Raw genomic sequence first — 140,861 nt, forward strand, 5'->3', positions numbered from 1 at the left:
CCCCCCCCCCCCCCCCAGCTCCAGACACAGACAGACCAAGGCTGGGCTCAAAGCCTTGCCTGCAGGCGTTCCAGGGGACAACGCCTACCGCAAAAGCTTGGCCATAACCAGCTCTCTCTCTGGTCCAGGCATGGGCCGCCTGTTGCCAGCAGGGCTCCTTCCTTCTGGATTGTTCTTGGGAATGTAACCCACTTTTTTAACCCCAGTCATTGGAACAGTGGTGAACAGAGCCCATGCTCCGCCAAGGACGGCAGGTGAGAGGGTGGGGAGCAGACAGACTGAACACACATGGTGCCCCATCCCACAGGATCCAAGTTTTCAGGAGGTGTCAGTTCTGTTCATTTTTGTCGTCTTCCTCCCAGCAGAGAAATGACACAGGGATGGTGCCTAAGCAAACATCTGAGAGAGGACATGGGATCTGCTGCTGCCACTCTGAAGCTTTGAACTGTCAGCACTCACTCTGAGAGGTGTCAGCACGCTTAGGAGTGTGGCGACCCCACCACAGAGGAGCTCTGGGCCTCACCGGGTGTGGGCGCTGCTCTGCAGCAGTATTCTAATCTCTCGGTAATCCAGGTGGGTGGCCAGGAAGGTGAAGCCTCCAAAAAAGGGTGGGAGTGGTTGTAGCTACCAGGGACTCTCTACAGCTACATGCACACGCGCGTGCGCGCACACACACACACACACACACACACACACACACACAGAGAGAGAGAGAGAGAGAGAGAGAGAGAGAGAGAGAGAGAGAGGGAGACAGACAGACACACACACGTGCACGCGCGCACACACATACGATATGGGCTGGGGTCTGAGGGAGCATCTGTCGTAGGAGTTTGCTCTTTTCCTCTCTGGAGGGTGGTCAGAAGTCTGATGGGGCACAACCGGCTCAAGAAATGAGACAAAATCCCTGTTCTATGTGATCACGGTTCTCTCAGTATGAACGGCTTCATAAAGTGACTTTTGCTCATTTCTTCTATCAAGAGCAACAGCCCCCAGGTGTTGATGGCTGGTCAGAACACCATGACACAGAATGCTGGGTCTTCCCTCTGGTTCCACTCCACTCCCTTCCATTCAGGATCAGAGCCTGGATTAGCATCCTTCCTCAGTCCCATGGCTACGGCGGTCAGGTAAAGGCCCTGCCGAAGCCACAGGGATGTGGATCGGTCACCTCAAATCACATCTCATGGGTGGCAACAACCTCAGGAAATCACAGTGAACTTCATGATGTGGGGTGGGGTGCGCGATTCTCTGGCAGAGATTAAGGGGGAGTGGCAGGACACTCTCTCCCTGATATAAAAAAGTACTGTGTCCCTGTAGCTGTCTGTCTGTCCACTGACCTAATCCACAAACAGTGCTCCAAGTTTGCGCTTGTCTGATTTTTCTTGCCTCAATCTGAGTAACTTTAAAAATAGCCATTAACAAGTCTGTGACTTCTTATCATAAAAGCATTTAAAATTAATGGATGTTCTGCCTCCAAGTTGTTTGGAAACAGGGGAGGGGGAGAATAAGACTCAAAATCTCAGCTTTTATGTGTTATTATCTGATCTTAGGTAAATTCATCCACCCATGACTTGCTAATCAAGCAACAAATCCACATGTTGTTTCTGCCCTGTGGTAAGTAATGGGTGTCCAGCAAGGAAGGGCAGGAGTCCATGCCCATGGCACTTTCCATCAGAAGGTCAGATGAGGACTCAAGCCTGATTCCCCTCTTCCGTGGTCTCTAACACCGAGCCTGTGTCTATGATACCTGATACCCTTCCCCCGTGGTCTCTAACACCGAGCCCCCATCTCTGAGCTCACACAAGGTAAATCCTTCAGGCTGCAGGTGTTCAAGGCTGTACTGAGTTCCCGTACTGCCTACAGTGTGGGCAGGGAAGAGGCTGTGAGCCAGCTCAGGTTCTTATTAAATTCTCTGTCACAAGAGTTTCTAAAGACTAGAAGCAGGGAAGTCCCCTGATGGCCCAGATTGTCACCAGCACCATGGAAGGACACTGCATTCTTTCGAAGTGGGTAGAGCTTGCACAGCCCCCTCCTCACTGTCCATGGCCCAGCATCTGACTGCAGCCCTTTGTAGAATGTCTTTGTTCAGAATCCACCCTCTGTTCTCTGATGGAACCCTCTCCAGCGTGTGGACTTGCTGTCACCTCCCTGGTACACTGCCGTGCTCACCTGAACACCTCCAGCCCCGTGGCTGCATCCTCCTTCCACTCTGCCGGGCGTGAGTGCTGTCCTCCCTGACTGTGAGCTACTCCTCTCCTTTGGTTCCACTCAGACTAATATCCGGCCTAGCTATCCATTGGGAATCCATCTTTCCTGTCCTTGTTGCTGACCCATGGCTATTTCTCTTTGAGGTTACTCACTTCCATTCCTACATCTGAGGATTCTGCTGTCCCAAACCTGTACCTGGGTTCAGCAGCAAGAACACTGCCAACACCGTCCCTGCATATTCAAACAAGAGCCTGGAGGAGGCTACCCAAGCCTCGCTGTTGGCTATGAAGTTCCCTGAGAAAGCCTAGGATCAATCCTGCAGACTGATTCACTGATTAGAACATCCCAGTTATGGGAAGATGGAGGATTACGGTCAAGATTAGTTCCCTTCTTAGCCACCTAGGCATGTTTTACCTTGGCAGATCACGCCCTTCCACCAACTCAAATAAGAATGAACATCACAAGATAACATCTGAATTGCATGGGTGAAATGTCCTGAGATTGCTGCAGTCTGCAGTCTTGAATGTGCTAATTACGGTTTTCTCTTGTTCTATGATGACAGACGTTCACGTAAACTCTCCCATGAAAGGACATGCCATTCAGAGCAACCAGAAGCCACCTTCCTAGGCTGGGGTTTTTCATGTTTGACCCAGAACAGCCTCCTTTGGAGCAGGAGCTGTGTTCTGTGTCACCTGAATGAATGAACTACCATCTGAGATCTCCCCTACCTGGCTCATAAGCTCCAGACCACCTTGTTAGAGCCATCAGATGCTCATGACTGGTCCACCATGCAGGCTATGAATGCCCCTTCACCTCTGTCTTTGCCCTCCTCAGTACAACCCAAGCCTTCTGGACCCAGGTCCATCTGCAAAACCTTCATAAGGAGCTCCCGGTCACACACCCCTAAAGCAATGGAGACAGAGATCTGTGGTCACCATGACAGCGACTAACAGATACGAAAATGGGAGCTAGAACTCTAGTTGCTGCCTTAATTAGCTTATTCTTTTATTGCCTAAAACAAATGGCTAAATGATACATGAGATATTTAACATCTCATTTTCTTCCTGAGTATCTCACATGCACTACCAGGCTTTGTCACAGCAATTGCCTCTGGGGTCTGACCCCTTCCTCAGCCCACCTCTGCGGCCTGCACTCAATTGACCCGTGTTCCTGGGATTTGGATTTGCCCACCTGCTTCTCTATGTCTTTGTCATTCATGTGGAGACAGGAGGAGTCCTCCACCCACCCCCGGACTGTAACCCGCCTTCCAAGGAGCTGTCCCACAGAGGAAAGTTCCCTAGCAGTGATTAGGTTCTAGGAGAAAGCCGTAAAGCAGAGCAAGAAGCAACATTCATTTAAAGAGACGGAAACTGCGGGACCAGAAAACACTCCAAAGCCTTAGCTATTGAATGCATACCCACTGGAGGCAATGCTGGCAGACCCTGAGACAATCCACCATGAGATGGAGGCCAGCCCAGAAGAGGAGCGAGCATTTGCACACATCTGAAATGCCGATCAGTAGGCAGAAACCGTTTGCTTACAAAGAAACCAAATCTGTGTGTTTCAAAAGATGTGTTTCGTTTATGTTGTTTCCCGCTCCATCTGCAAAACCATTTAAAAGTCTCTTACTTCTTTCACAGTGGGCCGTGGGCATTGCAACGACGACACCTTTGTGATTGGCTGTTCCTAACATCAAGTTAGAGAGTAACTTTGTCTGAGTTGTTTTTCTTCTTTTTGTCTCCATAGAAGCTATTTCTTTTCAGGAAATGCTCTTAGCATATTTCCGAGCTGCAGGCCCTGGCGCATGCCTTCCAGCAGGCACAGGCTGTGGCAGAGAACAGAGAGCCACCCTGGCCCGCCTGCCCTAATTTCTAAAGCGGAGCTTGTGAGTCTGGAGAGCCGGAGCAATGCATGCACAAATGTGACAAGCTAGCAGCTAATGAAGGCGTGATGAGTGACAGTCTAAACAATGAAGGGCACATCCCGGGTGGCTCCCAGATTATCTCAGAAGAGAGAGAAAGCCCGTTCCGAAAGTATAGGCTCTACCAAGCCCCCAGAGGACTCAGCAGGCTGCCCTGGAGAAGGGCTTCCAGAGTGCGAGATTTGAAAATAACTTCACGTGAGTGTTGCCCACTGGTTAAGATTTTTACAAGCCACAAAGGATTAAATTTGAGTTGCAACGGCTTAGGAGTTAAACTCTTCTGATGTCTAAAATCCAGCATAATTCCTTGGGAGAAAAAGGAAACATATGATCAACTTGAGCCTATTTCTGGGGGAAAATAATCTTTTAACTTTCTATGGTCATCTTTTGTTTAATGGTTTTGCTTAGCTTTGCTAGAGAATTTGGGTCGGAAACATAAAGGTTTCATGGATTACGGTTGTCAAATCAGATGCTAGGAAAGACACATGCTCCAAAGGAAAGTTTGGTCTGTTGGTGAGGTCTGCGTCAGTATGACTAGGCTTCCTGAGTGACTTGTATATTCAGAAGTCAAGTCAAGAGGAAGCTTTTTGAGGAAAGAAATGGGAATTCTACAAGACACAGTCCTTCTCAATTGCAGGGATCAGTCACAAAGGCAGTACAGCTCCAAGGAGGAGCAGCCAGTTTGTGGGTGGACATCTGCCCAGAAGTGTTTTCTGGGTAAGGCGCAGGGTGTCTGCAAGGCTCTGCTTGTGTCTGAGTGGTGGGAGTGTCAGTCACCCAAGAGAGCCGGTCTCTCACTAGTGTGCAGCTGTGCAGTTTGTTTTCTGTGCGGATCGACACAGTAACACTAAGTAACACTCCAGCTTGGTGATTGTTTCGGAAACTGACAAGCTGCTTCTAAAATGTACGTGGAAATGCAGAAATGCCAGCCTGATGAAGAGAACCTTAGGCGATGAAAACAAAATCCGGAAGCTTCGATCTCTTACATCGTTAGCCTCCTAGCATCAGCTTTCGGGGTTATTTACCTTGTAGGTGGCAGGCGTGGCTTTGTGCACCACGGGGGTCACACCTCTTAAAACCCCACTTGATACAGTGATGCTTACTTAAATTTTGCTCCTTGAATTTTCCTCTGTTCTTTCCTCTTCCTCCATCATTTCTCTTCTTGCTGGCACAGTAAAAACATCTTATATCCTCTGTCCTTTGGAAGTTAGTGACTTGGATTTTGATTCTAGAAATGATTGTAGTGGTATATTAATTGATTAATAATTAGCTTATTTGTGGTTATGAATACTGCATGCAGTACCTGATGAGACCAGAAGAGGGCAGAAGATCCTTTGTGGTGGGTGCTGGGAATGGAAATCCAGTCCTCTGGAAGACCAAGATGCACTCTTAACCCATGACCATCTCTTCAGTCACTATATTGATATTTTGTTACAAGTTTAGGAGCTTGACTTGTCAAGGTTGTTGGCTTCTTTTGGTATCACCAATGGCCCATCTCACCCAGCCTTGGCAATGATATGTACCCACTGATTTGAATCAATCCCCTCTCTCTCTGCTCATGTCTCCGTGTTTCTGGTTCACATGGCATCTCAGACTTTCCAACTTAAGTTTACCGGGTCTTAATCACAGAGCTGAGGATCGGTAGTTTTTGTAAGTTACATATCTTTTCGAGAATAAATCAATCCTTTGTGTTTTGTGAGCATGTGCCTCTGTGGTTTGTGTATAAATGTGGGCGTGGGTGCGAAAGGGTTCTCAGAGAGGCCACTGGTGTTTTTCTCCATCACTCCACGCCTTATTCTGTACCAACCAACTCCCAAGTCACGACACAGAGACTTGTGCGTTTGGAATGGTCGGCCTTAGCTTGGGTCTTTTCTAGCTAGCTATTTTAACTTAATTAACCTGTTTCTCTGTATCTACCTCTTGCCTTGGGGCTTTATCACCTGTCTTACCCCTGTGTATCTTACTTTCACTGCTCCTCTGTATCTATCTGGCTGGCGTCCTTGCTTCCTGCCCTAGGTGTGCCCCTCATTTTTGCCTTCTCTAAAGCCTATATTTCACCTCCTATTTATTCTCAATGCCTGGGAGCCCTGCCTATCCTGTCTCCTGCCTAACCACTGGCTGTGTAGCTCTTTATTAGGCCAGACCAGTCAGGTGCCTTAGGTAGGCAAGGCGAAACAGATGCAACACATCTTTACATAGTTAAACACACACCCTTACAAACATAAGCAAATGTAACATGCCTTTACAAGGTTGAAGTCATATTCTGCAGCATAAACAGATGTAACACATCTTAAAATCACATTCCGCAACATCATTCCTTTAAGACAAAGTCTCTCGCTGAAGCGGGAAATAGGCTGGCGGCCACTCCTGTCTGTGTTCCCATGGTGCTGGGATCACAAACATGCATAGCCGTGGCTGGCTTTTTACAGGGGTGCTGGGGATTTGAACTCTGGTCCTCAGGCTTGCTCGGGAAGTTATTTCCCCACCCCTATCCTTGGGGTTTCAATGCTCTTCTGCCCACTACTCTTGTTTATGACTTTAGCATTCACGTGCAACAGCTCTTGATTTCTGTCGGTGCTGTCCAGAGCCCATCTCTACCCCATTCCTGCTAGTGTTTAAATTTAAAAACCCTGAGTATTTACTACACATGGACAGAGTGGGTGATGACCAGTCTGGCCACTTTGGTGGGCTGAAGGTTAAATAACGTAATGGAACAAACGTGTAATGACAGAGCAAATAGTAAACCAAGCGAAATAGAAAGTGCTATGGAACCTTTTGGAATAAAACCACGTATATGTTGAATCAAAAGGATAAGAATCATGACCTTTCTCAGCAAGGAAATGACACAGGACAAAGCTCCCTGTGTTTGTAATCACAGGGAAGGGCTCACCCGTACTGGAATGAGAGTGGGTGGTAGCTGCCAGTCTTCAGTCCACCCTGCAGAAACTGCACACTGCTGATGTCACAGAGGGATGGCGTCCCTTCCGCTAGTGAAAGGCCCCATCACTGGTTGCAGCTCCGTCAGCAGTTGAGAGCTGCCAGGAGTGATGGGTCTTTGGGGCTATGGCCCCTGCTAGGCTACCCAGGACCCGAGGATGACCCCACACCCATTTACATGCAGGCAGCACCAATTCAACTCAGTGGGTTATTAAAACTAATTAAAGAGACTATGGAGCTGGGAGGGGAAACTTAAGAGGACTTGGGGTGCATTCTAATGGGGAGCAAAAGGTGGATATTATCAAAATATATTGTACACATGTATGAAATTTTCCAAGAATAAATGAAAATATTTTTAAGTGTTGCTATGCTAGGGATTGATTCTAACAATTTCCAAACAGCACAAAACCACCAACTCTTCATGATTCCATTTGGCCAAAAAAAAAAAAAAAAAAAAAAAACCACACACAGGCATGTACATCTGCTGTAAGACAATGGTCATTTTGATTTACTGTGGCAGCCACAAGAAGCTGCCATGAATTTAGTAATTTGAAATCTTGTGAATTTGACAGTTCTGGAGGACAGAAGTTCAAAATCGCTTTCATTGGCTCATGTATAGAGGTCTGTGGGGGATCTGGAGAGAAACCCATTCCTTGTTCCTCAGCTTCTAGTGGGTGACCATCCCAAGCAAGTGTTCTTGGCTCATGCCTGCTTCTCTTCAGGGCATCCCTCCATCATCTGCTGCCTCATGTCAGCATCTCAGATGCTGGCCCCACTGCCCCTACTTTGAAAAGGTCTCTGCGATGTCATTGAGTCACCTAAATGCATCAGGATAATAGGCCTTGCTATGATCCTTGCTCATGTGTGCTGAGTCCCTTTTGCCATGTAAGGAATTCATATGATTTCCAGGTCTTAGGACAAGGACATTATTCACTTGAGCACAGTTGGGAAAACACAGTGTTGTGGCTGCAGGCACAAAGCTGTCCCCTGGGCTCTCCCAGCATCAACACAGACAGTTCTCATTGGCTTCTCAAAAGCAGGAGAATGAAGATGAGGAATTGAATTCACTGAGTCCATGGTGTGCGTGAGTGAATGCTTGTGCAGCTCTGTGTGTGTGTGTACCTGTGGGAAGCAGTGTGCAGACATGGGGAATGCTTGAATATGAGTATATGACCTTGGAAGCACAGGTATGTGTTTGCACGTGTGTTGGACATTGGAGTCAGAAACAGCCGAGGTTTTGAAAATATAAACAGGAAGTGATGATGGAAACATTCTTGGACAGGTAGTCTTAACATAACCAGTGTTCTGCTGAGACCCCCCCCCCTTCCAGTTCATGTCCCTCATCCTTGACTCTGGACAGAAGCACCCCATTCACAGGTACCCAGAGTGAGGACCAGGGCTTGAGGACTCTCCCCATGACAGTCCGCAAAGCCAGTCTCTTGCCCCTTGGCAGCCCTGGCTCTGTGCTGGTTGTCTGCCGTTTCTCAGCTCTGGGTCCAGCCTTGCCCCTGCTACAAAAGCCATCCCCAGGGTTGGCTATGCAGCTGGATAGTGTTCAGATGCATTTCCCTCTAAGGTGATGGCCATTTAAATTTTAACAGAAACGTGCTTAGCCCATCTCTGATTTCAGGCATTAGGTTTTACAATCTACTTTAACACAAACTCACACCCAGTATCAATTCTCTTGAACTGAATTCACTGAGTCCGTGGTATGTATGAGTAACAGGCTTACTAATATTCTTGGTGGAATTGGGAGCGCTGTTGTATTGTTCTTTTAAACTTTCTATTTTTGAGATTACAATATAGTTACAACATTTCTCGCTTCCCTCGCCTCACTCCGAACTGTCCCATATACCCCTCCTGCTCGCCTTCAAATTCATGGCCTTTTTTACACACTAATTGTTATATTGCATGTATATTTGTATACACACACATTCCTAAATATAGCCATTCCAGTTCCTATAATATTACTTACTCATTTGTATGTTTTCGGGGCCACTTTGCTCAGCTGCCTACAGCTCTTGGCATTTGTCCTTTGACCCAGCTCTGTCAAAGGTCTGGTGCTGTCCAAGGTGTTGAAACCCTTCTCACAGACTGGAGAAAGCCCTACTTTTCTGAATGACTCTGGGCAACAAACTGCATGGGATAATTTATAGCTTTTAATATGGATTCTTAAAAAGGAAGAGGAGGAGGAGGAGGAGGGGAAGAGGAGAAGGAGAGGGAGGAGAAATGGGAGAGGGTCGGCAGCTACTGTTTTAGAAGGAATATGAATCCCTGTTAGTACAAGGGCTTTGGCTGATCTTAACTCATGGTTTTAGGTGCCCGAGAGCCTGACCAGGGCTGTCAGGACTGGGACATCCTGGGAAGGCTGGGTATTCCTGGCTCTATACAGAAAGGTTTTAGTGCCTACACAGGGCAGTTTGGATGCTTTTTTTCAAGTTGTCATCACTATCTTCTTTCACATTCAAACTGAGGCTGCCCTGTTGCTTTGCATACTGAAATGTAAAACTCAGCGTCTGCTCTATACTCTATGGTATGCAAGCTGGGAACTAGGCTGGAGACTTAAAAACATACACACATACACACAGAGACAGAGACACATGGACACGGGTCATCCTTGATACAAGAATGCCAACTTTATTGTGTTCAGGTGCAGCTTATAGAGGGCTCTGGCCACGCCCCAGCTTTCAGGATCTTTCAGCTGCAGACCCTTCAGAACCCACTCCCCTGCCATCAGGGTCTCGTGCTCAGAGCAGCTGCAAACACAGGAAAACGAGTTGTTTTGCTCAGAGCAGTTGCAAGCATAACAAGTCATTTACAAGAAATTCAGGGTCTCGGGGTCCACATCCCCTATACTAAAGCACTTAACTGTCTTTAAAATAACCCTAAATTGCAATCCCAGGAAAGGGAAGAACGGTGGACAACTGGGTTTGCAGCTTGGTGATCTTCCTGGGTTCTCCCTGCTTGTTCTTAATGCAGCAGACCGTCGAGCAGGCTCCTCTGTGTCAGGAGCCATCTACAGAGCAGGCATGGGGCAGCTCTTCCCTGGGGGCTAGGGAGACAAATCCTCACAGAGAAAAACAGATCCACACAGTACTGGTCATGCACTTCTGCGGCTCACTCGTGTGCAGCACCCTCCTGGTACTTAAATGCAATGGAGTGGGCAGCACCAGGTCCACCAACAGAAGTTTGGGGGTGCACAGGACCCTAAATAGCACACTCAGATGTCAAGTGTCACCTCTAAGTCCTGAGCACCCCTGATGGAGAGCATCATCCCAGTTGTAAATGTAATGGCACTCAGTAGCATTTCCATTCCCTAGGAAACATCACATCCCAGTGTACTTCAGACTTAGTACCCAAGACCTTATTCAGAGGGTGAGCCTGTTAGAGTTCCTGGCATGCCTATACCCTGCATCTGCCATGAACTTGAGACGCCTGTTGTGGATGAAATCGTGGTCCCCTCCAGTGCACAAGTGAAAGCCTTAATGCTCAATGGGTCTTTGATTAGAGTTGGGCCTTCTAGGGGTAGTTAGGTTAAGTGAGGCCACAGTGTTGCTTGAGAGCTCACAGGACAAGGCCAGGTTTGCCTTGTAACCAGAGGAACCCCAGAGGTCCGTCTGTGGGCACAGAGAGACTGTGTAATTGCACAGTGAGAAGAAACCTTTTTGTAAGGCAGACAGAGCAGCCTGAGCTGCTCTTCCAAAATCCAGCCCTTCTGGTGCCTAATCAGAAGCTTCTAGAACTGTGAGCAAATAAGCCACCATTGTTTAAACCACCTGGGGTGTGGTACTTCATAACAGCAACTGAGCAATCTGGCACCAAAGATTCAGATTACTTCCTGATCACCAAATCCAACCTGCATGGTTCTGGCAATGAGAGCGATCAGTGTGGTGTTTCACAGGATACCAAAACAGTTAGGTTCTCATAGTTCTTATAGAGAGATTAGGGCAGAGAGAAGGAAAGAGCATAACTCTGAGGCAAGACAGCACAGGGGCACTGTTGGTCCTGAGTGATAAGAAGAAACCCAAGTTCTCACAGAGAGATTAGGGCAGAGAGAAGGAAAGTGAGCATAACCCTGAGGCAAGACTGCACAGGGGCATTGTTGGGCCTGAGCGGTAAGAAGAAACCTCTGGTGTTTGCATATCAGAAGAGAAAATTAACGCACTTGTTGGAGAGCTTGCTGCACAGAAACCACCAGGAGCTTGGCTGATGCCGTGTGGGCAGGATGACAAGCAAGGTGAATAGCTACTTCTGGACACACAATCTGAGTTTATGAAAATCCATAAATACCCAGATAACGTCTGAGAAGACCTCCGGGTAGTTCAGCATGAATGTAAGCCTTGTTCAGATTACAGAAAGAGAACAAGCCAGTTAAAGTGACTAGAAACGCCGCCAGGGTCACCACCCCTACGTCAGAGTCTCTGAAGACCTCGTGAATCACCGCAGACCACCCGGCGCTGCATTACCGGTTTTGTTTTCTCAACTCAGATGGAAATAAACACTCAAAGATACCCACTCGTCCCTTTCTGTTGTACCAGCACATGCACCAGCACCCAGAGCGATACGCGCTGTCTTCCAGTTGCTGGCTGTGTGTATTCCAATTACTGTTGTGAGGCACTGGGCAAGAACACTGACCAGAGTGGCAAGGCCAACGGGATCCATGGTGGGATGTAGGCCAATCCCCATTTTCCATTTCCACAACACAAGCCTCTCTCTGACCAGTCAGACAGTAGCAGTATTATTTCCAGAGATTTGCGTCACTTCAAAGCCGTTGTCTAGTTCTCAGAAGCCTGAACATTGTCCCTGCTCTCTGCACATCTGTCCTGCTAACCACACACTGGCCCTGTGGGAGAAAGTCTCGTGAGTTGTATGGATGGCCACTTCGCAGGATCCGTATCTGTGTAAACTATTCAACGGCAACGTCCTGTCTAGGACTCTGCATGCACAGGGCATGCCTGCCCAGCTCATTCTCACACTCTCAGATCCTAGCCAGATTCCTGGCACAGAGGGGCACATGAGGACTTTCTGAATGAACAAACTAGGGTAGGCGGAAGGAAAGAAATCCATTCAGCACGAAGCCTATTTCTATTTGAAAACAGTTTTGCTTTCTTTCTTGGGCTCCCCAGGGGCTGACATCGTGTGACATTGTGATAGGACCAACTGCCAGGTCTTCGGAGCTGTGTCCTGGCCATCTCACAGTCTTTGTTGCCAACTTTATCTTTCTTTCCTTCCTTGCTAATCTTTGCTTTTAAGCTAAACTGTATCTCAGCTCCAATGATGAGCTGGGTCCAGCAGTCATAGGCTTTCAGAGCATCAGTGTGATACCGAGGGCCAGTGCACTTGACACGCCCTGAGTACAAAGCGGCAAGTGGATCTCTGTGAGTTCGAGGCCAGCCTTGTCTACCTAGAGAGTTCCAGTCTAGTCGAGAGCTACACAGTGAGACACTGCCTCAAAATAAAAGTTAAATTTAAAAAGCGTTTTTCTGGGCTCAGAGGGTAAAGCACGTGCCATGCACACCTGAAATGACAGCTCAACCCTCAGGTCCATGATGGAAGGAGAGAAAGTTCTCCAGCAGTCGCCATCTGACTTTGACACGGATATTCTGTGGCGCACACACACACACGTATATAATTCATTCAAAGTGCTTTCCTTAGCTGAGCATCGTGGCATGTGCTTATTATCCTCACTGCTTTGGGGACTGAAGTAGGAAACTGTACATTCCAGACCTGTCTGGACTATATAGCAAGACCCAAGACCCAGGCTTGAAAGACACACAAAAACAAAGCTTTCTGTTAGTCTCCTGTATTCTCTCTCTCTCTCTCTCTCTCCCCTCCCCCCCCTTTACTGCACTCACTTATTTGTTGTGTTTGGGTGAGGGTAAGGGTGTGAACTCACTTGCCACTTCATACCCGGGGAAGTCAGAGGAAAACTTGTAGGAACTGGTTTCCTCCTTCTGCCAGGAGGGTCCGGGGGCTGGAACTCAGGTTGTCAGGCATGACGGCATGCACCGTCACCTGCTGAGCCGTCTCACTGGCCCTGTGACTGATTCTGAGTAAAGTTACTCTAGAGTCTAGATACTTAAGTACTGGTTTACCTGTGCTTTTGAGTTCTGAAGTCCTGTGGGTAAGTAGAAGCTTGTCTGAATTAAGTTTATGTTTTTTAATATTCACTTTGTGTGCATATGGTGTTTACCCTGCATGTGTCTATGAACTGTATGCATGCAGTGCCCGAGGAGGCCAGAAGAGGGCATCAGACCCCCAGGACCTGGCTTTCTGGATGGTTGTGAGTCAGCTCGTGAATGCTGGGAGTCGACCCTCTGGGGCCTCTGCTAGAGCAGCAGGTGTTCTTAACCCTTTCTCCAGCTCCTTAGTGAAGCATTGATCTATGTTGAGTTCCTTTGGAAATTGTCAGGTTGTCTTTCAAAGCCTTCACACCTTTTGACATCCTGGGACATTCTTTCAGGCCTGTGTTCTAACCGTGTTTGGTTTGTTAGCGTCATGGAGTTGGGCCATTCAAATAGATGTGTCATGCTATCCTGATGTTCTGGTTTGCAGTTCCCCGATGGGGTAGCATGTAGAGCTTTTCATATGCGTGGTCCTCGATTTTTTTTATTTCTCCCATGGGCCTTATGGAGATATTTCTGATCCAAAACAGAAAAACATCACTTACAGGAGAAATATGTTTCTGGACTGTTTGGGCCAGACATTCCTCTAACTCATCTTTCAAAGCTGATAGGGAGAGAAACTCATGCCAAATATTTTCTTTTTAGATGCTTTCAAATCTGGCAGTAGAGCTGGTAATAAGACTGATATGGAGTGACTGTGCTCTTCCAGAGTCGTGAGTGGGGAAGCATCACCCAGTCATGGGGAGCCACTGAGAACAGAGTGTGGATTTTTTTTCAGCCCTTCCTCCCCTGTGTATATTTTAGGCTGGATTGCCTAGATTTTAAGAAAAGAAATAAAGCATATGTCACTAGTTGGTTTTTCATTCTATCAACCCTAAGTATAGAAACACTGTATTTACTAAGATGGAAGGATTCATATACATCTTAAGGTCCACACCTTCTGTAAGAGTTGAAAGGAGCAAAGCTCAGAACCAACCTCCGGGAAGGCAAGTCTCCATGGCAAGGCAACCTTGAAATAAGCACTATAGCAGGGATGGCCACAGATGCCAACAGCATGCAGTAGCCAAGAGCTGCGGTGCCCAGACTGACCATGGTGTGAGCTGTCCCAGTCCCTAGATGGACGCGGGTGATTGACATTGTCTGCCTGAAGGAGAAGGAAGCAATCCTAGAAAGCCGTGTGAGCACAGTGTGTGGTGGGTGGGGCTAGAGCACGTTCCTGATGAGGGGCCTGCAATTGCTCACCCCAGCTATGGGCTCTGCTTCTCTTTGTGCTCGTCTGGCCAAGCTGTAAGAAATGACACGGAAAGCCAGGCAGTAGTGGTTCATGCCTTTAATCCCAGCACTGGGGAGGCAGAAGCAGGTAAATCTTCGAGTTCAAGGCCAGCCTGGTCTACAGAGTGAGTTTCAGGACAGCCAGGGTTACATGGAGAAACCCTGCTTAGAAGAATGAATGAAATAAAGAAATAAAGAAAGAAAGAAAGGAAGGAAGGAAGGAAGAAATAAAGAAAGAAAGAGTAACACAATGTTTGCTCTACATGTTACATGCTACAGTTCAGTTCATGAGTTGGACAAGGGGCTGGAGATTGAAACACACAGAGACACGGTCATTCTTGAAACAAGAATGACTACTTTATTGTCTTCCAGGCAGCTTATATAGGGTCTCCTTGACTAATGACCACACCTTAACTTTCAGCCACAAGCCCACCAGAAAACACTTCCCTGCCCTCAGGGATTCCTGAGGGTCTCATGCTCAGAGTAGCTGCAAAACAAGTGTTTACATGAAATTCAGGGTCTGGAGGTCCACAGCCCCCACAAGAAAGAAAAAAAGAAAGAAAGGAAGGAAGGAGGGAAGGAAGGAAGGAAGGAAGGAAGGAAGGAAGACAGGCAGAGGGACATGGAAGTGAGATGTCTTATCACTTCTGGGCTTGTCTTGCCCAAAGACCTTTGACCTTCCCTTGCAACTTTGCCTTCATCCCGACATTACTGACCTCTTCCCTCCAAGTCAAATGTAACAGTCTCTACCACTTTCTCAAGGAGTATTTGTAGATACTGAAGACTCTATTTCTCCCCAAAAATTTATAAAGTAATATTGTTTCCACCATCTATGGAGAAGGAACAGAGAGGAGCATGCTGAGAAAGGGCACCTATGGGCAGGTTGCTTCTCTCACGTGAGCTGCATTGACCCGGCCTCCAAGAGACAGAACACGAGCCCAGCACCTGAAGGATGTAGAATATATCCCCCACCTCTGCTCCGATTTCTATTTGGAGCAGCAGCAATGCCTTCCAAAGGGCCAAGCTGCATGAAAGAGTGAAATCCCAGGTCCTCATTTCTCTGTCCACTGCCTCCTCCTGCTCCCCTGTCAGCCCATCTAGATTAGACTGTGGAAGCTCCTCCCAGAATTCAGGACAGTGGGTTCCTGGAAGTGTGGTTCCTGTGTTCAAGTTGTGAACAAAAATTCCTGGAAAGAAGCCACGCCTGGAAACACTGACTGACTGAGTACAGCTACAGAGCTGTGGAGAGGGCGGGGTGTTGTAGGTGCACAGGCTAATGACCTCATGTCGGGCTGGTCTAACCCCCAGTATAGCCATTCTTTGGCCGCCTCTGTGTGAGAACTAACATCCTGTGACCAATGGATAGAACCCTTTGGAAATCTATCAACTTAGCAAACCACTAGCCTCCACCAACTCAAAAAGTAAGACTATCCTCAGCATCTTGGGCCTGCAACAAAGCTTCCCCCTTCTTGCTGGAACCACCTCTCTGAAGTGTTTTAAATTTTAAACCAACTTAAAACCAAAACGTTTTAAACTTGCCTTGATTTATGACGTTCTTTGTTCTGCAAAGCTATAAACCTTCACGAAACTGTTTCTACATTAAAGCATGGAATTTGGGGTCATTTGATAGATACCTTTTCGGTCTGCCTCCAAAGTATTTGGTTTAAAGTATCTAGTCTGTCAGGAAAGCATTTCCGTCTAGATGTTCTGTTTTGCTTGCTCACCTGCTTTGAGAGCTCTAAAGGCATTCTGGATTCTGCTTGCTCTCAGAACTCTGAAGGCACTTTGGTTTCTGTTTTGTTTGTCTTTGAAATGCTTTGATTTGCTAGCATCTGACTTTTGTATCCTGGCCCTCCTCCACGAATTCATAACCCTGTATTTCTCCACTGCTTCTTCTCCTGTGACCCTGCTGAAATCAGAACTTCTACCAACACCTGGTGATAAAGGTCGAAGACAAGATACAGCTGTTTTCACCCACCCAAAGGTGGAACACCCTGCAAAGTAGAGTGGCCTTGTAGGGAAACCCAATAAATAGATCCTGTTCCTAGGTCAGAAGGAACTGCACTGGCTCACCTGGGAAGACACATATGAGGGCTTGGCCACTCTGTCTCATGAGTCCCCTCAAGCTTGCATAAATATGCAGACTAACCCAGGGGAGAAGATGGTCTCGGCAGAAGCTGAGAAAATCGAACTAAAGCGAGAGGTCATGCAAGAGAGGTCATGTCTTTCTTATGGGGATCAAAAGGAAACACAGACTCACAGAATACCGAACAAGGTGGAAGTCACTGTGTCCCGCTGCTCTGCCCTGGGGAGAGGTTGAACAGCTGCACAAGCTTGCTTCTGCTCCTACCTCCCAAGAGAGCGAGCGAGCTCCTTCCTCTCCCTTATAAGAGATCACACCTGCACACAGAAGCCACTCCCTAAGGCTGGTACCCCAAAAAGCTATGGCGGAAAGGAGTTCCCACAACGTCGACCCCTAAGGCAGCACAGAAAACTGACCTGACACACATCCCCTAGCTAGACAGGCAAATATTCAGAAACAGAAAGCAGGGTAGGTGTGGGCGACAAGGTTTCCGAAAAGGAGAAAGTGCTTGGAGATAAACGGCCATCTGGTACACCAGCTGGCTTTATGTGTTGAAAAGGACTTTTAAGTATGGTAATTAAAATTCTAAATTAGTTACAGAGTCTTCACAACGGACAGAGAAAACCAGATGATTTCTTCAACTAAAAGAAAGGAAAGACATCATATCAAAGACTCCATTCTGATGAAAAGATTAGGTGTATATCGAGGTACTTGTAACTCACGCCTAGACGAGGAAGCTCAAATTACCTGAGAGTCTGTTCATGGGGACTTCAAACATGCTGGATGATACCTCCAGATATCATCAGATGATGCCACTGATGGTAGAGGACACTGAGTAGTTAAGAATTTCTCTCACTTTTTTTTCACTCTTTTTGTTCGCTTGTTTGATTTTGAGACAGGGTTTCTCTACATTGCCCTGGCTGTCCTGAAACTAGCTCTGTAGGCTGGGTGGTGTCAGATTCAGAGATCTGCCTACTTCTGCATCCTAAGTGCTGGGATTCAGGGCATGTGCCACAATGCCAGATGCTTTTATGTTTCTTTCTTTTATGATTAGATTTATCAAAATTGTTTATGATATTTAATATTCTACCCAGTATATTTCTAAGTGATGAAATAATACTAATCTTTGTTCTAATGAACTTATAATTGAAAATATTGTCCTTTCTTTTTATTCTTATTTTTATTACCATTTGCATACCCCAACATCCACACTATTTAAAGCTAATTTTCATGTTAAAGGATTCAAGTGTTTTTACTGTCTCTCTCTCTATGTATAGACTATGTATATAACAATATATTATATAATTTCTCATTACTCAGCATAATTTGGATAAAACAAAAAAGTCTTTAAATTACATTTAAACTTCATTTACTCTAGTTAGTTATAATCAAATATTAGAGTTAACTCGTATCCAAATTGTGCAAAAACTTTAACCTCTAATAACAACATTTATATTTTATATCTTAAGTACTAATGTTTCTTCATTAAATTAGTGTCTATGATGTTCTATAATGCTTTCAGATAGGATTAAAACAATTAAAACAAGATAGGATTTAAACAATATTCATGTTTTTCTAATAAAGAAGGATAAAACCATGGTGACTTCTTCCAGAGTTCTATATTTAACACTTAGATATCATGGCGCAATGCTATCATGGGTATAGAGATATCATGGATTACATGCTATTATGAATATATAGTTCGTGGAGTACATGCTCTTGTGGGTATAGAGATTGAGTACATGCTATCATGGATATATAGTTCATGAGGTACATGCTATCATGGGTATAGAGGTAGTTCATGTAGTACATGCTATCGTGGGTATAGAGATAGCTCATGAAGTACATGCTTTCATGGATATATAATTCATGAGGTACTCTGATAGAGATAGTTCATGGAGTACATGCTATCATGGGTATGGAGATAGTTCATGGAGTACATGCTATTGTGAATATAGAGATAGTTCATGGAGTACATGCTATCATGGGTATGGAGATAGTTCATGGAGTACATGTAGTTCATGGAGTACATGCTATCATGGGTATGGCGATAGTTCATGGACTACATGCTATCATGGATATATAGTTCATGGAGTACACATGGCTGTAAATATAGGGAGAGTATACCTAGAGTCAATCTAAGTTTTAAAATGTAAAATCGGTTATTTAAAATACATATTTCCTTCATCTGTTACCTTCATTCCAATAGGCTAAACTGTGTTCTTGATTACTTAATTTTAGGTCTAATAGTTCTATTGTCTGTTACATGTAAATCTTATTTCTGTCAGACACAGAGAATAAAATAAAAAAAAGTCAAATACCAGTCATGATGGCTAATAGCTTTAATATGATTCATTTTTTTTCCTTTCCTTCCTCCCTCCCTCCCTCCATCCTTCCCAGCCTCCCTTCCTTTCTTTCGTTTTTCTTTTTGAGAGACGGCTCTCTCAATGTAGCCCTAGTTAGCTGTACTGTACTGCTGTAGGACAATGGTCTTTTATCCTGTCACTTGTATTATTTTTAATAAAATGCTGATTGGCCAGTAGTCAGGCAGGAAGTATAGGCAGGGCAACCAGGCAGGAAGTAGATGTGGGGAGACGAGAACGGGAGAATTTAGGGAAAGGAAAGATGCTGTCTGCAGTCATCACCCAGACACAGAGGAAGCAAGATGAGAATGCCTTGCTGCTGAAAGATACCAAGCCACATGGCTAACACACACAAGAGTTATGGGCTAATATAAGATTAATGTAGACCTCTGTTTTTCTTTGGGACTGAATGACTGTGGGTCCAGGTGGGATAGAAACCTCAGCCAACACTGATGCCCTCTATGTAGACCAGGTTGGCCTCAAACTCAGAGATCCAGCTGTCTCTACCTCCCAAGTTTCTTTCTTAATGGCCCTTGCCAGCTATTCCTCTCTCCTGAAGACTGCTGTTTTGTCAACCAGTCAACCTAATCTATACTAGATCTTAACAATGAACTTCCTGGATATGAAGGACCTTACAATATTTAATTAATATCACATGGCCTTTGTATGCTGATTGGCCAACAACAGGGGGACCATGTTGTGAATGAGAGGTCCTAGAAATAGGCTGGATTTGCTTATTGAGACTGATGGACTGATTAGAACCACAACAGTGTGGAAAGGTTCGAATATTGCAGGTAAAAATGCTAATTATGTAATTTCCAGGTTGCCTTAGCCTCCTGAACAACCAGTTCTTGCCCACCTCTAACATCAGGACTAACATCTCATGAAGACAGATAAATCCCTTTTGAAATCTATTAACTAAGCAGATGACTAGCTGCCACCAACTCAGAAGCTTGACAATGTCATCGGATAACATCTTAGGCCTGCAGCAAGGCTTCCGCCATCTTGCGGTACCCACCTCTCTGATAGACCCACCCATGTGTTTTGAACTTGTCTTCTTATGACTCTCTTTGTTCTACAAAACTATGAACCTTCAGGAAGCTGCTTCCACAGGGAGACGTGGAATTTGGGGTAACCTAAATCTATGTAGCTGGACCACAACCACTGAAAATGGTTCCAGAACAAACTATGTCTTATTCCCTTTAGGAAAACAGCTGTTTGCTGTGTGGACAGAACAAGAGGTCTGTGCTGTCTGTGAAGTGCAGGAACCAGTCAACGAGGGCCTGAGCTGGGCACAGCAGCCGAAGCTTTGTTACATGGCATCTCAGGCTGGTGCCACAGGAAACACCTGAACTCTTCGGAACAGTCCCAAGCATCTTCAGCAGCCCAGCAAATGTGAGTTTATTTTAGGAGCTCACCTTCTACTGCATTAGCATCTTATCTGATGCCAGCCCTTCCCTGGCCATTTCATATCATACCGAAACCTCTGCTGAGGATGATGCTGGTTTAAAATTTTGCTATGTAGCACAGGATGTCTTGGAGCTCCATGGGTAGCCCAGGCTAGCTTGAACTCATAGAGTCTTAAAATTGAGCTCATAGAGACTGGCACTGTTGGGAACTGTGGCTTTGTTAAAGTAGGTGTAGCCTTGTTGGAGGAAGTGTGTCACTATGGGGGTGGGCTTTGAGGTCTCTTTTGCTCAGATTCCCTCATTGTTGACTTTCAGACCATTTCCTGTTGCCTCCAAGATGCAGGGCTCTCAGCTACCTCTCCAGCACCATGTCGGTCTGCATGCTGCCATGTCCACCATGATGATAATGGACTGAACCTCTGAAGTGTAAGTGAGCCACCCCAATGAAATGTCTTTCCTTTATAAGACTTGCCATGGTCATGGTGTCTCCTCGCAGCAATAGAAACCCTAATGAAGACAGAAGTTGGTACCCGGACTCGGGTATTGCTGGGATGGGCTGCACCATGTTTTTATTTGGAGTACTATGGACTTGGGAGTGGGTTAGGAAAGCAGTGGGGAAAGCTTTAAGCACGGCCATACTGGCAGGCATACGGAAGAGAGTGGTGCTGAGTTATTTGAACTGTGCGGGGCTCTCAAGAGGTTTCAGAGGAGCAGAATTTTATTATGTTGCCTAGAGATCATTGTTGTGATATTTTGGTGAAGAAAATAGCTGCCTTTGCCCTTGCCCAAACAGTCTGCCTGAGGCTAAAACAAAGAAATTGGATTAATTCTGTTGGCAGAGGAAATCTCAAAACAGCCTAGTAGAGACTCTGTCAAGTTGTTATTTGTGGTGACTCTAATGAAGATTTGTAATGAAAACGAACAAATTAATCAGGGTAAGTCACAAATGTGATGCTGAGAAGTGGGCACCAGGACGCAGAATGGAATTAACGCTTGGTCAGTGTTTAAGGAGATAAATGGATTAAGAAATGGAATAAAGGGAGTGGTGACCTCTGGATAAGATCCCCCCCCCCCCAGCTAAGTGTCCAGTTTGTGAAAAGGAATTTAGTGCCCAGTGTGGTGGCACACACCTTTAATCCCAGCATTGGGGAGACAGAGGTTGGTGGATCTCTGAGTCTGAAGCCAGCCTGGTCTACAGAGTGAGTCTTAGGGCATCCACGCTCAGGCAGTGAGGGAGGAAAATAGAAAGCTGGTGAAGATGTAATTGAACAAGAGGGCTGTGTTCCAGCCCCAGCAAGCAGAACTTGGCAGCTTCAGCCACATGGTTCTGGCTTTAGAGTCAAGGATAGAAGAAAGCGGTTATGGAATTTGCCTCTGTGCCTAAGGACAGATGCTGAGGCCAGGCATGTGTCAGACATGTCCCTAAAGAGACCATTTCATGAAGCTGTGAACAAGCCTGGATTGCCTTGGAGACCCCAAGATGCTAGAGCTGGCAGAGTTGAGGGATATCCACTGAGGAGAGCTGCTAGCGGAGTGGAGGCAGCCAAGAGGAAGAGTGTGTGCGGTCAACAAAGCTGAATGGAGTTGGAGAGCTGAAGAGTGCTTTGACATCAGACATGGAGATGCAGAGTTTGAAGTTTGCCTTGGTCCAGTATTTCCTCACTGTGTGTCCTTCCCTGTATTTTGGAATGGTAATGTATACCCTGCACCACTGTATGTTCAAAGTATGTGATCTGCTTTCTGATTTTAAGTTTACAGGGCATTACAATAAAGACATTGCATAAATCTCAGAAAACAATTTGGACTTTTAAACATTGTTGAGAGTGTGATAGACTATGGGAACTTTTGAAGTTGGACTGAATGTATTTTGCATTGACTGATACTGTTATACACTTTTGGGGCCAAGGAGAGGAAGGTGGTAGTTTGAATGTGACTGACTCCCATAAGATCATAGGAAGTGGCACTATTAGGAGGTGTGGCTTTATTGGAATGGGTGTGGCCTTGTTAGAAGAAGTATGTCACTCTAGTGCATGGGTTTTGAGGTTTCCTATGCTTAGGATACCATCCAGCATCCCAATTGACTTGATGTTGCCTACATGTCTGCAAGACAGAAGACTCTCAGCTACTTCTCCAGTGCCATGTCTGTCTGCATGCTGTCATGCTGCCTGCCCTGATGATGACGAATTTAGTGTCTGAATTTGTTGAAATGAAACAGCCATGCCCTGACGTTTTCTGTGTCAACTCCAGACATTCTGCACACCAGACCCACAGAGATTGGTTTGTGTGTAAGAGGAAGCCCTGCTAGGAAGGCCACAGGGCAGGCAGGTAGGTGGACACCCGGAGGTGGACCCGAGGAAGGCAGGTGGTGGGGGCAGGGAAAGTAGGTGCTGCACACAGGAAAGGTGGGTGGGGGCTCTGTGCACACCATCAGGTCGCTGGGAGGTCCCAATGCAGCATGTTCTGTGGGTCAGAGGGCACACTGTCCCATCGCTTCCCCTGATGACGACGGGCAGCAGGGAGTGCAGTGCCCCAGGGGAATGGTCTGTTTAAAGGGGATGGCTCTTCACCTGTGGCTCATAGACTGCAAAGAGCCACTGTGGAGTTAGGGTCCCGGCTAGGGACCACTCTCCCAAGCTCGTATTTGGGTAGACGGTGTCTTTTATTACCTGCAGCTACTTCCTTGGAGGGGTAGTCAATTGGTGTCGGTATTGGCAATTATTTATTTATTTTTCAGGCGCGCATCCCGAGTGCTGGCATTTCTGGCATGGGCCATGATTGGTCTTTGGGCGCATTCAAAATAAGGAATTCTGTTTTGAGGTTTTGTTTTATAATAATAAAGATATTGTTTTAAGTGCCTTAAAGACTTCTAGTTCCGCCTAGACCAAAGGAAGACCCAAGCAGGGCTAGTGAGTGAGTGGTGATACTATAGCATGTTTATAGGAGCATGTCACTGGGAGAGCTGAGTGAAAGAGGCCTTTCCCTAGTCTCGGGGTCTAGTGGAGCAGCTGCAGTGAAGGCCAGCCAGTGGACTGGGATCTCTCCCTGGCCGCAACTACTCCCGCAGCCCCAGGCCTCTCCGGCCTGGACTGAACAGGCAGAACACACATCCATGGAGTCAGGAGACTCCTGCTGTCCTGTGTGCATTCCTTGCAGGGTTGGTTGGTTGTAAGAGGTGGTGGAATCAGTGGTTTCTTCTTCCACTTCTGCCGCACAGAACCCAGAGGCACTGCCAGGTTTGGTGGCAATGGGGTGGCGGAGGCGAATGCCTTTACGCGAGAGGCTTCTCATCACTCTGTGAGTGTAGGGACAGCCTGGTCTACACAGTGAGACTTGGCCTCAAAAATGCACAAATAATGGGTGGTGGGGGCGCACATCTTTAATCCCAGCACTCAGGAGGCAGGGGCAGGCGGATCTCTGTGAGTTGGAGGCCAGCCTGGTCTACAGAGTGAGTTCCAGGACAGTCAGGGTTACACAGTGAAATCCTGTCTTGAAAAAAAACAAAAAACCTAAAGCAAAACAAACAAACAAAAATCTAGATATAAACAAAGAAACAAAACCAAAACGGCAAAGAGGCACATTTGAAGGCACAGACAGCTGCAATGGCCCAGTGCTCCCCAATCCTGGTCTGGCAGGCAGCACCGTCCCTAACAGCACACAGTAGGATTACTCTATGATTGGCTTACTCCTTTACCAGGGGATGAGAACCCCCATAGCCCTTCCTGAAAACAGTGGAGCTGCAGAATTAAGGAAAACAGTTCATTGATAATTGCCCAGAGAGACGTCGCCGCCAGGAAGGAGCTCTTCAAGGACGATGTCGCTCACATCACATTAATACACAAATGGAATTAGAATTTTTCTCGATTTGGGGTAATCTTCAAACTTCTCATGGTACCACCTAAAATGAGAGAAAAAAGCGTTTAGAAAACCAATTCATATTGTCATTTAAGCATTTTCAAAGATGGTAATGAAAGTGATTATGCAACAAATACCTAGGTGTTTTTTTACATTTTAAAAGTTTGTGTCTGTTATGTATACACACAGTGGTCAGAAGACAACTTTCTGAGTTATCAGTTCTGTCTTTCTATCACATAGGTGCCAGGGATTGAACTCATATTCTCAGGGTTGATGGCAAACACCTTAGCCTACCAGGGGCCATCTTGTCAGCCCTGAGTTGTTGTTTTCTGTTTTTGCTTTTTTTTTTTTTTTAAGCAATAAGGACTTGCCATTTATCCACACCGTGAATAATTTTAAGTGTCAAATGTGTCTCAGAAGTGTTCTGCGTAATTCACCTTTCTGGGAAGGGACGCTGACGTGAACTAAACGTACAATGGGTGATGTCGGCCATTCGGCTCTTCACTTGAAGCAAGTATTTTCAGTGCACGAGTACAGGCAGCCAGCTGGGGAGGCCGACGACGAAACAGGCAGAATCAGAACGGACACGAAGGCGCCTAGCTATGCCACATGCCTACAGTGGCAGCGCCTTGAGAGACTGGGCTGGAGGGTGGCCTGGGCATCAGCACATGAGACCTCATCTCCAGAAAGTCTTTTTATTTTCTTTACAGGATTTAGGAATAGTCAGTAAAAAGAAGCTTCCCTAGGCACGGATGATGTTAAGGGAAGCAATCATTTACTCGTGCGGCAGAAATACACTGAGCAGAAGGGGAGGCCGTGAAGGGCGCTGTCTGTGTGCATCTAACTGCAGTCCAGAGCTACAGAAATGACAACCCGTGGGGCCGACTGCCAGTCACTGTCATCTGCTGTGCACGCAATAGCAATGAGGACGAGAAGCTTGCCGGGGCCTCTGCATCCTGTCACCTCTCTGCATGGGACCCTGTGACAGGAGTCTTTCCCAGAATTTGTCAATAGTCACCAGTGCAGAAAAGGTACCCACTCAGCACAGCTCCTTCTTAAGACGCCCTGGGGATACCTGTACAGGATGCCCCACGTTGATAGAGGCTGATTCTTCTGCCTACCGAAGATGACAGTGGTCTCAGGAGGGCAAGGGCAGAGCAGCCATGAAAGCACAAGTCAGTGAAGATGAGCGTATACACTGGTTATATGATTCGGGACACTGCTGGAGGACACTGTGTAACTTTGGCCACTCTTACATATATACATAATACATATATTAAGTCCTCTTACGTATATGCATATATACATATATTAAGCTAGCCCTATGACAACATGCCTATACTCTTGGCTACGTGAGAGGCTGAGGCAATAGGATTTTTAATTTCAAACCAGCCAAGGTAACATGACAAGATTGTGCAAAGGGATAATTATTTTGTCCTCAGCTTTTAAGGCCAACAAATATATGAACATACTGTCACAAAACTGAGTTACTCCTTAGGACTCAAAATCACCCCACACTGACATCAATTTCAACAAAAGCATCTTCAGCTCAGAAGTCATATAGCACGGGAGGAGACAGAGGCTTGGGACTCCGTCTGTGGTCGCCCAGCCTTGGCAGAGTAAGACTTCTCTAGCAGCTGGCTGTTTTGCTTTTCTGATCCTCAGTTTGAGCCCCATATTTGTCTCTGGGTTTTTATTATTCGTGCTACACTCCACAAATGATGAGGACCTGGATAGGAACTGGCTAAGCAGTTTAGGGGTGGGGACTGCAAAGGCCCTTCTTCAAGGTCAGAAGCAAGAAATGGCTTCAGTTCTCTGGGCAACAGGGGGCGCTCTGGTTTCTTCGCTCCTCCTAGATGAGCACCCTGCCTGGAGTCTGTGAGGCAGGACAGAAACTCTAGCTCAGATGCTAACCCGTTCATGGTGGGCGTGGTTATATGCATCCCCCGCCCCCAACGCTGGCCCATTTTCTAAGTGATTTTAAGCTCCTTATTCCTAAGGGGGAAAATGTTACAGAAGCTCTGGAGGCCCCTGAGGTTATCGGGGCTCTGCTGAGAGGGCCTTTGAGAAAGTGACTGCTAGTCAAGGGATCGGAATCTGCGGCTGGCCTTGGGTGGGGCCTTACATTCTGATCTACTCCACTGCGTGGAACAGTTCATACTATTGACGCAGTTCATCCAGTCAGGCCTGTGAGTCACCTGGCCAACGACCCTCAGGAAGTCACATTTGCCTAAAGCCATGTTAAAGGGACAGGAGAAATGATTAACCCTTCCTGAGACAATATACTCTCCGCTCCGAGAAGCCAGCCCTCAGTGCGGTTGATCATGCCACCAGCACACGGTTTTGCCAAGTGTGCCAGCTTCCAGAGCTTAAAAGGGTAACTCTCTTTCTCTTCCTTTTCTTCCTTTTTGATGCTGGTCAAAGCCTACGCCTGTGTTCTCGGGCACCCTGTGCTTTCCATGTAAGCTGCTCACCGCCTCCCATTGCATCCTGGTCTCTCTTCCTCTCCTCTGTGACCTCCTCACCCCCCAGTTGGCTGCCACGATGCACAGTTTGCCTGCCCTAATAAAACTGTCTTCCAGCCTCCTCCCAATGCCACTTGACAATTTTTATTGATGAGATTGAGAAGGGACCCTGATGTCCCTGGCAACATAAAGAATTCCTTGAAAACACTAGTAAGGCTTTCATTTGGAAATCTGAATTATTTATTTCCCATTTCTGTGTATTTCATATTCAAATGTCGGGAGGGACTTTCTTGGTCCCTGTTTTGTTCGAGAAAAGTGCTGGCACAGAATCCAAGTGTCATGGTCCATCACCTGTGAGTGCATCAGCACACAGAGACTGTGGTCCCAAGGAGGTCAAAGCTGAAAGTCACGCTGGTAGCCCCACACTGGTCATGTGCAGGGTCTCCCACATGGTCCTGCTGTGGTGGCAGAAAGCTGCAGAAAGCTGCAGAAAGCTGCAGAAAGCATCAGGACTGTGGATGGCCACCAGGACAGCAGCAGCTGTGTTAGCAAAGTTGGCCGGAGTCAACGAGAAGAGCCGTGTGTGCTGTGCAGGGCAGAGTTGGGCTGTATTAGCAAAGCTGTGTGCACCCTTTAGAGCCCAGGAGACTCCGAGTGAATCCCAGTTATCGGGTAATGAGCTATTTATACTAGTGGACATTTTGTTTGGCTGTGATTGGTTTTAACTGCGCCCTGGTTCTTCCCTCTTAGAATCAGAATGACGAGAAATGTTTCTGAGTTGGCAGGTGGATGGTTACAGGTTTGGTCCTAAACACCCAGCAGGAAGGAACAGCTTGGGGTGACTGTGACTGGCATGTATTCCTTGAGGTTTTAGGGAAAAATACTACCTGGACATTGGGCTCAATTCAACATTGCAGCACCTATGTGAAGCCAAGAGCGATAGGTCCACTATTATTTTAACCTAATAATCAAATAGTAGATGTCTCTGGGAGACATCGCTCACTGTGGTTCTAGCCACACCAATAGCTACCAACGTGCCTGAAAGGAGATGCGGTTCATCACTCTCAAGACCAGCCTTGGCTGTGGGACATCGTGGGCAATGGCCGGCCTAGTCTGGGTTACGCTAAGGTGGCCTCTAGCATTATTCTCTCTGTGCCATCTGGCCCTTTGCTTCTACAGATGGCTCTGCAGAAAGAGGTTGAGATACACTGCCTGCCAAAATTCCACCAAAGCCACCAGGACCAGCCCAGGAGTCGCCTCCTCAGAGTTCTTTCTCTTCCAGAGCTGCACAGCTGGTAGACTCTGCCCCTTCTCAGCGGGTGCTGATCCCTGAGATGAGGAGGTTGGGAGGGTTAGAGGGACTTAAGTAGACTAGGAAAGCGAACGCCACTTGTCTGCAGAATGCAGTGTGAGGTGAAAGAACAGAAGGCATGGGGTAGGTTCATAAACTAGCACGAGGAGAAAGGGGAAGCCCCATAAAATACCTAAGCTAGAATCTATTTTTTTTTTCCAACACAGGGTTTCTCTGTAGCTTTGGAGCCTGTCTAGGAACTAGCTCTTGTAGAGCAGGCTGGCCTCGAACTCACAGAGATCTGCCCGCCTCTGCCTCCCGAGCGCTGGGATTAAAGGCCTGCGCTACCACCGCCTGGCTGCTAGAATCTTTTAAACAGATGCCCAGCCTAGGTTTCTCTCATCCCAATAGGACAAAGGATAAATGTTGTTCTTCTCTCTGAAGTCAGATCAATGGACTTGGCAATCCATCAACAACGAGCAGTCTCCTCTTTGGTTTTTGGCCATTTGACAATGTAATTCCTTTTTATAAACCTTTGCCGGGTACTTTTATACCTCTGCCTTTCTCGGCAGCTCTGGGGGTTTTCAGGGTATGGGGGTTTGCATAAGAATTGTCCCCCACAGGCTCAGACACTTGAATGCTTACCCACCAGGGAGTAGCAGTATTTGAAAGTATTGCAAGGTGTGGCTTTGAGGTTTCCAAAGCCCTTGTCAAGTCCAGTCATCCTTCCCAAGTCAACAGAGCAGGAAGTGGCTCTCAGCCACTCCTCCAGTGCCTGCCTGCATGCCGACCAGGGCGTTAACGGATCGAACCTCCGAAACTGTAAGCAAGTTCCCAGTTAAATGCTTTCTTTCCTAAGTGTCGCCTTGATAGTGATGTTGCTTCTCAGCGACAGAACGGCGACAAAGGCACGGTGGCCTCTGACTCTCTTTCTGTCACTCCCTCTTCATGGGAAGACACTGGCCTGCTGGCACAAGGGAGGACCCCAAAGCCGCAGGGTTGCTCCCTTAGCTCTCTCCTTCAAGCAGCGGGGCTAGCGGCTCACTATTACCATGGAAGTCAGGTCTGGAAACGGCTACGCTCAAGTCCAAGAACAAACTGGGATCGCGAAGACATGGTGTCAAACTTACTGGTGATGCTGCCTTGCCCTGGTGAGCAGCGTACTGATCGTGAACAGAGCAAACGCTCCGCCCGGGGGGGACCAGCTGGCCAGTGCAAAGCCACACCACTCCACAATCTCCCCAAGGTAGTTGGCTGCAGTGACATATTCGAACAGGCCTCCTAGGAGAAGAGAGAGAAAAGGTGGTGACAAACAGCACCTAGCAGGACACTGGGTGATCCTGGGGGCCATCCGTAGAGCACACGTTCAGTTGCTGGAGAAAGCTCTGGAAGAACGTTAACCGAAAGGTTAATGAGATGGAATGACAGACAGAGGGACAAAGGACTAAAGACAGTACAGGCCTTTTTTGCGGGGAGGCGGATCAGCGAAAGGTTACCTCCTACACAGGGTATGTGAAGAGGGGGCGGGGGGAGTGGTTAGCTTTCCACATGACATTGCTGGAGTCAGGGTCTGAGCTAGAGAACCCTGTGGAAGAGAATGGCTGCTCCAGGGTTAGGCTGGCCAGCGGGGAAGGAGTGGGAAGAGGAAAGAAGAAAGAAATGGGAAGGTTAGGCAGGGAAGCTGCCAAGGCACAGGGAGGCAGGGGTCACTAAAAGCCTTTTGATCTGATCACAGCAGGAGTCTGGTTGAGAAACAGGTTTTGCTAAGGTCACTCAAGGCTGCTCTCCTCCGCCAGCAGGATTTGGAAATAGCCTTTTTCTGTAGTAAATCTTAGAAGCAGATTTGGCAAGCAGCAGACATTAGGGAGATGGCGATTTTCGGAGGGGGTCAGGTCTGGGACACCGACAGGAGACTCTGAGAGGCAGAGGAGGATGAGCAAAGAGCCTGGCAGAGGCAGAGAGAGAGATAGAGGCCTGAATGAAGGAAACGTCAGGTGATATTCTGGTGTGCAAATGTAAGGCCAGGAAATGTAAGGTCCCTTTAAACGTGCAGAATTACCCCTCTGGCCAGAGTTAGTCCAGACACCTCAGCCAGGCTGCACTTGAGTAGAGAGATTCTGTCTAGGCAGTCAGAGGACTGCGGGGCAATGGCCACAAGGAGGGGTGCGAAAGAGTCTTCCCAATAGAAAAGGAAGACAAGTCTCCAACCAGTGGCTCAGACGCCAGGGGCTGCTCCACTGGGGAGGCTAATGGTTCTGTTTGGGGAAACTCTCCATGGAACACTATGGTTTCTGGGGAGTCCACCTGCAGGCTGGTTAGAAAAGAAGATTCTGGAGAAAGGAAAGCAATTCAAACTTAGCAGATGAGTAACTCAGGCAAAGAGAACTTTCCACTCAGGAGAACAGAGTTGAGGGGTTGGAGACAGGAACTGGAGAGGAAGAAGCAGGGTAAGTCAGCAAGGAGAGACAAGAGATGAAAGACGCAGGACAATACAGGCCTTTACTGTGGGGAGTGGGGTGGGGCGCTACAGGGTGGGGAGACCTAGAGAAAGCTCTATAAGAATCTGAGAGCTCACCATTTACTAACAAACAGGGGTTTGTACTTCTCAAGTCTCAAACTGGGTAAAATGAATGAGGTGCCTATTTACCACACCAAAGTGAACCTGGATTCCAGGTTCTCCCAGCATCCCTCGGCCCCTGCTGTTCCAGGCTCCTTCTGTATAGCTCCCTACCCTGAACTCTCCAACCCAGGGGCTGTGGGCTGTCCTTTCTATATAATCTAACCATTTGGTTACCCGCCCCTTTTGTACCCTTGGCCTCCAGACTGCTGTACCTGGTTCCCCCTCTCTCTCTTCCTTCCCCCTCCCTCCCCACAAGGCCTAGCTCAGCCTGGTCAGGTCCCTGCCTCTGGTTATGGTCTCCCATGTACATACTGAGGAGCAATCATGTCCCTGCCTTTCCATTTCATTTCTTTCTTTCTTTTGTCATTTAGTAATACAGTGATGGAGGTGGGTCTTGTATCTTATCTGTTGCTTTCATTGGTTAACTAATAAAGAAAACTGCTTGGCCTGATAGGACAGAAAATTAGGTAGGCAGAGTAGACAGAACAGAATGCTGGGAGAAAGAAGCCGAGTCAGGCAGTCACCATAATTCTCCCACCCGACACAGCCACAGGTTAAGATCTTCTCTGGTAAGACACCTCGTGGGCTACATAGATTATTAGAAATGGTTTAGATCAATATGTAAGAGCTAGCCAATAAGAGGCTGGAACTAATAGGCCAGGCAGTATTTAAAAGAATACAGTTTCTGTGTAATTATTTCAGGGCATAAGCTAGCCGTGGCCAGGAGCTGGGGCAGCAGGAACACAGCCTGCTGCTGCTACAACAATACAGGATAAATGTGGAGGGCAGGGGAGAAAGTGGGAAGTCTCCCCTTTTGGCCCGTGGTGGCCACAGCTAGGTGTCACCAGGGAGCGGCAAGTTAAAGAAAGGTGATGATAAACCAACTCTCCTGGTTGGCCATTACTGCATACTGGGAAGTTCAAGGGGCAGGTCAGCCACGAAATCTAAAGACAAAGTTAATTTACTTCGAGAAACCAAATCTCTGTAGTTACTGGAACCATTGCAGCTCAACCAAAATGGAGAAGCTTATGAAATTAAGAGACTCCAGTTAGCAGTTATCTGTTCTGACAGGCTCCTCGCTTTAAGTCCCGACTCTTTCAACCACAGCTGCAGCTGCAGTAGGAGCAGGACCCCTGTCCTCTGTCTCTCTCTCCCTCTCTCCCTCCCTCTCTCCTTCTCTCTCTCTCTCTCTCTCTCTCTCTCTCTCTCTCTCTCTCTCTCTCTGTGCGTGTGTGTGTGTGTGTGTGTGTGTGTGTGTGTGTGTGTGTGTGATGGGTGTGGTAGGGTGGGGGGCTGATAGGGAGCCTATGGCCAAGTAAGGGGAATTCAGTCTCAAGCACAGACTCACTTCTGCAAACCACACAGAGCCCCTGCCCCAGGCCAGGCTCTGTTCCAGGCACTCAGTCAAGCCCCTTCTCACATCTGGTCATGAACTCCAATGTAACAAAGAAGGGCAGTCACACAGGAGAAGAGACTAATTTGATTGAGGAGCCCAGAGAGGCAGGGCAGGGCATGGGAACACTGGGATGAGGTAGAAAGGACTCATGACAGAATTGTAGGAAGTAGGTCTTGCTAAGGAGGTGACAGTCTGGTCAGAAGTTACTGTGTATGTTCTGGGCAAGACAAGGCCACAGCAAAGACCCCACGTCGGAGAGCAATAGCCAGCACATTCCTGCACCTGAGCAAGGCAGGACGAAGGCAGGCCAGAGACTCTGCACCCATGATAAGTGGGGTAGGAAGCTGCTGTGGACCTTGTTTTGAAAAGGTGACTTAATCCCAGCACTTGGGAGGCAGAGGCAGGCAGATCTCTTTTGAGTTCGAGGCCAGCCTGGTCTACAAAGAGAGTTACAGGACAGGCTCCAAAGCTACAGAGAAACCTTGTCTTGAAAAACCAAACCAACCAAACAACCAAATAGGTGGTCACCTCTCAAGTCATAAAACCAATGCCAGAAACCAGCTCTGGTCAGGCCACCAAAGCACACCAGGGCCCCAGGAGAGCTGAGGTGGCCTAGTTCTCAGAAAAGACATGAGAGACCATAAGAGAAACTGCTGTGCAGCACAGGAAAGGCCCGAAGGCAAAGACTTCTAATCCCCCAAATCTCTGACTTCTGGTTTTCAGGCCTTGAGAGGAAGTTCCTATCACCTAGTGTTAAATCTGGCCTATGCCTAGAAGCAAGGTACTGGGCAGGACTCTTCAATTACCTTGTAGGTACAAGGCCACACAGCACAGCAGGGCTTCTTAACTCTTTGTCCAAGGTGCAGGGAGCTGAGGAAGCCCGAGTGTGTGACACCATGAGACAATGTGTATTGACACGGGCGTGGTCAAGTCAAGGAACTGGGTCTCAGTGTTACGGGAGTGGCAAAGCCCTCCTCTGGTCTGTGTGTGGTTGCTGACAGTGTATGAAGAAAATTACCACCACAGCTTTCTCCCCACAGATATTTAAGGCCTAAAGACCTCTCCCTTAGAGAGACCTCCCAACTTGATCAGTCAAGCCTCGCTCTCTGATCCAGCTGTAAACCATACACCTTGGGTCCTTATCAGCCTATGCAATAACCTCGGCTCTCAATTCTACCCTATATAATAAACACGATGCCCTTCCGGAAAACTGCATTTTCACCACCAGAGAGCCCAGTCCACAGGATCCCAGGTTTTCTGTATGACTGTGTCTGTCTTTTTTCTTCACTCCCTCACTGACTCTGTCAGGTTCAAAGCCCTGGGACTGTGCAAGGACATGTCACTGACGGAGAGGGGGAAGTGAAGAGGGCAAGTGACCTAACATAACACAAGTCAGTTTCAAATTCTAGGGGTCCTAGTATAAGGTGTGTGCTTGTGTGTGTGTGCGCATGTGCACACGTTTCTCAGGTTCTGTACTTCTAAGAATTCCTGTCTGCATGCATCTGCGGCCAGAGTCTGGATAATTAGTCCTTCAGACACTTCCTTGGGATGACACTGTCTCACTCACCCCCACAGGAAAAGAAGTTAGATGTGGTGGTACATGACCATTACCTCAGCATAGGATACATGAGATCCTGTCTTGAAAAAGACAGTTTTAGGGATACGACGAGGGACTCAGGGTATAAGTAGTGTCTAGGGGAGACTGGGCCTAGTGTGTAAGGAAAGGCCAGAATCTGGAAGTGTGGCCCAGAGCAGGTGAGGGGGCCTGCTGCCAAGCTTGATGACCCGAGTTGAATCCCCAGAGCCCACAGGGTGGCAGGAGAGAACTGACTCCATTGAGTTGTCCTCTGACCTCCACACATGTGGTGTAGCACATGAGTGTGACGCACACACATATACACACACCCACATTAATAATAATAATAACAAAAATTGCCTGAATCCTCCAAGTGGGCACATCTGCAGCCCCCCTTCAAATGCTACACCACTCCAACCTGGGGTGGACGCCGCAACAGGTCACTAACTGACCGTCCCTCTTGAGTGTCCACTGTGGAGCGCTCACTATTTGGCGGAAGCACCTGGGTGTGGGGGCAGAGGCTGGTGAGCATGTGGCTAGCTAAGAATCCCAGACACCACTCTGGGATTAAAGGGATTTAATACGGGCAGTGCAAGAATGCCATGTCACAAGACAGTGCATGTCAAGTGTGTTTAACTGTCACAAATGAATGCACTGCCCATTACATTAATACAGGCCAGTTTCTAAAGCGTAAGGGTGGGTCACATGGCACAGTCCCTTGTCTTGTAAGCACAAGGACTTAGTTTCAATTCCCACCTCCCACACAAAAAGCCCAGCACGGCAGCACATGCTTGTCATCTGGGTTTTGGAGAGTTGGAGACAGGAGGATCCCTGGGGCCTGCTAACCAGCCCATCAGGTGTTTACATACTTTAAAAAATATCTTAACTGAACGACAACCACAGAAAGGCCGTGGATAGTCACTGTCACCTACAGCCCACAGCGCCTGCCCTTTGTCCCGATCTGGGTGGTGTGGTCTGGGCAGGCGCCTTCTCTGCAGGGGCGTGTGCAGACAAGCAGGGATCATACTTCCCCATCTAAGCCTGCTCCTGCAGGGACCCGCGAAGTAATATCATGTGGCCCTGGCTGGTGACATCAGAGTAGCTATTCCCTCTGGTAAACAACTCTGTGAAGTATGGCTCAATCTTTAAGCACAGACACCACCATGCATGAGAAAACACAGCCATGTCAACTGTCACATGTTGAAAAAGCCCCTTGAAAGTCAGAACGTGCAAGAAGTTGGTCGGTTTAAAACAGAGCTGTCACAGAACCTTGGCGGCCACATCCCCGGTGCCCTGGGCCCTCAAAACCCCTGAGAGCCTATATGCAAGGAATGCAAAGGCCAAAGCCCGTGTTTTCTCCTCCGGCACTCAAGGATCTGAGCAGCCACAAGCCAAGGATTCTCCAGGTGCAGCTGGGGGCTGTCTGCTTTCCCTGGCATATGGCGAGCTCTTCTGAAAGGCAGGCTGGAGGCTTGGGCTTCTCCGCCAGGGCCTTCTTATCTTAGTTTTCAGGGTGTGTTCTGTGTCCTCCACTAGGACCACCTAGCCCACCATCCCCCTTACTTTGTGCAGCTATCATGAATTCGAGTCTCTTAGACTTCATTTCCATATTTTATGTCCCTCTGAGAGAGCTGTTGGTTGTTTTTGTTGTCCTTGGTGTGCACCTTAACTTAAAGGATTAGAACAATGAACTTGAGAGGAGATGCCTGCCTAGTCTCATGGTTCCCACCATGCCTTTTCCAGGCAGCCAGCATCTGCTGTTGTCTGGGGAGACACCAGCCTTTGCTGCTCTGCTTAGCTTGTTCTAAGACCAGCGCGGAGTGTTGTTGGACATTTGTACATTGTGGGAAAATGTATTTGCTGTGAGTGGTGGAATAAAAAGCTGAACAGTCAATAGCTAGGCAAGACGTATAGGTGGGATTTCCAGGGAGAGAAAGGAAGAGGAGGAGGATCTAGTGCACAGGAGACAGCAGGAGACACCAAGAGGAAACAGGGGATACAAGATGGAAGAGAGGTGACATCATGTGGTAGATCACAGATTGGTGTGGTAGGTACGTCTGTCTATGTGTTGCTTTTATTGGTTAATGAATAAAGGAACTGTATTGGCCTGTGATAGGGCAAAAAAACAGAACTAGGTAGGGAAAACTAACGGGAAGGCTGGGAGAAAGGAAGCGGGGGTCAGAGAGAAGCCATGTAGCCCTGCCAGAGCCAGATGGAACTTTACCTGGTAAACCTTAGCCACGTGGTGATACACAGATTAACAGAAATGGGTTAAATTAATATGTAAGAGTTAGCCAATAAGAACTAGAGCTAATGGGCGAAGCAGTGATTTAAATAATATGGTTTCTGTGTGATTATTCCAGGGCTAAGAGGCCTGGAAAAAACAAGTGGCCTCCTACAACAGATTAAAATAAATGGGTTAATTTAAGCCATAAGAGGTAATTAGGTATAAGTCTAAGCTATAGGCTGAGCTTTCATAATTAATAAGAAGTCTCTGTGTCATTCTTTGGGAGCTGGCTGTCTACTCCTTCACTGTGAGCGTCACCTCCACTTTCTGTGAGCTCAGCTATCTACTCCTTCACCGTGAGCGTCACCTCCACTTTCTATGAGCTCAGCTATCAACTCCTTCACCGTGAGCGTCACCTCCACTTTCTGTGAGCTCAGCTATCTACTCCTTCACCATGAGCGTCATCTCCACTTTCTGTGAGCTCAGCTAGCGACTCCCCCCTTCCCTGTGAACATCACCTCCACCTTCTGTGAGCTCAGCTAGTGACTCCTTCACTGCGAACGTCACCTCCACTTTCTGTGAGCTCAGCTATCAACTCCTTCACCGTGAGCATCACTTCCACTTTCTGTGAGCTCCTTGTGAGACCCACGAGTTTTGCACACCTTTTCCCCTGGGCATGGTGCTGCCACGAGGGCTACACATTGTGGGTGAAAGAGGTGCCTCTGGGACTTGGCTGCAACATACCAAAACAACATGAAACAGAACCCACAGCTTCAAGGTTTTCAGATTGACCACGGGCCATGAGTCGGAGTGAGTCTGAGGGGTACCAGTCACACACTGTTACACAGTGCCTCCGAGGTCTAGCTCGCACTCAAGACTGTCTGCTACTGACAGCTTTTCCTGGAAGCTCCTGGATTAGGGTTTCTACTGCTTTGACAGACACCATGAGCACAGCAGCCCTTACAAAAAGACATTTCATTGAGGGGCTCACTTACAGTTTCAGAGGTTAAGTCCACTATCATCATGGCGGCGTGCAGGCAGACATGGTGCTGAAGAAGGGGGTGAAAAGTCCTACTTCTTCCAGACATGTTGGCAACAGGAAGTCGACTGGGACACTGGGTGGTATTCTGAGCACAGGAAACCTCAAAGCCTGCCCCTCCAGCAAGGTCAGACCCACTCCAACAAGGGCACCCCTCCTAATAGTGCCACTCCCTATGAGATTATGGGGGCTGATTACATTTAAACTACCAAAGCACACTAATGTATTTTAAGTGTATTTCTAATCTCATACAGTATTTTATATGGTTTTAAAGAGGGAGATTCCATGAAAAACGCATCTCAGTACATACCCCTGGGAATTTTGTATCCAGTGTCCCCTGGTTTTCTCAGATTCCTCAGGATGTGGTCGGAATGGATATTTACCACCATGCCTATTAACCACAAGGCAAAACCTAAAGAACAAACAAGGTTATTATGGTTAATCGCTGGCCGGAGTGAAGAAAGCCATGCTCAACTGAACAGAACACTGCCTTCCTTGTATTGGGGGAGCCTGAGCAGGAGCCATGGCCGGCAGCAAACACCACAAGCACCCGTGCTGGCCATGTGCTAGCCACAACGATGGGCTGCCTGCCTCCTTGACTACGGTTACAGACATCTATTCTACGCAAAACACGTGTGGTTCCAGTCTGTGTTTTTACCATGACAGGAACAGAAAACAGGACATATGGCCCGGGCACAGGGAAACTAGGCTGCAGGGATGTTTACCTCCCCTTTTGCTTAAGGAAAAGCAAGAGTCTTCCCTTCATATAGGAAGAGGCAAATATTTGCTGGCCTCACACCCCACCCCTGAAGAACAGAGCCTCGGATCCCAGCTGTGGTCCTTTTCTGTCCCTCCCTCCCAGCTCTGCAGAGCATATCCCCAGTTTTCACCCCACCAGTCTGCTACCAGCTCCCCAGTCAGGTTTCCTGTGCCGCTTGGCCACCCTTTCCCTTCCCTCCTATCCCCAGGGCCTGGAAATTACAAGGTTCTGGCTAGCACCCCAGCACCTAGCTAAAAGCTTCCTCTCCCTGGGATGATCCTTCAAATCCTCGGGAGTTTTTTTGGTTTTATGAAGCAGAGTGTGAGATTTTATTAAAGATAGGTTTGCATCTGCTTCAGCAAGATGTTAGAAGAGACAGAGGTTCTCAGAAGTCCCGGTCACAGAGAGCATCAGCATGACCCCAGTTAACTTCAGTCAGAGAAGGCAAAACACCAAGATTCAGTTTTACCGAAAAATAAAAGACTCTGATACAAAAAGGCAAAATCGGATTTTTCTGAGATATTAAAAACGTGAAGGCCACCACTACTAGCAACAGAGGAAGCTAAAATGGCTGTAAGACACTTAATGAAATGTTCAACATCCTTAGTCATCAGAGAAATGCAAATCAAAACAACTCTGAGATTCCATCTTACACCTGTAAGAATGGTCAAGATCAAAAACACTGATGACAACTTATTCTGGAGAGGCTGTAGGGTAAAGGGAACACTTCTGCATTGTTGGTGGGAGTGCAAGCTGGTACAGCCCCTTTGAATGTCAATGTGGCGATTTCTCAGAAAATCGGGAAACAACCTTCCTCAAGACCTAGTAACACCACTTTTGGGTATATATCCAAAGGATGCTCAATCATGCCACAAGGACATGTGCTCAACCATATTCATAGTAGCTTTGTTTGTTAGAGCCAGAACCTGGAAACAACCTAAATGCCCCTCAACTGGATAAGGAAAATGTGGTACATTTACACAATGGAGTACTACACAGCAGAAAAAATAACGACCTCTTGAATTTTGCAGGAAAATGGATGGAGCCAGAAAACATTATTTTGAGTGAGGTAACCCAGAAACAGAAAGACAATTATCACATGTACTCACTCATAGGTGGTTTTCAAACATAAAGCAAAGAAAACCAGCCCACAAATCACAATCCCAGAGAACTTAGACAACAATGAGGACACTAAGAGAGACTTACATAGATCTAATCTACATGAGAAGTAGAAAAAGTCAAGATCTCTGTTGTAATAAGAGCGGCAGGGCTGCGTCCCCAGCACCCCGGCCTCCTGGTTAGCTTATGCCCCGAAATAATTACACGGACACTGTATTCTTTTAAACACTGCTTGGCCCATTAACTCTAGCCCTTACAGGCTAATTCTCATATCCCGATCAACCCATCTCTAATAATCTGTGTAGCATCAGTCTTACCGGGAAAGATTCTAGCCTATGTCCATCCTGGGTCTGAGCTTCATGTGTCTGCCTCAGAGAGCAGAGTTATCGTGTCTGCCCGGGAGAGGGGAACATGGCGTCTCTGAGCTCACTTCCTCTCCTCCCAGCATTCTGTTCTGTTTACTCCACCCACCTATGTTCTAACCTATCAGGGCAAGCAGTTTCTTTATTTAATTAACTGATGGCCTTCCTCCATCAGATTTCCTGAGTAAATTGGGAGCATGGGGATGTTTGGAGAGGACTGGAGTGGGGAGGGGAAAGGCAGGGAGGGGAGCAGAGAAAAATGTAGAACTCAATAAATATCAATAAAAAATGTATAAAAAAACAAAAACAAACAAACAAATCTGAAGGCCAAACAGTGTTGCAATTATTACCAGTCCACGTGCAGTTGGCAGAGTGTCGACCCTTGGACCCGCTGCCAGGTCACAGGACCCCCCCCGAAAGTATGCAGACCCGTCAGAGCAGGTTCCTGGGTTCCCACCCTGACTCTGCTACCAGAAATGTCCTTTTTCCCCTAAATACATCAAATGCCATGGTAAGATCTATTGGATCCTGGTGATTATAATGGACTCAGTAGTTCTTTTTATTTTGGAGTCTTAGATGTTTACATGATTTCCGTGATTTAGCTTTTAAATAAAGTCACAAAGAAAATCAGATTGTCTGGATCCCTTATTTATGCACCCTATTTCCCGTGTGAGAGACTAGCTGTGTACTCTGTGCGGGGACTGAGGAAAACTAGCATTTGTGTGCACCTAAGATACACAGTGAGTTTAATTTGTGGGATTTAAAAATCATAGAAAGTCTTTACAAATGTATCTGTGACAGTTATAACCACAGGACCCAGAGGCACCCAGGGGACAGACTGCTAGACATGTGTGAGTGATGGAGTGAGATCCACTCTGAATGTGGCCTGGGGTCCTGGATTAAATAAAGGGAGGAAGTCAGTGAAATCAGCACATTCATCTCTCTGCCTCTGACGGCTGACACCTCACCTCGTGCCTCAGGCCTTCCTTCACACAAGGGACTGTCCTCTCAAATCGTGATTCTTGTTACAGCAAGGAGAACGATAACCAACTGGAACAGAAACCAGGGTTGTCTAAGGGGGAACCGGTTTACAATGGGAGTGTGGAGCAGGAACTGGGCTAGAGGCGACTCGCTACATCTTGGCCAAGACTGGCAGCATTCTACCATGTCCCGGGAACTAGGAGGAAGCTGAGTTGGAAGGATCCAGGAACAGAAACAAAGAGATGTAGGTTCCAGAAATAGGAATGTAGAAATGCAGAAATACAAATTTGTACGTCTGAAGGAGATGGCAGCTGATGGTCACCAGCTCTGTCCGCAAATAGGGATTAACTGTCATCAATGGGTTTCTTTACTTTGGTCGGTCTGCGACCAAAGATTAGTTTTTTTGTTTCTACAAAGGCTCTCTGCAACCTTAACAACAGTTTGGACTTTCTGTTCCCTGCTATGGAAAGCTGAGCAAAGTGAAGTTTCTGTAAATACCATTAGGGTGCACAGAAGAAGCCGCAGACCAATAAACACTAAAGTAGTCGAAAATCATGTTAGTGGGTATTGTTTTTTTTTTTTTTTTTGGTTTTTCGAGACAGGGTTTCTCTGTGGCTTTGGAGCCTGTCCTGGAACTAGCTCTGTAGACCAGGCTGGTCTCGAACTCACAGAGATCCGCCTGCCTCTGCCTCCCGAGTGCTGGGATTAAAGGCGTGCGCCACCATCGCCCGGCGTTAGTGGGTATTGTAAAAAGCAATTTGTATCTAACTTTTACCTTGAGGCTGTAAGAATTTGTTTGCCCATGCCTACCTAACGCTTACTTCTTATTATAAAAGCGGAGCTCAGAAACCACCCATAATCTCAGAACCCCAAACTCTGACTATGGTTCCAACTGAAAGCTTTTGTGCCGCATGGTGATTTTCTTTTGATTTAATTTTGGATTAAAGTTTGTTTATGGTTTAATAGGCTGGAGTGGTCTGTCCCCATTTCTGAGCACTCTAGGGCAGTGGGCTAATTTGTTTGGCCGAAGGAATCTGAAGACAGGAAAGCATCTAGGCTGCAGCTTGGCTTGTTAGCTCTGAAAGTGGGCTAACAAGCGCAGCATGAACAGGAAAACCATGCCATTTGCTGAAAGGAGGAGGTTTAAATAACCTCTGGCCACATCTGTAAGAGGGTCCCTGAGTGTACAAGGCCTCTAGAGGGCAAAGGGTAGATCCTAGGAGCCCAGCTCTGGCCTTTTCCTTTCAGCTCTAACAGAGATGGGGAGATGCACCATGAATACAGGTGACACTGTCCATGGGCTAAGGTCATGAGCTGAACAAACAGAAAGCCTGCTGAGCTTCAATATCCACCTCTCTCCACGTCCTGACTGTGGATGTCATGTGACCAGCTACCTAGTGCTCCTGCCACTGTGAACCGGCATAAACCCTTCCTTCCTTCCTTCAGCTGCTTCCGTCTTGCATTTTGTCACATTAAGGAGATTAGTAACTGACACATTACCAGAGTTGAAATGGAGCCACTTCTGCCAAGCTTTATCAATAACAATAAACAATAGAGCTGGGGAGGGGATGCACATGTACACATATGAACAAAAGAGTGGTGGGAGGCATGTATACATACATGTAGGAACAAGAGAGTGGGGGAGGCATGCATGCATACACATAGGAATAATAGAGTTGGGAGGACATGCATGCACACATGTAGGGACAAGAGAGCAGAGGAGGCATGCATGCATACATGTAGGAACAAGAGAGTGAGGGAGGCAAGCATGTACACATGTAGGAACAAGAGAGTGGGGAAGACATGCACATATACATGTAGGAAGGAGGACACTGGCTCTTCCAGAGTCACTGAAACATCTAGGGGATGTGTCCGTGTGGGGACCGCCTCAGAAAGAGTTAATGCTGACTAGATATCTTTGTTATCTTTGTAAATGCCTGGCACACTTTCCTTCACTCTGCTCTCAAAGCTTCCCCCCTTTGCCTCAGCCTCCTTGAGTGCACTGGCAGTCTGTGGCAGGCTGTGCACTTCCACAGTCCTCTGATTGTTGCTTGGGGCAGCAAATCTTTCAAACTAACCAGGGACAGATGAGCTGGAACCTTGCTGGTAAGCCACACCCACGTGGTGATATACAGACTAACAGAAATGGGTTAATGGAGATGGGTTAGTTTAGGATATAAGAGTTAGTCAGAAATACACTTAAGCTATTGGCCAAACAATATTGCAAATAATATGGTTTCTATGTGGATTATTTTGGGGATGAGCAGCTGAGAACTAACTAGCAGCCTCCAACAACAACTGTTAGGGAAATTTTTTTGTTAGAGTTTTGTTCCTGGCGGTAACTAGCTTAAGGACAACTACCTACCCACACAGCTTCCTGTCTCCTCGCAAAGCAACACTGAATGATACCCACATATAAATGAGACCATCTGGCCCGCTTCCTGCTGGGCATGTTGCTTGTGCTTTCATGTCTCTCCACTTAGTGGTGGAGAAGTCAAAGGCTTGCGAACAGCCATTAGGCAGCTGCAAAGGTGAGGGAAGGAGATGTGTCCAATGGGCTGCTTCAGACAGTGAGCACACTGGCAAATGAATGGCTGTTAGCACAGAAGCGACTCAACATGCAGCCTGTGCAGCAGCCCAGTGTGCTGACCTCTCTAGGACTACACCCCCTCATGCTGTCCTCACACGGGGTCACGCAGCCTGTACAGCAGCTCAGCCTGGTGAATAAAGCTTTTCATCCCTCATCAAAGATGCTTCTTTTTGCAGCAGACAGAGACCACTACAGAAATCTACAGCTCTCAAAATGCAGAGAACAAGTGACTATGGAGGGCCCAGCTCCAGCTGATACATCCGAAACACAACACGACATTTAAGGTTCAGGGAACACCAAGAAAGGTGGGGCGTAAAGACTGTGAGATCCAGAGAACCAGGACATCAGGTGTGACATAGTATCTTCTAGTCCTGACACAGAAGGTGCACCCATGGAATCTCAACATATGGTCATCTAAATAAGACTTGCATAATGAATAGCAGTAGCAGGTGGCATGCCAATGTGGTTGGGGGAAATGTCATAAGATGAAGAGCTCCAGACAACCAATGGCTGCGGAAGAGGAAGAGCGGGTTTTCTCCAGGGATTACCTCCATCATAGGTTATCCGACCCCAAGTGGTCGGTCCTATACACATACCCATATATGACAGTAAATGGATTCAGTAGGTTTCCTGCGTGTGTGTGTGCATGTGTGTCACAATAAGTAAAGAAAAGGAGGTTGAGAAGAAGTTGGGAAGGCATCAGAGGAGTTGGAGGAGGAAGAGGGAGGGGTGGAAAGTCTATAACACTCATGTATGAAATTCTCAAAAGATAAATTCAAAAATAAGCATTTGAAACTCATCCCCCTCCAAAAAAAAAAAAAACAAAGAGGGAGACAGAAAAGCAATTCCATCTCTTATTCTTGATAGCCAGATTTTGGTGGCACAGACAAACAGAGTCGGAAGCAGCCATTGTATTATCAAGTACCCTTACCAGGATGCAGCTTGCAACTGTTTCTAAGTTCTCAGTGTTACAGTATGCGTTTCAGTGCCATTGGGATCAAAGTACCTGGGTTGGGCAGAGACAGTCTCCTCCTCCCTGCTTTGAGCCTACTGAGGCTCCTTGTGATTCCTTCTCTAGTTTGAGCTTTGTGATAGAAACCTCTGGGCCTGAGTGGAAGGGCTGATCTCTGTGAACTCACCGGTCAGGAAACAGGGCTGGGCCACCCAGTCGTCCGCATACTCAGCAAACTGGCTCAAGTACCTGCTCTGCAGGTAGCCGTTGAAGGTGCAGAACAGCACTGCTCCAATAAAGGAAATCAGGGGCGTGGGTTTCCCTCCTCGGATCAGGACCGAGAAAACCAGAGTCCTTAGGAAACACAAGCGAGAAACAAACTTAAGAATGAGAGGGTCTGTTTCTGCGTCGTTTGTGATGACTTGGGTTTGCTTTCTTGTAAAGACGCCATCCTTGGTTCAGAGGCTTTTAGATAAAGGAGTAACTTTGCATCGCTCGTGTTCACCAATCGCTGTACTCAGGATTCTAATTATACAGACCATGAAACAGATGCGCCCACTTAAGAGAAAAACGGAGAAAGGCCCCCTATCCTGAAACCACCTCCAAAGCAATCTGACACTTCTGGCCTCAGTGGGCACCTGCACATCCACACACACATCATTTAAAATAATAGTTAAAAATTTAAAAGAAGATATGCCCGTTAAAATACAGTTTACTGGTGGCTAAAGGGATAACCGGTTGGTAAAGAACTGGTCTTACAAACACAAAAATTTGAGTTTAACCCCCAGTACTCATCTGTTAAAAAAAGTGGGCACTTACAACCCCAGCACTGGGGAGGCCACGGCAGGGAGATCCTGGGTCACCTTAGCCTAATCAGTGCTCAGGGATGCTCTGGTCCTCACCTCAGTAGTGACGGTGACAGCATACACTCTATGTCTAGTTTTTAAAGTGGGTTCTAGGATCAACTCAGGGCCTTGTGTTTACAAAACAAGTGCTTATCGCTTTACCAAATGAGCTAGCTCCCAGTGTGTTAGTATTTAAAACCACAGGCCAGAGACCCTAACACACACACACACACACACACACACACACACACCACACAAGGGTAGATGGTGTCTGATGAATAATACCCGAGGATTGTCCTTTGACCTCCACAGGCACACATATCACATATATTCACATGTGCACGCACACATACATACACACATACACACACACACACACACACACACACACACACACTCTGTTTATATTTGTCCCCCTGACCTGGAGAGACTGGTTTCAGGAACCCTGCAAACACTAAATTATTGGTTGTTCAACTCATACACAATTGCGTAATAAAATGTGTGTCCCATTTTCAGTATATTTTCTAGATTACTCACAATTTAACCAAATGTAAACAGGTGTTATGTTGTTTTATTCGGGGAATGTTAACATAATAAAAACTCCATGCTCATTCAATGCAGATGTAATTTTTCTACAATATCTCAGTACATGAGTTGGTTGAATCTTGACAATGAACCAACAGCAATAAAGTACCAACTATCCTTGGCTCATAGGAGATGCACACGGCTGAGCTGAACAAAACCCATTTTGTGTTCCAGTCTTGATGCAAAAGAAAGGCTCAAAAAGAGGAAAGAAAATCAAGAAGCTAAAATGTACACAGAATATTTCCAAGGGGTGAATGACACGCTGAGGTGGGTAGCTCTGTGGGTGGCCACTTCTCCAGGATACCGGAATCACAGACAGCAAGCGTTCATCAGTTTTCCCCAGTTCAGTCCTAAGTGCAGTGCTGAATTCAGTGGCAAAGGTGGATTGGGACATTTTGAGGGTGAAGTACTACTCTGTTGACCTGCTTCTCTGGCTTGCTGCATCTGATATTCCTAATCCGTCAGTCTGGGAAGGGCGTCACTTGTTTCAGGATATTTGATTGTACTGTTATACTCCAAGATGTTTAATAAAGTTAACCTTGAATCAACAGAGCAGTGGAGGAACAATGAGCTGACCCTCTCTCTCCGCCTTCTAAGACCAAAAACACCTGTGATCTTTCTAAGCCCCTCCTTACTCTTTCCTGTGGCTTGTTAAACACAGATTAACAGCCCTCTAATCTCAGAAACCAACCATAAAATAAAGAATGCTTCTGAGAGAAATACTGAGAGAATTAAAGTATTATCAAGATCAGTCACTGACCACTCAGGTTGTACATGAGAAGGGGACAATAGTTGTTGATCTTTCCAAGGTACCAACAGGCCGACCTTTAAAATGGTTAACGGATAAACCTGTCTGAGTGAAATAATAGCCTTTGAAAAATTACAGGCACCAGAAAAGCTGGTAATGGAGCAGCTAAATGTTCAACGTATTGACGAATCGACCAGTCCTTGGAATTCTCCTATATCTGTGATTAAAAAGAAATCTGGAAAAAGGAGAATGGCAACAGACTTGAGAACTGTTAATAAGGTGATTCAGCTAACGGGCTCTCTACAGTCTGGAATTCCCTTGCCTTCTTTACTACCTAAAGGACAGTCTATTATACTGATTGATTTAAAAGACTGCATTTTTACTATACCTTTACAAGAACAGGATAGAGAAAAGTCTGCCCTCACAGCGCCTTCTCATAATAATTCCAAGCCTATTAAAGGGTATCAGTGGAAAATTCTTCCACAAGAAATGTTAAACAGTCTCACCTTGTCTCAATATTTTGAATTATCATTAGAAATAATTCATAAATAATTTCCTCAATCTACAATTTAGCACTATATGGATGACATATTACTAGCTGATTCAGACACAGATAATATTTCAAATATTACAAGGTGACAAAGACTTAAATAGGCCAAGAAAATTATCAGCTGAGGCTAAGAGAGCATGGCTCTGGGAGAAAGAAAGTTCCAGGATGCCTATGTGGATGGCGTGGATCCAGAGCTGGAATGTATCCTGGTCCTTCAACCTTCTGCTCATTCTCCCACAGGAATTCTTATGCAGAGAAAAGATAATACTTTAGAATGGATATTTTACCACAAAGAGAAAAAAATTAAAGACCTATATAGAAATGGTTTCTGAACTAATTCTGAAAGGAAAATTGAGGCTTCATCAATTAGCAGGAATAGATCCACCATAAATTGTGGTACCTTTTACTAAAATGTATCATTATGGGTACAGAAATGAACACTGACAAAGAACTTGCAGTGATTTTGGGCAAGAGATTAGCAACAAAGATTCCAAAAGCAAAAGACTTCAGTTTATAAAAACAACTAATTGGATCCTTTTTCACATTGTATGAGGAAAATCAATTTCTGGAGGCCATACATTCTATACTGATGTAAACAAATCAGGAAAGGCAGGTTATAAGTCGGGGGAAAAAGTAAAGTGGATCAAAACCCTTATTTGGATACCATTCAAAAGTCAAAAGTATATATCACAACATTAATTAGATTTTCTAGAACCTCTTAATATAGTTGGAATCATAAGAAAATGTCTTACCTGTTCTTTGTATAACCAAACTCTATTACCTGCAAGAAGTAACCCCAAAGGCACTCAAAAAAATGAAATTTGGCAAATGGATGCGCTTTGTTTTGTGGAGTTTGGAAAATTAAAGTATGTGCACCATACCACAGATTATATTCAGGATTTCAATGGGCAGCTGCTTTGAGTTCTCAAAAGGCTGATTCTGTAATTACACATTTACTACAAGTTATGGACACTATCAGAATACCCATACAAATTAAGACTGATAATGCTCCAGCATATTTCTCTAGTGAAATGAAACAATTTTTTTTACATATTACAACATAAGGCATATTACAGGTATACCATTCAATTCTACAGGGCAAACAGTTATAGAAATATTTAATGACACTTTAAAAGATTTGCTTAATAAACAGAAAAGGGTAATAAAGACTTCTGGAGATAGATTACACAATGCTTTATTAACTTTAAAAATTTTAAATGCTATGAGACAGGAATGACAGTTGTGGAGAGACAATGAAGAGTATAAAAAACTGTTGCATTAAATCACACTTCAAAGATGCGTTGACCTCAGAATGGAAACCAGGATGCGTTACATTAAGGAAGAAGTTTTACTTTTGTTTCCACAGGAGAAGAAAAGCTATGGATACCATCAAGATTGATAAATATTGGATTTGAACAAGAGAGACCTCTTGATTAGGAGAGGCAATAGTTCATCATCAAACAGGGTCGCCATTCAATCTAAACTAACTTAAAAGACTAATATGCCTTTCATTTAATCAGATATAAGCTGCCAAGAAAGGGAAGCTCCCAAAGTTAGGGTTAAGGCATAATTTTGGTTTTATCGTTCTAGAAGAACAAAAGTATTCTACTAAGTAATTTGAAGACCACTAAACAGACAAATGAGATATCAGATATCAGATGAATCAAGATAAAATGTCCCAGGGAAAAGAATAAATTGGCCTAGTGGTATAGCACATTTACAACAGAATAGAATTCTCTACAGACATATAAGGTAAATTGTCTTTTGGTAGTCCCAATACACTTAAAAATTAAATCTGGCTTTGGAGTTGATGTGTCTCCTTCTCTAAACCCAAGTATGCTTGTTAAAAGAAAATCCAAAATCTCTCTCTCATGTCAGAAGAGCCACCTGGTATGGGACAGAAGAAAAACCAAAATTAAGGGGCTACTGTATTGTCACTAATCTCATAATACATTCATTTTATTTGACTCTTTAAAATTTTTCTTAAGGTATAAATATTATCTCAAAATTTGAGATTGATTATCTATCTATCTATCTATCTATCTATCTATCTATCTATCCATCCATCCATCTACTTTCTGTCATGATATTAATGACCATTTAGGGTACTAACTAATTCTAGAAGCTTCATCTATCTTCTTGTATGTAATTTCAGGCTTAAGTCTGAAGCAGGTAACTAGAGGCTAAGTTTGTATAACACAGAGTATTTAACAGAGTGCAGTCCTTTAATCTCCCAGTGATCTTCTGAATATGACTTTTCAAATGTTTAAGGTTTTTTTTGCAGTGAAGTGTGTCCATTCTTGGCAGTGACCTTTGAGGTCTCAAAGATGATGATGGGACTTTGCAATGATAATGCCACCAGGATTGTGGGAATGCCACTCAGCTGACAAACAACATCCTAAGATCGGCTTTGGACTACAAACTGCTCAAGATAACTTTCAAAGCAGTCAGCTAAGATGGTCCAGCCTCATAGATTACTCCAGTCAGGACTTCAGATAAGTCCTGCACTCTCGGATCACACTGAGACTTGTCAACAGCTCGCTCTCTCAGGACCTGATCATTATCTCAATGTTCTCAGGGTCCCCTAAAGATGTTGTTGCCCCCAGACAACAGGAAGCAATTTTGAGAACTTGATGCCCACATTTCCAAGAGGTAGGGTGGGCGGTTCTTGGTCATTCAATGGGTTATGAATGTTTATCATTGTTTAGGTGGGTTGGTTGTACATTGTTACTGGTCATGATCAAGGAGGAAACTAAGCAAAAAAGGTTAGATTCAAAGATCTCTTGATGAAAAGATATAAAAGGGGAATATAGGAATGATAGGATAAAATGGTAGATAATTGAATCTACTTTTAAACTAAAAAGCAACCACTAGTCTGAAATACTTTACACTGATATGGATTTTTGTACATTGATACAAATTTAAGGTTATTTTTGTTATAAAGTACTGTATACGTGTTTCTACTCTTGTTTAAGGTTCTGTACCTATGCAGCTCATTTAAAAATGTAATGTAAAGTTCTAGTCCTTGAAAGCTATTTTTACAAGTTATTTAGGATAATTAGGAAGTGCAGGTTAGTGGTTAGTCATCTATAACAATCAAACTTGTAGGCATGTTAGGTATGTTTTCAAGGTCAAACAGAGATCTATTTTAGATAGATAGGTGGACTCCAAACATTTAGGAGACCCACAGAATATGGCATTTAAGATGTTTTAGTAACATATGGCTTTTCACAACAGTGAGATATGTCTGCTCCTAGCTGCAGCACCAATCTACTTCATAGAACACGTTGGGAATCAAAAAACCTTTGTTTGCTTACATTTGTGACAGAGTTACACACTGAGCAAGAAACTGCCCTTGCCTCAATTGCTGAAAATATGTTGTCCAAATTGGACAAACAGAATATAAAAGAAGGCAACTGCCAAACTTTACCAAAACAAGGTGGACAGTCCTTTAAAATCTCTGCTTCACAGAATCGTCATTCAGATATTCTGGGCATGTAGACCAAAGACAGATGCCCCAGTGTGACAGAGTAACCTTGAATGACTGTCCAGGGCAGAGATCTGTCTTTGTCATTTCTATTATAATTGCACTTTCTTGTGGGACTTTTGGTTGGAAGTGCCAGCTTTAATGACATAGAAACTTATTATGAAAGCTCAGTCTTTAGCTTAGGCTTCTTCCCAACTAGCTCTTAAAACTTGACCTGTTTCAGCACTTAGGAGGCAGTGGCAAGTGGATCTCTGTGAGTTCAAGGCCAGCCTAGTCTACAAGAGCTAGTGCCAAGACAGGCACACAGAAAAACGCTGTCTCAAAAAACAAAACAAACAAACAAACAAAACCTTAACCTGTTTCTATTAATCTATATTCTGCCCTGTGGTTCTTTACCTCCTCCATTATGTACACTTGACTTCCTCATTGTCTTGCTGGAGTCTCCAGGGTGTCTATATTCTAACCCTGAGTTCCTCTCTCCCTGGAAGTCCTATGTACTCTCTCCTGCCTAGCTATGGGCCATTCATGTCTTTATTAAAGCAATCTGAAGGCACCTTAGACAGAGACACATCTTCACAGGGTACAAAGATTATCCCACAACACTACAGTTTTGGAAGTTGCTTGCTCTGCACTTCCTGTTTACTCAGGTAACATTTTATCCTTCTCAGGTCTCTGATGGAACTGAAGACTTGATAGTTATATAGTTTTCTTTGTTATCAAATTCAGAAAAGAAACTTACGAAAGAGATATAAAGTTTATAAGGATGAGAGACATAAAAACTTAAGGTATTTATCTAAGAAAACTTTTTTTTTTATTTTTTTGAGACAGGGTTTCTCCGTAGCTTTTGATTCCTGTCCTGGAACTAGCTCTTGTAGACCAGGCTGGCCTTGAACTCACAGAGATCCACCTGCCTCTGCCTCCCGAATGCTGGGATTAAAGGCGTGCACCACCACTGCCCAGCTAAGAAAACGTTTTAAGGACTAAAAAGATATTTTATGATGGTAAGGTAATAGAAGTTATGATAGAAAGTGGTTTAGGTAGAAGACTTTGAACTCATCAAAATAGGATAGTTAATATATTGTCTGAGATTTTCTGTCCCGCTAGGTTCCCACAATCGTTAAGTCCCAAAGAAAATCACAGAGGTCTACATTAATCATAAACTGGTTGACCCATTAGATCAGGCTTCCTATTAACTTTTATAACTTATATCAACCTATTATTGTTATCTATGTTAGCCACAAGGCTTGGTACCTTTTTCAGTGAGGCAGTCACATCTTCCTTCTTCTGTGTCAGGGCAAGGACTGTGGAGGAATGGGCTTCCTCCTTCCCAGAATTCTCCTGTTCTCCTTGACCTGCCTCTACTTCCTGTCTGGTTGTTCCATCTATACTTCTTGCCTGGCGACTGGCCAATCAGCATTTATTTAAAATATAACTGACAGAATATACACATTTGTTCCACACCATTAATAGGGTAATTTTTCTTAGTTTGACAAATACAAATTGGACATTTTAAATGTAACTCTTACCTGATAATTGTTATTATTGTACATAGTTTCATTATGTTATATTTAGAATCTTTCCTTTTTATTTAGACAAAAGAGGGAAATGTTGCCATATATTTGATTGCTCTGTGACACTCTGAAACTTTTAATAAAGTCAACCTTGAATCAGGGGGCAGAGTCCATGACTAGCTGACCAAAATTAACATAGAGAATTTGGAAGACCCAAAATATGATACAACAGAAAGGTACAGAAAAGAACAGGGAGGAGCTTTAAAGATTCACACATCTTTTTGATCTGGGAAGGTGGAGAGAGAGGGTCAGCTGGTCATTCCCTGCTCCATTCTTGATCAATAAGATTTTTATCTCACTATCTGACTCCCGAGTTTTTATTAATAGACAATTTTGATAAATGCACCAGTCACCCATGGGCAGATCCAGTACACCATGAACTTGACCACCCCCCTTTGCTCTACCCAGAGGAAATAGGCTGCACTTGCAGCTATGTTCTGGCACAGCAGTATGGCCATCTAGACAGGTGTCTGTGCACTGTTCTGAACTCAGGCACACAAGTCCTGAAGGACGACCCTCAAGCTCCTGGTGAGCTCTGCAGGGCTTCTGGAAGGAGCTTCTCTGCAGACCCGATAAACTATCTTCTTGATTCATCTGAAGGCAAACAGCATTAATGTGCAAAGTATACCACAGTTTGATATCAAGGCTGTTGGAATCTAAAGTCATGTCAAGTGCTTTATAGACTTTTTCATGGTGCCCAAATTCAACATGAGATCCGAAATATCATGTTAATTTGCAACAGACGTAATTTGCGCACATGGGCTGTGGCTCTGTCAATGTCTTATGAGCCAGATCTTCATGCTTTAAAAATCTCTCTGGGTAACTGGGAGCTGCCATGTATTACATGTGAAGAAATTAATCTGCAAGGTGCCAAAGGATGGACCAAACAGAACGAGGCGAGCTTTTCAAGTGTCCCACTGAAACTGCAGATGGGGAGCTGCTATTAGTAGGTTTCTGCTCGCCTCAAAAGAGCCTCAGAGTATCTAACAAAGCCCTCAGGGCCAAGCGTGGAACCCTCTCTTCGAGCTGTTGCTTGAGGGAGAACTAGAGACTCCCCAAAGAGTATAGACTTGTGGAAAAAAAGTCTTGCCATGGCCCTTGGCTACCTCCCTCCCCTTCTGTACTCAGCAACACAGAGGTTCCTATTCCCAAGGTCAAGATCTGGCTTCCCACTGGTACAGTCACACAGCAGCCAGGACAGACTCTATTAGTGCCACTATTGGGCTTTGCCCATGTCATTTTGTTCTCTACTGCTCCCTCAATTGGCTTGTGTCATCCACAACACCCTGTGCCAACAAGGGCTAGAGAGAGTTTGCCAGGACTGGCTGTACTAAATGCTGTTTCCACCCTGTTTTTTTCTAGGACTTGCCGATAGAGCTCGAATGACTGTTTAATAAGTAAGATTCTTGGGGGAATGGAAACCGCTTATCTTTTCTACTGGGAAAACTTAAATGTCACTGAGTTACATGGGCTTTTGTGTATAATGACGTGTATCTCTCCCTCTCCCTCCACCACCACCCCTAACTCTCACACAAGTATCTCCCAGAAGTTTTAAATACCACATCTGGCAAAACAGGTGCTTTTGGAACAGTTTTCTACTCAGCCACAAGGAAACTGAGTCGTGGCACCTGCAGGTATTGGCTAGAGGAGCAGAAGGACCTCCCACAACATGCAGGAAACTGGACAGAACTAGAGATCCCTGTATTCAGCAAAAGTAAGCAAGACTCGGTGAGATAACAATGCATATTCTTTCTCATGGGTGAAGTAGCCTAGATTTCTTGGGAGAGAGTGAGTTTGAGGCAAGGTTTCTCTGTGTAGCCTTGGCTGTCCTAGAATTCATTCTGTAAACCAGGTTGGCCTAAAACTCACAGACATCCACCTGCCTCTGTCTTCCCAGTGCCGGGATTAAAGGTGTCTGCCACCATCACCTGGCTGGATCCTAGATTTTAGCTTTAACACACGAGCAGATGTAAATGTTTATACTGGTACAGGTCACAGAACTGGAATGAAAACCATGAAAGGGGGCAAAGCTGTGTGGGGGCAGAGGAGATAAAAAATGGCAACAGAACAAATGAGGCAAAAGTAGAAGGAGAAACTGGGAAGAAAAAAAGGGGCCAGCAGGTGAGAGTAGAGGGACGGGGAGGGGCGTGGAGAAGGATGACTATGGCTAGCATAGAAAAGAATAATGGATTCATATAAGTTATAAGAGTTAATAAGAAGTCTGAGCTAATGGACCAATCAGTTTATAACTAATGTAGACCTCTGTGTGATTTTCTTTGGGACTTAACGATTGTGGGAACCTAGCGGGATAGAAAATCTCAGACAACATATTAACTATCCTATCTTGATGAGTTCAAAGTCTTCTACCTAAACCACTTTCTATCATAACTTCTATTACCTTACCATCATAAAATATCTTTTTAGTCCTTAAAATGTTTTCTTAGATAAACACCTTAAGATTTTATGTCTCTCATCCTTATAAACTTTATATCTCTTTCGTAAGTTTCTTTTCTGAATTTGGTAAGAAAAAACTATATAACTACCAAACAAATGGTGCCTAACGTGTGGATGACTGCATCCACATAAAGCCTGATAGAGCTTGGGAAGTAATTCTAGACTGAAAAGAATAGAGTTAAGCCTGGCTTATTGATATCAGCATTTCTCAGGCAGGCTCTGCTTGCTAGAGGCAAGTGCTCTCATTTAAGAGGGGCTTCCTCACTCAGCTTTAGCTGCAAAATCTTGCAGCTCTTTAAAGAGGTCCTGCCACAAAATACTTAAATGGTGTTGATGAAAAGTTGACCGCCTGCTTTCTGTTGGTGGCAGGGACCTTGAAACACCACAGAGTTGGGCAATAAACGTGGCTATAGATGGTACCTCCTTCATGAGGCTGGAATCTCAGAAAGCTAAGGAATGGGTTGGATCCAGCTGTCAAAGCCACAGCTTTAATTCTAGCCATATTGCTTAGCAAATTAAAGACTCATGTAGTAGGGAAAAGAGAGATATAGAGTAAAGATAGATTCAAAGTAAAAAAAAAAACCCTCTAAGTGTTTTACAGTGTGTTAAAAATATATGCAGGCTTGGGAGAGAAAAAAAGGTTAAAAAGTCTTTTTTTTTTTTCAAGAGAGTAGTTGGGTGTGGTGGCACACGCCTTTAATCCCTACACTTGGAAGATAGAGACAGGCAGACCTCCCTGAGTTCAAGGCATGGTGGCACACACCTTTAATCTCAGTGCCTGGGAGGCAGAGGCAGACAGATCTCTGTGAGTTCAAGTGTGGTGGCACACACCTTTAAACCCAGCACTTGGGGGGGGGCAGAAGCAGGTGGATCTCTGTGAGTTCAAGGATAGCCTGGTCTACAGAGGGAATTCCAGGACAGCCAAAGATACACAGAGAACCTGCCTCAAAAAGCCAAAAAGTAAAAGTAAAAATAAAAAAATAGGGGGTAAAATAAAGCCACATAAAGATGAAAAATACACAGAGAGTCTGGATACTGTATGTTTTGTGCTCTCTTTGAATTGTTTGAATGCCGAAAAAAGAGCAACAGCTGCTAAAAGATATTTGTTTGTAAATGCTGCTAAATTAATCCAAGATAGGTATTTAAAAAATACCTTGACTTCAAAATTGAAGTTAAAAAAATGTTACTTTGGAGAAGAGGTTTTGCTTTTGTTTCCACAGGAAATGAGAGGCTGTGGATTCATTCTGAGTTAAGAAAATCAGGTTTGATCAAGGAAGACCCCCTGAGATGGCCCAGATGTCTGAGTTCTATCTACATCCAGAACAGATTCAAGACTGCTGCCTGAGTTGTGAGTCCACCACTGAAGAAGGAAGATGTGATTGCCTCGCTGAAAAAAGGTACAGAGCCAGGTAGCTAGCATAGACAAAAATAATAGGTTAATATGTTAAAAGAGTTAATAAGAAGCCCAAGCTAATGGGCCAATCAGTTTATAACTAATGTAGACCTCTGTGTGATTTCTTTGGTACTTAATGATTGTGGGAACCAGGCAGGACAGAAATCTCAGACAACAGATGACCATCACAAAGTACTCAAGCAACTGCTCATTACTTTGAAGTTAATATCATAAAACTAATAAAAGCAAATAAATGAACGAAGCCACTGATAATCAAAGCTCTAGTGGCACCAGTCTCCCAGATCAGCAGCCCAACATCAACTCCGGTTGCTGTGCTCAGGGCTCTTCTCCCTATAGAAGCATCTGCTCAGCCTCTGCCACTCTAGAATAACTTTGCATTTGCATGGCTGTCTCCATTCTCTCCCTTGCCTAAATTAATTATGGCATTGCACACCCAAAGGCTTTGACTTAAACCACTAAACAAAATTTTAGGAAGCACTGCGTTTTCAGAAGTTCCTCTCTGGCACTGAGCCTAGCAGAATACACACAGAGATAAGCCCGTACACATGTCAAGGTAAAATGGGGCATGTCATCATTATCAAACCCTTGGATGTGCCAGTACTATTTGGACTGTTCAGACAACAGACTAATCCTCCATGGTTAGACATCAGGAGGGAACAGCTCATGTCATCAGTGGAAAACCCTGCACAGTGTAGGGACTTACCCCAAGAAGCGTGGTGTTGGGGGAGCCCTGTGATAGCAGGAAGACTCAAAACGTGCTCATTTTGTCAAACGCTATTAAAAAAAAACAAAACAAACCAGGTGGTGGTGGTGGTGCAGGCCTTTAATCCCAGCATGCAGGAGGCAGAGGTAGGCGGGTGTCTGTGAGTTCAAGGCCAGCCTGGTCTGTGAGAGCTAGTTCCAGGACAGCTATGACCCTTACACAGAGAAACCCTGTCTTGAAAAACAAACAAACGAAAACAAAAAACCCAAAACAGATAAAGTCAAATGTGGAGGCACATTCTTTTAATCCCAGCTCTCTGGAGGCAGAGGCAGGAAGATTCTTCGAGTTCCCGTTGGCCAGTTGATACTGTTGTACATGTCAAGTTCCAGGCCAGCCAGGGCAAAGCAGTCAGAATTTGTCTCTAAAAAACAAATAATCCCACTGGCAAGTACAAACAACAGTGAAAACATAGATAAATAAATTAGGAAGACAATGAAGAGAAACGGGATCTGTTGCGTGTACGCCTGAAAATAAGTACTTGGAAAGGCTTTCCTAACAAGCACGGCTTGCACAACGGCCAGTCTACCTTACAAAACAAACAAACAAATGAACAACAGCAACAAACTGATTTCTACAAGACATTTTCACGAGGCTGTGGGGGCTTGAATGACAAGACCTCTCCATTCATCCACCATTTGAAGGTTTGCTCCTCAGCTTTTGACTGGAAATGTCTCACTGGGGACAGCTTTGAGGGGTTAAGATTTTAAGTTCATTCTCTTTCCTGCTTTTGATTTTAGATGTGAGCTCTCAGCTGTTACTGCCACCATGCCTAGGGTTGGACTCTTACCCCTCTAGAACCATGAGCACCAAATAACACTTCACCTCTAAGTTTCTTTGGCCACTTGTTTTATCAAAGCAACAGAAAGTAATTATATGTTAAGTGCTTTGTCTTGGGCAGATTCCACCTTCACCCCCAGTTCTGGGTGTCAAGAACTGCTGTTTCAAAATCCTTTGTGTAATTCTCTCCTTATTTACCTTGGCAAGGTCCAACTCACCCCATCTCTCTTAAACATGTAAAACGTGCAACGGCCCTGGTGTTTGTTTCTCTTGCTGTCCTCTCCTACTCCCAAAGGTGTGTGTCATACCTTCTGGGGGATCCCTCTCTGCTTGGTACCTCTCTCTGAAAGGGGAAATAAGAGTGCCATTTCACTCAGCCACCTTCTTTCCTGGGTCAAATCCCTGTGCTCAGAGCAATAATAAAAGATCCCTTAGTCTGGTGTGAACCAAACTTGGTCTGCCAAAAGGGCCATGGAAACTCAAACATTTGCAAACAGCCTTTTAAGATGTCTCCCACCTGCACTGCCTACTTCCTATTGGAAATTAAGAAATTCTGTTATTAAATTCCAAAGGCTTGTGTGGCATTTTTTTCCAACAGGCCTACCTGAAATATATAAACAATTAAGTGTTAATTCCTAAACCAACAGAGTAATGAAAGAGGGCGAAAGGTAATTTTAGGGGGGCAAAAAAACAAAGATGGGTATGAAGGAGCAGGCCTGCTCCCCAGCACTCGGGAGTCTGAAACAGAAGGGTCAAAGGTGGAAGGCCAGCCTCGGCTCCACACCGAGATCCTGTGTCATAGAAACTAAACAAAATCACTGCCGTGCGACCTGCTCTCCCTCAGGTGGTTTCTTCTGGGTGATGATTACTCATCAAGGAAAATGAAAATCTCAAAACTTAAACTTGTCTCTTCTCAGCAGAAACACAGTCTGGATTCAGTCTTTTTCACCGATATGTTGACATCCCTGCTTTTCTGACACACGACGGACATTCTAAAGGGGGAACTCTGGTTTGTGTGTGTTCCCCCGGGCACACCTGTTGTGAATCGTGCCGCAAGGGAAAATGCCTTATGCGCAGAGGCTGACTTGGGAAAATGCCTTATGAGGCTGCGCAGAGGCTGACTTACAAACTGCAGTCTGATTAAACCAACAGTGTTAGCAGCAGTCCTGAAGGGGCTTGACGGATGGCTCAGAGGTTAAGAGCACCCGGCACCCTTCCAGAGGACCAGGTTCAGTTCCCAGCATCCACCTGGCGGTTCACAATCATCTGTCACTCGTTTTAGGGGAGCTGGCGCCTTACCTTCTTCTGCCCAGCTTGGGTTCTGCACCCATGTGGTACTCACATACATGCAGGCAAAACTCCAAAGTGCATAGTATTTTTTTAAAAGTAATTAATCCCAAAATTCTCTTGGTCCACGTTTTAAAGGAATCTGATGAGAGAATGTCTTTGAAATTTGTTGGCAAAATGAAAGCAATGGCCTCAGGGCTGTCAGCTGATTGGCAGGCCAGGGAGACCTACACGGTTCTCTGTCACGGGTTCACGGGTTTAAGATCACATGAGCGGCTCCTAAAGCAGACGTGTAGTTGAGAGCGCAAGGCGGTGGGGACCCTCAGGGTCTTTCTCTTTTCTTTCCATTTGTTTTTTAAAGAAAACATTTAGGAAGTGTTTATTTATAAAAGTTTAAGAACAAACAATTGTTAGAATCCCAGACCAGACAGCTTAAGTTAAGCCTAAATGTTGCCCTCTGTCCATCCTCATAGTTGATTCTGGGCTCCTCACTTTCTACACAAAGGCAGACGTGTCTCCGAAGGCCTCCTAGTGTGTCTGGATTCCAGGCAAACGGCAGGCGCCACTCTCCCTTCTCCAAGGAAGCTCAAACTGCAGGTTCCAGATTCTAAGGCATCAGCGAGCAAAGATGACGCATCTCCCTCCAGCTGTATGACAGCGACACTTCAGCCAGATGTGCACCCCTCCTCACCTCACCCACATTCTCAGTCTCCGTTTCCTTCCTCTCTCTGTTTCAGGGGTGGAGTCTGGACTGAGACAACTCCTAGGGGAGGGGGCTTGGGATGGAGCCTCCACCTGGAACATTCCCGACTCTTTGGGTATATGGATGCCAGAAGCTGTGGTGTTGCTTCCAACCAAACACTGTGCACGACCATACTCCCTAAAGTTTTGGAGAGAAAAGTAACTCCAAATGATGGCCGCTCTCCTGATAGCTCACCTTTCACAGTGACCTAGGTATAACACTTAATGAACTTAGGTCATTGTAAATGGGGTATTTATACAAGAATTTTTCATGTCAGTTGAAAAAAAAATTAGCACCTCTGGCTTGGAATTCGGGGTGCTGGGATTAAAGGAGTGTGCCAGCACATGCCTGTAAGTTGAAATTTAAAGTTATATCAAATTACATAACGCTGGACTAAAGTCTGAGAGAGGCCGACTCACTTCTTCTCTCCACCATTTTCCTTCTCATCTGCATTCTCTCTCCGTTTGCCTCTCCTGGGGGTCAAACTCAGTTCTGTATGCAGGGAAGACACTGAGCATTTGAGTCATTTCTAAGTCAAGTGAAAGTTCTGAGATACCAACAGCTAAATGTGAATTCAGGTCCCTGGGCTTGCTAAATTCTACACAAAGGACACACATAGCAATATGCACGACCAGTTTAAACAATTCTCTATGATCAAATATGTATTTACAGGAAACATTAGTGTATGTTTTAACATTGACGACTTTTATTTCCGCAAGCTTTGTCTCATCATATGCAGGGTGTGAGAAGAATCAAAATGGTTATTCTTTGGTTATGCACACTAGACAAACGGCGTAAGATGTGTCCTTTGGGTGAGAAGTAGACCAACATTGTCTACCTTGGAGGGTTTAAAGATAATATTATTTACAAGCTATAAACGTGAGGAGGGAATGATAGCAAGATGGAAAGACAGCCCCTGAAGAAGACCACAGCTGTGAGAGTGGATTTTAGGTCCGGAAAGTTAAACAGATCAATGGGGACATTTTTGGATGAGAAAGAATTCTGTGCGGCAGGATGATTTGTTTTTCTTTTTTACTGATTTATGGTCTGAGTTGAATAGCTGGATTGCCCCAGAAAGGGAGGAAAGAAACGGAGTAAAACTAAAGATGAAGCAGCATGCGGCGGGGCTGAGCAGGCGGCAGGTTTGGGAAGCGTGAAGGACATGAGAACAACCTGTGCTGGACACGCGTGTAGGATACATGTACTCTCACTGATCACGTCAGTACTGACACTCGTGCTCCATGCTGAACCTGCATGAATCTCTGGGGGAACTGAGCCCCCATTCCATGACTTGGCAGGTGAGGTCTGAAAGTTGCAGCGGGTTTCCGCTTGTTCCCACTTATCCCTGGACTTACCCCATTGCTCATCTCTAAGACCTGGTTCCTGCTACCAACCTGTATTCGCCGCTGCTCCTTACTGAATTTTGTGCCCATTTTATGACAAGCTTCCACAGATGCATGGATTCCCACAGGATCTTGCCAGACCCAGGACTTTGGAACGAGAGTCTTCACACACAGTCAGAGGAGCCGCACAATGGGCTCGGGAGAACCACTCCCTCTAAACTTCCTTGTTCACAGGTGCCTGAGATGTGGGCACAGTGAACACTGATTTCCCTGTTCATAGGACCAAATTACACCCAAATCCAGCCCTTCAGAGAAAGGGCTCCACCAACGGGGAAAAGGTGACAGCCACTCAAATAACAACCACTTCTGCCAAGTATTAACGACACAGCGAAGGACAAGAAGGTACTGGGGAGGGGCTTGCATGAGGGTGTTCTTGCAAGACTAATCTCACAAAAAAGACTCTGCCAACACAGCCTTGGGCAGTGGTCACCACAACCTCACACCAAAAATAACTTCTGGAAGGATGCCTGTTTAACCTTAGATTATTGATGCCCCCAAACCCAGTTGGAACTCTTTAGCCAAACATTACTTTCAAAATACTGTATGTGATCCTGAGGCTGCTCCCGATCACCTTTTTTGGCTGTACGAGGTAATATGGCTCGCACATTCTCATTCCAATAGTCTGTGACCTCTTCCCCCTTTTCTTGGGGCTGTGCTCTCTCCCCTAACTCAGCCCTCCTTGCACAGCCAGAGCAAATGCCCTGCGGCCTGAGCTACTCTCGCAGTCCCAAGGGAATCTCTGGGATTTGCTATTAGGTGGCGAAACCTCTAGCAGTCTGCCTCCTGGAAACAACTCTTATCTTTTTACCGAGGCACTTGCCTGAACAAGAGTCCGGTGGATATTACAACAGCAGCAATGCCCACCCCTTTATAAAAATAGAGCAAACAAATTGATAACAACTTCGTTGGGTAGAATATAACTTCTTTGTGATTTTATTTGTGTGTGTGTGTGTGTGGTGTGCATACGTGTGAGTGGGTGTGGGTGCGTGTGCAGAGAACATGTGGAGGTCAAAGACAACTTCTTTGCTTTCTCGTTCCCTGCTCTGTAGACCAGTTTAACTAGCCCTGTCTCCTATCTCTGCGGTCCATCTCCCCACAGTGGCGCTGGTATTACAGAAGCTTGTGTGGGATGCAGACTCGGGCGGCAAGACTTGCACAGCTACCCACGGAGTCATCTCCCCAGCCTCTGGACTGCTACTCTATCAACAGTTTGAAGCACACAGAATTCAGTCTTTGTTGAACGCTGATTGTGTCCCCATACACCAGGGACTTGTGGGCACAGGATCCGAGAAGCTGTTCTCCCGCCTCACTGGAATATAAGAAAGAACAGACTACCAACAGAACACTAAATTCTCCCAGCCTCTCCAGGAAAAGGGTATTTTAGGACAGGTCCCCAAAATCAGAGGATGAGAGACTTGTAAACGTCACCGAACTCAACTCCCTCAGATACAGAGGCGTCCTTACCAGGCAGTTTGCAGACTCTAAATGAACACATTTAAATATTGAGTCAGTTAAAACTAGAGAGTCCAGTCCAGTTAATTAGAAACCCTGAAAACTTGAGGTAGGCACTGAAACATTCTTCACTTAACTTCTCCCGAGAGAGATTCATAAGCCAACTGTGTGCCTAGAAAGCCAGTCCCTCTCAAACAAAGAAGGCACCACTTCTCTGAAATTGCTAAAGTCCACATTCAGGGTCCAGAGTAGCTCCGAGAGACTTAGATGTTAGCAAGCTGAAGCCGGGTCAAGAGAGGCTGCAGCAGGGATGAAGATTTCCCAAGAGGGAAACAGTAGAAATGCTGTAACATCATCCCGCTGGGGTGACATCGCTGATAGTCTGCAGACAGCCAGAGAAGAAATCGGGACCATTGTACCACTAACCCTGGCCAGGCACGTACTTCCACCGCTTTCATGCGGTCCTTTCTCCCTCCCTTTCGAGACAACCCCATGAGTTTCTGAATTAAATGTCTGAGCGCGGGTCCCCCGGGAAACATCAAGTGTGGGGAGGAGCAAGAGCAGGAGGGAAGATCATTACCTTTGCAGGTAGTGGATCAGAAACATGGCCAGCAGGACCCGGTTGGGCAGGTTGCTCAGGCGCGCGGCTGCAGGGCGGACGCACTCATACAGCGGCCAAACCATCGAGGGCAGCTCCTGCAGGAACCAGGCCGGTCGCGCCGGCACCTGGATGCCGGGATGCTGCCACGAGTAGCGGCCATAGGGAGAGCCCACATAACTGAGCAATACGAAGAACACAAAAGCCAAGACACCCTCTAGGTAGGCGAAGCAGTCCAGCAGGAGCAACTCGTCCAAGTCCATCGTTGAGGTCGAGCAGCGTGCTCCATGCCCGAGCGTCCAAATGGGGCCACATATAAGCACAGGAGGAGGGCGCAGAGCGGCCCACTCGAGTCCGCTCCGCAGCGGTGCGTACCTGCCCAGGGGAGGGGCGAGCTACCTGTCCGGGCGGGGACTGGACCACGAGCTAGCACCACCAAACAGTGCCCTCCCGCAGAGGTTGCAGGGGAGAGCCCGACGGCGCAGGGCCCCTCCTGCGCAGAGAGCTCCGCCTCTTCCCGCCTGCTACCCGGGAGAGATGCACGCCCGTTGGCCTAGAGCTCCTCTGGCAGGCAGCCCGGCGAGCAGGAAGGACGGGATCCCCGAGCGCCCTGCAGCCGGAGCTCCGCCCACTCCGGGCCACAGCCCCACCCCGAAGTCATGCTGCCCCAGCCATGGTCCCGCCCCTAGGCTCTGAGCCTCCAGCACCGGGGGGTTCTGCAACCCGAGCCACTCCCCTCACAATCTCCTTGACAGCGGCGGGGCTGCCCGCCTCTCTGCGCACGCGCCTTGCTGTGGGTCGTCCACGCAGGTGCCTGAGGCTCCGTGTCAGACGGGGTGATGCGTGCTCAGCGGCGTTGAGGGTTTCTGTGCGGAAGCATTTTCCCTGTAGGGTGGTCATGCTTTCTTCGCGTGCGTTTCCGGCACGATCGTGTTGTTTCTTACACAGGGCATATATCTTGACTTCCCCAGCTAGGACCCCCGCCGCTGAGGTCCTCGGGAATCAGCCGGAAGTACCGCGTGCGAGCTGGCTGTCCTGCTTGGTCGCGGTGTGCGATCCGCGTGTGCAGCCGCGTGGGCCATGGGGCGGCGGGCGAGGGGCCGGCGGCTGCAGCCGCAGGCTGAAGGCGCGGAGGACGACGCCGAGGGCGGCAGGAAGCGCGACCAGGCGGTAGGCACGGGGAAGGAGGGGCGCCCCGTGGGCTCTGGCTTGGTGACTTGCTGGTGGGCCGGGTTAGCAGGGATGGGGGATTCGCTCAGCCCTTGCTGTCCTGCCAGGGCTGGGAAGGTGGCTATCCCGAGATCATCAAGGAGAACAAGCTCTTCGAGCACTACTATCAGGAACTCAAGATCGTGCCCGAGGGAGAGTGGGACCAATTCATGGACGCACTCCGCGAGCCCCTCCCGGCCACGCTGAGAATCACTGGTTACAAAAGGTAAGTCTGATGTGTTTTTGCTGGGGTTGTGGACTTGGAAGCTCTGGGGCGGGAGATCGGGTGGGTGCAGGGGAGCAGCCTGGGTTGCTTAGGTTTTGCGGGTGGAAGGTCAGATTATGGCGAGAAAACTCAACCCGAGAACGTTCCTGTGGGGGGTGGGTGGACTGATGGGTTCAACTGAGGAGCATGGAAAATTTGTGGCATCCAGTTTGCCTCTTTCTCCCCGCCCGTCATTGTACATCATTCCTGAGACTTGTCATAAATAGAATTGAAGCTGGGCAAGAGTGCAGCATTGCATTGGACTTATTTTTAAGGTGTATCCAGCCTGTGTTCCAACGCGACACAGTAGAACCAGAGGAGTTCTGGATTTAGTAAATTGGTTTTGTTGCTTTGCAAGGTGAATTCTTTTTAAAGTGGTAAAAATTTAATTGGTTAAAAACAAGTGTGGGGGTAGGGTGGGGTTAGGGTCAGCATCACTTCTAGGAGCCAAGAACTGAACCCGTGGGAGAGGTACCCCAGATGCCCCCTGTACGTATTCCACCATGCCTTCAAGATGCTGAGCAGAGTCCTCTGCCCGGCACCAGGTCAGCTCCTAGCCAGTGCTGGCAGTTCAGAGATCTGCAGGGCATGGAGTCTCCATCTGTACCTGCTCCAGAGGCACCTCCAGATGAGAGCCACCTGAGGGGCACGCTGCCTCGGGAGCCCAGGAGAGGGGTTCAGAGAAGGGGTCTTTAGAAGGACCATCCGTGGAGTCAGCATCGGAGGCACAATGGGAGCAAGAAAGCCGCAGCTCTACGCAGCCAGGGAGAAGGCTCAGGACACAGGCCCGGCTTGCAGAAGCAATTCCCTGAAGCAGGAGGGATAGTTAAACTGGAGATTGTCAGACTGGAGACCATCGTAGCCGTCCAGCCTTAGGACCAGTTGCTCTATGGAGCCAGTCCAGAAATGCTGTACTAATTTCCAGAGCATTAAATCTGTCCCCCAGTAAAACATCACAGAATATTTCCGCCACATCGTAGGAAGACAGGTCAAACTCAAGGGAAAAGGGGGGAACCCTGGGAGAATTCTATCTGCTACAAGTTGATGGTCATAGAGGTGCCAAGCCTGAGTTGATTGAAATGGAAACAGGCCAGGAGTGGATGGCAGGCTTGGGACCATCCCACATTTTTGGTTCTCATCCTCATAGAAACCAGGTCTTACACAGAAGAGATGCTGTGGGGGTGGGCCCAGAGGAGGAGCAGCCATAGTGAGGACAAAGTGAATTCTTAAAAATTAACAATGTCGGGCCGGAGAGATGGCTCAGTGGTTAAGAGCCAGGTTCATTTCCCAGCACCCTTATGATGGCTCACAACTGTCTATAACTCCAGTTCCAGGGAATCTTGACATCTTCCTACCAAATGCACATAAAATACAGTTAAATAAATATTTGTAAAAAATTAACAGCCCTGGATGATTAAGGAACGCTTCAGAGTTGGTTTCAGTTGAAAGGTATTTTTAGTCTTAGTTATTGCATTTTTATCAACTCACTTTTTGTAGTCACTGTGAAAATTGCCTACTTTTTTTTTTTAATAGCCATGCAAAAGAGATTCTCCATTGCTTGAAGAACAGATATTTTAAGGAGTTGGAGGATCTAGAGGTGGATGGGCAGAAAGTTGAAGTTCCACAGCCACTAAGCTGGTAGGTACAGAATCCTCCCTCATGTTGGGCGTTTCTTAGATTTCTATTCTATTTATTGTATTTATTTTATGTTTTTGTCCCTCATGTTGGGCGTTTCTTAGATCTCTATTCTATTTATTGTATTTATTTTATGTTTTGTCCCTTGGATGCATTTCTCAGCTCTGTCACCGCTGTTGGCGTAAAGAGCCTGGGTGAACTTTTCAAGCATCTCACGTTGTTTTCCCTGATGCTTTTTCCAGCCTCAGACTGGTGTGCACATGTTCATAAAGGACTTGCCATTCGTGTTTCGCACACGGTTCAGTCCTTTGGTCTTTGATGATCCTGAGTGGCTTTTCTCACTTCTGTTCTCAACCCCGAGTTTCCCACACCAGAATTTCAGCGTAGTTGCTTTCCCTTCAGAAAGGGAGACCAGACTCGGCCTGGCAAAGCCTCACCCCTGGCTGGTGTGGCTTATGGCCCAGTGTTTTCCAGCACAGCTTCCGGGCAGAGTCAGTCTTCCACTGTGTCAGGCAGCCAAGCACTTCCGTGGTGTGGCTTTCATGACCTGTGATCCCCGAAGCCTAAGGCATAGGGTGCCTCCTGCCATACCTCAAGTGCTGCAGCCCAGCCCAGAGGCTCCATACCTGCGTGAACAGACTCAACAGATGTTTTCAACTGTGGTTTCAGGTTTCAGATTTGGGGATCGAGTTTTCACAAAAAGAAAAGTATTTTTTAAGTCATTGCTAGATGAATTTAGTTAAGTCTTTTCTGGTAACTTTGTAGGTTTTGGCTATTTTGTGCTTTTTATTTTGAAATGGGGTCTCATTGTGTAGCCCTGGCTGGTCTGGGAGTTGCTATGTAGACCAGTCTAGCCTTGGAATCACAGAGGTTGAACGCCCTGACTCCCTTCTGTTGGAATTAAAAGCCTGTGCCTCCGTGTCTGCCGTTTGATTATTTATAAATTGGTGTTGTTATCTTTTAGTTTTAGGCAATCAACACAAAAGATTAGGGTTTTGTTAATCATGACAGATAGCTGGCCTCTCCTCACTGGCCATTTGGATTTGTGGTCGGTCTCCTTAGCATAGTTAGGCACAACATGCCATTGAAATGAGTACTGGGTATCAGACACTAGAATCAGGGTTCAGCGATGAGCCAAGGCTATCATCACTGCTGCAGAGTACAGAGACCTGAAGCCTGTGTCGCTGCCCACCCCCAGTTATGCATTTCTCTTAGATTTTAGTAGTTTAGAAGGTAATATACAGGAGAATGACTTGCATGTTTGTTGTTGTTGTGAGTCCATGAGAAAGGAAGACACTGTCAGTTGTTCTGGTCGTTGACTGGTTAACGGGTGGCGGCTTCTCGACATGTAACCACCCTGGTAACTCCCCAGCGGGCTGACCTCTCCTTGAGCCTTGGTTGGAGACTGGTGGTCATGGTGCCTGTGCATTGCCTGATGGGGAGGCATCTGGCGTCTTGGTTTCCCGAGGAGTTGTTGCTTTACATCACCCGGAGACATTTGTCCTGTAACCCTTGTACAGTGATTAAGCAGGAAGGCCTTGCAGATGAGCACACATCTATGAGACATGCTGTTGTTGTCATTCTGTTCTCCATTTCCCCACAAACTCCATGGAACAGACTCTTGCTTTGAATAGCACTTGAAAACCTAACTCCGGCTAATGCCATAGCTGCTTTCCCGTGTCCTTTTCTAGAGTTGGGCGTCCAGCAGAGCCTTTCAAAGCCTTTGGAGAAGGGAGAGGAAGGAAAGTGACTCTTTCTCTGTCAACGGCTGGCAAGGCTATGCTGTGCTTAGTTTTCTGAGCACAGCCGGAGTATGATAAAAGATTAACTGCGTAATCAATAGCTTTTCCCATTATCAGCGACAGTTACTTAATCAGGTGTGCATGTCAGTGCTGGACACTGGGAAGACTCCAGCAGTCAGACAGCAGCTTTTCGGGACTTGTGGTTTTCTCTGCTCAAAATGCAGCCAGCCATAGGATCTTCTCTCGCCTTTGGCCACAGTGGGGCATAGTGTAAAAAGATAGCAGTGCTGCTTCTGTCTTCCGAGAAACCTCAGATGGGCTTTAAAATTCTTTAAGACATTCATTAAACAAAAAAACCCCAAACATGTCAATAGATTTTTCTTTGGGTTGCCAGCTCACAAAAATGACATGGAGACTTATTAATCATGAAAGCTTGGCTCACTGCTTAGTCCTGTTCCACCAGCTCTTATACTTTAGCCCATTTCTGTTCATCTTCATGTTGCTAAGTGACTTGTGGCTTTTATCTCTCCTCCTGCACTTCTGCTGGCGACTCCACCTTACTTCTCCCCAAAGCTCTCTGTCCACAGAAATCCTGCCTAACCTCTTTTTCTTCCTAGCTATTGGCCATTCAACTCTTTATTGAGCTGTTCAGAAGGCATTTTGGCAAAGACACGTCTTCAGAGTGTACAAAAAGATTATTTCACCTCAAATACACAAGTTCATGAGTATTCGGTCTTAAAAGCACATGACTTAAAATATTTGCCATTGCTGGTGAGGTGGCCTAGCCTTTGGACCTGCACTTGGAATGCAGGGGTAGGCATAGAAATTATGTATATATGTATTTGCTGGCCGTTCTAAAGATGTGTGATCAGTTTGGTTTTTTTATTCATTTTCACTTAAGCATTTAGCCATTTGGAAGTTGTAAAATATTTTAATTGTGAGTTCACTAGCTGTCATGCTCACTACAGGAGAACTTGAAGCTTAGTAATCGTCTACCTTAGCTGTCGGTACTAGAAACTGACCCATTAAGAACATAGAGGCTATTTATTGCTCAGACTATGTGTAGGTTGCTCCCCATGCTTGAAATGAAAATTCAGTTCTTTCTAGTAAGTCCCAGAGGTATATGGTGTTCACACTGATGCTCTGGTGACTTGGTAATTTGTACAGTTTTACTGTCATTGGTCACAGACAAGTTTGGGGTTGCCAGAAGTTACATCAAATTTGGCATATTGCTACTCTGTTTCAGGTGACAGAATGGCCCAGCAGATTCCTCAGATACAGCACTAGGAGCCAAAATTGGGAGTGTCTGTATTACTGCCTTCAGTAAACCAGAATGAATGCCTTATTTTTTTTTTAACTGCCTGATAAATCGAACACAACTTCAAAGTGTACTGTCTTGAATGGAGGATACTGTGTGTAAAGTCCAGTCAGTTCCATTTCTGTAATTCAGTAGACAGAATTATCACAGTATCTCAAAACGTGGCTGTTGAGTAGGGTCTTACGATGCTCAATGCTTGTTAGCTCTCTGTACCACTCCCAAGTTTCAAATTCGTCAGCTGTGTCTGTTTTCCAGTCAGCCTGAACTCATTGTCCTGGCTGCTGCCGTGGCTACAGATGGACACACAGAACCTTTGTGAGCATTGTTGTTAACGGAGCTCATTGTCTGCTCCCGGCGAACAGTCCACAGTGACACTCGCATTGATCACTGTCTCACCTGCCGAGTGTGACGTTGGGCTAATGAGGCATGACGAGCCTTGTGCTGTGGGTCACATCAGAGACCTCAGACCAGGTGTGGACACCTTTCCCAGTCCTGACCTCCTGAGGATAGAATGTGCATAGGTGACAAGGGCAAGAGGCTGCGTTGGTAACCCTGGTCCAGGAGGTAAAGATGAGCACAGCGGTGGTTTCCTTGTGGAACTCTGTGTAGAAATAGAAAATAGTTGAAGACAATCATGATCAGATATTTGTCAAGTATTTGCATATCTGCTACACGTGCCTTATTATGTGAAAACGGTGAGTTTCTTATCTTCCATCTCCTCTCATGTAGGTACCCTGAGGAACTTGCCTGGCACACAAATTTAAGTCGGAAAATCTTGAGAAAGTCCCCACTGTTGGCAAAGTTTCATCAGTTCCTGGTTAGCGAGACCGAGTGTGTAAGTTGGTTCTATGGGTGAGCTTGGCCTGAAAGCACCTAGTGCTGCATCGCCGAGCATCCACTGCAGAGGGGTGTGGTCGGGTCACTATAGTTGTACTTTCTTGGTATTGATGAGTCTGCCTTACTGTCTCCTCGCTGACATGGCTTAGGAGTTGGACGGGTGCAGGACGAGGCAGTCACTCATGGTACTTCTGTTTAGTGTAACTCCTTTTTCTTCCATTTGCCTGTCGTCCAACAAAGTCCGAGATTTTAAGACTGCTTAGTGGACTATGGAATTTATCTCGTTTACTTTTTTTTTTTTTTTTTTTTGGTTTTTCGAGACAGGGTTTCTCTGTGGTTTTGGAGCCTGTCCTGGAACTAGCTCTTGTAGACCAGGCTGGTCTCGAACTCACAGAGATCCGCCTGCCTCTGCCTCCCGAGTGCTGGGATTAAAGGCGTGCGCCACCACCGCCCGGCCTATCTCGTTTACTTTTAATGGCATCGTTAATTGACACTTTATCCTATTGTATCTTCCCATGTATTTTTCCCTTTATTTGACATTTACCAATGAAAACAAATGCTTGTAGCTGTGGGTCTCATAGGTGCTGTCCTCCTGGGTTGTAGCAGGTGTAGCTCTGGATTATTGCCTGATGGCCACTTTCTTTCCTATACTTCCAGCTGCTTGCTGCTCTGTAGATAGGAGGTTGCCCTTGAGGACGCTCACCCAAACAAACCTAAGCTCAAGAGATGTGGTACCAGCCTCCAGGACTGTACTCACATTCCAGCCTTGGTGCTACTGGGACATTCGTACATCTTTAGATAGCAAGCGACTATCCATTAATTTGGAAATACCTCCTCACTGAATAGTTTGTGTGATACTAGAGGTTTTCCTGTTCTGGGAGGGTTACGGGACCTTTTCCTTTATACATGCCTGATTTGAAGTACTGTTTTCTTATTGTTCTGGTTTTCTCCCCAAGGGAAACATCAGCCGGCAGGAGGCCGTCAGCATGATCCCCCCACTGCTGCTCAATGTTGAGCCCCATCATAAGGTAGTGTACCAGACAGAAGAGGGGAGGGGAGGAGGTATGGACAGTGTGTCCACTCCGCTGAAGCCTCTCAGCACTGCTAGCCTTTTCCTCCTGCGTTTGTTTGATAATGCTGTGTATTTTAAGGTTTTGTTTTGTGGTTTTGTCTTCTTTCTTAGAGTACACATAGCTACACAGAAATTGCTTCACTCTTAAAGGTTTTTTTTGTTTTTAACTTAGCAAATTATCTATACAGGTATAACCTGTGGTCTTTTTGGCTAAGTCACGTTGACTCCATGGAGCTCATTAGTTCTGAGCATCATCGCATAGTTTTTAAGTAAATTGTAGTCTTGACTTTGTCCCCACAACCCTCTGGGAACAATGAGGAAAAGGCAGAAGGGAAGGGAGTGGGTCCTGCTGTGGAGCTGATATTCGGTGTCTTGCCGGGGCGACTCCTGTTCCTGGTTTCTGAGTCTGTGGCTCCCAGCGTCATTCTGTCCTGTCCTTCTGCAGCCCGTGTCTCTGTCGCTGTGTGACTTCTGCTTTTATGAGCAGAGAACATTCTCTCTGTCGTGTTGAATGAAATGAAGTCAGCATATTAGAATGACTCACAAGATGGCTTAAGATCAGATGTAGAGTCTTCCAGCTTTTAAAAAGTTGTGTGTTCTTGTTTGTTTTTGTAGATCTTAGACATGTGTGCAGCCCCTGGATCGAAGACCACACAGTTAATCGAAATGTTGCATGCAGACATGAGTGTCCCCTTTCCAGGTAATCACTGGGGCCAGGGAAGCTGTTCAGTGAGTTGAGGGCGACTAAAGTCCTCCCTGCTTCCCGGGCAGTGGAGTGGCCTGTGACTATCGTGAAGGTAGCGCTGTGTCGGTGTGTTCTCAAACCAGCATGCTCAACTCTGAGAGCCTTTCTGTATGAGCTGCCTGTACTCGGACATGGCATGTATACATGAGCTTGGGTAGCAGCTTCCCTGCTCTGTTCAGTTTCTGCCTTAGGTAAGGAGCGTGGCAGGTTATTCTGGGTAGTTGCTGTTAGCCCCTCCATTCAGATCCCTTCGCCTTTCAGCAGTGGCTGTGGCAGCACTGGGTGCTATATTTGAAGTGGGGGGGGGGGATAGGCAGTGGTGCGGGGAGGTGGCAGCCATTTTTGCAGTGAGCCAGTGTCTCCTGAGCAAGGGCGCAGCATGCCTAGTGTTGGCCAGGCTTTCAGCGCTGCCCAGCCCTAGTTCTGTTTCAGTTGCATACCTAACTAACAGTGTAGGCGGTTTCTCTCCCTTTGCTTGTCTTCTTTTTAACCCTCATCTTATTGATAGCTGTCTGTTTTTAGCTCTTTCTGTGCCGTCAGTGAAGGGCCTTACTTAGCTGGCAGGAGCAATTTCTCTCTGTTCAGATGTTTTGTCCTTGCATTGGGAAGAACGGTCCTGGCTGTAAATGGTGTTAAGCTTCTTTTGTCTTTTGCTGAAGTGTGGGAGGAACCAGAAATGAGCAGGGGTACTACTTGGGAAACTTCCCAGGGGTGGTTCTGAGCTTGGGACGTCAGCACCATGTAGCAGGGCCAGCTGATGGGCTCAGGTGACAGGACCCCGCCTCTCCAGAGCAGAGCTTGCATGTGCAGGGACTTGTGTGCCCTTCTCTCTCCGTCGCCCTCGTAATTCGTAATCCTAGAGAAGACCCGAGCACAACAGCTATAAACAGCTGCTAACAAATGAGACGTTCGGGTGCAGCTCTTTCTCCCTTTTCTAGAAAGCCTGGGTCTTATGTTTCGCAGAACGTTCCTTCTCACCTGCCGACCAGAGGTTGTGGTTGTGTGTTTCAGGGAATGCTTCTCCTGCGCATCCCATCTGACTACAATTTTATGTTCCTAGAGGGATTTGTTATCGCAAATGATGTGGACAACAAGCGCTGCTATCTGCTCGTTCACCAGGCCAAAAGGCTGAGCAGTCCCTGCATCATGGTGGTAAACCATGATGCCTCCAGCATCCCTAGACTCACGGTAGATGTGGACGGAAGGAAAGAGATTCTCTTCTATGATCGAATTTTATGTGATGTTCCTTGCAGGTATTTATATTATTATGAGGCCAGAAAGCCCACAGTCTGTCAGGAAGTCCAATCACATGTGGATTAGGTGAACTGAAGTAGCATGTAGACGGTGGTGCACATGGTCACTGTGGCCAGGAGTCTGGGAAGGGCGTTAGGTTGCTGGGGTGGAGCAGCGTGATGACCAGCGCCAGACGAGAGAGGACATCCTTGAAGAATTGGAGTTTGACATGCATGCACACACACACCAGGATGAATTTCAAGATATCTCTGGATCCATTTGCATCCCAAGTATTCTCTTGGAGTGTGTATATAAAAAAAATGTTGGGGTTTTTTATTGAAGTTTGTTACTTAGTTAAGTGAAAGAAATTGAAACCTTTGTGAAACTCATTTTCTCTGTTTGTTGATAATTCAAAATTAATGTCAGAAGTGACTTATCAGAGTCTTAGGAAACCTCTTTGGGGAAACGTTATTTTCTTAAACATTTACTGCTCGTAGTAGCACTTAGTAGAAACTGTAGCTGGTAATGCCAAGTGTGGCTGAGTTAAAACGCATGGTGAGTGCGTGTGAAAGCATGGACGGTGAGCAAAACCAGCCTTCTGTGTGCAGCATCCTAAGTCAAATACATGGACTTTCTTATCTCCTTGGTTACGGTATTTAACTTTGAAGGACCTCTGTTCCACCCATGTGGATTTATATATGGTATTAAAATCAAAAGAAAAACCATTTTTTTTATATTCTGAAAATAAGTTAGTCTTACAAACACTTGGTTATAGGCTGACGAAATTCCTGAAATTATGGTAGGGTTTCTACGATAGGAGCCCTTGCATCCAACCAGGATGAGGATGTGTTCCGGGTCTTTCCTCCTGAAGCTGTGCAAAGTTGTAAGCTAGGACAGAAACGGACCCTGGTAGATGAACTAGGGTGATGGGACCTGTCCTGTAAAATACACGTGCAGTTAATAGCAAATCAATGCAGAAAGTTGGTAATTGTATTCAGTCGGCTTGATTGAATTTACTGTGGCACAGCCTTTGCAAGTGTAAGTCTAGTTTTAAAATATCATTCTTTATTAATCAGTTTTCTGAGGAGCATTTTTGTAAGGGCCTGTGTTACAGGTTAGTGTGGCTGGTACAGGCTAAACATGCCCTAGTTTGAATATTTAGAGAGCTTCAGAAGCCGAAGCACTTTGAGTCCTTGTCAGATCTGCAAGTGAGCAGCTGCACCTGAACTCACAGCCAGAGCAGTGCATGCTCAGGTGACCCATAATCATCCTCAGGCTGTGTGTGTAAGGTGTGTGCAAAACCAGTGCATTCGTGTCTAGGATTGGTTCTCCTCATGCACTTCCAAAGACATCCAGAATTTATTTTCTCCAGAGCACTGGGAATAAGGAATCCTTCTCCCGTGGAGGGAGGCTCTTCAGAGTCGAATGAGGGTCTCTGCTCCTGTGTTTCCATTTGGAACTGAGTGTTGGTGTCGTGCTCTGAGACCTGCAGTAGACAGGCACTGTCTCTGTGAGCATGGAGGTGCTTTAGTCTGTTTTTAGACCTGCTTTGTGGTCCAGCCTTGGTCTGATGTGCTTGTTAAACATCTGCCCAGGCAGTGGCTCAGTTCTTAAATGTCTTCTTTCCAGTGGGGACGGCACGATGAGAAAAAACATTGATGTCTGGAAGAAGTGGACCACCTTAAACAGCCTGCAGCTCCACGGGTAAGTGAGCTGGTTAGACCCGGAGACGGGCAGACTACCAGTGTGCTGTTTCCCAACTGACTGTCTGCAGGTCGTTACTAGCTGCCTTGTGAGCGTATTTGCACACTACAGCTTGCTTTAAGGCAGTGGTTCTCAACCAACCCTTTGGAGGTCGGCTTTCAGTATCATGCATATCAGATATTTACATTATGATTTTTTTTTTTTTTTGATTTTCGAGACAGGGTTTCTCCGTAGCTTTTTGGTTCCTGTCCTGGAGCTAGCTCTTGTAGACCAGGCTGGCCTCGAACTCACAGAGATCCGCCTGCCTCTGCCTCCGGAGTGCTGGGATTAAAGGCCTGCGCCACCACCGCCCGGCTACATTACGATTCTTAACAGCATAATTATAAAGTAGCAGTAAAATAATTTTATGATTGAGGTCACCACATGAAAAACTATATTAAAAGGTGCAGCATTAGGAAGGTTGAGAACTTTTAAGTCCTTTAAGAGTAGTAACTGCTATTTTATTCTGCCTAGTTGTGTATATACTTATTGCCTTTTATGACCACCTCACCTCAGATCTGAAGCACGCATTTCCTCCCCTGTAACTGACCTTGGATCTCTCACAGTAGCATCTGCTAGTGCTTAGTGTATTGCCTTGTTTGTGTGGCATTCTTCCGTAGTTTTAATTTTACGTGTATGAACTTTTTGCCTGCATGTACATATGTACACATTGTGCACACCTGGTGCTGGTGGAGATCAGAGAAGGCATTAGCTCTTGAGACTGGAGTTTGGGATGGTCGGTAGTGAGCCACCATGTGGACGCTGGAAGCAATCCCAGGTCCTTCACAGCTCTTAACTGTTGAGCCATCTCTTCAGCGTACACACGGCATTTTCAGTGGCCTTTCTGTAGAGCTTGTTGTGATTTTTTTTCTTTTGACATGAAGCACATGCCCGTCAGTGTGCACTAGCAAAAAGCGACTGCAAAGATTTAATTGTTTATTAAATGCTACTGGTTTTGTAAATGGAGGAAAGGGTTTATGTTCTCTGTAGAAAAACCACATATCTGAATAAATTTGGAGGTTTTACGAAGAGGTTCTCCAAATACGTTGTACTTTTCTTGTTAAACTGTTGAGAAATGTGACAGCAGAACAAACTGTGCAAGTCGATTTCTTCTTTAGGAATGCACACTGGCCCCTAGAAGATCACACTGACTTCATTTGCAGTCTTGGAAAGTGTTTTGTTTGCTTTTATCCTGAAGTCTGTGTGTGGTGAGGTGGGTACGTACTCTCTGTGCCTCTGCCGTCTTGTGCTAACCTGCTGCTCTCCCTTAGCCTGCAGCTCCGGATAGCAACTCGGGGTGCTGAGCAGCTGGCAGAAGGCGGCAGGATGGTGTACTCCACGTGTTCCCTGAATCCTGTCGAGGATGAAGCCGTAATAGCGGCTCTGCTGGAAAAGAGTGATGGTGAGCATGTGTGCTGGTCTTTTGGGGACAGTGAGTGCACTGCTGGTGAATGGGTGCTAATCCCATGAACTGCAGCACGTGTGTTAGGGTGGACGTTACTGTGATGGGCTAATCCCATGAACTGCAGCACGTGTGTTAGGGTGGACGTTACTGTGATGGGCTAATCCCATGAACTGCAGCACGTGTGTTAGGGTGGACGTTACTGTGATGGGCTAATCCCATGAACTGCAGCACGTGTGTTAGGGTGGACGTTACTGTGATGGGCTAATCCCATGAACTGCAGCACGTGTGTTAGGGTGGACGTTACTGTGATGGGCTAATCCCATGAACTGCAGCACGTGTGTTAGGGCGGACGTTACTGTGATGGGCTAATCCCATGAACTGCAGCATGTGTATTAGGGCGGACATTACTGTGATGGGCTAATCCCATGAACTGCAGCACGTGTGTTAGGGTGGATGTTTATGTGCAGCTCTTAGCGTTCATTTTACTTCCTCAACCTGCAAAACCAAGTAAGCCGCTGTGTCCTCTTGCCACCATTCGGGGTTTTTTCCCCTCTGGACTTCTGGTTTTAGGGTTCGCATGTAGGTGGGTAATCTAGCTGTTCTCTCATGACGGCCTTGTTTGCCTCATGTAGGGTTTCATCCCACGTGTAAGCTGAGCAGTACCCAGCTGTCTGTGTGACCCCCTCCTCGTTCACTGCCTCATCAGTGGGTGGGGCTTGGGCTTCTGCTGTGAACATGGTGTGTTAAGAGTCCCTGGACAGCCTGCTCTCCATGCTTTGGGATGTGCATCTGCCGGGCATTGCTGAGCCCTCTGATAACTCTTGTTGTGATGAGGACTCACAGGGCTGCTCTTTGTACTGACAGACAGCATCTTTGTCCTCCCTGCACACAGGGTTCCAGTTGCGTCATGTCCTTGCCAGGCCTGGGATTGTTTTGTTAGTGTCCATCCCACTGATTTAAGGTCTTAGCACACTGAATTGCCCTGGGGCATCAGATGGGCAGTATTTTCAAACAGTATTCCAAAACAGCATTTTTCACAAGGCTTTTTCAGGTGCTTAAGTTTTAGCATTTTGCTGAAGTGTTAGCGTCCTCCATTAACTTAACCTGTATTGGAGTTTTCTAAAAGCAGAGAGTAGGTTTTCTCCACGTTTCAATATCCTCACAAACACGGAGGAAGTGTACTCACATCCTGAGGCGTGGCGCCCACACCTGTCATCCCTTGCCTTGGGTGTGTTGTAGCCCTGGCTGGTCTGGACTGTGCAGTTGGTCCTCAGCTGAGTCTTTAAATGAGATTTAATACATTGCATTTGTATTCTTACACATCAACCTTAGTAAAGATAGGATTTTGGAATAATTGTTTAAATAGTATTTAACCTCTAAAAGCGCTTGTGGAGAAGGAAATGAGGAATGACATATTCTCCGACCCTCTCCAACGTGTGCCGGGCGATGGTGGCGTGTGCACTCAGGAGGCAGAGGCTGTTTCTGTCACTGCTTAGTCACCAGGCTAAGCCAGGAATGGGGCCTGTGCTCACAACGTCAGGAATAGAGGGAGCAAAGGAACTGGGTTCGAGAGCAGTCTGAGCTGCACAGACATAAGCCCAGGGTGGGGATGTGGCTCCATGACAGCACACACAGCCCTGGGCTTTGATAGCAGTGAAGAAACAGTGTGCTCTGGAGGTGTGTGTAGGATTGAGGGATTCATCCTCTTTGGGGTGCCCTTTTGTTGATGTAAAAGCTGACTGGTTTCTTGGTGATGAGTTGTCTGACTAGAGTCGGTACTGAATGCAGCTGAGCTCACCCCGGACACAGGTGATGGAACTAACAGCCTCGCTTCTGTCCTCACGCTTGGCATTTGGTCCTAGTCACAGCTTTGAACAGGAAATGGAGCAACAGAAAGTGCTTGGGTTCTGGGTACGCAGGGAGTGTCAAGCATCAGAGTTGGTACAGTCCTTCGTTAAGCTCTGGCGGTGGCTCACAGGCATGGAGACTGCAAACGGGGTGGGCTGACTGCAGCTTATGGTGCCAGCTCCGCTTCTCTGCTCCTGGATGTGGCCCACTGACCCTGCTGGATGGAGAACCAGTGTCTGTGTTGCGTTTGCTTTGAAGGAGGGAGGCTCGTCGAGCAGACTGCTGTGAAAGCCCTGCTCCCTGCAAGGGTCCCTTTGGGTGGGGTCTTTGCTTCTCCAAGGAGCTCAGGTGTTGCTTTCACCAGTCCATGTGGTAGCAGGTTAGATGGGGACGGATGCACCCACTGTCCAGCCTCCTGTGGCGCCACTGTTGGAGACTGAGGAGCAGTGTGTGTTTAGTTTACACTTGCCCTGCTCTAAAGTGGGAAACTTTAGAGAATTTCCTGGGATAGAAAGCTTTGAAACATTCAACTCTGGGGTGTTAGACAAAAAAGCATGAAGACTCAGATCACCTGACCAGTGTGTGTATTGAGTTTTAATTTGCATTTTAAGAAAATAATGAAATGTCTTTTAGTGAAGTTACTGCACTGCGTCTGTCACCACCCCAGAGGGTTCTTTGTGGCCATTAGCATTCACTCCGTCCTACTCCAAGCCACTTTCTGCCAATGGACTTGCCTTCCCTGGACATTGTTAGAATGAAGCCACATTGTGTGGACTTTCCCGTTTCTTTGAATGGGCACAGTGTGGCAGCCTTTGGGGCTTTCCTTGGGTGTGTTTCTAGGTGCTCTCGAGCTTGCTGACGTATCTGCCGAGTTGCCAGGACTGAAGTGGATGCCTGGAGTCTCCGAGTGGAAGGTAATCTGCAACGAGGGCTTTAGTCAAAGATTTAAGAGCCATAAACATTGGAAAACATTCGTGTTTGGGTATTGTGAATCAATGCATCACCTGGTTGTATAGTATAGAATCCACTCACAGATTCTATTTAAAGACAAATACTGTATTACATGTGTTTTTCTGTTTTGTTCCTCATATAGAACCCGTCTTTACTCTCATGCCCATAGATTAAAGCCTTGTGCCTTTTTAAGTGTGTGTGGGGGTGGCAATTTAATCTTGCTTTTATAAAAAACAAAACAAAATGGTTCTTTGACCTTCCTGCTATGTCTGAGATTTTTTTCTGTTTAATAAATAAATAACCTGGTCTGGGGCTTTGATGCTGTTTGTCCTGGACTTTGAGGTGAAGGAATTTTGGTATTTTTAAAAGATGCTATGTAAGTTATTTGCTGTGCGTGTTTTAGCTTTACCTTTGGAAATAGTCTTTCTGTGCTATGTGTGCTCTCACAACTCCCCTGTGTACTTCACTGTAGTAATGCTGCTGGTCTCTGCAGGTCATGACTAGAGATGGGCAGTGGTTTGCAGGCTGGGATGAGGTTCCCCAGGGCAGGCACACACAAATTCGACCTACTATGTTCCCACCAAAAGACCTGGAGAAACTGCAAGCAATGCACCTAGAGCGATGGTAAGTTGGTGGCACTGTGGGCTTTGGAATGGGGAGATGATAAGCTCGGTTCCCATTGGATGCAACTGGCAATGTTTACAATGTTAGAACTGGTTAGAATCTCAGAGTTAATGCATGAGCTTTTCATTGTTAATCCATTAGTGTGGAGGAATTGTCCAGAGCAATGGCTTCATTATGATAACTTCATAAATGCATGCCGTGTTCCTTGATCATCACGGCCATCCCTTCATTCTTGTGTCTTCCCTTGTTCCCCTACACGAACTTTTCAAAGACAATGTGAGTGAGCTCTTCTGTAAGTGGGGCTGAGAGTTTGCGGTTAGGGAAGATCTGGTCATTTGCCTGACATTTTATTTATATATACTATTTTAGCCTTCGAATACTTCCGCATCATCAGAATACTGGAGGGTTCTTTGTAGCAGTATTGGTCAAAAAAGCATCAATGCCGTGGAATAAGCGTCAGCCAAAGGTAAGGGCTTTTAAATCCAAAACCAGCCAACAGGGCATTGGACTTCACCTCTGTTCCTGTAAGAGTTAGTTCATTTGAGATGCAGAGCAAAGTGGAGATTCGAGGGGTGAGGATGCTTGGAGAGGCTAAGCCTAAAGGAAGAATTCATCTGAATTTCAGATTTCTCCAGAAAACAGGTACTTCTCACAAAGAGATGGTGAGAAAGGCCATTTGGGTAGCACATTCTGTCTCCATCTTAAAGTTGAGCTACTCAGCAGCAGTTGAAAGGATGTGAGATTGAGGGTGGGCAGGACGAGGGGCTGTGAGTCCAGAGTCCTCTGACATTCATTCACAGGAGTCCGACACCATGGGGCTTCTTTCTGCCCCCTGTATGTGCTGGCCACGAGTGAGGAAATGTTATTCCCTCATGTTTGTTAGCCCAACCACTGTTTATAGCTCATAAACCAGACTTGTGTGGTTAGAGACTGTGGCCTGGAGTTGTGCAAACCTCTGTTTCTTCACATCATCTTGAATTAGGACTAACACTGCTCAGCTTTGCAAAAACAAAAGGAACTGTTTTCTCAATGATTGCAGTGTGCTTTGGCCACAGTTAAAAGGTGGCCCAGGGTAACTGTTTGAGATCCAGCTGTGAAGGCGGATCTTCTGGGTGTAGGCCAGGAAGGTCCTTACTTTGAGACTGTGGGCCTAACTCCGGGGGGGGGGGGGTCCCCAACCCCGTGGGAGTAAAGCTTCTGAGCTGTACTCTTTCCTGTTAGAGGTAGGATGCTGAGCTGTACTCTTTCCTGTTAGAGGTAGGACGCCAACCATGTCAGTCTTCTTTCTCCAGTGCTGTGCTTATCAAGAAGTAGAATTTCCTTGGCTGTTGCATTTTACTCGTGCCAGTGTGTTTAAAGGGTTGTTTCCAGGGAGTCAATTGAGGTGTGGTGTCAAGATGCCTCGTGTTTGCCTACAGTGTTTTAATAGTGGCATGCATTTAGTTAGCTATTTGAAGCTGGTGTTGAGACTGGAGTCCTCTCCTGGTCTGTCCTGTGCTCTGTACCTATGCTAGTGCTCTGAGCTGTAAGTGTGCTGTCGATTACCTACACTGAGGAGCCTGCCGGCCCCTTGCTACTTGTGCGGTATAAAGGGGGCTCCCCTTTGATGGGTTCTTGCCTTTCACAGTCCGTTGTTTTATTGCAGGGTTCCATGTTAGCATGTCTCTCTCACTGCTACTTTTCTGTGTCTCACTAAATTTGGGTGTGTAGCCTGCCCTCTGTGAGTGAGCAGTGTGCACTGCGGGGGTGCACTCCTCATGGGGTAGTTAGTGTATTACTAGTCAGTCATGGGGAGCAGACATGTGCTATGTCTTTAAAGAGAAGCTGTGGACAGTGGGCTATTTGAGACTGTTACTCTGACTTGGATTTGGTGACCTGGGGAAAATCCGGAACTTGCCTTCACTGAAGCATCCTAACTTGTAATCTGACTATGGAACTGAAAGATTGACTCTCACAGATCTTCTAACTGTAGGAAGGACACAGCGCTTTATAGATTGTGTGGTGTTGTTAGTGGTTGAGCCCCGGGCAGCGTGCACGTTGGACAAGTGTGCTAGAATCCCAAGAGCTTCCACATGTGACTGAAACCTTTAGTTTTACTCCAGCCAGCTTTGTGTCGTGGTTGCTGCAGTTCCTGGAAGAGTGCAGTCCCCACAGTCCTCTTGGTTAAGTTTCATCAGTTATGTGCCTGTGCCTTACCCAGAGCAGACACAAGAACAGCCTGTCTGTGCTGTCCTCTACCAAGGCCAGCCTGTGGGGCCACCAGAGAGTTGGCTCTGAGTGGACGGTGCCAGCACATTCCATTCGTAAGAGCAAGTTCTAAAAGGGATATGGTTTTAGAAGAAAATTTTGCTGTCTTCCAATGCCATAGAAAAATACAACTGGTTGATGTGAATTTGATAGTTTTAATTTTCTTGCAGTGGTGAAGTGTTACTGCTTTATTATGAAAATGAACTTGTTCCCTTCAACAGGTACAGAGTAAATCTTCAGAGCCCAGGAAGACCACAGCATCCAGTTCTGTGGGTGCCACAGAGAGGAATCCTGGAGACCGCTCTGAGCTGGACGATGACTCAGAAGTAACCCAGTGCACTGAGAACACAGAGAGTAATGAAAAGAAAGATGGCGTGTGTGGGTGAGGAGAACTATGCTGGGCGTGTAAGCCAAATGGGATCCCAGAGCCTTAGCTGTGGCCATTTCCAGGGAGTCGGGACAGCACAGCGTCTCTGTTAGGCTCTGTAGCTTGGAGAGTACCCACAGCTTGGCAGACAGTTGAGGCCCGAGTGCTGGCTGGGGCCAGTGGGTGCTCTGGAGTGGGCTCCTGCCGTGCTTGCTGACTGCCTTTCCGCCCCTCATTCCCTACTAGGCCTCCTCCTTCAAAGAAAATGAAATTGTTTGGATTTAAAGAAGATCCATTTGTCTTCATTCCTGAAGATGACCCTTTGTTCCCGCCTATTGAGTAAGGATCTTGACATTTGAATCCTGCTTTAGAAAGTTTGTTGTAGCAAAGCAAATACATTACCAGTCACATCCAACTGGTGTTTTGTAGTTAGATCCTCCCTCCTTACCGTGCCTGAGAGCTGGGCAGGACTGGAGAAGTACTAGCCTTACCAGCTGGGGGTGTCAGTTGGGACCCTGTGTAGGTTCTTCTCACCCAGTTGAGGAGCAGCGGCCAAGGTTCCCAGTCTGCTCTTACTTAGGAAATTGAGGAGAGTAGGTCCGGGTAGCATGGAATTACCCTGCATAGGGAACACAGAAAAGCGTGCATTGTAAAAATGGTAGTGTTTGGCCCAGTGTGGGAGTTTAGGCTCCAGCTTGTAAGCGCTGCTCTTAGAACAGCCACTGGCCTGGCTGTCCTGCAGGCACATCCTGCTTGTGCTTTGAGACGAGAGGCAGTCTGGAAGTTAGGTTCTCTTGGGTGCTGTGAGGTTCGTAGACAGTCGGCCGTGGGCTGTCCGTGTAAGCAGCTCCACTGTGTTGACAGGAAGTTTTATGCCTTGGACCCTTCATTCCCGAGGATGAATTTGTTGACACGAACTACAGAAGGGAAGAAGCGGCAGCTTTACATGGTCTCCAAGGAGCTGCGGAACGTGCTGCTGAACAACAGTGAGAAGATGAAGGTGGGGCTGGCGGAGCTGAGCAGGGCCTTGCATACCCACACTGCTTTCACTTGGGAAGAGTAGGTTCCACTGCCCACATTTTGTTTTCTCCCGAGACAGTTGTCCTTTGGTTTTCCAGCCTGGTGGCTGTGCCTCCTACAAAGTGAATGAACCGCCTTGTTCAGTCTGCTGGACTATCAAGGCAGTGACATAAAGAGCCTCTGTCTTGATGCATACTGAGATGTGTGCAACTTATTCTTGTGCTTAATTGTTGAACTTTAGGTGTTGTCATGAGCTGTGGACATAGAAGTGGTTGGAACTATGAGTTGATTCTTGTATACCAATTTCAGAAAGAGCTGCTTCTCTTTCCATCCCTTTCCAAAACTGCTCTCAGGCAGCCCTTACTCCACAGTGGAAGGGGCTGTAGTAAACAATTGTCCTTAGTTCCTGTTTCTTGTCATTTTTAAATTACAGGTCATTAACACTGGGATAAAAGTCTGGTGTCGAAATAACAGTGGTGAAGAGTTTGACTGTGCGTTCCGTTTGGCACAGGAGGTAATTGGAAATGGAAAGTCCTAGCCATGGTGCTGAGACAGCCGAGAGGCCTTACGTCATGCATGCCGCTGGACTTGAGTACTTGAAGGCTTGCTAGACAGCCGAAAGAGGCCTTACGGCATGCATGCTGCTGGACTTGAGTACTTGAAGGCTTGCCAGAGCTCACCAGGCCACCTGAACCATCCTTGAGTTCTTCCAGGGCCTTGACCCAGGGGAAGAACTTAGTCAAGCCCTGAGTCCTACAGGAAAGCCCTTCAGTAAATGTACCCATGGTATCCCAGTGCCCTTTCTCTACTCTTACAGGGGATATATACATTGTATCCATTTATTAATTCCAGTACCCATGGGATCCCAGTGCCCTTTCTCTACTCTTACAGGGAATATATACATTGTATCCATTTATTAATTCAAGAATCATCACTGTGTCCATGGAAGATGTGAAGACACTGTTGACCCAGGAGAACCCATTCTTCAGAAAACTCAGCAGTGAGGCCTACAGTCAAGTCAAGGACTTGGGTGAGTACAGGGATCTAGAGGCTGGCTAGTGTTAACTTCATGAGGTCTGTAGCAGGCGTTTCTACTTCTAGGGAACCTTTCTCAGTCACATGTACTAGTGTGGGCACTCCTCTGTATGGGTTCCACATCCTCAAATTCAACCAGTCATGGATTGAAAATATTTGAGAGAGAAAAAAGTCATGTCTGGCTGGGGATGTGCTCAGTTGACAGGGGTCTTCTATTAGCAAGCTCAGAGCCCCATAAACTGAGCCTGCCTGTTGTCCCAGCACTCAGGACATGAGTCAGGAAGATCAGATATTCAAGGTCATCCTGGGCTGCACAGCAAGTTATGAGTAAGAGTTGTGGTAGGACATTCACTCCGGAGGGAATTTGTGACTTACAGATAACATTGCAGAGGCTGTAAGTGGGCGGTGTGTAAACCCTTGCCATTTCATATGAAAGACTTGATCCTATTTTGAGGGTTCTTTTCCTTTGTCCCTGTGGAACCCGTACTGCTACTAGGCAGCACCCCGAGTTTATAAAGCACTTGGCCTGGCTTCTTGAGCCCCGTTTGGCTGCACCTTGCAGGATTATTGCCTGGGGTCCTGGTCATGAGGCCCACGTCTGTCTCTTCTACCAATCTTGTAGGCCTCTGGAGTTCAGGTTCCCCTGTTTTAGTTCCCTGAGACCCGTGGTCGTGGTTGCACTGTCCCCTTACATCTCCTAAGCGTCCATGTTAGGTTACTAGGTCACGGTGGTGACGTCTTCACCAGGTCCTTCTTTCCTTTGTTTGCATTCTTGTGACAAGTGTGTGTTGGTGTGTACAGACAGCTCACTCTGCAGCTGCGTGGTCCTGGGTTTGTTTGACCTTGTCCTGTCCTGTGTGAGCCACAGGCACGCAGAGTTCTGTAAGCTCTTATCTCCTACTCCATCTCCTCAGCAGAATCACAGTTCAAAGGAGAGATTATTTAAAACGAAGCAGGAACTTGATTTTTTTGTAATTCCATGAAGGTTTATTTTCTGTCTTTGGTTGGTGTGTGGACATGCCTGTGCCATGCTCTGCATGGAGAGGTCAGAAGACAACCTGTAGGAACAGCTTTCTTCCTCACGGGGTCTGGGAGCAGACTCCAGTCTTCAGGTTTAGACAGCAAGCTCTTTCTCCAGCTGAGCCATCTTGCTGGCCTTCATTCTTCTTTGAGGTGATGAGAGATAGGACATGGTAACTGAGATTATTTTGGGCTTGGTGTAGGAGTTGGAGCTTTATTATATTTAACCTTGAGTGTTGAGAATTGGCCAGTAGCTAGCTCTCAGTCTCCTGCCCCTGAAAGTTGTCATCCTCTTGAAAACAACACTGAGCTTTGGTTGTGGCCAGGAGTGAAAACCTTGGCACATGTGTCTGTTTTCTCTTTTCCTACAGCAAAGGGAAGTGTTGTGCTGAAGTACGAACCGGATTCTACGTAAGTGTGTATGCCTCACTATTGGATAAGTAGCCTGACATGGTAGCTCGTGGTATAACCCCAACACTTGAAAGCTAGGGCAGGAGGGTACCAGACTACAGCATTGGGGCCTGGCCTTTGGGGAGTTCCAGGCAGCAAAGCAGCAGAGGTAGGAAGATGCAGCTACCGGGTGGCAGGAGGTCGGGCAGTGGGTACGGCTTTTTTTTTTTTTTTTTTTTTTTTTTTTTAAGGTTGCATGCCAGTATCACTAATGTAGCTAACAGGATGCTCAATGCTTAACATGTAGCCTTCTTTGTTGACAGGAATCCAGATGCCCTCCAGTGCCCCATTGTGCTGTGTGGGTGGCGGGGAAAGGCTTCTATTCGAACTTTTGTGCCTAAGAATGAGCGGCTTCATTATCTCAGGATGATGGGTCTGGAGGTATTGGGAGAAAAGAAAAAAGATGGAGTCATTCTTAACAATGAGAGTTTAAATGAGAGTTTAGACAGCCCAGAGCAGCCCGAAAATGATGAGGGTGCCGAGCAGACAGCACAAGAGGCCAGCATCTCAGACAGCATCACTGGCTGTGACCCAGCTGCAGCTGAACCATCCCGGTGAAGACATCTCCACATGCTGAACTGGCTGTTAGACGAAATCCAGAACATCCTTAGCTGCGGAGTATATTGATAGGGCCTGTACGTGGGTGGGTGGTGGCAGTCTGGGGAGCTGTATTTTCTAGCATTTAGGAGTCGCTTCGGCAAATTGGATCCATGTTTCTGCTACTAAAGGCTAAAGCAAAATAGCCTTTGCAGAAGTTCAGGTCTCTTGTTGGGCCAATGTTGGCCTAGTCTTTTTAAAATTATTTATAGTAAAAACTACAACTCTTTGGGAAACAGCTCTTTGCTTTAATAATGTTTGGACTGCACATTGGTGCGCCGTGCGGTGATGCTGACACCTGAGGCCTCAGGTGACTTCTGTGCCTTTGCATTGAAGGGTGAAGTAAGCGATCCCAGAGTGAAAACTAGAGAATCATGGCGGCAGCTTTGGGGACAGTTCTGTGCTCACCCAGCAGGTGCTTTAAGTGGGGTTGCAATTACTTGGGTCATGAAATATGAGCTATTATGATAATAAAGAGCTATTAAGATTAAAAAAAAACCAACCGTATGACTTTGATTTGCTCTTAGTTGGCTAATTGAGGAGGAAAACCTTGCCTCAGGTGTAGGCCGGAAGCAGGGCTACTGCGGAGTTGTCGGCCCCTGTGTCCTGAGCAGCTTCCCCTTCAGTGAGATACTACAGACTGAACTAGGGACTGCCAGGTCCTTGGCCTGCTTCTGGCACAGAACCAACCTCATGCTGGTTGAGCCACTGCCGGTTTCGGCGTTTAAGAATGGCGAGGTAGAGCAGGGTGGAACTGTACTATGTCCCCTCCCCGGCAGTGCTCCGTCTGACTTCCCAGAGCAGCCTTCCCTGCCAGCCTCACGTTTAGAAGTGACTGCTAACCCCTTATTGCACACACATGCAGGGCAGACATGGCACCTGCTTATGTCTCTGTCTCGGCCTTTTCGACACTGCCCTGTCCGCAGCGTTTGCTCTCGCACAGATTGTCCGGGCAATGTTCTTGGAGTAGCGTTTTCTTTCCTGTAGATGTAATGTACTTGATCTCTACTGGTGAGCATCAGTTATAGTTTGGGGTCTTGCCTGCTGAACTGCCTCTGAGCCAAACAACACCTCTGGGAGTTCAGCTGCACCTGCTCACAGCTTGTGGCTGTTGACAGCCCCTGGGGAGGGTCACAGGCCCATCTCCTGAAGTCCAGCTACACCATACCACATGTTGTGACTCCACCTTGGAGAGGGGCTAGAAAATACAGGCTGAAGACAACTAGGGTAGAGGCTCCATCTAAGTGGCTGTGGGAAAGCCATCTGCTGGTCAAAGAATTGACACTGTCCTTTAGGGAGAGGGGCGCTCATGGCACTGTTAACAGCCCTCCCTCACCTGCTCTATAAGTAAGCCCTGTAAACTTGCTGGTTTCCCAGAATGAGCCTTGGTAGCATCATGGAGTTTTGGTGAAGCTTGTTGGAGTCTTAGGAGGGGTAGACTTTGCTTATATATTCCTTGCCCGGCAAGAGGAATTTTAGCAACAGTGGGGCACCTTAGGTCTTATTTTTGAGTATAACCTTGAGGAGACCACTAAGCCAAAACCACTGGAAAAACCTGAGTGCTAAATGGCATGGTGACCTTCTCAACCAGTGCCACCCAGGCTGCCTCCTACAGGTGTGGGTTAGTGGGATTGTGGGATGTTCCGACAGGCGGTGCAGCTGGGGCTCCTGTCCCTGTTGGTTTTCTGTCTCCTTATATGGTCTCAGCTTTGCTCATCCAAGTTCCCTGCCTGCTGTGCTTCCTCACTCAGATGTGGTTTTAAGGGGAGGTCTTTCAAGACTGTTTTTGAGTTCCAAGTTCCCTGCCTGCTGTGCTTCCTCACTCAGATGTGGTTTTAAGGGGAGGTCTTTTAAGACTGTTTTTGAGTCTTTTTCCTATCCCGCCAGCCAGTTCCCAAATGACACAAAGATTATTTATTTGTTACTAATTATAAAAGCTTGGCCTTAGCTTAGGCTTGTGCCACTAGCTCTTTTAACTTTGACCCATATATTTCTAATCTATGTTTTGTCGTGTGGTTCAGTGACCTCTGATGGGTACTGCATGTCTGACTAGAGTCCTGCTGGTGTCGCCTGTGTGCCTAGATTCAAACTTTCTGCCGTGTAGCGCCTGCACTACAGGACTGGAAATGAGCCAGGAACTAGGCTGGGGATTTAAAAACACACTGATAGAGACACAGGAACACGGGTCATCCTTGATACAAGAATGCCAACTTTATTGTGCTCCAGGGAAGCTTATATAGGGATCCTTAACTGATAGCCATAACCCACCCGAAACCACTCCCCTGCCATCAGGAACTCATGAGGGCTCGGCTCAGAGCAGCTGCAGGCATGTGAAAACAAGTTGTTCTGCTCCATTCACTCCAGCTGGCCAAGGGTCTGAGGCAGGCAAAGGAAGTCAAGGGGCCAGGGGTCCAGCCTGCTCCTCCTGCCTATTGGCTGTTCAGCTTTTTATTACACCAACCACAGCAATACATTTTCACACAGTGCACAAATATCCCATAACACGATTTGGTTTTGTTCTGTAGTTCAGGCATCCTGCACTTGAGAACCTCCTGCTTCAGCTTCCCAAGTTCTGGCTTATGCGCATCAATGGGTGCCTTCATCGAGAAAGCCTCTTAGAAGAAACTGCTCAAACCCTTGCCCCGAGTGCAGGCCAGCTGGCAATCCTGGGTGCCACACAGGTGTGGAGCCACTCGGGCTCATGCTTTTCCCTTGTGTCTCCGTGTAGTTGAAGTGGTTCCTGCCAGTGCTTACGGCGAAGAGTGCTTTCCTCTTAACGTCAGCAAGGTGAGGGGTGTGATTCCCAAAAAGTGATCTACGGAAGTAAAGACGTCTTCCTGAAGGGTCTCCTGGCCTTGCACAGAGCAGTTGTGTATTCTGTTTCCTGAGTGGTTGCTGAGACAGTGGAGCTGCTTCATATGCTAAGTGGAGCATATGTAAAGGAGCAAGAGGCAAAGAAAGACTCTGAACTAAACACTGACTTCTGGGGCTGGAGAGATGGCTCAGGAGCTCAGAGCACTTGCTGATCTTGCAAAGGACCTCAGTTCCCAGCACCTGTGTTGGATAGCTCAAAACTGCCTGTAACTCTAGCTCCAAGTCCTGTGAAGGCATAAGTCACAAACAATGCCACACCAGTTTGGAATTATGATTAATAGGGTGGTATTTATTTAAAGGGGGAAAAAACTTACAGATCACCATCAGCCCTCTGCACAACCAGGAAGGGAGTCTAGTCACCAGCGGAGCAGGAAGTGAAGAGAGAGAGGAGAGGGAAGTGGCCGCTTTTTTAAAGGGAAAGAGACCACGCCCCAATGGGCTGGTATCTCAGTGGCTATAGGCTGGAGGAGGGAGGACCTCCCCCAACACCTCCCCCTTTTGTTTAAATAAGAGAGTTCTAAACCTACTATGGAATTATATACAAAAAGTACAAATATCCTATTCTAACTAGCTTAGGTCTTGTATAATAAATAACTTGGCCAAGTCATGAGAGAAAGTAACTACATTTATATAGTCTTCAACCCCATCGAAGATCTGAGAAGGGAAATAATGTTACCTGGGTAATTAGGAAGTTCAGTAAAACAACTTCCAAAACATGCAACAGATCACAGAGACAACTAAGCTACCTGGGCAATCACGCAAAGTCACGTTAGCAGCGTTGAAGCAACCAACTTTGGCTAAGGCCTAACATAACTGACATACCATTTTCAAAGGCAAGCAACTTTTCAAAACTATCTTACCCTGTCTTGGCAGTATATGACAGTCCTGTTTTATCCATTGATGCACACTCTGTATCTTTGTCAGTGGTTGAGGTACGGGCATTTCTTTGCCCCAAGGCCAGTTCTGCCAAAAAGAAAGGCTCCAGGTGGAGTGTCTTTGGTGCTCAACATTCTCTCGGGAATAGAGTGGTGTTGCAAGGAGCAATTGTGTCTCACTACCACAAAACTCTGAGTTAGATTAAAGGCCATTTTCTACAGCTCTTTGAAGAAGTTGAAGATTATCTATCTATACTGAGTATAATCTCTATATATCTAAAGAACCTGATTAGTCTAATTATAAATGACAAACTTAGATGACTATTGGTCTATATAATTCTCAATATCTAACTTAAAGACTAAGACAATAAACAACTGTGAAACAAATGAGGACAATGACCTCCAAATATAGACAATGTACAAATATACACTGCAGTAGGTAAATATATATCAATACAAAAACATATAAGTATCTTAATCAGAGGTAGAAATGTACACTGCAATATGGTAAATATATACAATATATATCAATACAATATATGTCAATACATAAAAAATGTTTTAAACAGAGGTAGAAACATGCATGCATACAATAGTCAATATAATTTAACTTTGTGTCAATATACAAGAATCTATACCAATATATTTGTCTAAAAACAGTAACTCACAATTACAAATCTATTATCCCATCATCCTTCTTTTTTTTTTTCAAAATGATCCCTGAGCTTATAAAATTCCTCCCCCAACCCTCAGTCGTATACTAATTATAAGCAACCCCTAAATGATGTCCCTAAACCCAAGGGCAAACTTTACTGGGAGAGGGGACGTCGTCCTCTAGAATTACTTCCAGCTGTCATGGGGGCGACGTTCTTTCTGGGGGATCCTGTGAAAGTAAAATGATGGTTAAATTTCAAGATCAATGTCTTTTAAAATTGCCAATAGTCTCTGAGTATTTTGTGCAGGTCTGGCCAAAATGTTGTATAAGATGTGCACCATTTCAGCTAACCAAGTTGGAACTGTCTTGTGCAGCTGGTACCCAAAACAGGTCTTGTAGTAGAGATATCAGGATCATGACATCATATCAACCAGGTGGAGTTGTTATGGGGCCCCATCTTCTTCCTGGAAACTTCAAATGTCACTTCAGGAAAAACTCATTGTTCATTGTGAAAAACTTAAACATTAATCATATAGACATATATATGTATATATATATATTCAATGAAAGACATGATAGATATATTCAATGAAAAGTATGATAGATATGAAGAAAAGCAAAGATGTTTTCTAAACTCATATTTCTTTCTGTCCCACAACATGGCTCTTGACAAGAGACAGAAACTCCAGAAACTCTGGGTTTTTCTCTTACTAACAGGCTTGGAATTGGAGAGGGACTGAGCCAGAGTCCAACTTCAAAACCAGCTTTATAAATTTAGAAATATGGTTTAATATTACTTACACAACCCATTCAGTTTTCTTGATATTTCCTATTGGGCAGGTATTTTTCCATCTGTCAGTATCCAAACATCCAGGGTCCCTTGAATTTCTCAAAGATGAGTGTTTTCCTGTGGAGATAAGAACAGAATCCTGCCCCCATTCTATATGTTTTTCTTACCACCTGTATGAATATCATCATATTGGATGAGTTGTCATTTCTCCTTTCCAAGAGGTTTCTCCTCTTCAAATCGAAACTTTATTAATTTTGATGGTATCCACAATTTTTCTTCTCCTGTGGAAACAAGAACAAAACCCCTTCCCCAACGTAGCACATCTCCTGGCTTCCATTTAGAGGTCAGCACATCTTTGAAATAAATCGGTTGATTTAGTTCAGCAGACTTTTCCATTATCCAATGTCTCTCTGCTGCTGTCGTTCCTTTCTCATTAGCGTTAAGAAAATTCAAGGTTAATAAAGCATTATGTAATCTATTTCTGGGGGTATTTTCGGTCCCTTTCTGTTTGTTCAGCATATCCTTTATAGTACGATTTGATCTTTCTATAACTGCCTGACCTGTAGGATTATTTGGTATACCTGTAATGTGTTTTATATTATAATAATCAAAAAAGCGTTTCATTTTCTTAGATACATATGCTGGACCATTATCTGTCTTTATTTGCGCAGGTATACCCATGATGGCCATCACTTCCAATAAATGTGTGATTACTGAATCAGCCTTTTCTGAGCTCAGGGCAGTAGCCCATTGAAAACCTGAATACGTGTCTATGGTGTGGTGTACATATTTTAATTTACCAAATTCCATAAAGTGGAACACATCCATCTGCCAGATTTCATTTCTCTTAGTACCCTTTGGGTTACTCCCTGCAGGCAACGGTGTTTGATTATAGAAAGAACAAGTAGGACATCTCTTTATAATGTACTTAGCTTGTTGCCAAGTAATAGAAAATTCTTTCTTTAGACCTTTACTATTGACATGATGCTTCTTATGAAATTCTGAGGCCTGCAACACACTTCCAATCAATAATTGATCAATCTCAGCGTTGCCTTGGGCTAGAGGACCAGGCAGACCTGTATGGGACTGGATGTGTGTTATGTACATCAGACAAAGCCTATTCCTGATTATGTCTTGTACCTGGATAAACAATGAAGTCAACTCTGTGTCATCTGGTATAAATTCAGCGGTTTCAATATGCAAGATAACTCTTTCTGCATATTGTGAATCTGTAACTATATTAAGAGGTTCTTTAAAATCCCTTAGCACCATAAGAATGGCATATAATTCTGCCTTCTGGACAGAATTATAAGGGCTTTGTTCCACCTTACTCAATTCATCTGACTTGTAACCTGTTTTCCCTGATTTATTTGCATCAGTATAGAACGTACGGGCCCCAGTTATTGGGGCATCACATACAATTCTAGGAAGAATCCAAGAAGTTCTTTTTATGAGGTTAAGTCTACCACTTTTGGGATAGTTGCTATTAATTTCTCCCAAAAAATTAGCACAAGCTCTTTTCCACGGTTCATTGTCTTCGCATAACTTTTTTATTTCTTCAGTAGTAAAAGGCACTATAATTTCTGCTGGGTCTATACCTGCTAGTTGACGAAATCTCAGCTTACCTTTTATAATTAATTCAGAGACTTTTTCCACATAAGTTTTTATTTTTTTACTTGGTTTATTAGGTATAAATATCCATTCTAAAATAATATCTTCCCTCTGCATTAGAATCCCTGTAGGAGAAATTCTGGAAGGCAATATGACTAGGATGCAGCTAAGATTTGGGTTCACCCTATCCACATGTGCCTCCTGTAATTTTTCCTCAATCATTGTCAGTTCCTTTTCTGCTTCAGCTGTCAGTTTTCTTGGACTATTCAAATCTTTATCACCATCTAAGGTTTTGTTTGAATGAACTATTAGATCAGGGGTTATCCCAACAGCTGGTCGTAGACTGGAAATGTCTCCTAACAATCTTTGGAAATCATTAAGAGTCTTTAACCGGTCTCTCCTAATTTGTGCCTTTTGCGTTTTAATTTTCTCTAACCCTATTCTGTAACCTTGGTAATTAATAGATTTTCCACTTTGAATCTTTTCAGGGGCAATTTGTAATCCCCACCTAGGCAAGACTTTCTTTACTTCTTCAAACATCCTTTCTAAAGTATCTTTATTTGAATCAGATAACAAGATGTCATCCATGTAATGATAAATGATGGACTTGGGGAATTGTTTACGAATTATTTCCAATGGCTTACTTACAAAATATTGGCACAATGTAGGACTATTGAGCATACCCTGTGGGAGGACAGTCCATTGATATCTCCTATTAGGCTGAGAATTATTATAAGTAGGCACTGTGAAGGCAAATTTTTCTCTATCCTTTTCTTGTAACGGTATAGTGAAAAAACAATCTTTCAAATCAATAACTATAAGAGGCCATCCTTTTGGTAACAGAGAAGGCAAAGGAATTCCAGATTGTAGTGGGCCCATAGGTTGAATTACTTTGTTGACAGCTCTTAGATCTGTCACCATTCTCCATTTACCAGATTTCTTTTTTACAACAAACACAGGAGAATTCCAAGGGCTGGTTGATTCTTCAATATGGTGAGCATCTAGTTGCTCTTGCACCAGCTGTTCCAATGCCTGTAGTTTATCTTCAGCTAGAGGCCACTGTTTGATCCATATTGGCTTCTCAGTTAGCCATTTTAAAGGTAGGGCTGTTGGTACCTCTAAAGGTTTGGTATTTGCTGTATGTTCTTGTACAGCCTGAATGGCTTTTTCCATAATACCTCATCATATCCTTCCCAGAATTATGAGTTCCTGGAACTACAGGAATGTTAATCTGGGTATTCCATTGCTGTAGCAGGTCACGGCCCCATAAATTTATGGCAATATTGGCTATATATGGCCTTAGTCTTCCTATTTGCCCTTTGGGCCCTATGCATTCAACCCATCTTGTGCTTTGTTTTACACGAGATAGGGTTCCAATTCCCAGGAAATGACCATCTACCTCTTGAAGAGGCCAATTCGGATGCCAAGATTCTGGGGTAATGATACTTACATCCGCACCTGTGTCTAATAAGCCTTCAATAAAAGTGCCATTTATACAGACTCTGAGCTTTGGTCTTTGATCATTAATAGAAGTCTGCCAAAATATACGTTTACTCTGTCCTACTGGGTTTTTTGACTCATCCTCCACATGTAATTCTTCATTTAGACCAGTATTACTTTTTTACAGCAGAAATTGGAGCTTTTAATTTTCTTGGTGAGGCATGTTCTCCATTGTGACTGGGAATGACTGGGCCACTGTTGGCTTGGGGGCCTGCGAGAGGCCCCTCAAGGAGTTTTCCGATGGTATCGGGTTGCCTTGTTTGTCTGTTGTTGATCTGCATTCGTTGGACCAATGTCGGCCTTTACCGCATCTCCTACATATACCTGAAGGCCTAGGTCTCCTATTTTTGTCATTCCCAGAGGAGATAATATTCCTATAAATTCTGTGCCTGCAATCCCTTTTCAGATGTCCTAATTTACCACAATTAAAACACCTGGCAGTTTGATGTCTCCTCATTGCTGTGGAAATCGCATCTCCTACCCAAGATTCATCATTATAGCTAAATGTCTCAACATTCATCGTATGCTGAATCCATTCATCCATAGGTGCTGATCTTGACTTTAAAGGCCCAATTATCTTCTTGCATTCTATGTTTGCATTCTCAAAAGCTAGAGATTCAAGCAGTATTCGTCTAGCTTCTGGGTCTGTTACCCCTATGTCCAGAGCCTTAATTAATCTTTGCAAAAAGTCAATAAAGGGTTCTCTCGGTCCCTGCCTAATTCTGGTATATGATTCAACCCTTTTTGCTGGATCTTGTATCCTATTCCAAGCATTTAAAGCTGCTTGGTGACATAGACACAGTACTTCATCATCATAAAGAGCTTGGACCTGTGGATCAGCATATTCTCCTGCACCAAGAATTTGATCTTGGGAAACCTTGACACCTTTTGCTCTTCCTTGCTGTTCCATATGTTTGGATTCTTCTCTGAAATAAATTCCAAACATCAAGGAAGGTCCATTATCTAAAACTGCAGACACTAACTGATGGAAATCATTGGTGGTAGCTCTAGCATTAGAAGCCCAAGTCCTTATCATTTCCTTTACATATGCAGAGAGCAAGCCAAAATTAACAATAGCTTGCTTAATTTCTTTTAGATCATTCATTGCTATTGGCGTTCATCTAGCTTCTCTGACTCCTTTTGAGCCTTTAGAAGTTGACACTTTGTCAGAATTAAGTATAGGGTATGCCGCTAAAACCTTGGGTAAGCCAGTTCTAATGGCTGGTGTTGGCATTGTATCCTGTCCTTGTGCCTTATTACTCTGTTCACCAGCTCCAATCATTTCTTCAATCATTTCAAGTCTTTTTATTATTGTCTTTATTATTGTCTCTTTTGAATCCTGAATCTCCTGACCTGCATGATTTTCTAGTAAAGATTGTATGGTTCTTAGGAGTGCCATGATCTTCCTAAATGATAGAATATGCAAAGGAATACTGGAACCTAGTAACCAGTAAATTAATTTATCCCCATAGTCATATAAACCTTTATGATATAACCCATTGTATTGGTAACCAGAACAGTAAAATTCGCGTTGGAAACGAAAACTGCCATATTACCTATTATCCAGCAGGTGGCGCTGTTGCCAAGTCGCGACGAAAACAGAGTCCTGTTTCAGAATCTGCCTAGTATTTGTTAAAAACTGGAAAATGTAAGTTGCTCAGCAAAGTAAATGCAATTAAATCAATTCCAGAGACGGAACCAGAAACCCAGAATCCAGGGGTAGAGAAGAGCAACCTGGAAGCCGCTTATGCCTCCACGTGACAGATTCACCCTGAGGGGTTGCAGCTTTCAGCAACTGCGTGCTCTGGTTCGCGCCACTTAAGAGCTGTGCTTGCAAGGGAGATTTAAAAACGACTCAGAAAAGAGCAAACCACGCAGCAGAGACTACGTGGGCCTGTGGAGTTTAAATCCACGTGGGGAGGCCAAGGCTGCCGCTGCAAGGTACAGGCGGCGGCTGAGGAAGGGAGGGCTCCCGCCAAGCCGAACTCGCGGCCGGCAGCCGAGCAGGGAAAAGAGAGGTTCTAAAACCAAACGTTGGGTGCCAACTGAAGACGTAAGTCACAAACAATGCCACACCAGTTTGGAATTATGATTAATAGGGTGGTATTTATTTAAAGGGGGAAAAAACTTACAGATCACCATCAGCCCTCTGCACAACCAGGAAGGGAGTCTAGTCGCCGGCGGAGCAGGAAGTGAAGAGAGAGAGGATTGGGAAGTGGCCGCTTTTTTAAAGGGAGAGAGACCACGCCCCAATAGGCTGGTATCTCAGTGGCTATAGGCTGGAGGAGGGAAGACCTCCCGCAACAGTCCTGTACCACCTTCTTCTGGCTTCTGCATGCACTTGCTCATACATACACATGCACATAAATAAAATAAAAAGCAAAATCTAGGGAAAACCCCAGAACCTTTGTTTTCTTTGAACTTTGGAAATTACAGAACATAGGGGATGAGTATAAATAATGTTATCTCTGACAATATATCAGAGCAGGGGTGTTAAACATGTGCCTGCAAAGGCATTGACACATTGTGACAGCAGAAGGTCCTGTGTCAGCATGTGACCTGAGCAGGAAAGTGAGAAGCTGCCATTTGTACAGATGTGACCATGCGTTGTGAGCGTGTGTCTTGATTTCACAACACTGGAAGAATCCAGAAACTGACAATACTGGCTGGACTCAGGAGGGAGCTACACTGAACCATGGAGATTTAAGGTGAAGAGGAGCATAGGAGAAGCCATATGTAGGAGAGTCCAGGGCAGAATGCTCACTGCCTTCCATCAGCCTTGGAATGTCTACACAGCTGCATACTGGTGGGTGAGGACCCCTCGGTACTCGGAGTAAACGGAGCATTGCCCATCTTGTCAGCCCTCTTGGTTGAAGGCTTTGTCACATGAGGTCTGTTGCTTGTGCTGACTCTGTGGCCATCACCATGCCTTGACGGTGACTTCCCACTTGAGAATCCGTGCCCTTGTGGATTCTCGTGTCTTGTTTGGGGAGATTCCACACATAGTGACTTGTCTGTAGTTTCTGGAATGATGGCAACGAAGCTGTAGAAGGCTGGCTGTGATCTTCCTGATTATACTGTAGCTCTGTCAGGCCCCCCAGGACTCCCGAGATTCAGTATGGCCATTCTCACAGTTTTTCTCTGTTACTGTGGGAAACGTAGGAATGCATCGGTGAGGACTAGTGAGGGTACTATTGTGATCAGGAAAGAGTTTATTTCAGTTTACAGCCCAGGAAACAACAGTCCATCAATGAGCGAAGACAGGATGGGAACTCAAACAGGAGAGGAACCTAGAGGCAGGAGTTGATGTAGAGACCATGGAGCAGTGCTGCTTGCTTGGTGTGGGACCATGGTCTGTATTCTGTCAATTATATTTTAAATAAATGCTGATTGGCCAATATCCATGCAGTAAGTATAGGTGGGACAACCAGACAGGAAGTAGAGGCAGGTCAAGGAGAACAGGAGAATTCTGGGAAGGAGGAAGCCCATTCCTCCGCAGTCCTTGCCCAGACACAGAAGAAGGAAGATGTGACTGCCTCACTGAAAAAGGTACCAAGCCATGTGGCTAACATAGATCAGAATAATGGGTTAATATAAGTTATAAGAGTTAATAAGAAGCCTGAGCTAATGGGCCAATCAGTTTATAACTAATGTAGACCTCTGTGTGACTTCTTTGGGACTTAATGACTGTCGGAACTGGGCAGGACAGAAAAACCTCAGTCAACAAATGGTGCTCAATGTGTGGACGACTGCATCCACATAAAGCCTGACAGAGCTTGGGAAGTTATTCCAGACCAAAAAAAAAAAATAGAGTTGCTGGGCGGTGGTGGCGCACACCTTTAATCCCAGCACTCGGGAGGCAGAGGCAGGCGGATCTCTGTGAGTGTGAGGCTAGCCTGGTCTACAAGAGCTAGTTCCAGGACAGGAACCAAAAGCTACGGAGAAACCCTGTCTTGAAAATCCAAAAAAAAAAAAAAAACAAAAAACAAATAGAGTTGAGCACAGCTTATTGATAGCAGCATTTCTCAGGCGGGCTCTGTTTGCTAGAGGCAAATGAGTCTCATTTAAGAGAGGCTTCCTGACTCAGTTTTAGCTGTAAAACCTTGCAGCTCTTTTAAGAGGTCCTGCTACGAAATACTTGAATGGTGTTGATGAAAAGCTGATCGCATGCTTTCTGATGGTGGCAGGGACCTTGAAATGCCACAGAGTTGTGGTAAAAACATGGCTCTGGCCGGTACCTCCGCCATGAGGCTGGAATCTCAGAAAGCTAACAAATGGGCTGGATCCAGCCATCAAAGTCACGGCTTTAATCCTACCCATATTGCTTAGCAAATTAAAGACTCATGTGGTCAAAAAAAAAATAAGAGAGATACAGTAAAGAGAGATTCAAAGGCAAAACTTCTAAATGTTTTACAGTGTGTTAAATATATATGCAGGCTTGGGAGAATAAAGAAAAAGGTTAAAGTCCTTAAAAATAAAAAAAAGAGAGTAGTATATAAGTTAAAGAGTCAATAAGAAGCCTGAGCTAATGGGCCAATCAGTTTATAATTAATGTAGACCTTTGTGTGATTTCTTTGGGACTTAACAAATATGGGAACAGGGCAGAACAAGGACTGGGCAGGACAGAAAACCTCATTCAACACTCGCTGGCTTGCTCAGCCTGCTTTCTTCTCAAACCCAGGACCAGCAGCCCAGGGGTGTCCCCACCCACCATGGGCTGGGCTCCCCACCAGCTGTCATAAATAAGAAAGTGCACAGGGTTGCCTATGGCCCCACCTCACAGAGGCATTGTCTCAGTTGAGGTTTCTTTCTTTCAGATGACTCTAGCTTATGCAAAGTTGAATAAAACTAGCAGGACACAGTCCACACATAGAAACATCTAGAAGAAACCTGCTTCCAAGCATCCCCCAGAGGAGTCAGCACAGGCTTGATCTCATCCAGGTAAGCAGCATGGTCTTCCAGGGAGGTTCAGCTAATCTCAACCCAGGTTTTTCTTGGGGTCACAGAGGTGCCTTCTGTCCGGCACATCTCAAACTCTAGGTTCCCATGGGGGAAGGAGAGAAGCACTGTGAATCCAAGTGGCCAAAAGCCAGCTAAGGGCTAGCCTGTGCCTGGCCTTTCTTCCCTAAGAACAGAGACTCAGGCTCACCACATGGGGAACCAGATCCTGCCACCAAACCTGTGAGCAGAAGGTTTATGGAGCGTTTGGGCTCTCTGGATCCCCTGAGGTGGAAGTAATACTTCAGATCACTGAATTCTGGGGTCATGTAGTGAAACCCGTAGCTCGCTGACTGTTTTGACACCCCTAAATGGTCGTGTTGCCATCCCAGCAGACAGCACACCCCACATGTCTGTCTCCAGCTGGACGCTGATTTGGGCTTGACTGGTGATCACTGCTCCCGTTTTAGCTAGTGAACAACCCCTGAAGAGGAGGGACTAAGGAGGAGGGGGGTAAAAGCATGTGTTGTGTGGAGCCTTTGGTACCTAGCCACTAACTTAGCCAAGTACTGGGTCAAAGCCACAGTCTCAGCCACACCGTGTTGTGTGTCTCTCATCACAGCTGCCGTTTCTCTGTGGCTCCGAGAAGGGATATCTGAGGACACATCTGGGCTCCTGGAAAATCTGTGGTGGCTGTTTGCTCATTCCACACACCAGTTTTGATACTTACCCTTCCCATTCTCAGAACTAAAGATTCTGGCACCCATTGGCCTATATGAGAAGTAGTCAGGTACCAAGAATTGACGCAGGTTTGTGTTCTCTTTGGGTAATATTTAAACCTTGTATCAGAATGATGGCTTTTTTTTCCAAGTCAAATGATCTGTCACTGTTTATCCAGATTCTGGTAAAAACAGATATTTCCCAATAACAAGATCTCTGAATACTTGAGCCAGTTCTAAACCGTGGAAGTCCATAGTGCGCTAATCTGCCACCTGACCTAACACAATTCGCTCCCTATCACTGAACATACCGTGACCGCTTCGGCTGTGTTGCCTACTCTTCCTAATTTTCACACTTGTTTGTTTATGTCTCTGTGTGGGCGCAGGTACGCTGTGGCTTGTGTGTGGAGAGTCCAAAGGCTTTGAAGGGGCTAGATCTCTATCTTGTGGGTTGCAAAGATCAAACTCAGGTCGTCAGTCCTGTTGGCAAGTCCTGAGGTGCCTTTGCTGCCCATATGAACTTCATTTAATAATTCATCTGATAAACCATTTGGTGACTCCAAGCCAGGGCCCCCAAAGATCAGTGCTGAGATTTGCAGCCAGGGAGGTGGCTGGATGAGAAGTTGGGACAGTGCAGGACGCTCAGATGGGCTGTCACGGTTCAACAGAGCCCTGGACTCAGTTAACCTGAGAGAATCCCCCCTCAGGCACGCCCAGAGGACCATATTCCAGGCAATTCTCGGTCTCGTGAGGCTGACGGTTGAGATCAGCTGTCAGGTGCAAAGCAGGTGAGCTGCAGTAGTTGGGTTTCCCACACCACATCTCAGGAGGAGTGCGAATTCGCTGCTGATTTCCACAGCACTGGAGGTGAGCTGCAGTGGGTTTCCTACACCGTGTCTTGGGGTTGTGAATTAGCCTGCTGTTTTTACAGTGTTGGAGTGGGGAAGATCTTTTAAAATATGACCCAAGTCCCAGAAACATGAAAGGAAAGATATACACAAGTTCAATTACATAAAAAAATCCCACAAGCAAAGCAGCATAAGATAATGACAAATTACAAAGCATGATGAATCAAAGGGCTAATTTTTTAAAATAAATACAGAATGCCTCCAAATCAAACAAGAAAAGGTCACCAAAGAGAGAAATTGGCAAAATAGATAAATACTAGCAGCCAATAAACATGTGAAAATATGCCCGACCTCATTAGGAAATGCAAATCCAAGCAATTAGTTTTCGTTCCTGTCATATTGTAAGGGCCAAGTGCATGTTAATTAAACATGTATGGATGGCAGCTTTATCAATGCTGCCAAATAAAAAGCGCTCAAACCCTTTGATTTAGGAAATGGACTTGGAGGAATTTCGACTGCATAGCTTGGTAAGAGAGGGGACAAACTCTCCCGGTGAGCCGCTATAGCGTTAATGTGAAGGCAGCGACAGCACTGGTCATTCAGAACAATTGGGTCAACTGTGGGATGTCCACAGGAACAAAACTCTGCAGGCGCGAGAGCAGGCAGCCGTGTTTTCTGGCGTGTGTCTAGTATGCGTCAGCGTGTGCAAAGAAAGCAGGCGTGGAAGGGCACAGAGCCACCAGCCTGGCTCTCACCCCGTGTCCCCTCAGGACACATACTGGCTGTAGGGAGAGGACTGTGTGTGTGGGGTGCCGAGTCCAAGAAGAAAGTGTCTCATACACGTTCTCATTCTGTCCCATGTCAGTGTAGTTGAAACGATGCAAACACTTGGAAAGTAAGAGAAATTAATTGATAGTAAGGTGGTGAGAGACTCGGCAGGTAAAATGTTCTGGCCTGAGTTCCAGGCCTGGAGCCCGCAGTGGGAGGCGAGAGCGGTCCTTTGACCTCCACACACAGACATCGGGATAGTGACAGGCCTGGCAGAGAAGTTGTCTTATTGAAGAGAATCCCATGGCCCTGAACCTGACTATTAGACCATTTAAACATTGGGCCTCAAGGTGCTGGCTTTCTCCCAGGTTCTCACGCAAAAGGCCCTGCTCTGTCTTTCCTGGTCAGGTACTGAGACCTGGCTCCCATCTCTCCTGAGCCATCTCAAGCACACTATGCTCCACCAGCATCCAGAGCCTTTGGGGCTCCCAGAACCCTCAGGCTGGTACATGGGAGTGAAAAGAGATGGCCTTTTGCTTGACCCTCCTGAGGCCCACACCAGTGTGGTCTGGCTCCATCCTTCCCTAGTTTACAATAGGCTCAGTCATTCATGGTCTCTAATCCACCAAGGTGATGGATAAACTAGCTTCCTGTTGGCCGATACCTGCTGTTACTAGGAAGGGGTCCTGACAAGTTGTCTTAGTTAGGTTTTCTATTGCTATGAAGACACACCATGACCATGGCAACTCTTACAAAGAAAATAATTGGGGTGGCTCACCCACAGTTTCAGAGGTTCAGTCCATTATCATCATGGCGGGGAGCATGGCAGCGTGCAGGCAGATGTGGTGTTGGAGCTGAGAGTCCTACATCTTGCAGTCAACAGGAAGTCAACTGTGACACTGGGAGGTATCCTGAGCATAGGAAACCTTAAAGCCCACCTCCACAGTGACACACTTCCTCCAACAAGGCCACACCCACTCCAACAAAGCCACACCTCCTATTAATGTCCCTCCCTATGAGACTATGGGAGTCAATTACATTGACTCCACACAAGTCCATAAAGGAGTGCAGCAGAACCTAGCCAACACCTACTCAGTCCCTAATTCAATGTGCTCAAGAGAGAAATCATTCCATGCTAGGATGCGGGTCGCTAAGGTGAACAGAAGCAGGCAGCTCTCACTAATCTGGAGCCTGAGGTCAGCAGGGCCACACCCATGTTTTTGGCAAGAGCACGCCCAAGTCCTGGGGTGCTGAGGTCATCTTTCAGGAGGGACCCTGTGAGCAGTGGGAGGCTAGACAAGAACACAGGCATCACAAGGGCTAGCCTGCCAGGAGACCCTTGTGGACGCGGAGGTGAGGGGCACAGGTGGGTAAGGCTAAGCGGAGACCAAGCGCAGCAGGCCGCATCTGCCCGTGAACTTCTTGAGAAATGAGGAAGGCCTCGCTGGGGCATGCAGTGTGCTAAGGAGCCTAAGCCAGAGTCAGGTTGGAGGACAATCTGTGGGAGCCGAAGCCCTATGCATCAAGACTGGGCTGCGGTGATCTCACTAACTAAAGCAACCTGTAAATCGTAGAGGAAGACGACCTAGGGAGCGCAGGTGCTGCTCAAAAGAGGACGCGCCTCACCACCCACGTTACCCGAACACATGGGAAAGGGGCCCCTGGGAAATGTAGTTCAGCCCCTCCAAGCTAACCAGCACTAGGCCACCATCCCAGTCCCATCTCAGGACCTCGCTCGGACTGTCCGTGTGATATGTGGGCTCTGGTGCCCCCTTGTGGAGAGGTCTGAGACTTGCCTTGGGAAGTCAGGAAGCTTGACTGCACGACACACCCTTAGAGTCTGGAAATGCCACATGGGACTTCAGGGTCCGTATGCTATGCTATGTCTCTTCAACCTTCTGGTCTGCGTTCTCCAAAACTCTCTGAACCTCGTGTCTCCAGGACTGCAGCTCATTAGTCCGAATCTCAGGCGTTTCCAGTCCTCTTCTGAAGTCTGCGGAGAAGTCGCTGCAACTTCCTGTCAACGGCACGCCTCCCACTTGAAAGAAGAGACTACGTAGCTGGAGCCACACAAGAGTGACCATGGCCCAGGAACATAGATTCAGATTAACTTCATGTTCCAACATGGTACATATCATGAAGTTTTATTATTATTTTTTAACTTTAAGTGTGTATATGCACGTGTGTCCGAGTGTAGGTTTGTGCCCGAGATGTCAGTGCTGGCAAGGACAAAGTGTCAGATCCCCGGATGTGGAGTAGGGCAGTTGTGAGCCTCCTGACACAGGTAAGTGTAGAGCGAGGTTCCAGGACTTTTCCACACCTCCTTACTATCCTTCCCCTTCTGTCCTTTCCCGTCCTTTCTTCCTCTGATACACACGCCTGTGTGCTGGCGTCATGTCGTCTGCTCAGGAAGACTGGGAAGCAGGCTCCTTCTTCACGTGTGCAGATCCCACTCTGGACCTCTCAGTGTCTGGCACGGCCCACCCCTTGCTGCCACGGTAGAAAGCCATTGTTTCCAACCACCACTGCCTGGGATCCCTGCCGCCTGCTCCTTCTGGTGTTAGGGTGCTCTTTTCACCTTTTCAATATGCTCTTGCTCCAACGAGTCTGGAATGCTTCCACAGGAGCCTGACTGGGTGTAATGGGGGAGAGGAGAGCGCTCCTATTGGTCCCAACTTAGTGAGAGAGAAGAGAGCGCTCCTATTGGTCCCGACTTAGTGAGAGAGAAGAGAGCGCTCCTATTGGTCCCGACTTAGTGGAGAGGAGAGCGCTCCTATTGGTCCATTTCAGTTCTCTAAATGTGCACTGATTTCCCACACTCTATGTGACAGGTTCTACTGAGCACTGCACATGGGTCCTGGCTTAGCCCTGGTGGCACTGCTCCCCATGAGCACCCTATCTTCAGGGAGGCGGGGCTTCAGTGGGACCTGGATTTCACAATGGTCTGTGCTCAGATACATTGGCTGATGTTAATGGTGTAATGTGAAGCCTCAACACACACACACACACACACACACTACAAACACCTACACACACCACATGCACACACACACACACACACACACACACACAGCATTCTATCATTCGATAAGATATCATAAGTTTCCAGGAGCAAAGGAGGTAAAGGAACACTGTCTTAGCACAGCCATGATCTTCTTACTTAAAAGGAGTACAAAATGGTAGTTAGGCTCCATGTCAAAATTCCAGGCCCTTAGCACTCGACGGGCCTGTCACCCAGTGTAGTACATCTCCAGACTGCAGCCTTCTGGAGTTAGGATCCCCGTCCATCTCGTGTGCAGCTGGTTGTGCCTCCAGCATCTGGTACTTGAGGGCACACTCTGTAAGCGCTCATCAGCTGAGCCCGGGCGTCCTGAAATGAGCGGTTTCTGCCCTAGCTGTGCCCAGCTAGTTTCTTTCCCTCCCTGAACGGCTGTACTTCTTGCTCTAATGAGCTGGCTGCTCCTCCAGGGAAACCACCTTAGATGGTTTCTATCTGAGTAGAAGTTAGTCCCCAAATGGTTATCTGGTTCTCCACCTTGACCGTCCCCCAGGATCACGCAAGTGGCTTTGAGAAGACCTGGCCCACTCTGGAGAGCCTGCTGCGACAGGGCCAGGTGCATGGGTCTCAGGTCCCTCCCAGGGAGCTGCCGTGCACCGCGCCCCCGTGTCTGCGCTCTGTGCACTGGCACCCAGTTCGCGAGCTTCGGGCAAGGGAGCTGGAGGTTAAATACACAGACACACACAGACAGAGAGACAGCGACACGGATCATCCTTGAGTTCCCCAAGAATGCCCCCTTCATTGTGTTCAGGGGCAGATTATATAGATATAGCCACGCCCAAGCCAAACCCACCAGAAACCACTCTCCTGCCATCAGGAACTCCTGAAGGTCTCGTGCTCAGAGCAGCTGTAGGCACTCAGATCAGGGGATTAGAAGAAATTCAGAATCTGGGGTCTCACTGCTCCAAACAAGGAGCCATGGTGGGGGACAGTCGCTTGGTCCCATCCTCAAAGCACTGGCAGCTTCTAGATCAACTGATTAGCAGGAGCTCCCGTCTGGAGGCCTGAAATCATTTGCTTGACCCAGTTTTATGGCTTTCAGGTCCAGGCAACAGCTGGAGCCAGACTATGAAGCTGGGAAGAGTTGCTTAACTGAGAGCCACAAGGGGTTCCTTTACCAGAGAGATGGAAGAAATCGCACTGGCCTTTCCATTGTCTGTGGCTTCTCAAGGAGGCTCCCCAGGTCTTTAAAGCAGGCTGTGCCTCTAGAACAGACCCGTTCTCCCTTTACATCTGGCTGAGAATCTTCTTTCTCACAGGGTCCTATCAGCCAACCGAAGGGCGTCAGTCAGCCTGCCTGTCATCACCCACTCGTTTCTGGGTTAAACTGGACTGGGGGCTGTTCCTGGGGGCTGTTCCTATAGAGGCAAAGGCTGGACACACAGGTAAAACTCTGACATGGTTCCCATGACTCCTGACCAGGCACACCCTACCGCACTGTTCCTGGGATATCAGGCAGAACCAGAAGGGATTTCATGCCTGTGCTTACTTTATGAACAGCTGACCTCACAGGCAAGTGATCTCGCGGTCCCTGGGTCCTCCTGCAAAGAGGCATTGGTCAGGGGCGTGGCTGTAGGACTAAGGCTTGCTGGGCTCCTGAAAGCTTAGAGTGTCCTAGATGAGAGCTAACAAGACAGCCAGACTTTCAGTCCTAGTGAATTCCACTGAACAACCTGGAGGATAGGAGTGGATATTGCCTTTGTGAAACATTCAGGAGACAGGTTTCTGACACCATCACTTGAGCCTGCTGAAGCCATGTCCCAGAACCCATGAAACTGGGAGATGACAGATTACGGGGTCTGGGGTTTATTGTGCGGTAAATTATGCATACTATGAATATTATTAATTGCATTAACATAAAACTGACTTTAATTTCCAGCATCCCGGACTGAAACTGTAAGCTTATTAAGCAGCAATTTCCTATTTGCCCCGGGCCTTGGTCTCCACATTCTCATTTCCCGACTGCACGGCACCTTCCGAAGCTCTCCCTCCGCTCTGCCCAAGGCCCTCCTCTTGGCTCCTTCCCAAGCCCTCTCCATTTCCCTGCTCCCCTGGCCCTCATTCCTATTCTCCACCAGCTTTTCTCTATGCTCTTTTTTCTGGGCACACCCTCCTCCCTCTACCTGGCAGCCAGCTCCGTGTCCCGAGGACGTTGTCTCCCCTAAGAGACATCGTGTAGCAGCATTTAGTTTCTGAGTGACCCCCCCTTTGGTGTGTGGCTCCCCCCCACACTTTGGTGTGATGTTCTTGGGCTTCCCACGTGTTGGAATTGCTTCCTTCTGGTATCTATCCATCCCGTCTCTGCTGCGCATCATGCTGTGGACACTCACGGACATGCTCCTGTTTGCTGCTATTGTCTTTGGCATTTGTATGTTAGTGGTGAACAATACAGGAGGACACTTGGCTCCCAGAGGAAATGGTCATTAACAGTGTGCGCGGAACCCAGCAAGTACCATCGGCTTCCCACCCACAGCAGCTGTGGCTGAGTAAGGGATGACATGGACAACTCCGTGTTGCACACACTAGACTTCAAAATAAGACCCTGTTTGGAACGCTCGACTCCTCTTCCTCCAGATGTCTCCTTTCTGCCCTGCCCTGTTACCTGGGGTCCTGGGCTGGGGATGGCCAGGCTCAGAGTTTCCTCCTGTCCCTGATCGGAACTGGCCATAAAAGGGCTTTTCAGGTGTTCCCTTGGGGGCAGTTCTGTGGCCTGTGGGGTGGCTGGTGGGATCTCTGAGTGGAGAGTCGCTCTCAGAAACATGAACGAGAAAGCAGACGCTGTAATTTCCTAGAGAGAGGAGCGTAATTGTTTTGAAATCATTTCTCTTGAGCACTTGGAAACATCCCAGAAGTAAACCAGCATGTTTTAAATTAAATGAGAGCTTACTCTGGAGAGAGTTTCTGCGCTGCTGGCCTCGCTCAAGAAGGGGGGGGGGGAGGTCTGAGAGCAATGGAATGAACGAGGAAGGCCAAGGTGGGGGGCCGTCGGGAACCTGTGTGCTCGCACGGTCTGCCGGTCTGCCGTGAGATCCGAGAGTATGGGCACACTTTTACTGTGATGGTTTTGTTTATGGAGTTGCTGCCCAGCTCCAGGAGAGGGAGGCCAATGAGCATTGTTTTCCATACCTATAGGAAGCTGATGATGGGGGGCTACCCTGGCTCAGCCCTGGACACGCTGCAGAAAGTGCCATGTGTCTAGTGATGCCTAAGAGTGGCCTGGGTACGAAGCAAGAAAGCGAAAGGGACAAAGGCAGGTCCCAGATGTCACCAGCGTTAGTCTTTTTCTGTGGCTGTAATGACTCACCCGGAGAACAACAGCTTCAGGGAGGAAGGCTTTCCTTTGGTTCGCAGCTTTCTGCTCTGGCCTCTCAGTGGGGAAGTCAGGGCGGCAGGAAGGTGAGGTGGCTGATCCTGTGTTCTCAGAAGCACTGAAGGGTGAAGGCTGGCACTCAGCTGGCTTCCTCTGCCCCAGGAGGAGCTAGCGACAGGGAGGTTGGCTTAGAGCTAAAGCCTGGACAGAGGGGCTGCATCATGCATGCCCTGCTGAAAACAGATAACAAGCATATTACAGGAAATGGCTTCAGTGGGAACCCGTTGGCTAAGGGCATTGGCTAAGGGCCTCTGGCCCCAGGATAAAGCCTGGCTGCTCTCAGCCGGCATCTCAGGCCTGTTCCAGGTGATGGGCTAATGACACAAGGCGGGGCTCACTAAGCCTGTTGTTGTCTCCCAGGCCCTTGGGGTACATGGTCTTTCTGCATCCTGCAACCCATCTAGCCTTTTCCATCAGGAGCCCAGGCCCCTACTCTGCTGACTACTTAGATTTGCTCAGACATCTACAACAATCAATGGTGTGTTTTATAGTAAATGTGTGTGTGTGCGTGTATGTATGTGTGTGTGTGTGCACGTGTGCATTTGCTAGGAATTAAACCACTGACCTATGTCCCAGTTCCAAGCTTTTCTTTTTTCCCTCTCTCCTTCCTTCTTTCCTTTCTTCCTTTCTACCTTCCCTTCCTTCCTTTCTCCCACTCTCCCTCTTTCCCCCTTCTCTCTCTCCCTCTCTCCCTCCCTCCCTCTGTCTGCCTTCTCTCTCTTCCTCCTTCTCTTTCATATTCTTTCCATCCAAGCTGAGCTTAAACCTGAGCTCTTCTTTCTCACCTCAGGCCCCTGAACAGCTGTGGCTACAATTCTGCATATTGCAAGCCCTGTCTGTTGAGTGTGGATTTGTTTTGTTTGAGACAGGGTCTTCTGTAGCCCAGGCTGGCCCTGGGAGCTCACTACGTAAGCAAAGCTGGCCTCCCATGCGTGCGCTACACACGAGCATCACCACACGCAACCTGTTGAATAGTTTTTACAGTGCGTACTCTGCTAGGAATTTCATTCTTAAGTATGTGTTACGGGTTATTCCATTTTGCCTGTTAGTTCAAGGAATACCTGGCAAGCTCAAAAAGTCAGGTTGTCATTGCTGGAGCCTGAGTCATCACACAAGAACACAGTCCTCATGAGCCAACAGCTTCCGGGGAGCCTGGAAAAGGAAAGGGGTCTTGGAGAGAGTTTCCAGAGAAAAAAACCACACTAATTTTTTTTTCTGACTCTACGCTTTGGCCTTATTTATTCTGTTGTTATTATGGGTGGGGGGACACCAGAGATTGAACCCACACCTCGCACAAACTAAGCGAGCTCTTGGCCACTGAGCTGTCTATCACTTTTCACTTTTCATTTTGAAGCAAGGTTTCGTTCATTTCCCCAGGCTATCTTTGGCCTCACTCACAGTCCAGGTAAGCCTTGAACTTGAATCCTCCTTCCTCAGTCTCCAAAGCAGCTGGGATTACAGACCTGTCCACTAGACCTGCGTTAAGTTCAGAGCGCTGTACAAAAATCCTTGCTTCCCGTCCTGGAGTTAAAATTTATAACTTAGTTCTTGCAAAAAAAGTCCTTTAAATAAAGGAAGCCATCACCCAACTGTCATTATATTATTATGAGTTTATTTTTTTCCTTATCGTATGAGAAATGCCAGCACATTGCAAAGAGGGTAAGATAAAACCTTACAAGCAAGTCAAAATAGATCTTATTCTATTTTTAATTGTCAAATTAAATTGTATCTATTTGTAGAGTACCATGTGATGTTAGGACATCACCATACACTGTGAAGTGCTGAAATGATGATAATTAACCCATCTGTAATTCCAGATTTATTGTTCCTTTAAAGTCTCCGCTGGTTTTGAAACATACAGTGGATTATCATTAACTACCACTGTCATGTCTTGTAACAAATCTTACAATCTATTTCTCCCATCTGACATTTGGTACAAATCATCACCATCTATTTCTCCTGCCTGGCATTTGGTTCCCTCTAACAAGTCTTTTCCTCACAAAGCAATTAGCATAGTTATTTGTTGCCTATCCCTTCAACTTTTCCTCCTGTGTAACAATGTTACAAGTGCCATTGTCAGCATCGGAGTCCTGGAATCTGCAAGGACATCAGGTCATCAGCGTCTCTGCGCCACTTTCCTTTGGTGCTAGGTAGATTTTTCGTTAACAACATGAACCCTAATTCATCCTCGTTTGCTGCAGTCTGCGTGTGCAGATGCTGGACTCAGCACCATTGTCACCACACAGGCCTCAACTCATTGTTCTCGAACCAGGAGCCACACCCCATCCATCTCATCAGGCCAGCTGTGTTCCCGTAATAAGCCAAGCAGGGAGCAAAGACTGTCTAATAAACCGGACTGGTTCATTACGAGATGAGAGTGTATGAAATTTCTCTATGGAAATAATTGGATTATTGGAAAGAAAAATTGGCTTCTTCTGAGGCAGCATTGTTAATCCAGGCTGCAGAAAACACTCATTCTGGACACTTTACTAACAACAGCGACTGGGCTTAACCTTGACGTTCAAACTCAGCCGGTCGTGGTAATTCCTCCAGCAGCATGTTTTTTTTTTTTTTTTTGTGTGTGTGTGTTCCATGACGCTGAGGATCAAAGCCAGGGCCTCCTGAACACTAGGTAAAATACTCTTCCTGCACTGCATCCCTCGCCCTAAGGCATTTTAAAAGAGTGCACCCCAAGAAATTATAACTAAGCCCATGCAAACAGGTTTCTACTTATAAATTTATAACATATAAGAACACTTCTTGGCCCTACTTTGGATTTACTCTCATCTTGCTCAGTGGGATGAGCAAGCTAATTTGAAGAAACTGACAAGCTAAGACAGAATATATATATATATATATTTTTTGCATGGCCTTACCCTTGCTCATTTTATGAGCAGTCTTGATCAGGGACCTTAAAGCCAGTACAGAAAAGCCAATTTTATGCCTGTCTTACTTATGAAAATGACTGTAATGATTTAGCAAGATATGAATAAATGGAGCACCACATTGTATGAGAAAATGATAATATCTGATATGCAGGGATCCAAGGTTTCATATAAGAACACCTAAAATTTGACAATTTTTGGAAAAGAGACTTATCTCCGAAGGGTCTAATAAAATTAGCCGTTCGCTATGAAACTGGAGCCTTCTTACCTAGAAGCACCAGAGGATGTTTCTAATGCCATGTGATGGATTGCGTGGATGCTGACTGTCCCCCAAGGGGCCTTGTGTTGAAGGCTTGACCCCATGCCTAAGGAACTGCTGGGAGATGGCGGGACTGTCACCAACAAGCTGAGCTTCTTTTGTTCTGCTTGGGTGGAAAAGCGATTAGGAGGAGTGCAGCCCCTAGCACTAGTTGCTCTAACTGCGGGTGTCGGACCTGCATCAGAGTTTAGGTGCCTGTGGCCCAGCGCCCAGCAGCTGGTGCTATAGCCAGGGCTGAAGACAATGAAGACTTAGTGATTGGTGTTACAGCTCCCCCTCAGGCTGAAGCTGGTAACTGCATGGCTTTCCAGAGCTCTTCCAACAGCCAGGGCTAGACGGCCTCAGCTCTCCATGATCTGTGGTGTTTACTTGCGTTCTTGGCCCTCCGTGAGCGCCACCGTCTGCATTCTGTCCTCCACTGCCTCTCCTCTCCTCAGTTCTCATGCCGTCCTTCATGGGCTCAGCTCTCTGCCGTTTCTGCACCAGGACGCTCTTTGGAGCTCATCTTCTACCTCCTCCTAAGGATGCCCTACCCTGGGAGTTGATTGCTCTTTAGTAAGAAGCACGGCCCACTCGAACGTTGACAAAAGCTCACAGTTCAATACAGAAACCACGTGGAGGAGAATTGTTGGAGCTTAAGCTGCGTGGTGAGGGACAACTGTTTGGAAGAGCACTCTTGGCCTTGGCACTCAGGAACATTGGCTGTGGTGTGCGGGAGAAGTTCTCCTCCTCAGTCAGGCTGAAGACCACTGCGTTGCTATCCACGGTGCTTGTGAGCAGTGTAACCTGAAGTGGATCTAGGCAGAGTCATCTCAGGGTCATTGAACTAGTTATGGCCAAAGCAGACCCTCCCGTGGCAAAACACAGGGAGGTGGCCACAAAAATGATTTCCATCACCTAAAACATCTCTTTGGGGAGAAACTGGTTTTAAGTGTTCTTTGGGCAACTAGAGGGTTTTCTTTATTTTATTTTATTTTATTTTCATTTTACATACTAACAGTTCCCCCTCTCTCCCCTTTTCTCACCCCCTCCACCTCCCCCTTTCCCACTCCACCATCCATTCCTCAGAGATGGTAAGGCCTCCCATGGGGAGTCAACAAACCTTGGCATATCAAGTCAAGGCAGAACCAAGCCCTTTCTCCTTGTATCAAGGCTAAGCAAGGTATCCCACCATAGGGAATGGGCTCCAAAAAGCCAGTTCATGCACCCAGGATAAGTCCAGGTCCCACTGTCAGCCCTCCCACCCCCCGAAGGGATCAAGCCACACAACTGTCACCCATATTCACAGGGTCTAGTTTGGTCCCATGCAGGTCCTGAGCTGTCAGCCCAGAGTCCGTGAGCTTCCACTAGCTCAGGTCAGCTGTCTCTGTGGCTTCCTGTCATGAGCTTGATCTCCCTTGCTCAAATGATCCCTTCTTCCTCTCTTCAACTGAACTTCAGAAGCTCAGCCCAGTGCTTGGCCGTGGATCTCTGCATCTGCTTCCATCAGTTACCGGATGTAGGCTCTTTGATGACAGTTAGGGTAGCCACCAATCTGATTACATCCTCTATTGCTAGGAGTCTTAGCTGGGGTCATCCTTGTGGATTCCTGGGAATTTCCCTAGCACCAGGCTTCATGGAGCAGGAAGAAGCAAGACAAAAGCACACAGCACGCAGGAGGGAAAATTCTGGGTCTCTTTTTCCCAGAGATGTAAAACACATACACAAAAAGGCTCTGTGGACTGGGAACAAAAAAAAAAAGTTGTTATCTTGGGCGTTTTGTTACTGACAGTGGTGTAAAGGCTGGGTTAGGTGGGACATCTGTTAGGAGTGTGTGCCAGCGTACTAAGAAGGCATTTCTAATCACGGAACGTTTAAGCATCTGCTTTAAAATTAGCAGGAAGATAAGATGACCCATTTTATGACTGCCACGTTCCCAAACCGATATCATCATCTCTGTGTTGTAAGCGCTTATCCGTATATCCACAGATAAGTGCAGCTCTTGCTCAGGACTGAAACAGAGACAGACTGCAGAGGAGAAGCGAGCATGGCTGCTCATCTCCTGCTGATACATCTGCACGGCAACCCCGGCACACTGACTAAGATGGGGCAGAAAACTCCAAGAACCAGATGCCCGGGATGCCTGCTGTGAGGTCGTGTCGTTCCTCCTATACAGGGTGCGACAGCTGCCTCCGTAGAATCTGAGTTGCCTCAACAAGGCAATGTGAGCTGGCATGTCGAAGGGAGACCTCACAAGACCCCGCCCCTAATGAAGACCTGCAGATAGCCCGGTGATGGCTGCTGAGCAGGAGAGTCAGTGTGCCTCAGGAATGAGCCCCCTGATGAGTTACTTGATTCCAAGGGGCCAGTCCTGGAGATGCGTACATAAGAAGAACACTAACTGGATTCAGCAAGATGTATGTGTGTGTGCACTCGAGTAGGTGTGTATTGTGTGTGTGTGTGTCTAAAACGATGGTAAGGAAGAAGAGAGTATGGGTTTGAGATAAAGTGGGGGATACAGGAGGGTTTGGAGGGGAAAGAGGGGGTGAAATTTGATGTAAACACAGAACTCATGTATGCAATTTTTTTTTTTTTTTTGGTTTTTCGAGACAGGGTTTCGCTGTAGCTATCAAGCCTGTCCTGAAACTAGCTCTTGTAGACCAGGCTGGCCTCGAACTCACAGGGATCCGCCTGCCTCTGCCTCCTGAGTGCTGGGATTAAAGGTGTGCGCCCCCACCGCCCGGCTAATGTATACAATTCTTTATGAATTTTTAAAGGGGAAATAAATCATCAGCATGTAATTTAAAAGAGAGAATTAATTTGTATATAATTATCAGGGAAACATTAAAGCATATAAATTATTGGAAAGGAACATGTTTAGTAAGATGGCTATATATAAAGTTAAATATAACATTAATGACAGACCTGATAATATAAAAAATTCCATGTAAATTACCTTATAGTACGTCTAAAAGATATTTTTGAAACCCATGCATACAAAACCTATACACATAAGGACATTTTAATAAAAACAAACATAGATGTCAAGGTGGGTAGAGCATCACACAGGGAGAAATTCTCCCTGGTGCACTTTAGAGTTAATGCCGCTCCAGACAGAAGAGCTTCTAAGTGACTTGTGCCCTGAGCATTAATGGAATTGTTTTGACAACCCTAACAGTTTGTATATGCGTGAATTTTTTAAAAGTAAAAGAAATTATTTCTTTCTGATTTGGAAGTCCTGTTCTTTTGTCTTGCTAAGTGCTTTGGCTAGGCTATAAAATGGCTTAAATGCACACCCGACTTTGCTTAGACTCACATGTCGTAAGATTTTTAAAAGAACATACAAATTTGTTGTAATTTTATCTTTAATATATAAAAAACAAGCTATAAATTGTACAGTAGTTTTTATACAAAGTATATATATTTCCATTTTATTCATGTAAAGTTAAATGACAGTAAAAGCAAGCAATACTTGACACATATGGAAATAGTCTTATTTTGTTTCTAGCCTAAGTTACATAAAATCCGAAATATGAATTCCAAGAGCAAGGGAGACATTGGAACTAGCTGGTATACTCCACTGGCTCCTGAAGGCTGTAATGTAGGCCGGCTCCACTGATTTCATGAGTAGGCAGGCGTTAGCGTGGACTTATGTTCCTTTTTCCTGTCACTTATTAACCCACATTTGCAGAGGATTTCCCCATCAGGCGTGTCCCAGGGTCATAACCACAATCCCACGGTAGTTCTGTTCTGTTCTTGCTTTCACATGCTTGTTGGTGAGGAAGGCTATGGCTGGAAAATCCCTGTGTTTCTAGAAAACACGCCCTGTACCGAGGGATTCAGAAAACAAGCATGCTTGAGGAAATGTCCCAGATTTTTGAAGCATTGGTGGGGAATCTGGTACAGCGTCCTTGGCGTCTCCTGGCAACTCTTCATCAACAAACCCCTGCTGATTCTGAGATGCTGGAAGTGTTTCCTCTTGGTTGTTCAGCTGGAACTTCAAGCACCTGTTTGGCATTCTCCGGGTCCAGTGTAGCTGCTTGGTGACCTCTATGGTGAAGTGTCTTTTAGTTCTATTGATCACATCCTATCATCCACCTGTTTGTTTTCAGAATCTCCATCTTGCTTTGAACTTAGGTCTTCGTGATCTCTCCAGGATGGAGAGAGTTCAGGTGTCCTGGAGCGGGTTCAAAGCCATCTTTATCTTCTCAGGTGTCAAGACTCTGAGGAAATCAGTCTCATGTTCTTCTGCTTGTAACAGAAACAGCTGTCTTGGGTGCAGGACTTCTAACAATGGAGTGAGGCTAATATTGAAATATTTTTACAGTTTGCTTCCATGGCAGGCTCCTTTGAATCATCTTAGGTGGACGTTTCTGTTTGGGGACTTGGAGGATTTTTTTTTAGATATTTATTTATTTATTATGTATACAATGTTTTGTCTGTGTGTATGCCTGAAGGCCAGAAGAGGGCACCAGACCTCATTTCAGATGGTTGCGAGCCACCGTGTGGTTTCTGGGAATTGAACTCAGGACCTTTGGAAGAGCAGGCAATGCTCTTAACCACTGAGCCATCTCTCCAGCCCCTTGGAGGATGTTTTTTACAATCAGAACATCCAAGTTCTATGTTCCTCATGTTTGAAAATGGGTTTTCATTGTGTTTTGTTATTTTCCATTTTCACTGATATTGTTAGTTTTTTTTGGGGGGGGGGGTGTGTGGTTCTGCTTAGTAATCTTCCTGAGTAAGCACACACAGTGTCCCCTGTCAATGTCACCCCAGCAGTGTACTCCCCGGGCCTCCAGAGGACCATAGTGGATTTGATACATCTGTTGGCTACACTTTCACAGCAGGTTGCATTCATAAATGCCAGTAGGTATTAATCTCTACCTTCTTTTATATCAAGTACATACGCCATTTCTTGACAAGGGGCCTGCTTGCATTCTTTGCTTTCAGTTGGAGACATGCACTTTTTTTTCTTTTATGGCTATGAAGCCCTCAGAACAGTCATATAAACCAGAGAGCAAGCTGGAGAGGTTTAGATAAAGTGCTCGGGGCCGTCTGATCCTTCTATGCTTACACCGTGGAAGTCTCCTACTTTCGCTTTATTTACAGAAAGACATTGGCACTGATTCCACTCCATCACTAACATCCATACCAGAAACAACTTGGTCAAGCTTTGGGCAATTCCCAGTCAACTGAAGGTAAGTATCAAAGAAAAGCTGCCTGTGAGTGAACAGCTACATTGTCTCAGCAGGGAACAGACTTCTTGCACATGGAGAGCAGAGGACTGAGAGCTGTCATTGTGTGTCATCTTTGAGAGGGACATCTGATTATCAGCCACAGAAGGTTGTCTCTCTTTAAGGTGAGTGGCATTTGTACTAAACAAGCATGGAGCAGAGGTGACAAGAGGTGAGATAATCAAGGGGGCTCCTCCTGCCTTAAGTCTGCCCTTTTATTTTTCCGAGGGAGCGCTTCTCTTCCCCGCGGATCCTTAGCTGCGGATGAACTGTTGCAGACGCCTTGTTCACCAGAACCATGGCCACGCTGGGCTCTCTGTCAGTGGTAGACCCGTCTTTTATCTTCTGCTTCAATGGCTGCAGCACATTGCTACTTTCCAGACATGATGTCTACTTTACCATCATCTTGTAGATCCACCTAGGACATCTTTGCATTCTTTGCCACCTTTTCTCCCATCTTTTGATGATGTTTATATAAATTTCTTCAAAATTAAGTTCATCAAAAAAATGTATCAGAAACCACTTAGATTGGATAATATTACCAGAGTACAGCGGGAGGCTTCGTGAAACCTGCAGCCCTCCAACAGATTATGTCAGTGTGCGTCGCTGTTTTAGGGTTCCCTCCAACAGATTACGTCAGTGTGCGTCGCTGTCTTAGAGTTTCCTCCAGCAGATTATGTCAGTGTGCGTCGCTGTTTTAGGGTTTCCTCCAGCAGATTACGTCAGTGTGCATCACCGTCTTAGTTAGGGGTTCATCGCTGTGAAGAGACACCGTGACCACGACAACTCTTATCACGGAAAACATTTAACTGGAGCTGGCTCACAGTGCAGAGGTTTAGTCCATTGTCGTTACTGCAGAAAGCATGGTGGTGTGCAGGCAGACATGGTGCTGGAAAAGGAGCCAAGGGTTCCACATCTGGACCCACAGGCAACGGGAAGAAAGAGTAAGGCACCGGGCATGGCTTGAGCTTCTGAAACTCAAAACCCACCCACCCCCAGTGACACACTTCCTCCAATAAGGCTACAACTACTTCAACAAAGCCACAAATCCTAATCTTTTTGAAAAATGCCACTCCCTATGAGCCTATGGGACCATTTTCTTTCAAAGTACCACAATTGCCTAATATTCTTTGGTATTTACAGAGTTTTCAAACAGAAATCGGTGCTGAGAAGACTTTCAGAATGACTGCTAGTCCAAGTTAAACAGGCACACACATCTTCATCGACACCTATACTGATCGCTGGATCAGGACTACTGAAAATATTAAAAAGTTAATTCGGTGTTTTGGTCTGCAAACACATGAAACATTCCATGAAATGGGCCAGTGGTCGACACTTCAATGTTCTGCTTCAGCACTGTCTGCTGTCCTGCGTGGCTGGGAAATTGGTCAGGTGCTGGGGAATCACCTTCCATGTCCTCTACCACGTCCTCCGCCATCCCTTATAACTAGCCTCTCTTGTTTCCTTCTTCCTGTTCTACCGTACCCACACGTGTGTTTGTCTGTATACACATACATTGCTGGCTAGATTCCGCATATGAGAAGGAGCAAGTGGGATCTTCTGAGGCTGTTTTTGTAAGCGTGAGGAGTTGGAATATTCTGAGCTCCTTCGGAGGGTCTTGATTACTCCTCTCCACTGTGGAGTGCCTGTGTTCTCTGCCACTGCTGAACTCGGTCCGCACAGAGCCTTAATGTAGCCGTGAAAACTTCCACAAAACAGACCGTGCCTGTTCAATGTCCTCCTCAGAGCAAGAAAGACGCTAACCTCCCCAAGGTCCAGAGTCTACACGCTCTGTCAAAACTCTGCTGGAGGAACATGTTGACAGCAAAGAGCTTTCACTCCACACAGCCAGACGGCTTCGTGTTTGCCCTGGGGTCTTGGCTATAACGTGCTAACCCTTTGTGGAGACGGGCGTCTGTAGCCTAGGCTGGTCTTGCCCTCGAGCTCCTCTGTGCCCTCACTCACACAGCTGCTTCTGTGGTCCAAGCACTGGTATTCCTGATACATGCCACCATGCTCCCCCCCCCCCCCCCCATGCTGACTCTTTAACAAGTTTTGAGGTGACTGAAAGTCTCGTCACACGAGCATTAGCTTGTTTGACATCAGGGCTTTACTGTAGTGATGCTGTTGCCCCAGGCGTATTTATTCATATGCTCATCTTGGGTTTCACGTTGACTTATAGGCTATGTGGAAGCTATTTAACGATCAATTATTAAACAACCTTGCTCATGCTCAAATATTGGGTCTTTGGGCAAACAGTTTTACATCCACAAAGGAAGAGCCTGGGAGAAAATGCTACAGTAGTGGGCAAACTGCATGGGCTCAGGCTGCAGTGGGAGCGGCCTTGGGGACTGTTTGACTTCTTCTTCGGTTGCTGTGATAGAACTCTCCGATGATCAGCCCAGGAAGGAAGGTTTATGTGCTCATAGCTTTCTATCATACAGTAGGAGTTCAGGGCAGTCGGTCGTACCGCACACACAGTCAACAGGCCAAGGGAGATGAAGGTCAGCGCTCAGCTCATCTTTTCTACAGCATGTGTCCAGATCTCAGTCTGGGGAGCCATGCCAGCTACAGTGGGCAAGTCTTCTGAACTCAGCCCAGTGAAGATAATCCCCGACATGCATGCCCGTCTTCCCAGCTCTTCTAGAGCTCATCAAGTCAGCAGTGAAATGAATCACCCCACGAACGTGCCTTGCAAGTGGACATTTTAGACTCCCTAAATGACACCGCCTCTTCTTTCTCTGGCATAGGATGCTGACGGTGCCTCTCTCTCAAAGGACTTGAAGTGACGTGAAGGAGTGGTGTGGCCCTGCTTAGCAGAGGCTCGTTTGTGCTAAAGTAGGATGGAGGGGGAGGCTGACAGGCGCCCAGCTGCTGTCTCTGTTTCAGCAACACGTATTACTCCTTTGCCTGTTCCTTCACTTTTGTGAGTATCTATTCACCCCAAAACTTAGCAACGTAAGGCAAAAATAATGATCTTAAAAAAAAAAAAAACAACTCACACACTATTTCTCAGTCTCCATCTCCTACTCCTGTGGGTATCTGCTGGGCTCAGCTGGATGGTTTTGGCTTGGGTTCTCTTGCAGCCCTTGCCGCCGAATGGCGAGGGTGGTGGCCTCTCTCAGACGCCTCCTTGGTGATGCTAGTGCCAGCCAGAAGCTTGTCTGGGATTTGGATAGGACCCAATCACTGTGGTTTATGGGTCTCTGAAGCATGGCAGCTGAGTGAGAACAAGACTTAAGAGACTGGATGCTGGAGCTTCCTCCTCAAGGTCTGCTGTGATTCAGGGGCACAACACAAGCTCAGAGGGAAGGAGACATCTCCCTGGGTCTGGATATGAGAGTGAAGATGGAAATAATTCTGTTTCTATTAGCTGAGCAACTTCTGGCCTCGTATGGTGCCTGGACTGAGGAACACAAGCAGTATAGCAGTTGGTGATGCCCTGTCTTTTTGGAGACCTGAAGGCTTCATCAATTCAATACAGCACAAATTCTAATTGGTCTTAATAATACAATGGTATCACATATCAGTGATGTCACATATCACGGGGGTGAAAGTGGAAAGGTCAAAGAAGCAGAGCAGCCAGCCACTAGTTCTCCCCTCTATGGAATCATTAGACGGAATGGGGAATCCTGTCTCTACAAGGCCTCAGAACTCATAGTACAATCCACTCATCCATTCTTTCACCCATTCAGTGAGTTTGCCATAGATACATATTGTGCTAGATAATTTTTGTGTCAGTATGGACAGAATTCTGCTTGGGCTATCTGGGAAGAAGAAATCTTAATTGAAAAAATGCCTCCACAGGACTGGTTTGCAGAAAAGTCGGTGGGGGCATTTTCTTGATTGGCGATTGGTGCTGGAGCACCCAGCTCACTGTGGCAGTGCCACCCCTGATGGCGGTCCTCGGAGCTATAAGAAAGTAGGCTGAGCAGCAAACCAGTGAGCAGACTCCCCTGTGGCTTCTGCTTCAGTTCCTGGCCCTGCCTTCCTCCAGTGATGAACTGCTATGCCGATTGGCAAGCGGCATGAACCCTTTCTTCCCCGAGTAGATTTTGGTCACGGTATTTTATCACAGCAATAGAAATCACAACTAAAACACAGGTGCAGTCCTTATGGGCGCATGATTTAATACAAAACTGGGCCGCCTGGCTCTCATCTGCTTGAGTGTGGAGAAGAAAGACACACTGCCTGCCAGCAAGCGTAAAACTGCACCACACAGGTGAGGCTAGCAGCAGAGCCTCCAGCAGGCTGGCCTTGGGGGGTTGGTTGGAAGGCTTTGTTGAGGTTCTGCCTGGAGGAGATTTGCTGCAATATGCCTGCCTCCTTTGAAGCTGGTTGCTAGTGATTTCTTTCCAGCTGTCTTTCTTTTGCTCCCAAAGGAGGTCACAGGCTTCCAGACTGTAGTTACAGATGAGGATGCTAGAGCAATCAAGGTGGAGCTGGTTTTAGGGCATGAGGCAGACTGGAAATAACTGTTTGTCCTTCAGGCACTTGCTCTTGCAGGCCCTGGCTCCCAGGGTGACGCTTTCTCCTCCTGGAGCAACGCCAGGGAAGATGCAGACTGCCCATTGTCTCACAGTTCAGGAGAACCATGGGCTCTTGTCTCCTAGAGAGGAGAGGGCGCCTGCAGCCAGTGTGGAGGAAGGACCTCAGAAATGTCCACAGCAAAGAGGGCAGATGGCAGAGCTGGGGAATCAGGTATGGAGATGATTTCATGTCAGGATGAGGCTGGGGATCAGGTACACAGAATATCAACCCCTCCATGAAATGTTTACCTCTGCTTGTCTGTGGATGTGTGAATGGTACTGTGAGCAATGCAGTGCAGTCATGAGCATCCCCACTGGTACCTACCTGTCTGCAGTGTGTTGATCCAGCAAAGGCCACTCAATGTGCTAATGGAAGCTAACTAGGGCTAATACTCTATAATGTTTGGAGTCTTTACAATGACTGAACCGGGAGAAATAGAGTCTTTTCACTGTGATGGAGAAAGGTGCTGTTTGGTGATTGTGTTTAGTCAGGTGCAGAACCCGCATCCCAGCATAGAGGGCTCTGTGACCCTGACCTCCTTTCCGTCCTGTCCCTCGCAGTCCTGGACAGCTTACAGTTGACAGATGGACACTGTCCCTTCAGGACCCAGTGCCTTTACAACTCCTGATCTTCGAGAGAAACAGAAAACTTCACCTTTCTCCCAGTGAGGCATGTGGGCATGTACACGTACCTATGTGAGGAACACACTCTGCACATTCACATTACTCTTACAGGCACATACACACATCATGCATGCTTGCACCCTCACAGAGTACACACACAGATGTGTACACAGATAGAGTCATCCTCCGCACTTCCCCCCAAAGTCATCTCTACAAAAGTCTCCTGCCCAACTTCTCTGGAAGGCCACACCACCAGCTCAGTATTGGCTCACAGTCACACGTGGTTTGGGAGGGCCTTTTCAGGAGGCTGTGTTATTTCTATACCTGGCAATCAGCACAGCCGTGTCCACAGTGTGGGGTAATGGTTGAAGCCATGACGGAAACATGTAAGTGAAAGACTGGCTGCACAAACCCCCGGAGAAGTTGGCCATTGTGATGGGACCCATGCCTTTGAGTCCCTTGGTCCTTGCCCTCCAATCCACCAGGGCTATGCTTTACTTCCTGTCATAAGACAGGAAGAGAAGCGATGGAGACTCCATTCTGAGATACTTCCAGATAAAGAACCTCTCCAGAGACAGAGTCCAGAGTCTTTGAGTTCAGCTGCTTAAGCCTCATGTCCGGCAAACTCATCTGCAAAATGAAGTTATGATAGAACCTTCTGAACATCCTCCATGAATGTTGGCTATCATCATCGTCATCGTCGTCATCGTCATCATCATCATCATTGTCATCATCATCATCATCGTCATCATCATCATCGTCATCATCATCATCGTCATCATCATCATCGTCATCATCATCATCATCATTATGTCATCATCATCATCAGTAGCAGCATCGGTATGTCGTCTTTATTATTATCGTATTGTATCACCATCATCATCATTACGGTAAACAGCAACAGCAGCACTCATATCAAGTAAGGAATCTTCGGTGCCTGTGCCTACTGGCGCTGAAAGGCAGAGCGAGGTTAATCTTAGAACTCGCCAATGCATGGGCACCCTGTGCCTTCGTTGTACTGTTTATTCACCTCTGATCCCCACCCCACTGCTGAGTCGCAAATCTGTCTCTCTCTGGGCCTGTCTTGTCGCTGTGAGACCTTCCTGCTGCCATGCCCATTCTGCTCCCTTTCCTGAAGCCCTCCTGCCTTCTATGCTGTTCATTGAATCAGGATTACCCTCAACTCACAGTCTTGCTGGTAGAAATGTGGTTTCTGGGCATTGAAGATGAGTCCCGGTTTACCTCATCAGGGATGGCAGGAAGTCAGAGGGGCTCACACTGAAGGCCAGGCATTGTGCCGGGCATGAGGGCTCTGGCTTGGCTCAAGCTTCATCTTCTCACCCAGGGCCCAGCATGGGGCTCTGCATAAAGTACCTGGCTCAGGAACATTTGTGCAGTAAATTAGTGCCTTAGTCTTTCTCCTTGCCAGATAAGACCTACTATTTAGGGAATGTGTTTATTTTTCTGGGAAGAAAATGCAGAGAAGCTCGGAGTTGGAAGGGCACCGGGGCCCCGGTGCTGGTGACAGGCTGCATGGCAAGGCTGATTGAGTTTCTGCACGGGAGCTGCCAGCAGAGAGGGCAGCATGTAAGGTCCAAGCCTGTGGTGGCTTGGGACAACAGGTGCCAGAGCAAGGGCATCATGTCAGATAAAGGAGGTGGCTGTCAGGCTGGCTTCCATTAGACCAAACTGCAGCATGTCGGTTCTTAAGAGTGTCGGTTCCAGAGCTGGAGAAGGATCCAGAATTCTCGGTGTGCAATTGAACGATTTGCCGGGGACCAACATGAAAGTCAGGATGGGTTCATGAGTATTTAAAAAACAGCTTTTTTATGTCTTTATTGATTTCACAAGGGAGAGGCAGATGTCTGATACGTGGAGAGAAGGGGACATATTGTGGAGGGAGAGGAGGAACTGAAAGAATAAACAAAGGGTCAGATAAGAGCCTGGTGGAGGAGGGCCTGCCAGGCCAGTGGGTGGTGCTCAGCTGGGATTCGGGGAATCCTCTGCAGAGGTGACACTGATGGTAAGGAGGATGGGCCCTCTGCAAGACCAGACAGAGTGCACCCAGGCGGAGCATACCCAGGCGGAGCACACCCAGGCGGAGCACACCCAGGGAAGCACACCCAGGCAGAGCACACGCAGGGAAGCACACCTAGACAGAGCACACTCAGGTGGAGCACACCCAGGTGGAGCACATTCAGGTGGAGCACTCTCAAGTCCACTCAGGCAGAGCACAGCCATGCAAATTGTCAGTGCGGCACACTAGTGACTCACCAGGAAGAGAGCTGCCTGGAATCAAGGAGGTAGTGGGACTCAAAGCTGGGTGAAAGTCAGGCTAGGGCCGTGGGTAGCATTGTCTTCTGAGGGGCCTGCAGGAGAGTGGGCCACGAGTTACCAGTGCTGTAACCATGCTAAGCCTGTGCCCAAGCGGACCTCAGTAACCTAGCCCATGATGTGAGAAGGAGAAGCTTAGGTAAGATATAAGACCCATTTCCCCACTGCTCTGCAACTGTTCCCACTCCACTGTTCCTGTGTCCCTGTCAGACCTGCCTTGGGCCTGAGATGGAGTCTTCCTGTCCTACTGTCCTAGTGTGTCCCACCCAGAAGATGGTCTGTCACGCTGTCCCATGGGAGGAGAGAAGCATCCATAAGACAGTTTGTTGCTGAGATGTGTTCTAATGTCTCCCAGTCTAGTCTGGGACTTGCTGTACAGAGGATGAGCTGAGCTTTTCATCATCCTGCTCCTACCTCTCAGGGCTGGTATAGCTGTGCACACCTGAGCCCAGTTTATCCAGTGCTGGAGACTGAACCAGCCGCTCCCCGCATGTCAACTGAGCTACGATGGCTGCAAGGAACAGTATTCAACATCACGGCAGTTGCCAGAGTGGAAAAGGTTATGAGACATTTGAGAACAGGGAGAGGGTCGTTGGTGGGTGGTTTTGTGAAGCCTCATAAATAAGGGAAAGAGAGAGTGGGGACACAGAAGGGAATTGCCTTTGTCCCCTGGGGCGCCCTAGGTCTGAGCACACCATGGAGCATGGTGACCTGAAGAACACACCTACCTGTGTGTCATCGTCAACAGTCTGCAGCAGCACGAGAGAAGCCCAGTGCTAACTCTGGGGAGCAGGGGGGTTGGCACAGCGAAGCAGAGCAGGAGCTCCTTAGGGTTCTGTGCCTGGGGGCACAGTGTGGAGCCCAGGTGTTGGCTGGAGGTGAAGGTGTGTTATGCCCAGATCGCGGAGTCCCCCGAAAACCAACAAGGAGACTGAGTCCCATATATAAAAGCAAAAAGCCTTTCTTTAAGTCCAAACTTGAACTCTCTGTGTGTTCAATGCATTGGTGCCATGCACTGTGCCCCCGTGTCTGCGCTTGGTGCACTATTACCCAGTTCGCGAGCTTCGGGCAAGGGGCTGGAGGTTAAAATACACAGACACACACGGACAGAGAGACAACGACATGGGTCATCCTTGAATTCCCCAAGAATGCCCCCTTTATTGTGTTCAGGGGCAGATTATATAGAGATAACCACGCCCTAGCCAAACCCACCAGAAACCACTCTCCTGCCATCAGGAACTCCTGAAGGTCTCATGCTCAGAGCAGCTGTAGGCACTTCAGATCAGGGGAAAACAAGTTGATTACAAGAAATTCAGGATTTGGGGTCTCACTGCTCCCAACACACTGGCACGATCAGAGACTCTTGAGCTCAGACATTAGGTACCCTTGCATGGTCTGCTCCTGGGTGGTGCCTGGGTGGTCTCTGTTGAGCCTGTAATGGCTGGGCCCTAAAGGTGCATGCTGGGAAAGAAGGACGTAAAGAGGGGTAGGTGTGGAGGCTATTGACGTTGCTGAGTCCTAGTTTGGGTCATGGTGGCTCATGACTGACAGGGCATTGTTCTACCTTTTAGAGTTCCAACAAGGGCTGGTAAGGGGGTGATAAAGTCCCTGAGGACAGGAAGGCACAGGGTGGCATGGGCTCTTAGGGGAAGTGATTCAGCATTCAGGAAGCAGAGCCATCACAGAGCTCAGGACTCCGAACGACCTAGACTTCAGTGATGGCAATGGGAAAGCCATGTGATGGTGACAGTAAACCAGACCTTCCTTGCTGGTGGCACCAAGTGATGTGCCAACAGTGTGCAAAGCCATTTTATAACTGCCCAGACAGCTATATACAAGTGTATCATCTCACCCAACCATTCCATGGCTCAGGAGAAATAAAAATTATGCCCACTCACAACTGTCCACGAATGTTTGCAGGGGCATTATTCACCATCAGCAAAAACTGGGGACACTCCAGATGTCTGTCAACTGAGGAAGGGTGGATTAACCAAAGCAGAATGTCCTCACAGGGAACATCACTTGGCCATGGGAAGGAATGATGCACTCATACATGCTCCAGCAAAGGTGAACCGGGATTGTGACACTCCCTGGAAAAACCACACACGAGGGGCGGATGTGTGATTCATTAGCAGGGAATGAATCCCCAGAGGGGGCTCTCTGTGGGAATGAAAGCAGATTCTAGAATACTGGAGGGGGTGTTGTTAATGGACTGGGGGACATGAGGGAGTTAGCGGGAGACACAGGGTTCCCTTGTGGAAGAAGTGAGGTGCTCTTAAAACTGTTTGTGGCTGCACATTATCTGAACGTATTAAAAAAAAAAACCCACAGAATTATACACTTCCAAAGGGCAGAGCGTGTGCTTGAGAGGTAAGAGCTCAGGCTGTTTAGGAAAGGCTATTTCAAAAGCACAAGCCTGGGGATGAGAGACGGAAAAGGGAGGCTGAAGCTGCTGGGTTGTTGCTGCAGGCTTGTAGGTGCAGAAACCCACACTGTTCTGCTCCAGAAGGGGCACAGCAGGAGGACTGGCCTGAGGGTACAGTCCAGGACTGGCGATGGGGAGGGGCATCTGTGCATCATTTGAAAGTGGATCAGAAGCAGATTCCTTCCTGCCCAGTGACTTCTGAGGTCGGGGAGATGTGGTCTGGCTCGCTCTGGGCATCTGGGCGGGTTCATGCTTTGAAAGCAGCAGCAGACTAGAGAGCCAAAAGCAACAGCTCAGTCCAGCATGTCTGCCTTGGGACGGCAGCTCCGTCTATTGCTTATAGCTCAGCAGCACATCAGAGGTCACCAGCAGTGTAAATCTCTCTAGAAACATTTGTGCTCAGAAAGCAACAACAGCAAGACTTACTGTAAAGCCAGCATGCCTGTCAAACCTTTGGAAAATGCTGAATGTTGAGGAAACAGCCCTGCCGAGGCCACACAGCCTCTTCCCTCAGGAGACACCTACAGTAGAAGAAAGTGTTAACAGAAGAAGGACACTCGAGGGGCAGGCGGGGACACCCCCACCCCACGTTTCCTACTTTGCAAGTGTTCCCTTGGTTGTGAGGTGCTGTCTGTCACGTGACAATCTTTCCTCCGGGCAAAGCTGCTTCAGATCTGAGCCGCTCTCTTCCCACCCTTTTTATGTGGAGGCCTAAATCAATAGGTGCATCCACACCCCCTTGGTGCCCAGAGAGACTGGAAAACAGCAAAGCCAGTTAAGAGACAGGCTTCTTTGAGGTTGGGCAGGCAATGTTTGCCAGGCCTTGCCGCGGGCCATCTTCTATATCGATTCCCAATGTGATACTTTACGACACAGACAGAGGAGAGGTGTAATTCTGTAAATTAGGCAAGGCAGGGAGGTTTCGGGACATTTAGGATTGCTGACCAACAGATTCCTGGCGAAGCACGCCACAAGCATAAGCTGGTGAAATAGAACACTCTGGTGATAAGTCTGTCTGAGCCATGCCCTCTTGCTGCCTCTGCTGGGCGCTTCTGCCTTCCCAGGGCATCTCTCCTCTTTTATTAATATGTCTGCAAATGATCAGTACAACCCAGGATGGAGACCCAAGAGAGGAAGCCACAGATACATAGGAACGAGAACATCAGATACACAAATGGTTGACCTGAGCAAAAAGAAACACAAGGCTTTTCATCATGGAGATGGTTTTGGGGGGCTGGGGTAGGGAGCATGGGAATGAGGATGCAAAATGAAGAACATTGTCAGGACATGGCCCTGCTGGCACAGCAGCAAGCATGGGAAGGAGCACTCCCGGAGCACCGGAGCACCAAGGATGGATGCAGGCAGGCTTACGTGCCTGAGAAATGGGCCTTTGTTCCCTGAGGCAGCTGAGAGCCTTGGATCCCTCTTGGGTCTCAGGCATTGAGGGCAGAGAGAAGAAACTGAGCCTTGACAGCTCAGGGAGAATGAGGGAAGCATTGGATTCCTGGTGATGTCCTATTGGACTAGAGAGAACCAGTGTCCTTGGGACCCCAATCTGTCGGAGGCTGGATGGGTGGTGCGCCCATTGGCTTGGCGTGGGTAAGAGAAGTGCATGTACCGGTTGGAGCTGTGACCTCCTGCAGGGAGTGGAGAGAGGGGAAAGGCTCAAGGCTTGGTGGTTGCAGCACTGAGCACCAGGAGTGAGGCTCCCGAGAACCTTGGTTTCTTTTGCTCTTCGCCTCACGCTCAGGGGCGGCCAAATTGGGCCAACAGACAGAGCCTTTCCATCAGCAGAGACCGTGCTGGGAAGCCCTGCTCTAGGTGCAATTGGGGCTCCCATAGGGAAACAAAACCAGGGGTATGAAACAGGGCTTGGCTTTCAGTCAGCATTCTTCTCACCAAGGCCACTGTGCTGTAGGATAAACGGTGCCCACTGACTCACAGGTACCAAACCTCAGGACAAATGTACCCAGCACAATGGCAGGCACTCCACACCATGGCAGGCAGGGCTCCGCTGTTGGTATATGCCTGAAAAGACAGTGTATACAGCTCATCTTGACCACTTTGGAGATGGATACCAGCCCTTGGAGTACGTTGATACCCCTCCCCAACCCGCCCACATAGTAGGATAGACACCTGGCAGAGGAGGGAGGATGCCATCCCTGCTGAGCAGTAACAGGCTTTGGGTGGTCCCCAAAGTCACGTGCATCTGTCCTCTGTCCTTTAGGAAACTTTCTGATTCTGAAAAGCAGGGCTGTGTGGCTTATTGGTGCACTTGCCTTCAGGGCTGGCCTCCGGATGGCTGACACCTGAGTGTGGGCAAATGGTCTATTCACACAGGATAGAGTCCCAGGAGGACCCAGGCAGCCTCTCACTCTTGCGGATGGGAGCAGGTGTTCACTGCCCCAGCCTGTATTTCCTTCCAGGTTGAGCAGGGGATTTCAGGACAGGTCCCTCCCCTGTGATGGCACTTGTCAGAGGGTTGCATGAGGACACGTGTCCAGTATGTTTGCTGAGGGCTGGGGGTACCTTTCCGTCTGTACAGTCACCCCAGCTTCCGTGGCATGTGTCACAGACGGTGGCTCACACAGCAGACGTATATCCTTCCCAGTCCTGGGATCTGGGACTCCGAGTTGGAGGATCACCATTGGCCGAATGAGTGTAGAAGGGCCACCCTGAGTGTGGGCAAATGGTCTAATCTTCCTAGTATTCTGGATGGAACAAAAAGGCAGAAAAAATGGGAAGGCGCTGTCTCTCTTTTAGATCTTGGACATCCCTCATGTCCTGGGACAGGATGCCAGTCTCTGTCTTGATGCTGTGGGAATTCACTTCGCCAGTAACTTTGGGGTACCAGCCTTAGGCTTGGCCTTGTGTTCCGCGTCAGGACTGCTAAGCGGGAGAAGAGCATGCTCTCTTTCTTGGGCTGGCTGGTGCTTGTGTGCTTAGAGAACCAAGCGGTGGACAGATGGAACCAGATGCGGCTACTCTGGATTTCTGAGTTTGTTCTTTTCTTTGCACCCCTTAAATAAATCACTTTTTTTAACCTGTTGTGGGTTCACACATCACCCCGATTCTGCTCTCTCCATCTTCTTAGGACCCCAAGATCCATTTCAAGGTCTCAGATTTCACAAAACCTGTAAACTTCCTTCACCAGTGAGGGGGGAATGGCATCTCCCAGGAAACCCTCAGGGGCACCAAACAGGTGTATGTCTCTAGGTCTTCACACGGGACAGTCATAGTGTATAGGTTTGACCCACTCATTGCTACTAGTCTCAAGTGGAGTTTGTAAGATATCTTTTGGATTGGTCCTTGGTCACCTGGAAGGGATACATCTTCCTAGAATCTCTCACTGGTAAATAACACCCGGGGCTGGCACTGCCCACACAGGCCCTGAGTCGCTGATGTGAGCCGTCCAGCTGATTCCTACATACCTCACATCTCATGCTGGCAGTCCCTCAGCCCACCCTGAAGGCACCTGCTTCCATCCTTTCTCCTCACACCAAGACCAGCCCTGTGGAAAGCAGGTCACCCCACCCCTCCAGCGCTTTATTCTCTGGACGCACCAGCTCCTTGGATATTTTAAGCCCTGTCACTTGACCGCTTCTCTCCTTTCCATTTCTGTTTTCTCTTGGTCCCTTTCACCCTTCTCTTTTTAAGTAGAAAAGAAAGAATACAGCGAATATACCGCTCTCCCCCTACTGAAGTGGGAAAAAAGAACCCACACAAATAAGATGTTAGGAAGCTCAAGCGGGCAATTTGGGCCCATTTAGTGTGAAGTCACTCATTTCTGGGCCCACACAACCCACTCCCTGCCAGGGCGTCTTTATTGCCAAGGGTCCCTGCTGGGCCCCACGAGAAATGCAGATAGAGACCGAGTGACCCCAAAGCAGGATCAGACATCTTTTATTGATGCATGCACTATTTCAACCCACTGTTCATGAAGGCTAGAAAGAAGGGGAGCGTGGAAAAGACACAAAGAATCAAGAAAGGAAATAAATTATAAGCAGCTCCTAGATGGGTATTTTTACCCAGGTCTTGCTTCTGTGACTAATCTGAGTGCTGTCTGCGGTCGAGAACTCTGGGTCTTCTCTTTGGGGCCAGGGCTGGAAGGCGGCAGTAGGTTTGTCTGACCGTGAAGCCTTGGCTCCCAAAGACAAACCAAGTGTCATCTCACCTGGATCTCCAAGCAGGGGTTCTCTGGCAGAAAGGCCAGGAATTATCTGTATCAGGAGAGAACTGGCAACACTGCCTTTCATTATTCAACATTTGGCCTGTGACTCTTTTTCCTTGGCGTGTAAGGACTTGGGAAACCGTGTCTAGTCACTATGGTCCCTGTCTCAGGAATGCTTAGGCAGTCAGAGATGTAAGGCCACAAGGGGGCGGTGTCTGGCTTCTCAGATCTGCTCCCCTGGTGGCTGTTTCCTGCTTCCTGCAGGTAAATTGTCCCCTTGCCTTTCTGCCTAACCCTTCAGCAAGCTTACTGAATCTGCCAATTATTCAAAAGATGGAACCGAGCTGTGAGCTGTGGGCCTGCTCGATTCTGGCAGGTAGGCGGGAGAACAATGAATCTGGAGCTGTCGGCCTCCGGCAAATCCTGTATGTGCTGCCCACAGCAGTGATCTTTGCTGGGAGTCTTTTCCTCCAGGACTTTCAGAGTGTCAGTGTGTAAGTTCCAGAGCCAGGGCGAGGCAACCGGGAGGGGTGGCCCCCCCAAACACAGCACCACCCCTCGGGGTTTGGGTACATGTTCCTGTGATCACTTCCTTTATGGAGAAACATTTATCTTTTTACACCCAGATTAGCTTCATTTCCAGTTCCTTTGCCTCCCGATGTTGTAACCAAAACAAGATGATGCTCCCAGCAGGGAGGGGACAGCACACAACAGGCAGATGAGTGGGGGGCTCAGGAGTATCAGTACCAAGTGGCAGACTTGGGGTCATCAGCTGGTGACTTGGAAAACATTTAATTACTTAGAGCAAACAAGATGGAGGGGGAGTCAATTAACAGAGAAAGATGCTCTTTAGAAGCTGGGAACCAGTCCCCCAAAGAGTCAACTGGTTTTCTAGGGAAAGGCTGGGCGCCTGTGGGGTGCCTCAGAGCAACAGGGAGCAAGGCGGTCCTGCTTCCTCTTTTTCTCACCCCTCTGATTGGCTGGCCAGCAAGCCCTTGGATCCTCCTTGTCCCCCCATTCTAGCACTGGGGTTTCAGGTGCACTGGGGTAGCTGGCTTTTTACACGGTGCTGGGGTTGTGAACTCTTGTCTGTATCCAATGGCAGCAGACACCTTACCTACTAAACCATCTCCCCAGCCCTTCAATTACTGTTTGTTTGTTTGTTTTTTTGAGGAGAAAGGGACGTGTTGAGGATTTGACGTGTTGAGGTCTTGTCTGTGCGAGGCAAAGTTTGTGCTACTGAACCACATCCCAAGCTGGTGTTTGCTAATTTACTCAATTAGTGGCAATTGTTAGGGCATCCCCCAAAAGCTGGCACAATAACCTGGGGGCACAGTGCTAACTCTGACCAAGTGATGGGATAACAATCCCTATTTTCTCACAACTCTCATTCCTTCTTGGTGACAGCCTCTAAAAGTCAGCACTTAGGCATGTGGGAATCAACACTATCCGACAAGATCCTGGCAGTAGTGCAGTGAGATCCAGAAGGAATTCCTCTGGGACAGAAGAAATTCTCTTTCTTCCCACTCTCCCCTTTCCCTCCTCCTCCCTTCCCTCTTTCTCACCGAGGGAAGAGGCACTTTTTACCATATAACACATTAATATGGACTTCGTGGTCTAAAATAATGGACTTTTGTTCTCTGCATTCTCAGTCCCAGAGGCCAAAGCTGAGGGCTCACCAGAACCAGTCCCTCCTGGATGCACTAAGGGCGTGGTCATCAATGCCGCTTTGCTGGCCTCCCCTTGCTCAGCCCTCCTTGTAGCCCTTGGCTTGTAGACTCAACTCTTTAGTGTCTGCGGGCTTCTCTGTGTGTTCAGAGAAGCAAGTCAAACCTCACCTTGGCTTGCTCTTGGAAAGACACCAGTCACTGGACTGTGGGTCCAGCCTACACCGAACATGATCTCACCTCAAATTACGTAATGTGTCTATAACGGTGAATCAGATATTAATTTATATGTTGTGGGAGTTAGGACTTGGACATATCTCCCCAGAGACCACTATTTAGTATATATGGGTTTCCATATATGCACATGTACAGCCTATATATTATACATATAACATGCCATATTATAATGCATGTATAATTTCCTTCATGTTCTAAAATTGCACCTACCTTTCAGCTGCAACCCATGTATGCATTAGCATGGATATTTGCATATTCTGAGTTGTCATGACTAGAACAGGTAGGCTTTATATCTGTTCCCAGCTTCGCAGTGAGGACCATAGAGTCTGAATTTAACCTTCTCTGCTGTTTAACTACCCTCTGAAAACTGGACTCCTGGGCTTTCCTTCCCTTGTTGCAGAGTCTCCTTTCCCCGGGAGAGGTTGTCAGATTCAGCTTCCTGAAAGCCGTACAGGTCTGACCTGGGTCCTCTGCGTATATGTTCCTGCTGTGTAGCTTGGTGTTATTGGGCACCCCAACAGTGGCACCCCAGCAGATTCTCTGACTCTTTCACCAGCTTTTGGGGCCCTTTTCCTCCTACTGGGTTGCCTTGTCCAGCCTTAATACGAGGGAGGTGACTGTTCTTCTAGTAACTTGTTATGTCATGTTTGGCTGATATCTCTGAGAGGCCTGCTCTTCTCCGAAGGGAAATAAGAGGACTGGATCTGGGGGAGAAGTGAGGTGAGAGGTGGGGAGGGCTTGGAAGAGAGGAGGAAAGGGAAACTGCAGTCAGGCTGCAATGTATGAGAGAAAAATAAATAAAATAATATCAAAAAACATAAAAACAAAAAAAATATTGAAAGTCTCCCTGATCCAGAATGGAAATGAGTGTGAGTTAGCTGGAAGCTGAGGCCTCAGCCGAGAGAGAGCAGACAAAATGATCAGTGACCGATGGCCACGCCATTCCCAGTGACCTCCCAGGCTCTTCCAGGTGCTTCATTTACTATAAGCCCTTGCTTTGTTTCCTAGGATGGAATCAGTTTTGACAAACGCAGTCTCTGTTCCTGTCATCCGGATGTGGAGATAAGTGGTTCTTAAAAATCAAAATGTCCAGGGTTCTGCAGACACGTGGCAGAGGTCTCCAGACCCCAGCAGTTGAGTTCCAGGGTCCCCAGAAGACTCTGTATCACAGCCGAGGAGGAGAAGGAACAGCAAGCACGTGTTGTTTTGTGGAAAAACAGCACTGTACAGTGCAGGAACGAAAGTCAAAAACAGGCTCCGGAATGGGAATGGCCCGGAGGAATGACGTATCAGGATATACATCACTCAAATGCTGCAAAGAACCCTTGGCTTGTCAGCTAACTGGAAATATTATGGAAAACCACACAAACCATGTGTGCACCATGTATCACATAGGCTCTGGCCAAAGTAAGAACCACTGGTGGCAAATTGCTAGTGCCATTTGAAAGGGAACAAAATTTTGGAAAGTTTTAGCTTGACATGTCCTCTGAAGTTAGACTCAGAACCGCCTGGCTTTCAGATTGTCATCATGTAATGTCTCAGTGACAGGGGAAAGTAATTGACCATGTTTAAGGAAAATCAGATTAGAAAAATCAATTACACTTAACGTCTGTTCCTGCAAGGCTGCGAGCCACTGAGACCACAGCTCCCTCACCGTGCTGTCTGCGGAAGTGGGAAATGGGTCGTAGCAAATAGAGGGAAAGAAAACAAAAAGAAATGCTTATTACGGAAATGTTCACTCACGCTGCTCAGAATGCTTGGGTTTGACACTCAAAATTATAGGAAGCAATCACCCGAAAAGCTGTTTGTATGCGACCAGAAACAGGATTTAAAAGTTATTCTTTCCCCAGGAGCCTGAGACAGGACTGCAGCGAGGTGAAGGCCAGTCTGGGCTACAGTCAGGCAGTCCGAGATGCGGACCACGGCCTGTCTCCAAACTAGACATTGTTTCAGCACTGTCTAGGTCGCCACCCTGTGGCCTCTGCTCAGGCCATGGCTGCAGGTCACATCAATAACCTGTTCCCCAAACAAACAGAGCCACCACTTTAGCTGCAGGCGGTGAACAGTGTGTATGTAGCCCAGCCTCGACTCTTCCTCTATTGTTCCTGTTATTAAGAAGATATGGCAGGCACTCTGACGGGGAAACAGACTTCATTTATACATACAAAGGAAGGGTCTCGAACATTTATCTTACAACATTTTGCTGCACCAAACAAAATGTCACTGAACACACTTGCAATTGTTGTCGGGGTTCAGAGTCCATCCTTTCTGCCTTAAGAAAATGATGTCCCTGGGCACCTTCTTGGCGGCACCAGGTCATAGGAGTTACATACCAGGCCATGAGCTTCCTGCTCCCCACAGCACACCTGTTTGTCATGGAGGACAGACGCTCACGCCAAGTTTTCAGTGGGGAAAGTGTGAACCTGAGTCAGGGGCTCCGTTCCCCAACATCTCTATAGAGATAGTGTTTGACTCCACAGGGTGTGCCTAGTAGATCCAAAAACCATGCGTTCAGAGCTTAAAAGAAAAAAAGTTCATTATTAGGAAAAAAAAACCCAACCTACTATGAATTTTGTCAAGGATTGAGAAACCCCTCCATTAAGGAGTTTAAAATAAAACCTGACTTGACTTATGTACCAATGTAAAAATGAGCCAAAATGACTTTCAAATAAATTATGCTTAAGGTATTTTAAAACTGCCACTTTCGGAACTGTGCTCCCTCTGTCACCCGAAGCGCTGTCTCTGTAATTCAGTGCTGGGGTAGGCTGTGTCTTGCGCTGAGCACAACAGTTCAGTTATGTTTAGAAACTGGACCCAGCTCTTCAGAACACACATCTGCCCATCTCCACAGTGAGAGTGTGGCGGAAGAAAGATCCTCCCACCTCCCGTGGAGGCACGGTTAGATTCGGTTCGGTTGTATTTCACCAATTTGTAGGGAGCAGACCCCTATGTGCTTCAGAGTTTTTCCATTTAGCAAATCACAAGGAAGCCAAAGCACAGAAAACCCAAGGGCATGACACAGCAGGAAGTCGCCCCTGCGCACCTCAGAGGAGGACATGCAGGGAAGCCCAAAGAAATCCCAACAACACTGACTGCCAGGCAGAGAGCACCAGGGGCACAGCAGATGTTCCAGGCAGAGACATTTCGTTTATTGATTTCAAAAGCTTGCTTTCCAAAAATCGTTACTTTCCCCAGGAGGGTGGGGTTAGTTCTATACACTCGCATACTCGCCGTTTTTCAGCAACAGACCTTTTCTTCTGTAGTCTAGGGCTTCGTGCGTTTTGTTTTCTGAGGACTGCAGCATACAGAATACATCTGAAAAGAGCAATCACTGAAATGTCAGAGTGAATTATGGGGCTGGTTTAAAAGTTCACAGGAACCCGTGACATCTAGCCAACCCCCCCCCCCCCCCCCATTCCACTATGGCCGTGATGGCAACTCTGTTCACAGAGTGTCAAACCCAGCAGCAAGATTAGGGCAACTCTGATCTCAGCCAATCTCATGTCACATGAGCCATTGCCCGAGGTCTAGTGACACTGGCTGCAGGTCTACGGAGCAGGAACATCCCACGTCTGCAGGGAAGTGGCTAAGGGCTCCCCATCTCACTGTGCGTGCCCAGAGACCCTGTTCTAGTTAGGGCGAATGCGGCTGTGAGGGAACACCAAGACCAAAGCGCAAGTTGGGGAGGAGAAGGTTTATGGAGCTGATACCTCCGTATCACTGTTCATCACAGAAGGAAGTCAAGACAGGAACTCAAACAGGGCAGGAACCTGGAGCCCAGATCCTGATGCGGAGGCCATGGAGGAGTGCTGCTTCCTGGCTTGGTCCCCATGGCTTTGTTACGGAACACAAGACCACCAGAACATCACCCACAATGGACCAGGCTCTCCTCTGTCCTTTACTAATGAAGAAAATGCCCCGCAGGCTTGCCTGCAGCCAGATTTTATAAAGACTTTTTTTTTCTAAATTTAGTTTTCCTCCTCTCAGATGACTTTAGCTTGTGTCAAGTTGACATAAACCCATCCAGCACACCCCCTCAGTCCATTCTGCTTTTGTCTAGACTGCTATAATCTTGACTGTAATCTTGTTTCCTCTTGGATCTGCCCTGTCTTTGAAAACTCTGATTTCATCTGTTTGGCCAGCACACTTAGCTCCTGTGTTTGCTCAAGATCTAAGCTAACCTCACTCATTGCTTTCCTGAGTGTCAACACTTTCCTGTTTTTCTATTTCATTGGCCACATGCTGTGGATTAGATGGGTCCTAAGGTTTAATGATACTTAATGTTGTGAGAGCCAAAGGCTATAGAAATACTGAGGCATAATGTAGTAAAACACAGATAAATAGATAAACAAACAAACCAATAACCAAACACAGGACTGTACCGAGAAGCCCCTCACAGCAGCTTCCCAAAGCCACAGCCATGGAAGCGCCACTCACGCGCCCTCCTGCTTTAGCGTGGAATAGATTAACCCGGATGTTTCCCACACACCACGAAACACTGGTGGCTGCCCTGATCTCATGTTAGGATAAAGGTATGTGCTCGCATGTGCCCACGTGAACTAGCGAGTGGTCTCATGAGAAGCACCACAAAGTGGCAGAAAGCCACACAGCAGGATGGATGACCTTGGCTTTGACTTTACTGATGCTGGCCTGGCCAGGTCACTGATTCCCTGGCCTTGACTCTTTCTCTGTAAAGTGTGCATCAGGGAGAGGCAACGACTGTCCTTACACAGCTGGGGCACAAGTTCTGCTTCCTCACCAAGCTAATTCCTCTGAAATCCCTCATGCTGTTGGAGGGCTCTGATGAAACACAGACATGCAATTTCCACACACAGGGCAGCTCCTCGGGCCATGCTGGACAGTCTGCTTGGGCTGTGTCCTTCCACTGAAATGAGGCCAATGAACAAAGTTCTTGAAGATGGGAACAACAGGGAGTTAGCACCCGCCAGGAGGGCAGTGAGGATCAGAGCCTCAACGGGGATGAGCACAGTCTTGACAGGGATGGGCACAGCCTCGACAGGGATGGGCACAGCCTCAACGGGGACGGGCACAGCCTCGACAGGAATGGGCACAGCCTCGACGGGGACGGGCACAGCCTCAGCCTCGACGGGGACGGGCACAGCCTCGACGGGGACGGGCACAGCCTCGACGGGGACGGGCACAGCCTCGACGGGGATGGGCACAGCCTCGACAGGGATGGGCACGGCCTCTTCTGTATCTACTAGAGACCCTTCTCTCTTTCACTCAGCCATGGATAAACCCCACTGTGCAATGACAGCCTCCTGCTGAGGAAGGGTCTGACCTGTAGAAATGGCTAGAACGTGAGTGATGTAATTTGTGTTGGCTTCCCCTGCTCCTAGGAGTTACCCTCGTGGCTGCCTCTCACACTGGTACTTGTCCTCGGTGTGAGAGAAGAACACTGGAGCATGGAGAGGCAGTGTCTGGCTGATTTAATGCACAGGACTGGGTGTAGATGCAGGGATGGAACTAAAGGATAGTTTTGTTTTCATTACTGTGCTTCAATCATGTTTAGAGGCTGTCACCACACTATAACTTGTCAATGCTGTGAGTTGAATCTGTCAAACTCACACGCTAGTCTTTGGTCTCAAAAGGGCTTTCCTTCCAAGCTCTGTGTCAATGTGACATGTATCTAGTTAAGAGATTGCATCTGAAGAAATCCAGGCAGGTGAACAGACACATCAGAATTGTTTGGATATATATCAACCAAGGGTCTTTTTGACTGGTTAAGATTTGCTTCTCTAAAAGCAATGAGGTCCAATTTTGGCAGGTGGCACAATCCTGGGAGCTGAAAAGTTGGGAACTAACCGTTGGATTATAAAATGCTGAATTTTCATGAACGACTCTTACAGGAGTATTGTGTATCACCAGAGCAGTGGGTGTAGCAGCAGAGGGGCTCATGCAGGGCTTTCTAAGATGCTAGCGCCTCTTCATCTTCTACAGAGTCACCCGGTGGACCATGTGAGGTGCCAACGTGACATCTGCAGGCTGTGGCGGGTGCCCAGGATGCTGGGGAAGGGGCTTTGCACTGAGAGGAAGCCCAACTGTGTGCGTTTTTTAGTTCTTGAGGCTTTGTGACCTCTAGCCGCTATGGGGAGATGTTGGGGTGCACGTGTCTTCACACACTCACTATCCAGTCACTTTCTTTTCCCTGTAGGGGGAAGGATCTGTTAGCTTTGTGGAAGTGAGATTCCAGGCAGAGGATAGGCCTGGAGTGAGCTTCCTTCTCACACGGGACTCCACAACAGGCACAATGAGGCCCACCAGGACACAACAGTTATGGTCAGTGTGGAGCAGACATGGTACACCTACAGTGCCCTACCACGGCACAGACCATGGGGAAGGTGGCTTCTGGTGGGCAGAGTCATAGCAATGTTTGGACCTTAAATGATCTCCAAGCATTTTTAAAATTTGAAAATTTACCCATTTCAGTCTTTTTAAAACTTTAATTAAAAACTTCTTCTGCTGTGTGTGGTATTGCATACTCATGCAGAGTCCAGAGACTGATGTATGGTGTCTGTCCTTGATTGCTGTTCATCTGATTGCTTTGCGACCAGGTCTGTCAGTGAACCTGAGGCTCAATGATTAACCGTCTACACTGGCTGGTCAACAAGCTTTGGGGATCTGTTTTGCCCCCACTCCTTCCGAGGCTATAGTTATATGCCTACGCTACTGTGTATGGCTTCTAACGTGGGTTCTTCAAGCTTGCATGGCAGGCACCTCTCTGAAACATCTCCCTACCTAAAAATGGCATTTTGAAAGCAAACAATTGATTTATTCCATAGATTGATACAAAAGTAACACTAATAGTGGATGGGATTTCTCTTTGTATGCTGTGAATACCATTGGTTAATAAAGAAGCTGCTTTGGGCCTATTTCACTGCAGAGTAGTGCAAGGCTGTAGATCCAAGCAGACAGAGGAGGAGAGAGTGGGCGGAGTCAGGGGGATACCATGTAGCTGTCACAGAAACAGACTCACTGGAGCTTTGCTGGTAAACCACGAGGCTAGTGCTAAAATATAAAATAAAGGAAATGTGTTAATTTAAGATATAAAAGCTAGCTAGAAAGATACCTAAGATATTGGTCAGGCAGTGATTTAATTAATACAGTTTCTGTGTGGTTATTTTGGGCCAGGGAAGCTGGGAAACAAACGAGCAGCCTCTGCCAACATAATGCCATGCAAAATAAACTCAACTCCAGGTGCCAGAAAGAAGTAAAGTAGAGCGTGACACCTTCCCACTTGGTGGCTGGAAGTCACAAGGCCACTGAGGGTGCCACCAAGTCTCCTGAATGCACCTCTGTGCACCTCTGGAATATCCCATCCTAGAACAATGCAGGGAACATTTTTCTTTTTTTTCTTTTTTTTTAAACTTTATTTAACTTCATTTCATGCACACTGGTATAACGATGTCAGATTCTCTTGAACTGGAGCTACAGACAGCTGTGAGCTGCCATGTGGGTGCTGGGAATTGAACCCGGGTCCTCTGGAGGAGCAGTCAGTGCTCTTAACCACTGAGCCATCTCTCCAGCCCCATCCCCCCAACCCCGGGAACGTTTTTCATTTAGACAATAAACTAAAGTAAGTGACCCGGCTTTGTATCTGCATCCTTTTCTCCTGAAAGCATGGGTTGGAAGAGGAGCTTGTCTAGAGATTGTCCCTCTCAGTATCCGAGGAACAGTTTGTGTCCTGAGTCTTCAAGATCCGCAGCTAAAGGAATGCTGTAACCATCAACAGCCACAGGTGCAAAGACCGTGGGCCAAAAGTCAGTATTCAGGGTGGGGATGTCCACACGCTTACTGCCACCTAGTATCTACTGATCATGGCTGCTTTGGAGAAACTTTTATTATTCATGTAGCATGAATAATAAAAACCCAGAGCCAGATATTGGGGTTCAACCTGAAAACCAGAAAAACCAAAGCAGCCAAGCCACTAGAGAAGTTTTATCTCTACCAATGCTGGGTGATCCCAGACCAAGCATTCTAAGCCTCTCTCTCCTCTCATTTGATATTCCCTCTAGTGCTGTGATTAAAGGTGTAGGCCTCTTGGATTTGTTTCTGCATCGATCTTAGCCCAGGGTGATCCTGAATTTACGAAGATCCATTTGCCCCTGTCTCCCAAATCCTGGGATTAAAGGTGTGTGCCACCACTGTCTGACCTCTAGGTCAGGACTTACGTTTGCCCTTCTGATCTTTAAGCAAAATTTACTAAAACATAAATAAAATATCACTATATTAGCAAGCAAATCACTCTTAGTATCTCGTCCTTTTAACCCAGCTGTTGCTTTGTGTATGTGGGGAAAGTAAGAAAAGTGGTAAGAAGGCTGGGAGGTAGCTGAGTTGGTAGCGTGCTTGCCTGGTATACATGAAGCTGTGTCCAAGCCCCGGTTCTGAATACACAGGCCAAAGTGATATGTGTCTGTCATTCTAGCACTTGGAAGTTGGAGGCATGAAGATTAGGAGTTCAAGGCTTGTCTCACCTATGTAGTGAGGTTGAGGCCCGCTGGGAATACATGAGACCCTGTCTCAAAAGAAGAACTGATAAGAAGCAAAATGACAATACTGGCTCTATTTGGTTGGCCCTCTTGCCTTTGAGATGAGTTTTCCTGGGTCCCCACGCATCTTTGAACAACAAGAAGCCCAAACAGTCCAAGTAATTGCATGGAATCAGCCAAGAAACTGGTACTTCCTTCATAGTTGGAAAACCAAAGTGGCAACATTTGAGGATGGCTAGGCATACAGCCATGCTTTCTGGTATGTTATAGACTGCTCCCTGGAACTGTCAACCAGGTGTTTACAATACTGGGCTCCTAAGATATGCCTCTGTCTTGTAAAATGTTGCCCCTGACACG

General features: G+C 46.8%; 2 protein-coding genes across 2 annotated transcripts; one reads left to right on the plus strand and one right to left on the minus strand.

Moving 5' to 3' along the window:
• Nucleotides 1–23,015: 23,015 nt before the first annotated feature.
• On the minus strand, nucleotides 23,016–62,873 carry Srd5a1 (steroid 5 alpha-reductase 1). Its single transcript, XM_041632020.1, has 5 exons — nucleotides 62,204–62,873; nucleotides 43,733–43,899; nucleotides 37,092–37,193; nucleotides 29,054–29,204; nucleotides 23,016–24,210 (listed from the first exon to the last, which is right to left on the minus strand). The coding sequence occupies exons 1-5, from the start codon at nucleotides 62,482–62,484 to the stop codon at nucleotides 24,144–24,146; spliced, it is 768 nt and encodes a 255-aa protein (XP_041487954.1). The 5' UTR covers nucleotides 62,485–62,873; the 3' UTR covers nucleotides 23,016–24,143.
• Nucleotides 62,874–63,112: 239 nt separating this feature from the next.
• Nsun2 (NOP2/Sun RNA methyltransferase 2) lies at nucleotides 63,113–86,081 on the plus strand. Its single transcript, XM_041632222.1, has 19 exons — nucleotides 63,113–63,391; nucleotides 63,499–63,656; nucleotides 65,229–65,333; nucleotides 69,120–69,225; nucleotides 70,184–70,255; nucleotides 70,915–70,999; nucleotides 72,105–72,297; nucleotides 73,907–73,981; nucleotides 75,292–75,422; nucleotides 78,114–78,187; nucleotides 78,718–78,848; nucleotides 79,218–79,314; nucleotides 81,317–81,477; nucleotides 81,709–81,801; nucleotides 82,327–82,462; nucleotides 82,916–82,996; nucleotides 83,374–83,512; nucleotides 84,909–84,948; nucleotides 85,251–86,081. The coding sequence occupies exons 1-19, from the start codon at nucleotides 63,302–63,304 to the stop codon at nucleotides 85,543–85,545; spliced, it is 2,262 nt and encodes a 753-aa protein (XP_041488156.1). The 5' UTR covers nucleotides 63,113–63,301; the 3' UTR covers nucleotides 85,546–86,081.
• Nucleotides 86,082–140,861: the final 54,780 nt, after the last annotated feature.

Source organism: Microtus oregoni, unplaced genomic scaffold (assembly GCF_018167655.1).
Source record: "Microtus oregoni isolate MIOR12 unplaced genomic scaffold, Mior012 000040F_ref0000088, whole genome shotgun sequence".
NCBI lineage: Eukaryota > Metazoa > Chordata > Mammalia > Rodentia > Cricetidae > Microtus > Microtus oregoni.

Coding starts and splice junctions, on each gene's coding strand:
- Srd5a1 (XM_041632020.1), bottom strand. CDS start 62,484: ATGGACTTGGACGAGTTGCTCCTGCTGGACTGCTTCGCCTACCTAGAG. Junction 37,194..43,732: donor CCAGCCCTGTTTCCTGACCG/GTGAGTTCACAG, acceptor TTTGTTCTTTAG/GTTTTGCCTTGTGGTTAATA. Junction 24,211..29,053: donor AGGGCAAGGCAGCATCACCA/GTAAGTTTGACA, acceptor CTCTCATTTTAG/GTGGTACCATGAGAAGTTTG.
- Nsun2 (XM_041632222.1), top strand. CDS start 63,302: ATGGGGCGGCGGGCGAGGGGCCGGCGGCTGCAGCCGCAGGCTGAAGGC. Junction 78,188..78,717: donor CTGGAGTCTCCGAGTGGAAG/GTAATCTGCAAC, acceptor TGGTCTCTGCAG/GTCATGACTAGAGATGGGCA. Junction 81,478..81,708: donor AAGAAAGATGGCGTGTGTGG/GTGAGGAGAACT, acceptor ATTCCCTACTAG/GCCTCCTCCTTCAAAGAAAA.